Raw genomic sequence first — 144,179 nt, forward strand, 5'->3', positions numbered from 1 at the left:
CCTGTAAAACTGCAAAATAAGTTTTAAAATAAAATGCGGAAAGTGGGTAGAGAAAGTAAAAATAGAAGAGAGCGTGCATGTTAAGCACACATACAGTATACCAAGTTTAGATCCTTATTTCCCCTTATTTTTTCTCTGATGTACTCCTTAGGCACCTTGGTATGCCATCATTCCTATTCATCTCTACAGATTTTCCAAATATTTCCACTTAAAAACATGTGTTGACAGCTGAAAACTTTGTAAAAACTTTTGTAAAAAAAAAAAGCTATTATAAGAACTGGATACATTGTTCAAGGTAGAGCCTTGCTCAGTGGCACATGAAGCTATCATTGAGCCAAAAAAGCTTCCACACTTTACGTCCCATAGAGTAGGCGCACCAGAGAACTCCACCAGCCGAGCCGGCTACTTCCAGTTTAGAGCTCAGATAACTTGAATGGGGATTAAGGATTAAATGATTTAATCATAGTGCTAATCTAGACTTTCCAAATGTCATCAGACCAAATGGATACGATTTTTATAATGAAACGAGTCATTTCGCAGGGGGTGGTGACGCTCAAAAAAGTGTATCCACTGATTTAAAGATGTCTCTTTCACCATGTAATTATATGGGGAAAAGTATTTTGGGGCCAGAGGGTATCACATGACAGGTGCAGGAGTTGCAATTCCACTGTTTGGCCCCTATGTTCAATTTGCTCCAAAGCCCGGGGCACTTTCTGGGGGCCTGGTCTATACAGCTTCACAGAGCCGCTAGTGTGGCTGGAGACTCTCTTGGCTGTTGTCTAATTTCCTCTTTACTCGGTTGTAAATACATTTACACGCATCTACAGTAGTTTAAACAGTAAGTTAAATAGTAAAATATTCATGAAAATGTATACTACACTTACCTACATACCTATACTGGGTAGCTGTGGCTCAGGTGATCCCTAGCCCTACAGTCCTATGTCGAAGTGTCCTTGGGTAAGATCCTGAATTGCTCCTGATGCTGCAGGTGGCACCTTGTACGGCAGCCTCGGCCACAGTGTATGAATGTGTGTGAATGGTGAATGGTTCTTGTACTATGATAAAGCGCTTTGAGTAGTCATTAAGACTAGAAAAGCGCTATATAAATACATTCCATTTACATTTACACTGTCTTCCTCTTGTCCACAGTAAATATATTTTTTCTCCTGTCAATGCAGACTTATGCTCTACTTTTGTCCACTGCTCAGCCCCCATTGGTGACACCTCAGTGGTTCATGACAGTTTGATGTCATCTGGTTCGCCTCAAGTCCTCTATAAACCCCTTCCTCATTGCAGCGTGACCACCACCTCTCCACATCACAAAACACACATATTGACTGTGACCTACTCTGTCAACAACCTTGTCTCGTTCACTATGGCTTGCAAAGTTATGGAGGATCGCTTGTGTCTCCCATATTGCAAGTGAACTCCACTAATGATGATACATTTCCAAAATATTTCAGCAGGCTGCATTATGTCAACTTCTCTTGACATGCTATCAAGTAGCGAGTAGCCCTAAAATAGGATGCTTTGGAAATCTTTCTTTCAAAGCGACCTCCTTACATCACAATAATCCACCGGTCCTCAGAAACGAGATTCCGGCGGTGAGATCCTAAAATAAAGATGAGCAAAAGATCAGTTGAATGTAAAGATGACTGACGAACAGCAGCTGAAGTTAGCTTTGCTAGAGTTAGCTTGCTAACTTTTTTCAAATAAGAAGACAGAACATGTTGACAAGCTCCACCAGATATAAGGCTGTTGGCTCTAGTTTGGTACCAGCCATCTGAGCCTTTTGACAACACAGCTACCTCTTTAATTCAATAACTGTCAGGTCGGGTTGCATACAGTCAGTGCAGCTCCATGTATTTGTGTCTTGTCAAGAAACACCAGCGCCCCCATTCTTTTTGAACCGACAAGAGCAGACAAGGACATATTCGGGCACGACACAGTGGGATGGTTCTGGGTATTCGGAACAACCAGATAACATCAAAGGGTCTTTCTGAACCGTTGCCATTAGGTGCTCAATTGGGAGATGAGCTAAATGTGTCTTTTCTCTAAGAATAACCTATTTTACTCTCTGAAGTAACTCAATCTCTTTCTTTCCTTCTTTTGCTCCCTTATTTCTCCCGTTCTTGTTTTCCTTACTATAATCTTGGGGCTAATATCACCAGTTAACATATATCAAGGGGAGTAAAGATTCATCATGGGGAGTAAAAAATGATCAGTGACTGGTGGACTGCAGAACTTGAATGCTTTTCTGAGACCAATTACAGCACAAATTCAAACACCAAATGTTCCCTTTGCGTTTGCACATGATATATTCCAATTCCTACAAGAAAAGTTAATACATCAAGTGTACTGGTAGTGGTAACTCTCTTATCTCAGATACATTTCCACTGGACTTGCTGCAGCCAACACATAACTGAAACAGATACCTTATTGACATGCCACACCAGCAGTACAGGTGAAATGACAGCAGCTCCCCAGTCGCTCTGCACCACATTGCAGGGCCCTCATATTGACTGGCATAACCCCCCACATCACACACCCCACACACACACACACACACACACACACACACACACACACACACACACACACTCACACTCATACAGACCATCTCATAACCCATGTGCCTTTTGCCATTTCTCATTCCATTAAGCTCTGAATTATTCAAAGCAGATGAAATTGATTTCTTGATAGTTTAATCGCAAATCAAAACCGAACCTTGGGCCCAGTTCATTCCCTTAGGGCAATTTTTGACAATCAAATATTCATGGAGAAATGAAATGTTAGCAGATCATTTTTGCTTCTGGGTGATTAGGCAGATACAATGAAATTTAGATGGAGAAAAAAAGGAGGCATGGAATTAACTTACGCCAATATGCCATGGAAAAATTGAAAGTGAGATAAGATTTTCAGACTTGATTCTATGATCCAACAAAAGTCCCTGTATAGAAGGTTTGCCCTTTTTCTGTTATATCAAGCCAAATTGTTTCAAATAGTAACACAATATGATGTATATGAGCATCAAACCTCCAGTTAATTTGATTTATTATGAGTCCTTAAAACTTATATCAAACAGACAAGTGAAATCTTTATGAATCACAATATTGAAAAAGTACAACTAGCCAATGCATTATACTCCAGTGTTGAAAGTAAAGTATTAAGTGATTGATATTCAGATAACATATGCACCAAGTTGTCACTATTCTGCAACCCTTGAGAGTAACTCCTTTCTATGACCTGGTAAACCCCAACCTGTCCCCATTTCTAACCACATGCATCTCAGACCTTGATACATTATTCAGTATAGTCTGTTGATAATTGGTTGGGTATTAGCGCAAGGCTATTCAAACAAAGATGAGATTCATCAGAAATGAGAACATGCTACCTTAGCTTGTAGCCTGTCAACAATGGCTTCTATACGATTTCAGGGGGTTCAGGGTGAAAAAAAGTAAAATCATACTCATAACATCATAAAACTGAATAAATTTGAAAGCTTTGATCTGTTATATTATTTCCAAGATAAAATGTTTAACACAGTGACATTCCATATTTTCTGAATACCATATCAAAATGTTCTGTGAATTATTTAAGATTGGGGTAAACATATTATTAAAATGCTTTCATTTAATTAGGATACATGAAGTTTGCTATGTGTCGCACATTAAAATAATAGTTTGTCATTTTTGAAATTACACTCATTTTCTTTTTTCATGAGATGACAAGATCAGTACATAGGCTACCACTCTCATCTGTACAGTTAATATGAACCACCAGCAGCCGGTTGGCTAAGCTTAGCACTAACACGTGCTGGTAAGTGGATTTTGTTTCCTTTGGACAGGCTAGCTGTTTCCCACCTTTTCCAGTCGTCCTATTCTAAGCTTAGCTAACTGTCTTGGCAGTAGCTTCATATTTACCGCACAAATATGAACTCTTGGCAAGCGAGCGAACATGCTTATTTCCCAAAATGTGTAATTGTCAAATGTATCAAGTGACTGTGATTCAAAACAAGAATAGCTCCATGGCAACTGAGCAATCTGATGAAGGCCATGAGATGTGGTTTGAAAGCATAGAAAAAGCTAAACTACTAAAGGCTAAAGTTAAGATTATTTTGTCAAACTTCTGTTCTCGGGGTTGAGAAAAAAACATTCACACTGAAGAAATAACTTTTAAGTAAGTTTCAGTTATTTCTCCCAATAGTTCATATTTGGATTTAAAACATCCCTAGGCTTTGGTTTAGATGAGGGTTTGACAACGAGCTTACAACATGAAAAAGATGCACCTTAAAGTGAAGCACCACTTTGTTGAACATTTACTTCCTTTCACATCAGTCAGTGAAGTATCAACATTGCATTTTCCAATCTCACATTTCACTTCCTTATCAATGCATATGTGTATTGTCTTAAGCCAGACGCCACCGCCGCTGCAGAGCTGCCGCCTCAGCCAAAAAAATGGCCAAGGCTGACCAATATTCTTTAGTTGCACAGTAGTCCTGATGTAAATACATGTTGCAACGATTCAGTGACAAAATGAGAGTGAAAATGCAGCTTGATTTATGGAAGCCTTATGAGAGAGGCTCACCTACATTTGAATGTGGGTAGTGTAGTATAAAGCATGAAAATGTCAATATAGTTTTTAAGAGAGACCATATTAATCCATAGAGGTATCAATATGACTCATCCTTTGAAGGCAGGACGTGCATATGTTCACAGTTAACTTGCTTGAATTGAGCGGCGATGAGGGCGGGCACAACAAAGGTTTTCTAGAAAATAACAGTACTATCTTATAAAAACACTATACCTCCAGGTCAGGAACCAAGCAAGCATTTTTTTTTTTAACCAAAGAGCAAAGTTTGCAAGAGAAGTGATTTCAGACTTTAATAAAGGTATTTAATTTATAAGACAATATGTTACTCTTTTCTTGTAATGTATCTATCAAAGTCTTGACTATTTTTGGAAGACATCTGTCTCTTCCACTAGGTTTCAGGTGTGCGAGTGCCTGGATCACCCACACCTGAACTTCATTCAATCGTCAGAGGAGCTGTAAATCAACCCGCCAGAACCACTGTTGCCTTTTGGCCACAGAGCTGTTTGTTGCTCTGCAGCTGCTGTTGTTGAGTTTATTATAGGTGTAACTCTGCTTTTGAACCTTACTACAGCTCTGTTTAACCCATCTTTCGGCTTTGCTGACGAGTTAGTAGACGTGCCTTTTCAATAAAGAAAGCCTTGTAGGGGTTCTCTGCAATTTGTTTTGCTTACCCTTTTTCTCCTGTTTTGTGGTCAGTTAGGGAGCTTACTATTGCCTTTCTGTTTGCTTCTGTAGACCAATTGAGTTTTTATTTTCTAGTTAGAATTTATTGTTTTGGCCTTGGGAGAACCTGCCACCTTATTTGCTTCCATTTCTGAAAGGTGTATGTAAATAATTTCCCTGCAAATAAATTCCTTTCCTTGTTACAATTGTGTGTCCGCAGCCTTTTTTGGTCTTTTTATTTTTTTATATTTTGGGTAAACCAGTTTTATTACTCCCTGTGTTCCCCTAGACCTTCAGTAAAGGTTGCAACAGGCTCTTTTTTTTTTTTTTTTTTTCTCACTGGGCATTGATTTTTATAACTTAGATCACTTAGTGATTGTTAATGACTTGGACTTTATTTCGCAAATCTTACTATCTAGATATATTTTCTGCAAATCGTAATACTAAATCAGCATCGTCCACCACTTTTGTGAATTTTTTTTTTTAAGGGCAGGCAAGAGTGCAATTACATTTTCTCTCTACTCATCCACAAAATGAATTGCCTGTCCATTACCAAACAAAAGGAGCCTAGATATGACTTGAGGAATTCACCTCCTGAGATGTGATCCTGGGATGATTAGAGTCTGTTTTGTTTTTTTTTGGTTTTTTTTTTAAGATATAACCGGAGAAATAAGGGAGAGTGATAGGGTTGATGAACAAGGGTACAAAGAATAAAAGGGTAAGATCAAACAGTTTCACAGGGAATGAGGAAGCAGAGGAAGAATTTCCAATAAAGTCCTACGTGGCTAATTCACTCACCATCTCTTTTCAAAGCAGCTCGAATCCGACTGCATCTTTTCAAGGCGCAGGATGACTTACTTGCACTGACATGGAGAGCAGTAAAATCTGATATATTAGTTCAACAGATTGCATTACTGCCCAGAAAATACTTTTTGCCCAGCTGCTTACATATCTCTGCAGCATCCTTCCTTCCTTCCTACCCAGGCTTATGTTACAAGAAATACAATTTGAGATGACTGCAATATTATTTTTTTTGGATGAAAACATAGTTTAGATAACACTGGGTTAACCTATGATATGACATTTTTGTGTGTGTGTGTGCTTTAAATACTATTCAAAATAGTTATTCACATGAACAGTGACACCACAGCTCTTTGTGCATGTAAACCTCTTGTATTGAAGCTCCTGAGAGTTTAATTAAGAGCCTTCACTGTCCTCCAGACTGAGGCTCTGGTGATGTAAGACCCCACTGGATTGCTAGACTATGAAGACTAGGCCACACAATGCCTATAGGATCATGACCTGCATTATAGGAAATAAGCTGTTCCAATTTGCCCTCTTAAGTCAACATACTGTATCATGCAATTGCAAAATGGGTCGAAATGAGCAGTGGCACTTGAGACCTAGCGTTCCTGCTGGTGCTCGGCGGGATGAGAATCCATTATTTACCTGCAATCGTCTGTACCACATGGGAACTTTCTTTCATGCAATAAATACTGTATGTGCATTCTCACCCAAGCAGCAGCGGAGTTCGATACAAATGCACTTGAGACTGTGTTCTACTCTACCACCGGGGGCTATGTCTCATACTACCTCAATAGCATACGAGACATGCTCTGGGGGGCATGCTTTGCTATTTGCATAATGTATTCATGTTTTTAGTTTACTGAATTAATATTTACTAATATGGCACAGCCAGCACAAGAAGATGTAGGTCATTAACAAAAAAGAAAAGAGAGAGAAAGGAAAAACACTTATTCTTTTAAATCAAGATCGTTTTTGAGAAGAGCCTACTGAGTTTGTGAACGGCCTACTTTTCAGAGTAGCGCCGCAAGAGCAGCAAGTGCCTGGCAGAGGACCTCGTCTAGTTGTTAAAGTTCTCAACAACATACATAATTTTGCTGATATTCTGTCCAAGGTTACAGAAGTGCTTGCGTTTGTGGAAACTATTTCATGAGGCTGATTGAGCCAAAGCCACAAACACACCTGTGGGCTCCAAGCCAGCGTGGCTGTGCTGTTCATAATGAAGACAGTACCGTGCAGTTTTTTTTTTGTTTTTTTTTATTGTGGTTATGTATTGTGTAGGAACTTAATCATGCAGAATAGAAAGCAGGCTTGTGTAATTGCTATGACTAATACTTCACTGCCATCAAGTGGAGCTGCAAGAGACTGCATGCAAAGTGAGCACATGGAGACCAGCTTCACTCCAGCTGGGGGAGTGAAGATGTTGTTCGCTCTAATTTGTGTTTGGAAGACTATTCGATCTAACAAAATCACAAGTATTGGAATTGAGCATTTTGATAAGACTTTTCTCTGATGCTGCAATCAATTTTATTATTTGTCATGTGAAATCACATTAAAATGCTTTTAGTGAAATGTACTCTGTCGGTTCCTTCATTTTATGAAGAGAAAAGTCTTTTAACAAAGTGGTTTGGATTTTTAATGATTCCCCTAGCATGTTTCTTGCAGCACCTTGTTTAAATACCCTTTAGGCAGCGTATAGGGCACCCTACTTTCAGCTGCATTCAGCTGAACAAATGAAAACAACAAATGAAAAATCTATACGTATATAGGCACATGACATTTCTTTCTTTAATCAACCAAAATCAGGACCACTTGCATTGAAGATCCATTTCATACAACTGTATCTGTAAGAACTGATCTTTCGTCTTATATCGTCCAACAAGATTCATTTGGATTCAATGGATGAAAGCTGTAAAGGCCGGTAACTTTCACGTGGATTCACGTGAATGGTCCATTTCCTCCTCAGCTGCGAAAGTACACCCAATAGAAAATGTTACGCTACTCACAGCTGTTAAGCAAAATGGTCCGGCAGTCTGTAAATTAGAACACATCTGGTTTTTGGGAGTATAGCTGACCTCTGAAAATCCACTGAAATTCTCAAGATGGACAACTCTTACTGTTTAACTAACCACTGTTAAAATGGGCCAAGCATTGTCTTTGTGACCAGGAATATAGCATGTGTGAAGCGGTCGGCCCTAGACATAATATTTATAATAATAACTTTTAAGCGGGTGCTGTTTTTGCATCCTGCGTTGTTTTGAATTTGTCATGAAAAAGAAATCAGTTCAGCTGCTTTTCTGAAAGAGGAACACCTGTTCAGAGTGACAGGAGATCCACAGGTGTCCAAGTAGCATGTTAGGACAGCGATAAGCAAAAGTTCACCTCGACACACATCAAACCTTGAACCAGACAAGCAGCAGTTTTTGACAATGCTGTATTTCAATTCCCTCATAACAAGACGAGTCGGTAGAGTAAGTGAGCACACAAGTGCCAACAATTGTTTTCTAGGACATATGCAACTGTTCTGAAAAATCCCAGTGCCTGTTGTCACGCACTGAAAGCAAGGTTAGGTAAGGATCTGGCATCCGCTAAACAAGTCCATGTCCAGGCTTGTGTCAAAGGAGAAAGCAGGTGTAATGGTGCAGGCCTGGGAATGTGGTTTTTTTTGCACATATTTCAGACCTGTCTCCTAAAAATTCTGTTCCCTAAACTGTATTCTCAATTACCTTTCGAGAAAAACTGGTTGTGTCCCGGATCAAGTTTTTGCCTAGACTTATTATAACTTTAGTACAAAACTGAGTAGGTCTAAGTATTTTAACCCAAACCATGACCTTATTCTAAACCTAACCAAGTAGTTTTGTTTCATTTCACAATGCTAACCACTTGTTTAAAACTGTCGTTGGTATGAGGATGTGTAATCCAGAGAAATATGTTCCCCTCGAAATGTAATTGAAAATGCCAACGTAATTTTTTTGGAGACATGGTTGCAGATTTGGGCTTTAAGCATTATTTCAAAGGCATTGATATATAAGGGTCAAACGCCAAAGTAGACCATTTCATGATAATGTACGTCCAGTAGAATAATGCACCATTGTCTCAAAATCTAAAGCATGACAGTGGTGTCAGTTTTCTCAGGTGTCAGTTTCTTAAGTCTTTCCAATCTTTAGACTTAGACTGGAGGTGACGCTTTTGAGATGAGAAAAAAGTCTTTTGGAACGGAATGATACTTTTGAACGAGCAAGGCAAATCTGGTCCAGGTTGTGAGTTTCTAGCATCAAATTATAAAAAACATTAACCACATAATGAAAAGGGCTATCCTTACCCTTTCACTTTCTTGGACTAGCCAGACATATACTGTAGAATTAAAGAGAGAAAAATGTACTGCATGCATCCTCGTGGGAATTTCATTTCATGGGGCACATTTACACATCTTCGCTGTTTCACTTGTACACTGTGTAGCAACATGTATGGGATGTAAGTAGATAGTAGAGAAGAATGCATTAATATACCAGTGCATCGGAGGTTACATTCCATAGACACTCATTAACCATCACATGAAAGCTTGTTTCTGGGGTAACGTTTAATGAGTTCCTCTATGGATATTACATGTACGTGCATTTCATTTCACATGTTTCACACTTATCGTAACACAATTAACTTCTGTGTCTTCAGAGGTGTTGTGTCCCATCAGTTTTTTCCTTTTTTAATGATTTTTATATAGAAGGGTCATAGCATTTTACGGAGAAGCCGTCAGATGATCCATCTGCCATCTTTCCTTTGTGCTCCACTGACTATTTTTATATGCACATAATATTTCAATTGTTATGAATCTCCCAACAGTGACAGCATTCTGACTTGTGTCAAAAAGATTCCATTTGGCTTGACTGCCTCATGACTGACACCAATACTTTAAGTCTCAGTCAAAATTTATATTTTGCCAACATTTCAAAACAGGGGTGTTTTCCTCTATGCAAATAAGGATCTTCTGGTGGTAGGTCAGCAGACAATATAAGATGATGATGTGAAAGGGCGGCCCAAGCACAGCAGCAGACCTTTTCACATTTCAGATTTATTTGATTCATACAAATTGATGCTACACCAACACAGACAGGTTGCAGTGTGGGATTTCCATATTGTGTCTACTTCCAAAAAAAAAAATAACCTCAACGTTTTATGCAAACCTGTCTGGTCACCTTGCTGTTGCTGATGAATTACCCTTTACCATGCGGTACTGTATGCAGTGCTTGATGTTCAGAGGCAGATAACACTGTCATTACTAGATAGGCCATTGTAGCAGATGGGGTCAGACTAAAGCCCTGCACACAACATGAAGATGATAAAAAAGCTAGATGGGGAAACTACTGTGCCAGATTGAGGAGGACGAGTAGCTTGACTCCCTGGTCCTGCTGTTACATCCTACTGTAACTTCTACAAGAGCAGAGTTAGACTTGTGTGTCCTGGCTGCTGCCTCGACCCATGCTAAGGACCCCTGGCAAAAGCTAGGAGCAAGACCCACGGCTGCGCTTACATCTACTCCACTCCTTTCTAAGCCCTGACTGCAGCCTGTAATGGTTGACATGATAGCAAGCACAGATCTCTTGCTCCACCACCCCATAAAGCCAGCTGCAGATCTTGATTTCACTAAAGAAAAAGCCACTCGGATATTGTTGTACACTGAGGCAATAGTGCAAATTTCACCAGTTAATCTTGATTTCCTTGACCTCGTTCAGCTCCAAATGATGTGCTGGCATTCACTGTAACACGCCAAGCAGATTATATCTGTCACATTTTAATGATTATCATTACATTTATTTTTACGGCACAGAATAATATAAGATCTTAGATTGTAGATTCCAGGGAGACTTTGGTTACATGTCATGTCATTGTGATGTGAGAAACAGCTTCCAAAGACTCTAACGCTTGACATAAGTAACACATCACCGTTGATATGTAGCCTATAGCCCCATTATGTCTCTGTAAACATGACATTGTCGTTTCATAGTAATGCAGTTATGAGCAGTGATGCCACGAGTAACGCGTTACTAGTAACGCGTTACTCTAATCTGAGCACTTTTTTCAGTAACGAGTAATCTAACTCGTTACTATCTCCAAACCAGTAATCAGATTAAAGTTACTTATCCAAGTCACTGTGCATTACTATTTATCATTTTCCTTAGTAAAAATATATATTTTTGCTTTCTTCTATATATTTTTTGCTTTCTTCTTGTGTCTTGGGGAGTGAAGTCACGTATGCGACAAGTCATGTTTTCAGCATGTGGAAACATAAACAACAATGGAGGGAGGAGAGAGATGCGTGTTTTCTAGCTGGAAATGCAGTCACTATTTTGAGTTTGTGTCAGCTAAAGACGGCAATATTAAGGTCCGTTGTACACTCTGTGCTGGTGGCGACTACGTCAAATTTGAAGAAACATTTGGAGTCGCAGCACTGCAGTCAAACTTACAGAGCAAGTCCCAGCCGGTGGAGCGAAGCAGAGAGCAGGAGGTCCCCCACTACCCAAACAACAAAAGCTGGACTTCGGTGCAAAACCAGTAAGTGGGGGAGAGTTGAAGAAGTTGGTTGGGCAGTAGGCCTATTTTGTAGCGGAAATGCTGCCCTTAAACACGGTTGACTGGCTCTCTTTTGTGCCATAATAAACCAGATCCTACTACTGGCAACGCTGAGCTTAACCGGTTGTCATTTTTATGTTGAGGCTGTGGGGGTGTTGTCGGCAGCTGCTGCATGTAACTAATAAAGTAACTTGTAATCTAACTTGGTTACTTTTAAAATCAAGTAATCTGTAAAGTAACTAAACTACTTTTAAAATCAAGTAATCTGTAAAGTAACTAAGTTACTTTTTCAAAGTAACTGTGGCAACACTGGTTATGACGCCTACACCAAGACTGTAGCCGATGGCTAGCTGACGGCTGACACGCAGTAAATACGTAATTTAAACTTTCTGTGATCCAATTGCATGAAATCTGATGAATGGCTTCAAGTGATGTCACTTGTCTGCAGCGGAGTTGAATTGGGGGTAATATAGGCGCCAGATTTTGACAAGGAAGAAGCATGTGCGACTAAAAAAAGATTGTATCTCTGGTTCTGCTGCATCATTATTTATTTTTTATTTTTTTTGTCTAGTGGTCTTTTAACACTCTCCCATACCTACCATACCACTGTATGTTCCTAACCCAAACAACCAATCCCACTTCACACAACCCTAAACATAGTAGGGCTACTACTGTGTGAAATGCATGCTGATTAATAGGACCACAGCTCTTATGGGACAGTAAAGATCCAAGACTTAAGAGGCCAGACACTCTGGTGCCATTTAGATCTTTTAAAAAAACAAAAAAACAATAACACTGTAAAAGAGCCAGTGCATAGACATGAGACGTATACACTATATTATTTGTTGTAATTATTTCAATCAAGGCAGAAGGTAACAAGATTGTAAGGTACAGATGTATCATTGTGATATGATTTGTAAAAGTGAGAATTGCCAAAGTACATCCAGACATAATCCACTTACACTGCACTGCTGAACTTATTCAAGGTAAAGATATTCAAATATCAGAACATTCCTGGAGGTTACTCAATGTGATTTTGAAGGACAGCATTGAATTCTCCACCATGTCCCATTAGCCGGAAAGGCCTATGATTGAATGGAGCAGATTTTCTTATTGAAATTTGTGGACCTTTTTTATTATAATTTTTTTTATTTTATGATATAAAATCACTAAAATATGGCCGTACTTATTTTTTTCTAATACTGTCAAAGACATTTTACTTAAGACTATGAGGCAGGCAAGGGTGACCTCAAAATTGACATAATATAGACATGAGAGATGGACAATATTACATTTATTTGCTGATGAATTTATGCTTATCTTATCCATCCACATACCGGAATATATCTATCTATCTATCTATCTATCTATCTATCTATCTATCTATCTATCTATCTATCTATCTAAAAGATGTAACCACACGTGCATTATGTTTTCTTAACATTGTTTTTACACCTTTTTCTGTTTCATATAATTGGAAATACAACTTACTGGACGGTTCTGCAGGATTAATGTTTTAAAAAAGCCAACAAGTGCAGCTCAGAACATGATAAAAATAAAAGAAAATGAAAAAGACAGAAAATCTATGTATTCAGGGAAAGATAACAGGTGGGATTATGCTTTACTTCTGCCAACCTCTCAAGGAGTATAATTTAGAGACGCATCTCTTGTCCTGTTATATAAACACTCCAGTGAGCCGTCCCCTCACAGTGGAGAGGAGTCCTCCCTTCTCTTCCCACAGGAGGGTGCTCCTCCCATATCCCTTCTGGCTGCGTAGAAACTCAGCACAAACGATGATGGAGGTCCTGCAGGGTGCTATCTTCACTCAGCCAAGGGTGGTAATGGGGTTACATTGTGCAATTTTCTGCTCTACGCCTGCAAGCTTACATCAGCCTCCTTCATCATTCCTCTTAAAAGCAGTTCTAATCGTTCTGCAGGCAGAAATATAGTTTTGGCTTTGAAGATGTTATTTTCTTTCCGCCAAAAGAAATAAAGTTTTGGCTTTGAAGATACAATTATTATAGCTATATATTTATTTATGTATTTCCCAGAATGGACTTGAGTCTTAAAGTGTCTGAGGCATTTCAGATTTTAAAATTAAAACTTCAAAAGTGTTTTAAGCATAATATCCGACAAAGTAGTTTGCAACAGTGTATTATATTTTCAGAAACAAGTTATATTAAGTATAGAAATATGGTATAGATGAATAAGTACATTCATTCCCCAATACATTTTAAAAACCTAGCCATCAAATAATTGATGTATTTTGTATTATCTATAATTCATTATTAAGTTTGTAACATACAAGAAAATATTCCACCAAAATTGGAGTATGAGAATTTTTTAGTAATCTCAATATTTTGAGAAACACTTTTCCTCTTTCTCTTTATTTTTATTTCATTTTTTTTTTATATTTCTCTGTCCTCCTTTGAAATCTTTTCTTGGCTGTTTCTTATAATGACATTCATTAAGGGTAGGAACAACAACCCGAGGCTTCAGCCTACACATTTTTGCAGAAATAGAAATATATAGTTTGATTTTGTTTTGTCTTATTTTGGATATGATGATTTATTATAATTTAACCACCTTCATGAATTGTATGGTAATTTTATTGTATTGTCTATAAATGGAAATGGAAAATATAAACCAATATGTATTTTACATCAGCAATGTAACTCCAGCTGTGAAAAGTATTGTGTTGATATACTGCAATGGGGAAAAAATGGAAATCTAAGTTGCTGGTTGCTGGTTACTGCACACATGCTACACATAGACATCCACAAAACCAGTGTGTGAACTACAAGGGAGCCAGGGGGAGCTTGGCTCCTCTTAATAAGGCATGAGCTCCCCTGAAAACATAATTTGTCGAAGTTTGGGGCGGGGGTCTCTGAAATATTGACAGTCTGCTATGTTCGCCATGCATTTCTATTTTCCTGTATCTTCATCACCATGGAACATGCATATGGCTATTATTGATGAATGATTCATGTATGAGGGTGATTCATCACTAACAAACCGGCATGCTATTCCTGCCTTCATCATTTAGTGGTGGCGCAATATCAAAACGTCACTAACTTTAACTCAGTGATGAGAGAAAAAACAGACTTTCTTAGGCCTTCAGATGTGCTCACATAAAGCAAGTAGACCTACGTGCTTTCAACTATGAAGTTCTTGGAATGGAATTCAGAGTTTGCCATTATTCTAATGTAAGAATAAGACCGTTGATGTCTACAAAAAGGATGATCCCAACACACAATTTTAAAAGAAATAATGCAACAAGTAAAAAATCACAGAGACAAAAGGAATCTGCTAATCAGTGTACTGTTGTCCATCCTTGCTTTCAGGTTTGTTTGGTTTATGAAGGAACATCCATAATAATGTGGATTATTTGACAACAATGAGCCGTGTAATTATGCTGTTGCGAAAGCCACTTTTCACATTCATGTCGAGGCTTGAAGGGCGCAGTGGAGGCAATCCTCCAGCGTTAGTTCATCGTGCACACTGTAACACAGAGCTGGCGAGGATAAAAACATGAGGAACAAAGAAGAAAAAAAATGCATACTTGTGGTTGGTGACATTGCGGTGAACTCGCCAGTGAAAGACTAAAAACGTGTCTCACTGACTGGACACTGTTGATTCACCTGTATGATGTATAAAAATGCTGCCTGTTTCTCTTTCTTTCTTTCTTTCCTATATGAGCAAACCCGCAGAGACACACCTGAACAGTCCAACTCGGATCATTATTGCCTTCATAAGCAAATGAAAAAATACATTTGCGTACAATAATTTTTTTTTAAACGTCTTTCAAAGCATGCAAATAGGGGCCTAATTTATTTTGTCACAAGCTAACCCCCGTAACTCCCTGTTGTATGAGAACAAACAGCTCAGCTTAGCTAACAGGTACTCCTAATGTGTTATAGACATTAGTGGCAATTAGTGACAGGAGGACTGTTTATGAGGGAGAGAGACTGCTGCAGTGAAATTACAAACAAATAGTTGATCCCAATAATAGTCAAAAACATGACAAATACAAATGTCTTCTTTAAATCCATTTGAGCCCATAGTAATGACACAAGAAGAAATCTAGACACACAGACAGACAGACGCTATAAACTCAGATTAATGATGCGTGCCGTATGACTCAATGTGAGCTCATTGAACATCTGCATCTGCAGCAGCCAATTGGTTTGCATCATGACTTTCTATGTCATGTTTCTATGACTGGGGGGAAGACCAGCTGGGAGAAGTCAGATTAATTTAATTCATTACGTGCTATATTGGATTCATGACCTTTGCATATCATAATACAGTATGAGGTGAGGTGAGTAAACCGAAATCAGTAAGATAAGAACGAGAGAATAGACAACCACCTGTAGCTCATATATTGATGAATGTGTCTGTATGATGAATACAGCATAGATATGTGAGTTATAGACGGCTGTGCCTTTTATGTAATAATAATTATGATGATGGTGGAAGCATTCATTGGCAAAACCTTTTAGAGAATTTAAGTTCTTTGACTTGACAAGGGCTGAGATTGTCATTTACTGAAGTGGAAAAAGCGAGTGCATCTGACACTCCAGCATCGGCCCTTCTGCATACTGCATAAGTAACATGACTCTGGAGGTACTATAGGTTAATATGATACGAGGCTACCATGGGAAATATATTATTTAAATATAGAAAAGAGATATTCTGAAACTAATTGATTCTTTGTACATTTATCAAATTGAATGAAAAAGCCTTTTTCTAAAGCTGTTCTCAATTCAGCTGTTTATTACTTGTATTTCAAAAATAACTTTCACTTGTGCTCTCTATATGAGAAACAAGCTGACTCTTAATTAATACTTTGACCCTAAGGCTCTGGCCTTAAACCCCAAATTTCCATTTAAAACAAGTATTGCTCCAAAATATGAATACTCCTAAGGTCCCATATTATGCACATTTCTAGGTTCATATTTGCATTTTGGGTTTCTACTAGAAAATGTTTACATGCTTTAATGTTCCAAAGACACATTATTTTTCTCTAACTGCCTGTCCGAATATATCCGTATTCACCCTCTGAAACGCTTCGTTTAAGCCACCGTACGGAAGTCCAGACGGCTCGTTTTAAAGACGCTGTTTCTGAATACAGGCTGTGTGCATTTCTCTGTGGGTTGACCATTTTGGGACTGTCTTCCCCAGTATTTATATAGCACCTTGACCTGCTTTATAATCAACAAAGACATGTTAATGTCACTTTACAATACGGGACATTTAAAGCATTTTGATCACTGCCATGTTATAATCTGATCTGAAAATTAAGGCATATTTGAAAAATGAGGCCTTATAAATAAAGGGGAAATAAAGCATTTTGTGGAGGCACAGCTGGTGGTGGAATAGGCAATATTCACATAACGCTATTGCTGAACATTTACTGTATACCTGCAAAAGTGGTTATGTTCAAGTTTCATCATTGCTATATATTTATATGCTAGGCACAAAGCCAACCTGTATTAACCATAGTGAAACAGTAACAAACGTATAAGAAACAAACAAGCACTTTTTTTTGTTATCCTTTAAATTCACGGCCCAAACATTTACTAGACTGACATGAGTGTCCTACTTTTACATTTTTGCCAACTTTGGGTTGTGGTACAATCCCTAACGGGTATTAGCATACACCTCTTTTCATGATTTATCCCATAAACATCTAGGTTGTAAGGAGTAGGTTGAGCATACAGCCCTTTCTTTCAGAATACACCCAAATACACATCTCATGAGAGCAAGCGGTTTGGTGGAAACCAAACCGTAAAAGAAGATCCCATATCTGTCACATAGTGGTAGAGTGGTCGCCTGCCAATCCGAAGGTTGGTGGTTTGATCCCTGGCCCTGCAGTCCAAAGTCCCCCCACTGAACCCCAAGTTGCCCCCGATGCTGTGCATCGGAGTGTGAATCTGTGTGAATGTTTATCTGATGAGCAGGTGGCACCTTGTACGGCAGCCTCGGCCACAACGTATGAATGTGTGTGAATGGTTCCTGTACTATGTAAAAGCGCTTTGAGTAGCAAAAAGTGCTATATAAAAACCATTTACATTTACACACAAATTGCTTACGTTATTCAATTGTAATTCGTCTTGCCTTCATCAGGTACTGATTGGCATGATCTACCACCAGACAAGCTGCAAGACAGACAGACCAATAAAGTGAGACTGAAGACTGATACACTGAGTGCAGGGGAATGTGTAAAGCCTTACTCACTGTCTTGTTATGTGACCTCACCTCACGTGTGAAAGTCTGCATAAAGGCCATACCATGAAAGCTTCACCTAAGTAAGTGTGTGTGTGTGTGTGTGTGTGTGTGTGTGTGTGTGTGAGTGTGTGTGTGTTATGCAACCTTTATGACTCTTAGCTCTGCTGTCTCTCTGCAAAGGTCAAACATTGCTGTACTTGAGGTGCACACAATCTTACAAGATTGATTTACCTTGTACAATTTAATATAATATAATTTTTTTTGGTCATTGATTTACCTTGTACAACATATATAATTTTTTTTAATTTTATTTTTTGGGTCATTTTAACACATTGGCTATTGTTTATAGATTGTTGATTTGCACAAATAAATACATATACAATGTGTTGTTCAAACAAAACTCCCCTGAAAAAATTTATTGGAAGAAACATTTCAGTCATTAGTCAGGATCAGGGTGGGCCCCAGTTTCTGGACAGAACCCCAAACAAGAATACTTTTTACAAGAACTTGATCTCTTTCAATTCATAGAATTTGCCTGTCATGAATAAACCTGTTTCTGTAAACAACCTTAGACAGCGCCTAAAAATTATTGGAAGTCTCTCTCAGTTACGAAACATTATTGTTACAACATTGGAATGTTGCACTTGGGGTGCAGCATGGTGAAAACTCCCAGACTGGCCTGAGCCTGTTTTCAGCAATGTGCCAGTAGAAACTGTAACACAGGGGAGATATATACAACATATTAAAATATGTCACAAATTGGCATTTTAGGAAATGCACTTAGCCTGCTAGCTCTCTTGCTGAGAGTTTGATAAGAAGATTGTTACCATTCTTTTAACCATGAACAGTAATGGCATTCTCTCCTTCGGCAACATCAAATCTTAATGTTGGGCCATTTCTTTTTAAGCATTAGAATTTTCTCTTTAGGTCCATCCCTTTATCCACATATGATTAATGGGAAAAAAATGTTAATTCTATTTTTTTAAATTTAGAGTCTAATTGGATATTGTGCTGTCAGCTTACCTTTTATCTGAAACTGGGTAAAGGAGTAAAATGTAATTTGATAGGGCTATCCATTTATGTTTTTCATTTTCTCAAGAGGCTTTGGCATATGTTAGACCTACATGTGTAAAAATACATGTCCCAAACTGTATGCATGCGTGTCTATATGTTCCACTTTATTATTTGTTGGGTTCCACCATAAACTAGGGGTAATGTCTTTATCTACATTTAGAAAACGAAAAAAAGTTTATATTGTTCAAAATTTGAGCAACTGGATCATGACAGCAGAATTCCATGAAAGGAGAGCTTGGAGGCCATCCATGCAACATTTATTGTTATTTGGGGGCAGGACAAAAACAAAGTAGCTTCCCTTCATTGGCTGAACTCTACCCACATGGTGTCGTCACAGAAGTATGGCCTCGTTTCTAAACTCCACACACAGCACACGCAGTAAGCTCCAGAGAGAGCCGAGACAGACCAGAGTCACGATCCTCTGGTCCACCCATTGTGGTTTCAAGCCTGTAAGTATATTTTGCTTTAGAATTCTTCTAGACATTTGTATTGTGTATATTGTATTTGATTGGGGTTTGATTTAGTTTCAAGAAGTTTTACTTCTCCACTAAACCTGATTTCTGCGTATAAATGATTTTGAATTTTCTGCAGAACTCCGGTGAAGACAACATACGTACAGTGTATCAGTCCGTAGAAATGAATTGTGCAAGGTAAGCTATTGTGCTTTTTATTATCTCCTTTTACTGCAATTACACTGTGCATTTGGTAAAAAATAAAAATAAAAAAATACATGTAAGTAGAGCAGTGAAATCAGAATTATGCTAAGTGTGACCACTCCTTTTTTTGATCTCCTATTAACCCCGTCATGGCTTCCTTCTCAGAGTTCTCCATGCCTTCGGGAGTCACCCACCGCCAGCTGTGATGCCAGTTGACCTCGCCAAGTGTCTGAGCCTCAGCAAGCGTCAACCTCTTTATCAGCGGCTGTCCACGTCTCCTCTGAAACCCACACAGCGTCGTTATCAGCCGGCCAACTGCCTGCCGAGGACCGGCCTTCGCTCTCCGCACCCCTCCTTCTCTTCCCCCTTCGCTTCATCCTCATCGCTGCCTTCCTCCCCTGTGTCGTCAGAACCTCGCAGCTGTTTCCGCAGGGACAGCAATGGCCTGAACAAGAAGCGTGTGATCTTCGCAGACGCTAAGGGATTGGCCCTCACTGCGGTGCGGCTATTTATCCCTGAGGCCCCTTCCCCTGCTTCCACTCTGGTGATGAAACCGTCCCTTGCCCAACTGCAAGGCCAACAGCTGACCTCAAACAAACTGCAGCGCTACAAGTTGCGCCTGGGTTTCCCTCAGCCAACGCTCGACTTCAAAGCCTTCGTTGCACGTCTGCGAGACATGCGTGTACAGTTGGAGAGATGCAAAGTTTCCGAGCACTCCTTGAGTGGCAAAGTGCGCGTCTCCCATGTTGGTATCGACAAGGCTGTGCATGTGAGGGTGACTTTTGACTCTTGGCGGAGCCACCATGACATCCCCTGCACATTCCTGCAGCAGCAGCGCTACGGGGGTTGTGATATGGACGTTTTTGCTTTTGACTTAAGCTTACCGAAGAACATAGATCCGAATGAGCGAGTCGAGTTTTGTGTGTCCTTAACGCCTGGACCTGGCTCAACGCCACACTGGGATGACAACATGGGGCAGAATTACAGGGTGTGCGTGGAAAAAGACGGATCGGATGGTTGTCAAGGCAACGCTTACCGCTGTTACCCCACACTTTCGCACAATCGGGCACCATCGTGGCCTTCACATGTGTCCCTCAGGATGCAAAACTCTGCTGATCTACAACTTCAGAGGAGTTTGTCAAGCAGAGTCAGAACAGAGTGGAACAACAAAATAGAGCATTGAAACTAGCCCTCTCAACACAGCTATGAAAATATGTAAATAATGTATATATGTTAATTAAGAAATTAGGGCTTTTAGGGATGTATGGACTTTTTGAAATCTCCAGTGTTGGATGGTCTGAAGCGTACTGTTCAGAAACAGCTCACCCACATTAGCTCAACTACCCTGCCGGAATATGAATAATACATGCTGCCTTATTGTTCTGATTAAATCTTTAGTTTTTTTAAAGAAGCTTTTCTTGCGCTTTTCTTCCCTCTGCAGAAGTGAAAGCCTAATAATTTAAACACATGCCTTTTTTAGTAAATGCACCTTCAAGTTTAAAGTGTGTTTTTGTGTATTGTAGCATGACACATAAACCCTGATTAAGCAAGTGGGGGGCATGATCATGATGTACTTTCACACAGACGTTATTTCTCTTGGCTCAGATTTCCTGTGTCGTGCACACCAGACAGAATAGTAAAGAAGACAAATCCTTTATTGTGATTGCAAAACGAAGTACAACTAAATTTGTTGCAATTTTAAAAGGCAGCAATCCTGACGGAGTATACGCATATATTAAAACCGTAATTAGAAATAGAGAAAAATTTAAAATGGGTAAAAACAACAACATAATTAATTGTTATAGATACAATATTGCTGTGACTAAAAGAGTTGATAGCTATTGTACTTGTAGTGGATTTATATACAGGTAATACTTTTGGGAATAAATATGTAAAAGGAATATGCTATGGTGCAGTTGGTTAACATCTGCCCCGTGTTTTTTTTTGTTATATATATATATATGCAGATGATATCAGTGCAAACAGTCAGAGTCAGTGTTTGACCGTGTTCAGTTCTCTTATGGCTCCGGTAATAAGTCAACAAACTGAAAACTCTTCTGGGCACACATGCTTTGCATGAAACAGCCTGTTCTAGACACTCCGCTTCCTGCTGTGAAAGGTGGAAGGTGGAACACGCTGGTAAATGTTATTTCTTGTACTGTTCCTGATTGGTATGGCAAATAGCAAAGTAACCATGGCAGCATGAGCACCAGTATGTACTTTGCATAAATGTGTGGGCCTGTTTTTACACGCAAGGGTGGAGTCCTCAGTAGGTAGTGTTGAAGCCACAGTGAGAACATCTCTCTGTCGGCTTCTCTTGTTCCACTCCTTCTTAGTCACCTTTCTGTTAGACTTGTTTCTTTGTCCTTCACTTTCTTTTCTTTCAGGCTGGTGTCCTGCCAGGACCACCACCTTTGTGAATTATAACGGTGACATCAACTGGAATGTTGCATTGAAAGCAGTTCGCCCATGTGGCAGGTTTACACACCTTGTACCCTATAAGCACTTATTTATTGATAAGGCTCAACAGTGTCTGGCTGGTGTCAGGTGTTAGATCTTTCCCCTCTTAACATCCAATGAATAATAAGCTAAACAGAGCCATGGAACAAGACACATTATCACAACTACAGTAAAGGTAAATTACAGAGCCTTTTGGCAGCCTATAATCTCAAGTGTAATACACTATTCGCATGTTAAAGTGGTTTGTGGTCCTAATGAAGCTTTATTTATTTGGGACATTTTAGCAAGCTCATGATCTCAAGAGACACCGGTGAACAAATCACATGCATACAACAACAGTTCAGTCACACAAAAAAAAGTAATCACACTAATTAAAACATTCACAAATATTCGAACTGGCAGGAAAAGGGGCATGCTGATAGTCTATTGTTGAGGTGCATTCACACCAAGTCAGGCGTTGCGGCGATTAGCGCAGGGTTGTGCAGCGGTGTGGGGGTGTCATTTAAATGGCTCATTTGTGTCTCCTTTGTGTTCCCCATGGTGCTAGCATTTAACCATGCTGCTAGTATGCTGGGTCCTATGATTGTCTGTCCGCACCGACAAAAATAAAAAAGTAAAACAAAAACATTTAATTTCACACAAACTACCCACATTCAAATAAATCAGAGGACTGGCGTTTTGGCCTTTTGTTGAAAACACACCAAGCAGAGGCGAAGTGCCGCTCGTTGCAATAATTACAGTTCTTTTGTAGCCGAGAGGCGTGTTCCGGGTTGGAAATGAAGTTTTTTGTCTACCTGCCACTGTGGCTGATGGATTCCAAAATGTTCCAACCACTCAATGGACCTTTTTTCACAGCAGACATTTTGAACTGTCCTAGTAGGAAAAGCACAGCCTAAATTAATAACCTTAACGATGGCTCAATTCCATCACGTGTCCCAGTAAGCTACTTCAGTGAGTCAACATGCAACAATACCAGGGCCTCTCCTAAGTGGAATGCAGCCATCATTAATGGTTTTGAATACACCTGTGCTTTTCCTACTATGACATGTCAACATGTCTGCCGTGAAAAAGGTCTATAGGTTATTTATTTTTTTGCTGGTGAGTGAAGCAAATCTAGCAGCCACTTGCATATTTTGCCAGCATTTGGCTGGTGGCTGCTGTTAATTTCCAACCCTGGACATGTTCATGTGTTTCAGGCAGGAAGAATTTTCTCACAGGACTCTCTGGCCACACTTCGCCAAAAAAAGTTAAACCATCCCCAACTTTTAGTTTGGCCGCACTTCACTGCAGAATCAAAAGACCACAGCTCAGACTTATTGTCATTTTGTTTGGAAGACTGTGGGAAACACTGTTTTGGCATCAAAGTTTAAATCATGTTCATCAATTTGACTTCAGACAACATGTCTCGTGTGAGGCACAACCAGGTGCCTTAGCTACTACTACCAACCATAACAACAGCAAAGCTACATATAATAACAACAAGTTGCACAAATTTACAAAGGGTATTAGGTTAGATAAAGGCTTTTCAGTGGTCAATATGTATTTTTCCTCTTTGCATTTGTCGTTTCTCTCATTCTATCTTTAAGCCAGCAGAAGCCACAGCTGGCTTGTGGCCAGCAGCCAGCTACCAGCTGCTGGTGCTTACAGTGCTGATGCTTAGTGCTGTCTGCACAATAGCCTGAAGACTGATTCCAGTAGGCTGCAGCCACAGCTGTGATCACAAAGAGTGAGCTGCTGGGAGCAAACAGTGGTGGCTTGCTGAAACTAACGACACTTGGCTGCAATGACCGGAAATTGTTTTATTCTGGTGCCAAGTAACTTCAAAAGCAACCAAAATGTCACTTGCAATCGTCAGTTGTGTTTCGCAGCTTTCATTATAAAAATAGCCAGCGGTTGTATAACCAACAGTGGTGCCAGCGATACAAAAGCAGTTGGAAATTGACAATTTGTTACCCAACACTGTGTTTTGTAATGTTTTTGCCCAAAGTGGCTTATGGCAGAATTAATATTCTGGTTTAGAGTGACCCAACCTCAAAAAAGTAGCCATTTCATGGTTGGTTTGCAAACTGTAAACCTACATACAGTACTACATGTGTACATTTGTCAGGCAAGAAGACGAGCTCAGTAAGTGTCAGAGCCTCTGAAACAGCCTTGGCCCGTTTCTCGAATTAGATTTTAGACAATGGTGAAATGGATCTTCTACACTTAAAAATTTCATATGATCAACCTATTCAGATTTTTTTCTATCTAATGTAAATGAATTAAGAATAAATGACATGCAACATGCAAATGTGTGTTGTGAAATGTTTTCAAAGTATCAAAATATGTGTTCTACTATACATCGAGTCAGAACTGCTTACGGACAAATCAGAAGTTAATAAGCAAAAAAAAATTGGATTTTCATTATTTAAGTACAAATATTTAGTAGTTAACAGTATATGGGACTTTTACAGAAAGCCTACCAGTAGGTGCCCGGATAGCTCATTTGGTAGAATATGCAGAGGTTTACTTAGGTTTGACTCCGACCTGCCGCCCTTTGCTGCATGTCATTCCCCCTCTCTTTTCCCTTTCATGTATTCAGCTGTCCGGTCAAATAGAGGCCTAAAAGGGACTAAAAAATTATCTTAAAAAAAAATGGAAAAGAAAGCCTACCAGGACGGCTGAAACGGACACCAAATGTTGGGAGTCTGCTGTACGCTACTCTACTGCCAATTTCATCCTGCAAACCAGGAAAGAAAAAAAGATAGACTGCAGTGCCCCTCTATGGTTAAAACAGCATGTGAGGTAAAATAAGAGATCAAACTCTGTTTATCATCAGAATAATTTCACATTACATAACAAACCCAGCAAAAGTAATTCAGCAGATGCAGAAATTGATATAAGGTGAATATTTCTAATGAGCCAACAAATTGACCAATTGATCTGTCACTTTCTGGGAGCTGTCTTTACTGACAGCGGTCGCTGGGCAGGTGCTCGTGCTCAGGGTTCCAAGGTGACACGGCAAAGCACTCGGCGGCCTTCCTGTCACACTCACAGATGAACATCTCGCATTCGTTGTTTTTGTCTGAGGGAGATAAAGCAGAGGAGCACTCTGTGATTACCAAAAAGGCCCATACATTCCTGAATTAAAGGAACTGAGAATAATGTCAGTTTTAACAGGAACGCCAAGGCAAATCCCTTTGTTTCGCTGTACTCACTGCCACAGGTGATCTTCTTGTTTGCCTTGTCGCAGCTGTAGTCATAATACTCGGTGTACGGGTTGTCGAGGATGGGCCAGCACTCAGGGTGTTGCATTGCATCATTGAAACACTGATCATGCACTTGGCAGCACCTTCAAGTCAAAAAGTCAAACATGTTTTTTTTTTTTTTTTTTTTTTTAAATGACGTCTGAGTATGAAGCAGATTGAGCAAAATATGACCTGTCCACATCATCCACAGGTGTGCCGGAGCCTCCCTTTCCACAGTAGCAACCGTAGTCGGCGTAGTCAAAAAGAGGCCAGCTATCGGGCAACACACACAGGATCATCCTTCTAAACTGGGTGAGTGCCCTGTAGTCCAGTGAGTGGACTGAAGCACAACAAGCAGAAGCAATCAGAATTCCATTCATACTGGAAGATGCATCTATTCACAACTACCACCATGCGTACAGATGGAGCTTTTGTTGATGTGTACTCACCGACAGAGAGGCCTGCAGCCAGGAGAACCAGAGCCTGGAGGGTGTTCATCCTGTAAGTCAGACGGCAAGTGACAGAGTAGCTCTCACTCTAACATCGGGCACTCTTTTTATATCAAGTAGGAGACCTTGGGAAGCGCTCTGTCAGCTGTTTATATCACACAGGGATTCACGGCTCACATACGCACGGATTCTGAGAATTAAACACAAGCCAGCATATGTAAAAGCAGCTAAAACTCTCACGCTCTCGAAACCCTGAACCCTGAGCCATGTGTTTGATGTTCTGTCGGGACTAGAGTTGCTCAGCATTGGAGTTAGGGCTAAGTTATGTTCAAGACTCATTTAAAAGGTTTGAAATATCTCATCCGCCTTGGTTGTGGTATTTGCTCTCTGAGTGATTTTCTAGTCTCTATGTCCTATATTTGTATGCAATGCTTAAATTCACAATGACACTCGAAGGCTGTAATTGATAATTTGATGTGGTTGTGCCTTAAACATGGGGTTGAGGGTTCCGAAAAGGTCGAGAAACTCTGGTCAGACATTTGTCAACTCTGTGTGCATGACTTCATGATAAAGGGAAAATTATCATAATACAGACAGCAATGTGTAATACCCTCATGTTCAATATAGAGATGAACATGGGACAAATAAAACCTGCAAGTCCAAACATTCTGCCATGTGTACAGAGACATAGAAAATCCCAGACTACATGATCAGTGGTGATATAAATGGGGATGATATAATCAGCACTCAGAGGTTGGGAGCAAAGTGTTCAAAGGTTGTACTGTGCATATGTGTTTTTTTTTGTTTGTTTTTCCTAGGATGGCATAGGCATGACCCATCCTACTCTGCCTCCGATTGGCTTACCGCTGTATTCTTGCCCTAACCCTAACCAATCTCAATCCTCATGCCTAAACGTAACCTACCCAATCAATGAAGGCAACAACTACTAGCCAATCAGAGGGAGAGTAGGGTGGGTCATGACTCTGCCAAATAGGGAGAGAAAAATTGGCTCGATGGTGTTTTTTGCCCCTAACTGCTCCTTCCAGGCGGCGCTGCGACTGCTGCCTTCAAGGCACCTAATCCTAACCCTAACCCTTACCATAACCAGTGCCTCCCAACTAGAGTTGGGCATCGTTTGGATTTTAACGATTCTGATTCCAATTCCGATTCTTCCTTTCAATTCCGGTTCATAAAGCCAGACTAGAGTGCCGCTTACTGTGCTCCAAGGCTCAAACACAACAAGCACCTGGCTGCTACAGAAACCAAAACTTGAGCATGTTAAATTGGGAAGTGATGATCGGATTTGAAACCAAATCCTCTAAACGATTCCAATAAAGAAAAGATAACGATGGAATCGTAATTTTTGAAATGATTCCAAGTAGGAATCGGTTCTCAATGCCCAACCCTGCTCCCAACGGTGCCTGCCAGGCAGCACTGCCTGGAAGGCACTGTTGGGGGCAAAAAACACAGATAAACAAAAAACTGTACAGTAGCTGTGGAGGAGAATGTGTCAGATTATAACGCACATCTGTGAATTCATAACAGCGCCTTTTATTGATAATGGGATTTCACATTATAACCTTTCAATAAGGGGCCATTTGTAAACAACAAGCGAGATAAAATGAGAAAAGCAGACCAAAATGTGTTTATTATCAGGATAGCCGCAAAATTACAAACAAAACAAAAACAAAATCAGCAGATGAAAAGTGATGGATGGTTATGGGTCGCCAATATCAGTGGACTGCCATACAGTAACTATGAGACATGCATGGGCAAAATGTATACGGTCAATATGTGAATATTTCAAATATGCCAAGGATAATCAACACATATATTTACTACAGTAGTTTGGTCTTTACTGACAGCGGTCGCTGGGCAGGTGCTCGTGCTCAGGGTTCCAAGGTGACACGGCAAAGCACTCGGCGGCCTTCCTGTCACACTCACAGATGAACATCTCGCATTCGTTGTTTTTGTCTGAGGGAGATAAAGCAGCACTTTGTGATAACCAAAAGGCCCACAAACATTCCCATGAATGAAAAAATGTAAAAACCTGAGAATAGTATCGATTTGATGATAACCGATGGCAAGATAACAGTTTTTCATCATCATTTACATACTTTAACACTGATATGTACAGTATATTACCTGAGACGATAACTAAAAGTAGGGCTGGGCAATATGGAGAAAATCTCATATCACAATATTTTTGACCAAATACCTCAATGTCGATATTGCGAAGATTTTCACCATTCAATTTTAGATAAATAATCTTCAATAATGATGGAATAATGACTAAGTGGTTAAAGGCAAATAATAGAACAGTTAGAACAGTCACAAAGCAATATGATATTGATATATTGCCCTGCCCTAACTTAAAGTATAGTGATAGAAATGGAGAAAAAAAATCTGCAACTTTAATGAGCAAAAGAAAAGTTAAGCAAGTTTATAAGATCAAGTGAGCAGGGTACTCCCTTGGTGTCGGTGTACTCACTTCCACAGGTGACCTTCTTGTTTGCCTTGTCGCAGCTGTAGTCATAAAACTCGGTGTACGGGTTGTCGAGGATGGGCCAGCACTCAGGGTGTTGCATTGCATCAGAGTAACACAGGTCATGCACATGGCAGCACCTACGGGTCAAAACGTCAAAAAAGATGACTTTTGAAACCCAAATTCTTTAATTTTTTTAAATTTGCGTGAAGCAGAGTGAGCAATTCATAACCTGTCCAGATCATCCACAGGTGTGCCGGAGCCTCCCTTTCCACAGTAGCAACCGTAGTCGGCGTAGTCCAAAACAGGCCAGCTATCAGGCATCACACACAGGATCATCTTTCTAAACTGGGTGAGTGCCCTGTAGTCCAATGAGTGGGCTGAAGCACAACAAGCAGACACAATCACAATTCCATTTATACATATTGCACATGTGTGTCAAACTCAAGGCCCGTGGGCCAAACCCGGCCCCTGGCAGGTTTTGATCCGGCCCGCATATCAATTTAGGTTCACGATAAATGTTGGCCCGCCTAGTTGTGCACCAAAACAAAAAGACAGGAAACCGTTTTTCAAACGGCAACTACACGACACTTAGAGCAGAATTTGGTAGATTTGCCGACTTTGAGACTCCCAGAAATTCCCACAGAAGCAGAGATTTTTCGAAATTAAAGCTGGGAAACAGGTTGCTGTGAGTCGACTTTTAAAATGTAATCTTTGTTTTGTTTGATTTGCTAAATTCCAAGATTGCTAAGGAACTATTTGCTGCCTTTTTTTAGGGCTTTATGTGGACCAAACTGTAAGTGACAAGACTATATGAGACATGGAATAATACAGTCAAAGGTATTTGACTTTTTCAAAATAAAAGCATGAAAGTAAACTCTACATGTCTGGCCCTTGATGCAATTCTCCTTTTCCAGTGTGGCCCTTAGTGAAGTTGAGTTTGACACCCCTGCTCTATTGGGAGGATGCATCTATTCACGACTACCACCACACGTACAGATGGAGCTTTTGTTGAGGTGCACTCACCGACAGAAAGGCCTGCAGCCAAGAGAACCAGAGCCTGGACGGTGTTCATCCTGTAAGTCAGAGGGCAAGTCACAGAGTAACTCTCACTCAAACATCAGCCCCTCTTTTATATATAGTAAGAGACCTTGGGAAGTGCTCTGTCAGCTGTTTAAACTAGACAGGGGTGCACGCCTCATAATGCATGGACTCTGAGATTCAAACACAAACCAGCATGTGTATAAGCAGGTACAAATTCCCACACTCCGTAACGTGTGGGTTAGGGCTCCTAGATAATAATAAACAGGGTCACAAGTTATGTTCAAGACTCCTTTAAAAGCTTTGAAATGTGCCATCAGCCTTGGTTGACCTATGTGTTCTCTGAGTGATTTTCTAGTCTCTATGTTACGTATCAGTGGTGGGATGTAACTACTGCATTTCTTGAAGTACTGTACTTATGTACACATTTGAGGTCCTTGTACTTGCCTCGACTATTTTCCTCTGGTTCAACTTTATACTTCTTACTCCACTACATTTATTGGACAGCTTTAGTTACTAGTTATTTTACAAAGATATTTGCACACAAAATATATGAACATGTACAATGACAACTGAAGCAATAAGTCTACTGAGAATACATTTAATTACATTTTATTTACGTTTTTCAAAAATGGTTTAAGTTTTCATGCAAAAATGCCAAACATTCCATACTTCCAGCGTCTCCAATGGGGGGATTTGCTGCTCTTTCTATTATTTTGGTGGTTTGAATTGATCTTAATAATTTAGAATTTTGTACGTATGGTTGAACAAAACATGCATTGTGAAGTTGTTACTTTGGGCTCTGGGTAATTGTGATGGCATTTATCATTATTAAGTGTTTCAACAAACCAAACCATACATCCATTACACAATAAAATAATCACATTAATACCTAATTCAAATAATCATTAGCTGCAGTCCTATACAAAATAAAAATAAATCTGTCTGAAAATCGAGAGAAAAAACGCATACACACCAGCATGGTTCAAAGGGCCAACAACATTGTTAGCGATACTGCAATTTATTTGAAAGTCTAGTATTTCCGCATCAAAAAAATATTACCATGTTAGTTCTGAGACAACAGCAGAAGTAACACAAACAAATGAGATTTTTTTTCTGAGGAGATCCGTCAGCCTCTACTGGCCTGTAGCACAGAACGAAAAGAATTAACACCATGGTCTCATTTGTTCATGGAAACTATAACAAGATAGCAATGTTTGACAATAATGACACATTGATGTAAATGGATGCTACAAGTCATATATTTAACTTAAAACACATTCCAGTCTTTCATACTTCATGAAATACATAAAGCCTGAACAGTACAAACATGTCAACCATAAACATAAAAAAAACTGTAATAAACTCATAATCCTATGTTGGTCCCTTCATTAGAGATTTGGTAATGTCTACCTAAATATTAATGTCTTTAGTGTTTAATCATCAACCATCTGAAACTGGCACTGCTGCTGAAGATTGGGTATGTTCCATGTCACAAAACCAATGATGCCATATTGACTACTATTGACAACTACCTCATGTCACTCTTAATTTTTTGGAGTGCATTCATATAGAATTAAAGAAGGAACATTATGTTATTCAGTGTAAAGACCACTTAACCTTCTTTTGCGTTCAAAAGGGTAAGCATCTTCTGATACATTGTCGTGCTGCAAGTGTACATACACTGTATGCATATTCTACATTAAAAATACACTTTGTTCTCCTAGTGCAAAGCTAATAAAGTTCAGACCAAAAATTGTCAGAAAATCATAAATCATTTTGTTTTGGTCTAACTACGGTGTCTTGATCCCAACTAACAAGCTGCTCTTTTTAAGTCTTTACCACAACACCGCAACCAACTATAGAACGCTTTTGACAAAACAAACCACATAATCAACCAAAGTAGAAAAAAACAAAACAAAAAAACATTACTGAACACTTGAATGATAAAAAAATATCTACTGTGTGCTTTTTCACTATCACTAAATAAAACTCAGCAATTTATCATGATAAACAGGCAAATGAAAACAGTGGAGAACTACTGCAGTGCATTTATTCCTTCTTTTGACGTCCACGTTCACATTCTTGATTGTAGCGCTGTTGTCTTCTCAACGGTGCGAAACACTACAGCAGCCTCAAGCATCTGAGGACTTTCAGTCACATTTTCCCAGCATTACCAATCCTCCTCTTTCTGTCAGTTTTGATCATAGACATGTCATAATTGCCTACCTCATTAGTACTGCCTCTCTATGTCTACTAAGCAAAGATAGTGTTGAAGAGGGTAATCAGTGAACAAATAAAGGCAGGGTATGTAGGATTGGAGTGACTGAGCGGCATTATATCATCCTAAACAGATGTGTACGACAACTGGGTATTCAGTGAGTGTACAAGATATAATCTCTGAGCTGTTAACCTCTCATTTGTTTGAGCTTAGTCTGAGATTCTCATCCAGGCGTTGTGTCCCTGATTCCCCTGCTCTCTCTGCGTTATAGAAAGAACAGGCGGAGCTAATATTTTGTACAGTTAACACACTCGGTCGGGATTGAAAAGGCAAGTCTTCAGTCAGATGGGCTTATACAGCAAGGTGGTGACATACTTCTTCTTGTAGCGGTGTGTCGCACTGAGCACCATCACTCCATCCTGTGACAGAAAAAGACAACATAAAGGAAAAATTTAAAATTAAAAAAACACCCACTAATCTCGTAAAAACAAAACACATAGAGAAACTTAAAAGTGACTCATCTGTTGTGGATGCAAAGCTGCAATAGAGTCTACTGCAACTATTACATGAAAGGATAGGTTCACAACCTGTTTTAAGTTAACAGAAAACAAACTGTTTCACTGTACACATGGGCATGTAAGCATTGTTTTAAGATTACAGGTTAGCAAGTCATTGTTAGAGAAAATTATCTACTATCCAGGTAGATAAGGACCTTTTTCTGTGCTATTTTTCTAAGTAGATCACTTTCAACTATTGCAATTGCAAACGATTGATTACATAAAGGTAAGGAGGTGAACCTTCTGACATGTCATTAAGGTCAACTACACCTTTAAGTGTGCTGTTCCTGTTGAATGGGGGGGGGGGGAAACACTCAACATGGGCTCTGATTACGGTTGCACACAGTATGGCTCAGGTATCCATCATTATGGAAATTCAAGCTATTTTGTCCCGCAAAGCAGATGCATCCTGAAATTTCCTGACACTCCCCAATGCAAGGCACATATAGCGCCCTGTTTGTTCTATTATACAGCCAACAGAGATGTGGCTTTCTATTAGGCTTATTTTAGCGTAGTAGCCATGAAACCATCCAGTAAGCATGCCATGCAGCAGCATTTGTCAGGCTTAAAGAGCAAACCCGACAGGCAGCATGTTGATTTGTGAATATTCAGAGCAACATGGGACAACTAACAGAGTTCCAGCAGGGCCATATCTGCTGTTCCCTAATTGCCAGTGCATCTATGAAACCTCTGGGAAAAAACCCCCAGAAGGAACAGTCTCATTATTAACTTCAAATAAAAAAAGAAGTTGTTTTTCATATATACAGTGGGGCAAAAATAGTATTTAGTGAGCCACCAACTGTGCAAGTTCTCCCACTTAAAAAGATGAGAGAGACCTGTAATTTTCATCATAGGTACACTTCAACTATGAGAGACAAAATGAGAAAAAGAAAAATCCAGAAAATCACATTGTAGGATTTTTAATGAATTTATTTGCAAATTATGGTGGAAAATAAATACCGAGGAATTTACCAATTAATTAATTAAAAATCCTACAATGTGATTTTCTGGATTTATTTTTTTCTCATTTTGTCTCTCATAGTTTAAGTGTACCTATGATGAAAATTACAGGCCTCTCTCATCTTTTTAAGTGGGAGAACTTGCACAATTGGTGGCTGACTAAATACTTTTTTGCCCCACTGTATATTACAGCATGTTATCTGCCTTTTTGAAAAATCGTGGGATCACAGTTGCAAAGCTCCTAACACCCGAGTTCCTTTTTGAGAGAAAAACTCGTACTAAAAACAAAGTCAACCATTACAGACGCATACATACAGATGAAGCCAAGACAAATGTTAATAACTGACTGACTATCTGGCCAGCTGCTAACTCATATGGAAAATACTGCATGTGGTCTAGATGGGAATCCCCGAGCAGGGTACAAGTGTGAGCTCTGCTTGTCACCTATTTATAAATATTTCCCCCATTTAGTCTGACACTGCAGTTAGTATTTATATCTTTATATGCACGGTTATTTTTTTTTCCCCTGTCACAATGTGATAAAAAGGGCAATTATCTGTCCTTCAGCTCCCTTATTTGCAGCGTGTTATCATTGTTGGCATTTCACAGATACAATCTGCTGTGCAAGCTATGCAGAAGCACGCTAACAGCTGGAGCAACTCACAGTTTATCATTTATTAAAAATGCTAACAAAGCTGGTCATTTCTCAAATGTCACCACTGAAAGTTTTTGCCACAGTCCAGCAAACACTCAATTATTTATTGATGTGATTCAGTCAACTTGAGTCCTTACCTTAATGGAAAGAGCATAGAGGTGGTTGAGCATGACATGGTTGGGTTCTGGGAGTAATGCAGGGTCACACTGAATATGAAAAGATATAGAAAAAAAAAAAAACATGTTGAACCACATTCTCTTCATTTTTCCATGTACAATATTCATGTTTTTCTTTTCCATTGCATTCTGTAGATCTTCTGATGGTGTAATGGTCTCAGATGTTTGTGACTGGACTATTTTTATTATAGATCGGTTAGTTGACAGAGGCCTATGACAGGAACCTTGTTTCTTCAAAAAACTTGTCATGTTTTGATTATATTTCAAGTTAACATATTGTATAGAATGCGACAGACACAGAAAAGAAAAATTAGAACAAAAAGCTCATTCTTCCAGGAGAAATCCACAGTGGAAATAACTGCGTAGAATAAGCTTCATTTAACTGCATTATAGCTACTTACAGAAATCCCAGTGTCTTTGTTGAGGATGACCTGTAACAGATGGGGTGGGAGTATGGGTGGAGACTTAAACTTCTCTTCCTGTTTAGGAACATAGGCATCCTGGTGGTAGGGCCCGGGAGGAGAGCTGGAGAGGTCTAATGAAGGGAAAAAGGCAGAGCAAGGGTGGAATAGTATGACTGAGACAGAACCTAACTTTCAAACATTTCTGTTTAGAAATCATGGCTACATCTTCAGAATTTTCAGAATCTAACTAGGACGGACATTGATAAGGGTTGCCACTACTCACCTGACATGTCGGAGCATTTCTGCGAGTCCACCATTAGAGCATCAAACACCTCAAAGTCCGTTTTCTTCACCTGGATGATATTGTTGACTGTCCCGAGCTGACTGGTGACAACTGGCTGTAAGGAAAAAAAACATGAGGCAATCAAATTCACAACTGAAACTCCAAAGTATAATCCAGCTAGACCCAATATCATTTCTAGAATAAATGTCCAATCACTGTTTAAATTAAAAAGCATTTTAAAGGCAAAATACAGGCAAACAATAGTTATGCAAGCCAGACCTTTAACTGTCTCTCAAAAATGTCTCTCACGGCACAATTTGCCAAGTGTTCAGGACAAATTAAATTCCTGTGTTGCTGTATTTCTACAGATAAACAGGACAATGCTTGTTATATTTACACAGTTTAATAGATATAGTCTCCCTCAGATTACTGCTTGCAGCCAGAATACACAATCTACACTTGCGGTTATATACTACTGGTATTACTACAACCTACCGCCCTTCATATTGATTCATTATGTAATGCTGACCTCAGCTGGGTCGTGGGTCCACTGGCCGTCCACATAAAACTTGTACTGATGCTCCCCTTCAGGTAGATCAACAATGGCCACAAAGGTGTTCTGACTTTGACACAGATGACAAAAGGGAACATTTGGCACATCAGTGAGTTAACACAGCACCACTAACCTCATTAATAATGTGCACGGCCTCTATTTAGTGAGGGCACACAATGAACAAGTCATTAAACTGGATCTAGAAAATCATTCTTACTCCCAGGCACTTAGAGATGTAGTGAAATTTGGGGTATCACTTCACCTGTTTCATTCATAAAACATCCTGCTGTTTCGTGAAAATCACTTGCAACAGCTGCATTTGAGCGTTATTAGCCTAAATGAGAAATCTTTTCACATGAGTTAACTAGTAATGGGTAAAGAATTATAACATTTCATACACTGAAACGCACTATTCCATAGAGTTTAGGACGCTCCCTCACCTTCTAATAAGGGGAATCTTGTTGGCCCAGTTGTTGAAGGATCCAGAGAGGTAGACCTCTTTGCCATCTCCAGTCCAGCGAAAGACTGTGGGGCGGTCTAGAGTAGGCCCTTTGTCATCTGCTTCTAAGTCTTGCTGCCATTTAAGGAACTCTTCTTTCCCTAAAGGTGCCTAAAAATACCATCAAACAACCAGCATTAATAAACCTAATGTAAAATGGGCATGGCCATGCTGGCAACAGATAACCTGTCTCTGAGCCAACAGCACAACTTACTTTCATGTCATCACCGTGAAAAATATCTGCGTCCTCAGGGCTGTCCATAAGGATTTTTGGCCCCCCTCCGTCCTTGGTTCCTCGGCTGTCCCTCCTCTGAGCCTTCTCCCCATGTCCCATGGCAGCCCTCTCACTGTTGGTATTCCCCATGGCGTTGTCTTCTTGTAGGCTGGTACAAGGTCACTATAAGTAAAGAGCCAACACAGAGAAGACTGTACAAGACTTGACTTTTTTCCATTCATAAGGTAGGCATATTAATCATTAATAGATAAAGTACAGGAAACAAAAGTTGCTTTTTACGACCTCATCACTCTAATGAAAAGCTATGCTATACCTTGGGCACTAACAATCCTAACTAGAATGATTTACAATGAATGAGTTAACTCAAATGTGCAGATAGCAATTTACAAGCAACAGTGGGTCCGAGCCATGTAGAAGGACTTGACAGGCTTATAATTTACTCCACTTTTAGGGAGAGACACAACACTTTTCACTACACCATATCACCTGACATCTGAATTTACCAGTTGTTTGCACAATATGGCTTTATACACAAAACAAACTGCATGATTATAAAACAAATCCCTGGACCTGGGAAGTGAATAGTAGTGGACAAGTATTTTTTTTTAAACGCACCACCTGGGGGCCTGCAGTTATAATTTAAGCGTCTCGCTACGTTACGCTCCAAATTACCCACATGTAACATTTCTTTCAGCGTGATACCATCTCTCTTTAAGGAACCAACATGTTTGTATGGATACCATGACTGTTAACTACATTTTCAAAGTGTATAACACTTTAAGTATTTGAAAGTTTTTCCTACCTTAATTTCACTCCAGGATAAATCTATGTAAAGACTAGAAACCTTCTTGAAATTGTTTTTTCATTTTTAGTTATAAGTCAGCAAAGGTGACATAACCTTGACAAAATAAAGGCAGATATGGTTTTTACAGCAATGGATTACCTATTTCCAGGATGTTTCAAGTCAGTGCAAATTCAGTTTCATACCTTTAGTTTAATGAAATGAAACCATCTACCAGAGGTGATATAGAAAACTTCAACCAAAGTTGTTTAAAGCTGGAGAATGTACTTTTTAAAGCAGTATACTTGTTTTCCTACACGTTATTGACACGTGTTGTTGATTAAATTATCATTATTATTAGGCTATTATTATTGTATGTCTCATTAATACATAAATTCAGTTTAAAGTGATACAAAAAGGGTGACAGAAAAGGTGTAGCTAAGTATTCAGTACCTGAGTCAAGGACATGTGAGTGCTAGTGTTCAACTGCCCAACTACTGTAGGCTTTTCTCGTGAAATACAAACAAACAAATATGATAATTTCATGTCAAGGGTCTGATGATTAAAAAAAAATCGTTTACTGCAGTATTCTTTATATAATAATCTTTTCTACATAATTATAAGTCGGTATTTAAGGGTTTTGCTTTTCTGCATACATTGCTGGTGGAGTTGGGAGTAACCTACTTTCCCACTGTATGATAGCAACGCTATCAAGATTGTGAGTAACGTCAATGCTGTTTACACCTCTATTCACGGTGTTCTGACAATATTAATGTAAAACGGACGTAATAACATGCAGGATATACTATCAAGTTAGTCATCTAGCACAACGGCACTGCAGTGCTTCGGACGACTTTTTACAGGCTATACGTTAAAGGCAAAACTATATTTACTTTAACGTTAGCCCCCAATGGTAGCTAGCTAGTGCCCCCCGACCACGGCTAACGTTAGGTTAGCTCATCTTAAAACCTTAGCTAGCTATGTGCAATAAAATAAGCTCCATTACATTACTAGCTAACTCTTGTAGGAATATAGCTTAAATCGCCTGTAATGACTGGACTGACGGCAGGTAATTTAGTTCCAGCCACCTGAGTAGCAATAAGAGGTAGCCTACGGTTGTCTCCTAAAGCTAACGTCAGTTAGCAGCTAGGCTCTGTGTGTTGTGTAACGTTAGCCGGTTGGACCTCCTGTTAATTACTGGCTGCGACATAGAAGTGATACCAATTTAAACAATGCATGCCTTGAGTATATATGCAGACAATTGTTTAGTCTTTTACCTAAGAAGCGTTTACCGTCGTAGGTAGCTATCCGTGTTAGCTCATCTGACCCATTTCATCGGGTTAGGAAACAAAACATTTTGTCACGGTAAACAAACTCGCCCCCTGGTTTGCGCAAGCGCAGTTGTCCAAACGTAAAAACCTAAGCTATGGGTACACTTTATTAAAAACTTTAATTAATAATTACACACCATAATATTTACCAACATGCACTTGTTATTGTATAAACAGTTTATATCAATGGCTGTCTTGTAGTATTTTATAATCATGATTATATTTGAAAGGCTATGTAATGTAATATACTCAACACTAGATGGAAGCGTGGGTCAAGTACAGTGATAATGTACAGTATGAAACTACAGCTCTGTTTTCATGCAGTGAGCCAATTAAAGGGTAAGCCTTAATTGTGTAATGTACTTCAAATGTTTTTGTTTGCTGTAAAACTGATGTAATTTAAGGGATGTCTGAATAAATGCAACTGTTACAAATAGTATCCATCTTAATTAAGTAGGTGAACCCTGTAACACTTCCCAAAAATATGAACTACAAAGACGGACCAAAGATTTAGTCAGGAAAATTGTCAATGCTGCTAAATATAGGGTGATAGAATAATAGCATAGCATATTGCACCATGGTTATTAGTAATGAAAAAAAAAATTAGGATCTGTAGTTTTTAATGTCATTCTGATTAATGATTTCTTTCAGCTTGCAAAAGTGCCTTCAGCTAAATTTGGGCTACTGATAGAAAAGGAAAACACAACGGCTTTGTACCATCCTTGACATTTTACCGGGAGTTTGTTGAACCAACATGTTTGTATGGATACCATGACTGTTAACTACATTTTCAAAGTGTATAACACTTTAAGTATTTGAAAGTTGTTCCTACCTTAATTCACTCCAGGATAAATCTATATAAAGACTAGAAACCTTCTTGAGATTGTTTTTTCATTTTTAGTTATAAGTCAGCAAAGGTGACATAACCTTGACAAAATAAAGGCAGATATGGTTTTTACAGCAATGGATTACCTATTTCCAGGATGTTTCAAGTCAGTGCAAATTCAGTTTCATACCTTTAGTTTAATGAAATGAAACCATCTACCAGAGGTGATATAGAAAACTTCAGCCAAAGTTGTTTAAAGCTGGAGAATGTACTTTTTAAAGCAGTATACTTGTTTTCCTACACGTTATTGTCACGTGTTGTTGATTAAATTATCATTATTATTATTAGGCTATTATTATTGTATGTCTCATTAATACATAAAGTGATACAAAAAGGGTGACAGAAAAGGTGTAGCTAAGTATTCAGTACCTGAGTCAGGGACTTGTGAGTGCTAGTGTTCAACTGCCCAACTACTGTAGGCTTTTCTGTAATTTAGGCTACTGATAGAAAAGGAAAACACAACGGCTTTGTACCATCCTTGACATTTTACCGGGAGTTTGTTCAGCAGTACACCATGTGCAGTGGGTGAGTGCAACTTGCCATTCCCGAAAAAATAAGGTCTTTAAGTGGCCTTTGAACTATTGAGGTCCAGCTGTAGCAATGTCTTATGAGGTTAACTTCAAAATTCCAAGGCCACACTTTGTTTCCTGTAAGTTATGTGATGCCTAAAATATCACTCTCTATAGAGGAGAGTTCCTAATGTCAGGCAACCCAATTTGATCCTAGGACAGTGCCAACCCTCAGCACAGCTGTTGAGGTCACAATTGCCCAGAGCAGCTGTTGTGCCAGTATTCCTGTGGATAGATGAAGCAGATATTTTGAATTGTGGTAGCAGAAAATGCACAGATGTAATTAATAACATTAACGATGTTCCAATGCAGTTGCGCCAGTGAGCCAACCAAGTGAGCCAGCATGCACGGGTGACACGCCTAATGGATTGTAGCCACAATCAACGTTATTGGTTACACCTGTGCTGGACCACTTTAAAATATCTCCTGTTTGTCAATGTTCTCATTTTGTGTCATTTTCACGTTGTTGTTTTTTGGATTCCTTGCACGGTCCAATGTGTGGGAATTTCTCCCATCTAGCGTTGAGATCATATATCGCAATCAACTCTCTCGCACCACGCAGTTCAAAGTAGCCTACGTATTACAGCTACGGTAGCCTTCACGTTTCAAAAAGCCGCTCTCTTGCTCTTTTCAATATCCTTTTTCTTTTTCTGGGCAAAGAAGAAGACTCCTGTTCCTGAAATTTGGATTAGGTGTGGTCCTCCATGTTTCCTTCTTCAAACTTGCCGGGTCCGGGAAGCTACGATACCCATTAGCAGCATTAGCAGCACCTGTGAGTTTATCGTGTGACAGCGAAAACGCAAAAGACGGAGCAGTATGTCCTGTATGTCCCTTACCGGCTAACGTATTTCAAGATGGCACATGAATATGGAGCGTCTACCCCAGTTCAGATTGCAAATGTAAAATTTCAAGCCAAAATGAATACTTGGAATTGATGGTGGAGGTAAATATTCATGAAAAAGGACACGTTTGTGAACGGGCAACACAGATTTTGATAATGAACAACTGAACACGTTACACGCTGGACCTTTAAAGCTGCACAATGAAAGCTGAACATTTAAAACAGTAGCTGTTGTTGCATTTTTTTCTTTCTTTTTTTTTGCCATCAGCATTTTTCTTTACAACCTTTTGGGGATACAGTTCAGTACCTTCTCTTACAGTATTTTCTGTATGCAGAGTCGTGTATAGCTGCAGCAGAAGCCAAAACAGCATCTTTGTGTTATCCACTCACCAACATTCTCTATAACGCCACCAATTACCTTTTCCTAAACTTCGACACAAATTTAATAGAACTAATGATGTTCACCCCGAAACAGCACACCAATATCCTCCAGACACAGGGGGTCTGTGAATGCTGGAGGCTTTTGTCACATAATGAGGAGCTAAATTAAAAAAAAATAAAAATAAAAAAGTGCGTAAGTGTCCAGCAGAGATGTGCAAACTGAAGGGAGGTTAGATTTCACAGGGCAATTTAAAAATGGAAGAATCTCCATTTCACAAGGCCCTATTATCTACAATGTCACAGCAGACACAGTCCCAAATTATGGGCATGGTCACAGTTGAATGCAGTACACAGATGTCAGTTCACACCGGGTGTTTAATTACAGAGATTTCATTTTTCCCTTCACAGCCTTCATGACTTGTAATAACCAGCTTATCTTGTTGGTTTCTTCTCAGATAGCTTGTTAACAGTGAGAAAACATTATTGAAAAGTGAAAACAAGAAGACATGTTCATGTGTGATAAATAATTTATATGTGCATGTTTTTGTGCCAATAGGGTAGAGGAGAGATACGTGCCACACGTCAAATCAGTTTTTAAAAATCCAAGAGCCAGCCATTTTAGACTGCCGTCCTGGAACCAGACAGCTGTAATTGGCTCACGACAGCCAAGGAGACTGAGTGGGATCCAAGGAAGAAGTTGGGCTGGCTGGTGGATGTGGGATGTGATGTTTTCGCTTGCATGCGGAGGTGGATCTAAAAATTGATCAAAGCTATGGTATGGCGCTGTTGTTAGTTTTGATGTGTTGATAATCTGTTGGCAATGGTAGAACAAGGACTGTGATGGGAGTGGGTAAGCCCTGATACTGGATCTTCTTGTGACTTTTTGTCATCCATTGTGATTAGAGCTCCTACTTTCTGTCCGTTTATACCTCCCTATATCAACCTTACACGTATTATGATTTATTATATAGATTAGGAGAATTTCCATCTTAATAACAATAACCTGAATGTCCACTTTGATAGAATTTCACTCTACAGCCAAAAAGACTAAAGCTAAAGCCCAAACTGGGAGAGCTCTCAAAGCCTCATTAGAAATCTTGAATTGGCCAACAGACCTGCTGATGAACTCTGTGATGTGACTGATGTGCTGACATTTTACTGTGGCTCCATTCTGTCACTGCTTCCCCAGAGCCATGACCATAGTGCCCATTGTTGTTTACCCTTACTCATCCCTGCAGAGTGAAGCCATCAGACCGCAGCAGCCAGCCGCACCACAGCACCTCAGAGCAGCTGGTCCTGATACATTCTCTGTAGGACAAGCCAGATAACCTTTATACTGAGCTCCTCTGGGCATGGCATGACTCACAAAGTCACACTTGTTGCCTTGGCACTCTTTTCCTTTGTGAACCATTGAATGAAAGTGTGTGTTATTGAAGTGCTGAAATTAGATTTTATGGAATAGGATTATCTTTCTGTCGAGGCGTGAAGGAAAAAAAGTTGGCGTTATTCTGTGTTTTTCTTATCTTTCTTATCGTCCAAAAAAACCTATTAAGCCAAAAAAACAAACCATGTTACAGTAGTCCATCTCTCCATGCGTTCCAACTTCCCTACCCTCCCTGACGTTACTTAAACAGGAGTAAATTGTACATTTCTTAAGGACTATTTTTAGAGGTGGATTAATACATGTTCAGTGCTCGTTCAGAGTATTTACAGCAATAAAATGGTGTATGTGGGACTGATTTTAAAAACTACAGTGCCCATGTTCATGGCAATGATGGAACGTGTCAGCCAGTGTAGCATTGTGGCTCATTGATGTGTATACTTTGGATTGCACAGAGGAAAAAGCTATAACAAACTTTGGCTGCACAACTTTGTTGACTACAAGAAAAAAATATAATATTGCCAGCTTCATCCTTTTGACAGCATGACCTTTAGTTAAATTCTGAAAACATATACTGTACAGCAGTGATTTCAAAATTTGTCAGTTTATTTTGTCTGAGTTTCACACTGCTTGCTTGGAAGCCTGATTAGTCAAATGGCCTTACAATGTACATCTTGTCAAGATTGGCTATTGTCTACTAGAAGTGGAACAACTTTGTTGAATGGATGGTTTCACTGACACCTCCATCAAACCGTGTCATACGGACCACTGCAGCTGTAAAACTCTGTTGTACAGAATATAAGAACTGTCAATATCCTCAGGCAATACAGATCGAAGCTAGAGTGAAGTGTCCAAGGTTAAATTTTCCATTTTTTTTATTTAAAGGTGCAGTAGGTAAGACTTATAAAACTAACTTTCTGTCATATTTGCTGAAACTGACCCTATGTTCGAGTAGAACTACATGAAGCAGGTAATACAAAAATAAAAAATCTGGCTCCTCTGGCTGTAGTGCGGTTTGCAAAAATCCACAGCTCCCTGTTCAGATGCACCAATCAGGGCCAGGGGGGGTGTCTAACTGCCTGTCAATCATTGCTCATGCACACGCATTCATTCTCCCTTTGACATATTTGTTAATTCGTTTTAAGACTGGACAAAAATGCTTTTGAATGCGCGGACCTCTCCAGTCACCTTTCTGTCAGCTCTGCAAAATGTATGCTGAATTGTCTATTTTACAAATATTAGTCATGCTTTATGTGGTTGACATTGGACGGTGATGGCATGTGATTAAGGCTACGTTCACACCGCAAGTCTTAATGCCTAATTCAGATTTTTTGCTCAGATCCGATTTTTTGTTTGGCTGTTCACATTACCTTTTAAAATGTGGCCTATATCAGAGTCCAGTGTGAACTGTTTGCGGTTTTGAAATGACCCTCATGCGCAAAAGAACAATAACAATGACATCAGAAGCAGCACGCTGTTGCACTAAAGTTAGGGAGGTTATGGAGGAAGTCAGCTTTTTCGCTTTTATTTCAAAATGTTTGTGTAATGGCAGCCGTAACATTAATGAGCAGGTGCTGAGGAGGAGAAGAATGAAGACAGAGAGAGAGACAAATTGGCTATTTTGGCCTTTTGCAGAGTTATGGCTGTAAATTCACTACAGAGGTCTGTGACCACCAATTTGCACATCAGGACCTCTACGGGCCTCCACCACTCTGGCTTCGCCCTCGCACACGCTCACACTCCACCTCCCCGGCGGTGCGGGCGAGACGAAGGTGGTGCGCCCGACCCCGAGGGACCGGGATCCCACCTCAGCTGGCGCGCGCCGGCCCTCACTATCATTGCACCACAGGGCGACCCTCTGACTTGCGAGCGCATTAAACTCCTTGGTCGGATTTGGGCCACTTTTGCCTGCAGTCTGAACGTAGCCTATGAGTCCCTAATCAGGATCGGGAAAATCGAGCCAGTTTCCTGCCGACTCTGCTAGCCTAGACTGGCCGGCAAAGTTTTCAAATGTAACCATCTCGGTAAACACCAAAGAAAAGGTGGTGAAGATGAGCTCAAGCTAGCAAGACCATCTCTGCGGCTACCTCATGACTACGAGTCGCTCATCATGATAGGGAAATCAACTCACCAGTCTCCTGCTGACTCTGCCAGCCTGGCCGGTCAAGGTTTTCAAATGATCCTGCTAGCCAGTGGCTAGGTGCGTCGGTTTCAAGCGTGTTGTCGGGTGCTGAGGTTTCCTTTTGCCGAGACTTTGGCATTTGTTATTGACGCAAAAAGTCTACTTAAGCCTCATATTTAGACACGCTTGGTCGGGACTCTTGGCGTCACCATTTGACTCTCAAGACTCGCCTCTAGCCCTTTCGGCGTCATATTTAGACGCACTTGGTTGGGACTCTAGGCGTCACTTTTTAACGCTCTGGGTCGGGACGTACGTTTAACTAACACGTGGCACCAGAACGGGACAGTTAGGTTTAGGAAAAGAGTGTGGGAAGGGTTACAAAATGTACGTTTCAGTGACACGCCGGACAAGAACGGGACACAAACCCCGATCTCCTGGGTTAAAGTCCTGTGTTGTTGAAACATAAATGTTAGGTCTTTCATAATACTCTCTACCATTGTCGCTCTTGATACTACGTCATCTTACAGCGCCGCAGCCAAGCAGCTGCTCTACCCTGTGCGTCCCGTACAGACACTAGAGGGTGATTTTTGCGTCGGTATCCGACGCTGAGAGCCACTGACCAAGTGTCAGTATTTTACAAGTTGGGAGAGAGAACGGGTTGATCCTGAAGTGCTGGTGCCATTCAAATAGGTGAATTTGTTTCTGTGTGCTGGTTTGACAGCCACATTCTGCTTTATGATTAAATGATTCAGAAATTTGAGGAGCTGGTGGAATAAAATTCCACTGAAATTGTATGTTTTCATGTGACAAAAAAAAGAAATTGAAATTACTTTGTAAGACAGACATTTTTGCAGTGTCTTCTTGCTATTTGTACAGCCACAGTGTGTTTTATTAAGATGTTCTAAAAGAACAAAAGAAATAGGGCACATTTTTATGCTGTTCATTGTTTTACATGCTGCTGTTTTCATGGCCTATTATCAAACCGGCTTTATTTTTAACCGTTTTCAATATTTTGCTCCAACATTGTAAGTGTACTAGGCCTTTGTTTGAAGAAACAATCTTTCTCATTAGCCCAATAATTTGTGAGGCTATTTGGGTGGGACAACCTTGGACTAATTCAGAGCTCAAGTTTCGCATTTGGCTGAGCATTAAATGTAGCAATTAGCCCGGTCAAGAACACCATCGTCAAATCTGTTATGAAACAATTACATAACATCCTCTTCTAAGCAATTTCTCTCTCTCTCACACACACACACACACACACACACACACACACACACACACACACACACACACACACACACACACACACACTGTTTCTTTGTGTCCTTTTATCTCTATTTTCTGTTTTGTTTTTCTTTCTCCCATTCTTACTGTTTGACCTTCAGTTTAACATTTGGAGAGATGCTAACTGCTGGACGTTCTATTTTTTGTTTTATTGACAGATAAAAAAGTAAGACCTCAGCTTCAGGGCATTTATAGCTACGCTATCTGACTACCAAGTTTTACTTTTTAAAGCTTGAAAAGCCTTCGAAAGCTGCGAAGCACTGTTCAAACAACAACGGTTTCTGTCCACCTCTCTCTCTGGCAAACCCCTTAATCTCTTGGTGTGATCGGAGTTGCTTTTTCATTTTAATTGTAGGCAGGCGAAAGGTCCAGTGGCCATGAAAGGCATGCTATCCTCTTGATGTAAGCTTGAATAGACTGCTCCTGTCTGCGCCACAATTGCTACTTCTGACTGTCCCTGTGCTACGACCCTGTTGGGTAAGGTTTTCAGAGAAAACCCTTTCCCCTCTGTGGAATATATAATCTGTGCAATCACACTTGATGAAGCAGCAGTTATATCATGCCATGTTTTCTCCAGCTACTTTGGAATAGTAAGCAGAAGGCAATCAAATTGAGGGAGCTGATAACTGGCTGAATGTTAAAGAAGGTTAAATTCAGTGCTACTTTACTGCCACTTTAATTGACTGTTGGCTAATCCCTGCCCCCCAGAGTTACGTTTGCTACACCTGTCAAGCTTTCCAGTCTAGCATGGCGCTTATGCAGTTTATTACTATGGAGCTCAAAAGTGTGGTTCTGGTAGTGAAAATCCCAATCATTTTCTCCATGAGGATTTTGTTTAATAGCCATAATGTCTAAACCATCCAAGGTAGACTCATCACAAACTATGGGATTATGAAACAAAGGTTTATGCATCTGTATGTGATGGAAGCTTCGTCCATTATTTTTTACAGTCTACGGTCAATCCACATAGACCCCCATGTTAAAAAATTCCAAATTTACAGCAGAAACTAACATGTTTCTGTACAGGGTGAATTTTTTTTTTTTATAACTCGCATGTTCAAATTATATTAAGGCTTAAAGCCATGCACTATAACCATCTACACAAGATAAGGAATTTTATTTTAACCAAGTATCCTGTAGCATAAATGTCTGACATTTGTAGCACAGCAAACTGCTTGAAAATCGATTGGGAATTCAGCGAGAAATTATGATTTTATGCATGGAGGAGTCGCTTGTACATCCCGATATGGCGTATCGCTTCAATTAAAATGGCTGCGGCCAATGAGGTGTGTATGTGTGTGTGTGTGTATATATATATAAATATATATATATATATATATATATATATATATATATATATATATATATATATATATATATATATGGGAACCAGAGGCATTCTAGTCTGGATCAACAGTTCATTAACTCAGTTAGTTTTGGGAAACAACAAAAACATTTTGAGCTAGCAAGCTACACGCTGAAAATTTGGATCGTGCAACAAGGCAGGCCCGCTTGGTTCTTTCAGGGAATGATTGTAAAGATTTACAACAAATATGTTTACGCCATTTACTAAACTGGGACATTTAGGGACCGATTGGCAGGGATTTTCTACAAAATGCACACCGTGACGCTGGTAGGAGCAAATTACGTTGAAGCAGCAGGTTGAACAGGCTTTGAATGGTAGACATTGGCTTTTAGTATCCTGGCTTTGGGCTAATCTAAACAATATTGCTGATGCTCGGTAGATGGGTACCAATGATGTTCTGGTCTGTTTTAATCACCCTCTGCAGAGCCATCCGGTCTTGGGCCATGCACATCCCTTGCCAGTGGGTTGTGCCAGTTTGCCAGTTTCCAGTCACATGCCATGTTTCCAGTCAAAATGCTTTCTATTGCTCCTCTAGAAAAGTTAACTAACTTGGCACAGGGATTTTGCCTTCTTAAGTTTTCTTAAGAAGTTAAGCCATTGCATGGGCTTCTCATTCCTCATGATGACAGAGGTTACTGTCAACTAAAAGTAAGCCAGATTTTATCAGCTTTAACCTCATGTTAACCCTCTAACTCTGTGAATTGGTTGAAAACACTATCTCTAATTGACTTTGTAATGTTTCCAGTTGCTATGTTTTAAAACAAGAACCCTCTTAAAGAGTCTTAAATATACGTATGATGGCAAAATACGTCATACATGGCGTGCTGTGGCATATGGGCAGCCCACCCAGGTGCAAAACCACAGACAATTGCTGCCCAAGGGATGGTTTTAGGGAACAATCAAGTGTCTTTGTGGCCATTTGCCTCTATATTTTCTGCCTGTTTGACTGATTGTATATCTGGCTGTAACTTTTGCAAAATAAGTTTCAAACCTCAGTTGGACTTAAAATAAAATATAAAAAATAATTAGTGTGAAAAGCATCCCTGTATACCTTTTCACATGCCCTGTTTGCCTAGATTTCCTACAGCAATCACTGTCAACAGGTCACCTGTGCCTCGCTAGGCACAGGGTGGAGTCATCAATCAGTTGGTTTATTTCTAATTTAATCAAAGAGATATGAAATGAAATAGGTTTTCCTTTTGTTTATATGCTTGCCTATGCAAATAATAACCTTGGTGATGTTTTCTAAATTTTCATTTTCATTTTCTTTTTTTTAATAGTGTTATTGTGGTCAATTGGCAATCTGGGCTGAAAAAGCAGGGGAGGGCCCAGTAGTCTCTTCATCTTTCTGTGTGACCAGACACTGTTGGCTGAGAGTGGGAGGCATAACATTCATCACAGGGGGAAGAGTTTATTATTAGTTGTTCATCTTGAAATATTGTTGGCATTTAAATGTTTGCTATGTTCCTGTTGGGATCAGGTTTAAGTGGAAATGTCTTCTGGTTTATCTAATCTCCACGCATTGGTAAAGTCCAATTAGGTAATCCCCATGCAGTGGTTTAGTCCAATAAAGGTGGAGCCAGGAGGGGTATATAAAACCACTTAGGCGCTGACTGTGAGAGAGATCCACAAAATGGTCATTGTGGGATTGGGTTATTTATTCCAGAATTTAATAAAAGAGATGGATATAGGTTACATTTTTTTCTTTCTGTATACTCTTTTGAGATGACTGGGATAATAACAGCTCTAAGGTGGATTGAAGAGGTTAAGCCAGTGAGAGCTGTGATCTGTAAAGATTCCATCGCAGCTATTCATAGCCTAGATACAGGTCACTCATCAAGAGAAGAGAGTTGATGATAGAAATTAAACATTTATTATTGCATTTTAGGAACCTTGGAATCAATATTCAGTTTTGTTGGGTTCCAACTCATATAGGTATTACTAGAAACGAAGAGGCTGATAAAATTGCAAAAAAGATGCTGGAAAACAAATATATAGGAATTAATGTTCCACTGGGGAAGGGTGAAGCTAAATCTATAATTAAGTCTGAAAGTATGCAAAGATGGCAAACTGAATGGGAGGCAGAGGTTAATGCTAAACACTATCATAAATCACAGAAGACTGTGATCGGGAAAAGGGTTACTTCGCTGAGTTTATACAGACGGGAAGAAGTGATATATACCAGACTTAGATTAGGTCACACAGGATTGAATGCTACCTTACAAATAATAGGTTCTGGCAATGGCTTATGCATAGAATGTCAAGACAAAGAAGATGTAGAACATGTACTTTTTGTATGTAAGAATTATAAAGATAGTAGAATACACTGGCAGGAAATGGACGGAACAAATGCAATACATGATATACTTGAAGAACAGGGTATGACAAGGGAAAGACTTGAAGCTTTATTTGTTTTTCTTCAGAGTACTGGTTTAGTGAAAAGAATATAGTTTTTTTTTATGTTTTGTTTGTTTATTTCTTTTGAATTAATTCAAACCTAGACTCTATGACGTTTCTATGAAGTTCATGGTATACACTCCTGTACAGTTGGTGGTGGTATAATACAAAAGTAGTAATCTGCCATAAGAAGAAGAAGAAGAAGAAGACTGTGAGAGAGTTGTTGTTGGGAGCAACTTTCTGTGAGGCTATGTTAGTTCAGTGTTAGCAGTTAATTTGCTCTGTGTTTATTTTTTGGTCTTCTCTGTTCCATTGTGATTTTTTGGTTTTTAACCCTTAGGTTAAAAAGGGTTAATTCAACATCTGATTTTTTTTTTTATACTCACTCCAGTGCCAGGCAGTCACACTAAATCCCCTCATTCTTGTAGAATTACTGCCAGTGATGCTACAAATAGCATTTTCATTATTAAAGAAAACATCATGGTCATTTAATTATACTGAACAGAAACAGACTTTGGTTTCCATATGACTACAATGCTAAGCAGCCCCATGGTACAATAACAGTAGTGGACATAGCAAGTTCCACTTTCACATGATAGCAAACAAATAAGGAAGAAGATATGTGGGACAGGTGACAAAAACTGAAAGATAATAGTCTAAATACACAATTTTCGTCTTTAGTATCTTAGAAATGTATGCAAATCATATGTAGGAAAATACTGGACTTCAATTTCATGTGTCCAAGTTAATGATCCATACACATTGTAATTAGCCCTTAAATGGAACGTCAATTTGATAATTATATATATATGTAAGATTACACACAGTTTTACATAATTTATCAGGAAATTATTCTTATTAATATTGTGATATCCCTATGGTACATTTTTTTTGTTAGCATTCACGTTTAAAAAAAGGTGAAAAGACAAGATTCTTGAGGAGAGTAAATGCCATGCATTTATTTCAGCACTTTGACATATCCCTCAGACAAATCAAGATTGATGTCATAACCATACTTTTTTCGCTAAGAGGACCTGGCATTACATGGCATAAACACTACATGAAGTTTTACATGTTACAGTATGTTTCCAGTGCTTCTATGGGCAGTAGTATGTGCAGTAATTTAAATTGTTGTATAATCTGTAACATTATAGAATTCCCACCACATTTTCCACAACAATATTTTAAACAGTGCTTCTGCATATTGACAAAGGACAAATGTTTGCACCAGAGCTCCCATTGTCTTCCAGTATTTCATTACAGTGATTATGTCACACAGTAGTCCATCCACATCTCATTCCCACAGTGGAAATAATGACCGTAGAACAGGAGGGCAGATGTTTCCACATTGTCAAAGTGCAGCTCTGAGCACAACAGGAACAACATGTACTATATGGCAGTATATGTGCGTCTTTTACTGGGTTAGCTTTCATCAACGTTCACATCCTTTTTCACGGTTAGTACTTCAGAAGAACATAGACTCTTGGATGAGACTGGGGAAAACAGAGGATACATAAGAGGATACAGGAATAAATACAGCATTTTAATGCATGATAATAATTTATACTGGCATGAATAGCACTTCTTCTCATATAATATTATGTACGCAGATAGCTTTGATTCCCGTTTGGTATACGTTCTGATAATGGTTGCAGAATTCTACCCACTCGTCAAACAGTACCAGTAATGAATTTGAATTTGCGTGTGCCTCTGTGTACTGTGATTAACAATTTTGATGGCGAATAACACAATCCCATTACAGTAGCATGGAATTATTATTAGGACATGATGAGGCCCAACGGAATGAAAACTTGAAAGATTAACAGCATGTCACACTAATGTACCCGCATGGAGAGGTGTGTTATGCAGCTGGAGGGCCATACAGTGTGTGGTGTCTTGTCATTTCGTAGAGTGTAACCATCCTAGGAGCTTGTCTGATTGTTTGGATGATCGCTATACTAAGTTTCAGAATTATCACTGACTGAGTCGTGGGTGGGTAGTTGTCTTCCTTTGTGCTGCCTTTCACATTTGTTGGAAGCCGTCAAGTTTTTGGGAGTCGGGACCTGTGACAGCTGCTGTCACTTGCGTCGTCGGTGTGTCAATCAGTGCGCGTGTGTGTGTTTGTGTGCGTGTTGTCAAGTGTTGTGGTATTGTGGTGACGCAGAGGAGAGATTCTGTCGATAGCTTGATCTGCTGTCTCTCACTGCTTCATCCAGTTCGCTAAGTTGCCTTCCACATGTCATCATGTCACCACGTCTTTCTTCCTCCGCTCATCTGTAGACCATAGGGTTCTCTCTCTCTCTCTCTCTCTCTCTCTCTCTCTCTCTCTCTCTCTCTGCTGGGATGCAGTGGAGGATCCTGGACTATAGAGGCAGACGGATGTGCATGGCAGAACTATTGGCCCGCGCAGCCAAAATGTAGATGGCACTCTCCTTTAAAAAGTCTGCCCAGGTCACTGGCCTGTTGAATAAAGAGAGGTTTTTGTATTTAATAATAAAAAAAAAAAACACAGTTTGCAATCATTTGTTTTCAATGAATGACTAAAATTAGTGGTCTGGATAAGGTTAAGCCGTCTACACAAGATCCGTGGCAAAACCGCGAGGTAGGGCGCAGAGCAAAGAGGCGCAGCGCAGCGCAGTAACATTCTGGAATTGGTTGCGCCTTGAAAGGTCAGTGGCAACGAGGTCAAAGTTGAAATAATTTGAACTTTAAAAGCCAAGGGTAGTGCTGCGCCTAGTTGGGCGGCAACGCTCTCCCCCAATAGAAAAACAATGGAACGGCCAGCGCAGAGCAGTTTTACCGCAGATCATGTGTAGGTGGCTTTAGGGTCATGAATCATAAGCCACTAAACACAAGAAATAGATCTTAGCCAAATCCTGATGTATCTTATTTATGTGTGTCATAGAGCTCAAGTTTTGCCCAAAAAAACTATTAAAAACACATCAATGAGCTGCACTGTTGCACTCTGTGACCTGTCCCTTCATTACAATGAACATGGGCACTGTAGTTTATTTTGAGTCAATCCTACAAAGCCAAAGATACTCACTATAGTGCGGCAAATGTGTATTTATCCACGGGTAGAAATAGTCCCCGACAAATGCATTGTTCACTCATGTTAGAGTATTTGCCAAAACCCATAGTGCCCAGCTGTTTTCACAATGTACACTTGAGTTACAACCACTTCCTCATTCATCGCTAAACACTCAAAATGGCTACCCACACTGTTTGACTTTAATTATTAATGAATTATTCAAAATGAGAGTAAATAAATGTGACCCATTTTTAAACATTCATTATTTCTGTCTTCATAGGAGCAAATGGTCCATTCAACATGGTATGAAAGTTGGAAAATACTGAGATGGACTAACAGATTGTTGGGTTTTTTTTCATGGATTTTTTTGACAATCAGAAAAACAGAATTACACCAGCTTTTTCTTCACCACCATAAAAAATGTAATTTTGATCTTTATTTTTGGTCTCGCTCATGATAACCACACTAAATATGAGCATGTGAAGGTGTTACCCCACACAGCATACACCACTGTACGTAAGGGATAAACGTAGAGCGAGCTGCTCGTTATTGCGAATTAAAACCCCAACAAGGTGTCTTGAATCAGTCTGAAGTGTCCCGCTTTGACACTGCTTATTACACGGCTACTCATACAGAGGTCACCCATCAGGACTGTTAACTTTACATGATGAGCCACGGAAGCCAGGTCGCCCTGGTGAGTGAGCTAAAAATGGAGCTAACTAATGCTCTGCTTGCACGGTTGCCATTAGCGCTGTTAGCGATCCCTGTTTCCTCCACTCTCTCTCTCTCTCCCTTTGTGATCCTCTGATCAGTAGTATTAGCTCTGTATGAGCACAAATATTGATTTAAAAACAATTTTATTGATTTTAAAAATGGTCCTCCAGAGTCCGTGATCCGAATTCCGTCCATGGCAATGGCCTGTTATAGAGAAATAACAGACCGTAGAATGCCCTGATTGACCAATTAGAACTGAGTATTCAACCAAGCTGCATAATAAAATTCCGTAACCATGCAGTAAAACATGATTTGGTAATATCATTTGAATAGGTATCTGGCCTCTGCTCTGCTGTAATTTGCCTCATGCTGCTTTGGAAATTCATTTATGAAACTAATTTTTTTTTGTCAAACATGTTGTCTGCATGTTCTGATAATTAGCATTCAACTTAATATGACTCTCTTGTGTAGCTCTCTTTTTAATTGTGGCTCCCTGTAGTCACTACCTCAATGCTGATGCATGAGCTGCAATTATTGAAAAATGTTCTAATGTGGCATGAAGAAAAGTCTCAAAAGTCATGTTATGCCAAATAGGATTTGTCATCATTATCTGGGGACAGTTAGAAAGTGAGTTTCAGGTCACTTAAAGGGGCAGCGAAGCATGAACCAGGAAAGCCGTTTCCGTCCACGCTGCAGTCTTCTCGGTTGTTTCACTCAAAATGAATCCTTCTTTTGCTGCCCACAAAATGATTCCTGTATTTGCACAGCGGGGACCGCTGCAGGGACACGAAAGCCATACGGTGGGAAAAGGCTTATTCTAATAGGGTTAATAAGTTTATGTTAATTTCACTGCTGAAGGGAGTTTGTCGGCCTTTAAAGTCCTTTAGAAGCAAGAGCATGTGAGAGGAGAGCTTCAACAAATTGATGTCTAATGCAAGGCTGTACTATTGTAAGGAATTTCTAACAATTTATTTCCCCGCCTCACACACATTCACTAAAAATATGAGAGGACAAACCTGCTGTCTTCAGTCTTGCTCCTTTCACTGCCAGAGCTGGCTGGGCTGCTCTCGCATATGGGGCCAACATGACTTATACTGTACCAAAGGACAGACAAGTATGAGTTAGATAGTAGAATACATCAAAGGTCAATGAAAGGATAAGACATTCCATTGTGCTGTAAAAAGAGAGAAACAAGGGAATTTATAAAAAAGAAAAATGCGCCCTAAATTGTTTCATCTTCTCAACTTTTTGAACAAAGGAGAACCCATGATGATATCCCTGGGAAACGAGGACATTTTCTGATCCACAGCTGTAATTTCTGCATACATATAAAACTCATTTGGTTGGAATATTGGTTAGCCCACAGTTAGTCAGTATGTCATTGTATTTAGACAAATCTGACGTCATATGAAGAGGCAGAAGCCGCCACTTGTGAACCTGTGTATTACATTGTGTAATGTTTGTGAAGGATTCAAGTTTCAAGGATTGTACTTTCTAAGTGCTACGAAATATGTCCAAGGGATCATGTGAAAGGTACAGTCACCAGATGGCTTAAAAATCCAGTTTTAACAGACGGCAAGAATTCTTTTTTGGACTGTGCTGTTATCAGCTGCTCCAACAGTAAACTTCAACTTGGTAAAATTTGGAAAGTCCCAATCTCTGCTCCATAAAATTAATTTACCTCTCATGAATATCCATAACATCCTCATGCTTCTATCGCATTGTGAGCGCCATGCCGACAAGGGATGGACCAGGAACCACACAGTGTAGAGAGGGGCACATAACACGTGAGCCACCACCCTGCTGATCTGATACAGTATGTGTTTGATTTTTATTACATGGTGCATTTCTTCAGAATAGAATGCAAGGAATGACAGTAATTCCTGGTAAAGTTAAATGCAGTTAGCTACTCCAACCACAATACTTCATTTCCAGACTGTGGAGATATGACAGAAGAGGTACCATTATTCTTCTGACCGGTTTCTGTCATAACAATGTTTTCAGCTCCACTCTGGCACTGCAGTAATGGCTGCAGTGCTTGAGAGTGCAAAACATAAATCAGCCAACGGATTAATTTATAGGCCTAAAAGTGTCATGAGATGACATCACTGTCGTCCGCCTTAAATAAACTAACAATTGTTGTTTTTTAATCATGAATTCATCTTTTGATTGTTTTTCATGTATTATTGCAACACATTATCACTCCCAACATACGGCTACTTGGTCAGGACCCCTTAGCCGCTTGTTTCAATGCTCTGAATACCCCTTTGGGGTAATTTATCAACGTGCACGGTATGGTTAGGTTTGGTCAACAAAACTACTTGGGTACGTTTTAGGAACAGATCGTAGTTTGGGTTAAAATATGTTTGTAGCGTAACTTACGTACATGCTAGTAAAGTGTTATGTACGTAATTTATCTAAAATAAGTCAACATTAATAGCGGAAGAAAGTCCTGTGTTTGTTTTACCCATCCTTCCACCCCATCCTCCCCTACACTCACTTTGTCACTTTTTATTACTATTCTCCCTACGTGGACTATGTCGCTCTTTGTACTACGTCATCTCACAGCGCCCTGGTCACTTTTCCTGAAGTTACGGATCTGATTTGCTGACTTCCCTTAACTACCTTCTCTAACATGCCAGAGGCTGTTCACCTTGGAGACCTGTAGGGTGCCTTGTGTGTCGGTATCAGACGCTGAGGGCCACTGTCCACGCTGCCGTATTTGGTGAGTTGGGAGTGAGAACGGGTTGATAATTGATCTAGGCTATATAGTATATAAAATGTGAGAAAAGCCCATTACAGTTCGCCAGAGGTCATGAGGTAACATCTTCAAACAACTTGTTTTGTCCACCAACGTTCTGAAAGTCCAAGACAATCATCTCACTATCATAAAACGGAGAAAAGCATTACTTTAGGATACTGACTTTACTGTCCAAAATCAGTGTGATATTAGTGCAATGTAAATTCTGAAAAAAAACTTTACTTTTTAAGGACAAACTACTAGCTTTTCTTCCTCAGCAGATATAGTGTGTTCCATTTACACTAATAGAAAGCTAGAAAGTGGACCTAAAGTTTATATTTTTAGTTTAAACTACTATATATATATATATATATATATATATATATATACCGGTCAAAAGTTTGGGGTCACTTAGAAATTTCCATTCCACTCCATTCCAGACACAATACCTGCTGAGATCAGTTGTATTGTTTTTTTTAACCAGGGCAGCAGTTTTCAGATTACATTATTTGCTTACATAATTGCAAAAGGGTTCTCGACTGTTGTAGAAAGAAGTGGCTGAAGAAACACTTGAAATTCATGCTTTTTGGTCTAAACGTCATACCCAAATTAAAAGTGGTACAGCTCCCATATACTTTGACACTCAGGGGTGTGCCTGATATCATTGGAAAGGTGATTGATGTAGGTTTGTTTGTGTATTTGAGAAGTGTTGTATTTTGTAGTTTTTTGGCTTTTTTATTTGCACTTTTCAAATAAAAATAAAAAAACGCACAGACATATTTGTAGTCTTACAATAAGACTAATAATTTTTGAGTCTTTTAGCTTCTGAATTTTTTTCTGTAGTAAGATGAGACGTGGCTAATGCTGTGTTGTCTGTCACCTGTCAGATGTGTTTACAGCAGTGTATTTTAATAATTTTACAGATTTATAACTTAATTTTATAACTAAAAAATCTCCATTCTAGCCTCTGTAACTCTGTGTCAGTAAGGCCTAGAATCACCCTGACACAACTTGAGTGTTTCCTTTCCAATGATATCAGGCACACCCTAAGTGTCAAAGTATATGCGAGCTGTACCACTTTTAATTTGGGTATGACGTTTAGACCAAAAAGCATGGAATTTCAAGCATTTCTTCAGCCACTTCTGTCTACAACAGTCGAGAACCATTTTGCAATTATGTAAGCACATAATGTAATCTGAAAACTGCTGCCCTGATTAAAAAAAACAATGCAACTGATCTCTGCTGGTATTCTGTCTGGAATGGAAATTTCTAAGTGACCCCAAACTTTTGACCAGTAGTGTGTATATGTATATATATATATATATATATATATATATATATATATATATATATATATATATATATATATCTCATGAGTCATGAGTTTTTGATCTTTCAGAGTCAGACAGAATCTCTTTTGATGAACCTTCTGAATGATGTTCTCACTGAAAAATTTGTTTTCACTCTCACACTGTAGCTTGTGGAGGTCTATGATCCAGTGATCAAAGGGTGAAACGTTTTCTAACTAATTTTTGTTTTATTTGCTTTTCATTGAGCATGCGAATGAGGTTGCATTTTGGTGTATGGTGGTGATGTGTGGACCTGATGTGCACACTCACACCCCTTTGGTCCACAGTGTCCTCTTACATTGATAAGTGAGGATTATAAAGTGAAGCTCCCCTAAAGGCTTTCTATTTGATCCCTATGTTTAGAGGAATCTTCTCCATGCAAGACCTACATAATCATATGAAGGGCTCACATTCAAGGATGCGTGTCTCTGGTTGCTGTATGTTTGAAAAAAGTTCCAGTTTGCAGTTAAGAGGCTTCTCTCTCTTTTTTTTTAAGAGCGAGGGTTAAACTACGAATGAAATCTAAATCAAGGGGTTGTCTGAGAATACTTGCAGAGTGCTCAAGGGTTTTGAAGTGAGGAAAACGAGGCAAGCCATGCAGTGCTGAGTCACACTCACCCACAATACAAAGGAGAGCAGAGTCCCACGAGTCTGTGGTGAATGGCGCATGTTGAATAGGTGAGAGGGATGAAATGGTACAGCATAGGAGATTTGACAGCACAAGGTTATAAGCAGTAACAAGCACATGCACACATACACATACAGTGAAAAGTACATCTATGCCAGTACAAATAGCATTTACTTTACAAATGCATTAGTACAACTGCTTTAGTAGTAACATAACAATTTCAAAGGAGTCATTCTACATAATCAGTACTTTTAATTTTAATGTTTGAGTACATTTTTAGGATACTACTTATGTACTATTACACAATGCAGGATTTGTAATGGAGTACTTCTACATTGTGACATTGCTACTTTTACACAAGTGAAGGATCTGAATACTTTTTAAACCACTGACACACAAACAAACACACACACATACACACACACACACACACACACACGCAAACAGAGTGACTACAAACAAATAAAAACCTCATCAGAGCCAATCAGAGCCTAAACTGTTAAAGGTGCAGGGATATATATATATATATATATATATAAATTTCCCATGTATTGTGCAATATTGCATTTTCTGCTATAAATAATAGTAACCATCAAGTAGAGACTACAAGGCATGGACACCATAAAAACAGCAGCTGTACAATGCAATCCAGTACAATAATCATCCAGTAAAGACAGCGTTTCTGAAGGTAATGATCTTCAATTTTTGAGAAGACTTTGTCAGAAAGGCGATTCAACTCTCTGCTCATTTTCCCGGCTGTGCTTTGTGGTGGAGTTGCACCGGATTGCATGATATTGTGAAAAGTATCTAATATTGTGTCTCTCCTTTGATCTAGAAGGAACACAAAGGTTGTATTTGTTGCAGGGTTGCTGTATTGGATTTGCCCTATAATTTACATAGGTTTCAGTTATTGTGTCCAGACCCTATAGACATTTCGGATCCGAGCCAAACAAAGCGCAAACAGCTATGCATTGAGTCTCCTTCAAAAGTCTTCAAAAGAACACAGTTCAAGTAAGTTTCAAGCAAAAGCAACCAGCTTCATAATTCTAATACATGACAATTTAATAATAGCAGGATACTCAGCATCAAAGCGGTGGATAACTAAGTGCCTGCTAAAGACATGAGTGGCAGCACAGAATACATTATTATGTGAAACACATTAGTTTGGAGCCTTTAATATGAGAGGAAGAACTGGCTGCATTAACTTTTCAATTTTTTTCTTTTGATATAGACATGATTTATATGTTTGATTTTGCTCATTGCAAGTCCCTTTTGCAATTTCTCTTGTCGCGCTTGTGTGAGCATTCATTGCATTCTGCACTGGAGATGTGCCAGTGGAAAAGCAAGGCCTTCAATTCTTCAGTGATCGGTCTCAGCAGAGAGCTCCTCTGCAGAGGGACAGAGAAACATTATTCCGCCCCATGTCTTGTTACAGCGCAGAGCGAGACCGAGGTAAACAATAAGTCCAGTTTGTGCTGCATTACCTTGGGGCAATTGTAGTCAAAGCAGATACCTGACGGTTCATAGCTGTGGGTTTTGCTTTGGTACTTATGGTACCGTGGTACAAGAATACCTGTAATAGCTGTTTTAAAGTTTACAGCATCTCCAACGGCTGGAGCAAATGAGCCCTGCAACCTCGCAGATTGTCTTGATTGAGATGACATTTCAAAAGCTACTGTTTGCCTGGATGCCTTATTGACAGACAGTGCACATTACCCCCTTCATCGGAGGTCAGAACACCTTGGCGAAAAACACTTAGTTGATTAGGTTCAGGTTGTGATTTAAGGCCTTTCTCCTTAATATATAAGATAATAAGATAATTTGTCAGTGAAGAGTGGCAGTGGATGCATTAACATTTCATCTTAGCAATACGTTAATGAAACAGTAACTGCAGTAACTAATTAGTGAACATAACATTATAACAATCATAACATTGTTTTTGGTTGGTATTATCTCTTGAAGAAAATATGTGGCTCTTATTCTGCTAAATCCTTCACTATGTTCACTAGCTAGTAACTAATGGTTTGCAGTGTGGCCGAAAACGACGCTATAAGAGAGGTAAGACTGAAACAAAACTGTAAATTTGCAGCCAGACAGCTAAACAAAGAGGTCAAACTCACTACAAAGCTCTATAAAGCTGAGGGGAGCTGCAGTGATAATTCTGTTCATCACTACAAGTAACCCCTTTCACACCCCCAAAATATAGAAGGAAGATACATGAAAACCAAACAGCAACAAATATAAAATAACTACATTAATTTGTTTAATTATTGCTAGTAGTTTCTTGGAAGTAGAAATAGTATTGTTTATAAAACAGAAATGAATGTAAATGATGCAGATGCATGCAAAAATGTAGTGCAAATGTAGCTCTATTATACGATGTTTTGATTTGGTGCTATTTTGTAAGCCTAACACCGAAAACACACCAAGCTAAGTACATGTTTTCTGCAACCAGAAGGAGTTTTACTGTCTTTCAAGCGAAAAGCAATTATTTGTCAACATAAGTCAACATGTCGCAGGAGTCACAGGACTTTGTTATTGATTGGTTGTGGGTATTTTCTGGCCGCACTCGCCGCTAAAAGTTAAACTATCCCCAACTTTTAGTTTGGCCACACAAGTTCAATTAGGTTTGCAGCCCATGTTTTGGGTGGAACTGACACTAAAGTTTTCCATTGTCCATCACTGATGCTGTAAACAGAAGATTGTCTCAACTGATTTTTCATTTGATATTTTGGGCAAGTAAGGATGTGTGTCATCTGCAAAGCATTTAAAATGGACACAGTTATGTGAAGACTATGTCCACCAGTGGAAGAATATGTAATGAGGAAAGAACACAGCTTGTTATCGTTCTTCCAGTCTTCATTTTGACTGTCTCTACTCCATAAGCAGCCAAACCTTTGCCAGCTGCAGTTTGCATACAGAAGAGATCCTTACTTCCCAAACTCCCACCATACTTGAACATTGACATGGGCCTTTGATCTTAGTCTAGACTTGAAATACTTTCTAAAAGTATTCAAAATAATGTTCTAGGTTTAAGTTACTATGTACTGTATGTACTATGCTTTACTGACCCTCTACTGGTGCGCTCACCTCACATTGCAAGACTGCGAGTCTTTGCTGAGCTTGTGGAACCAAGACTGCTGGGCCTGGCGACATTCTGCTTTTGTGATCACGCCGTCTTTATCCAGGTCCAGACCCAGGAACACTGACCGTGCGTTGTTTCTCTCCTTGGCAGTCAGCAGACGCACCATTGAGTTCTAAAACAAATTAAAATCCAAAGAGATTAGTTGGCCTGGATCTATTAATTTGCTTCCTCTTTTATGCATGTGATTGTTGTAATTTAGGGGCATGGAAATTGTATTTTAGGGCTGATTTCTTTGGCCTTAATCATTCTCAATCACATTAGCACTATCTGACATAATCTGCTAGCACTGCTTTACCCCGTGTTACCCCACAGTCACATAGTCCACAAATTGCCAATTGAATCTCACAAGCTAAAAAAACTGCTGTGACAATAAAAATGAGTCATTCAGGCAGGTGGATGCAAGCTATTTTTGTTGCATTTCCCTCCGATCCTTACTATCAAAACTAACTTCAACATAAAGCAGTCTCTGACCTGTGTTCCTGCATTCTCTACAAGGCTGATTATTATAGACAGTATTTAGACTGACCGGAGGATAGTATGCCTTTGCCAGACACTTGCACAGAGAAACATTATTCCGCCCCATGTCTTGTTACAGCGCAGAGCGAGACCGAGGTAAAGAATAAGTCCAGTTTGTGCTGCATTACCTTGGGGCAATTGTAGTCAAAGCAGATACCTGACGGTTCATACAGTAGCTGTGGGTTTTGCTTTGGTACTTATGGTACCGTGGTACAAGAATACTTGTAATAGCTGTTTTAAAGTTTACAGCATCTCCAACAGCTGGAGCAAATGAGCCCTGCAACCTCGCAGCTTGTCTTGATTGAGATGACATTTCAAAAGCTACTGTTTGCCTGGATGCCTTATTGACAGACAGTGCACATTACCCCCTTCATTGGAGGTCAGAACACTTTGCCGAAAAACACTTAGTTGATAAGGTTCAGGTTGTGATTTACACCAACTATGCTTGAAGATTACGATTGCTCATCTCTGCCCCAGTAAATGAAAGAATGTATACACCATTACTTTGGCTATGACTGACTGCAAGACAAGTCTCTTTTTAAAGAGTAAGATAATCATAACCTTCTCATCACTCTAGTTGCTCTATATCACAAAGTGAATTAAAGAATATACAGCTTGAGTTATACCATGGCCATGGAAAATTCTGGACTGGATTTGGTTGGAAGGTGTGGATTAATAGGGTGAAGTAGAGAAGACTAGAGAGAAAATGCAACGTCATCTCTGCCTGAAAGAAGATTTTAATAAAATTATGTAGCAGGATGCAGTTCTCTTTTTTTGTAGGTTGAGCATGGTCACGATTTGAGAGCGTCTGAAATTCCATACTAACATGCAATTTAATAGGTTAAAATACAGCAGTATATGATTACTTAGTAGGTACTAAAACCTTAGTATGAAATCAATAGTACGAGAATTGCAAACCATTTCTGCAGAAATATTAAATTATGCAATGTTGTAGTAACAATGTTCATAACAGAAAAACGCACAGTGACCAAGGTAGCTCTGTAACATCAACAATGCTTTAATACATTTTTGATTTTGTCACCTGACTAGTCGCTTACCATTTCCATTAATTTGTCCAGTAATGTCAGTAGAGCTGAGGTTGGCACTGGTTACCATGGTAAAGCTTCTCCAACCGGCAAAGATGATCTTAGGAAGTGACTTGGTAATTACAGCTCAGTGCATCCGAAAAAGGTATCTACTACTGTTTATTCACACCAAAGTATATTGAATGATAGTACACATATTGAGTATGTAGTGCATAGTATGCATAGTATAGTATCGGACGCAGCCCTGGCTCTGTCTTGTGAACTTCTTCCTGTTTAGCTTGATGTTGTCTAGCAACACAGAACGCAAGATATTAACGATTCAAGAACTGTATTTCGTGGTGTTTAAAACGAAAAAGTGATTACAATTATTTTAAAAAATGGCCGAAAAAGGATTTTCAATTTGATTACACATGGTATTTTGTTAGCAAAGGGTGTAAGCAGGATAATGCCCTCCAAGTTTGTTCCATGTTTATGATGTGTGATTCTTTACTCTTGCTGTACAAACTAGTGAGGAGGATATTTAAGGATATTTTTTAGGGCGCCATTGGATACCCTAGCCAATTCTGGGAGTTTACAAGTTGTTTTATAATTATGTTTTGAATATATTCAACTTGTTTCCTCATTTTAATACTTTACCTCCGTGCGAAACTTCCTCAAGACGGCCATAGACTCAAAGTAAAGGAAGTCCGACCATTCAATGTGACCCTTCTTCTCAGGATCCAGCGCTGCAAACTGGGCGAGGACTTCCTCCTCTTGCTCATCAGTGAGGTCCTTATCAAACTGCTGCTTGGATACAAAGTGGCGGTACTGCAGCAGCTCATCTGACACCAGGCATGACTCTGCAGCAAGGAACAATTCATGACATCAGACCTAATTAGTGACCGAGCAGGCTTCCCGATGTAATTAACTTATTGTGACTCATTCTCTACAAAAGGCAGGACTACTTTCCACTGTTTGCCCTACATTTAAGCTGCAGAATAATATCACATCTGGAAGTAGACAGTGGTGAGGGCAAATAATGTGATACCTCTGAAAATGATATAATGATATAAGATATAAGGAAGAAAACAGTGTATGCAGTACACATTGTTTTTTTTCCACAAAACCTTTTTTCAAAATACATATAGTATGGTCTAGATTAAAAACAAACAAAACTGACAAAGTACTACTACTACTTTAATTTTTATTATAATTTAATGTGGAGAATTATGGAAATATAAAATCAAGACTCTACAGAGATTCTACGGCCAACATTACCATCCTTAAACCTATATTAGACATCCCCTAACTGCCAAATGTTTAATGAAATGGACAGTATTATCAAAACTTATTTTTTAACCTTGATCTGGTGACTCACCTGGGATGATCTTGCACTGCTTAAAGGTCTCCAGAAGGCTGTACATCTCTTCCTCTGTTAGTAGTAGATTCAGATTATCCTGCAGAGAATGGTGAGATGAGGGCAGAGAATTACACTTTATAAAAAAGTGACGCTCTCACAATTTCTTTTATAGCCGAGTGGTACATTGCTGGATGTTTAATAATTGAGTGTGCTCTAATTACATGGACTTTGTCCCAGATGTGCCACCCTGCAATTAGCCGCACAAGCATACAAAGTGTTGGATTATGAAGTCATTCAAGCTACTAGTGTTTCCCAGGTGATTCACATGTGTGGCTCTATCTCTTACTAATGATACAATAATAAAGAATAATGAAGAGAGTGAAAGAAAGCTGGAAAGAAAAGAGAGCTTTCCAGTTGATTTCAATTGAAACAGTTACAGTAATTGCAAAGTGGCATGAGGCTAGATATTTCACAAACTTTCATAAAATGAAAAAGAAGTTTCGTTGCATGAAATATGCCATGTCATGCTAGTGAATAGTATGTTTCGCCTCTTCCAATTCAATCCAGAAGTAGTGTAAACTCATTCTACTTTAATGGCAAAGGGCACAGTTCAATTACCATGAATGAGAGCTTTGGTCTACTTAAAATACACAAAAACACAAATGTCAGTGAAATATGCAAGTATCTAAAAAATGTATACGGATAACAAACACATTTTTTTTACATTTAATCAGAGTTTTGGGAAATGAACACAATGAAAGACGTGTGTCACATGATTCATTTTTTTTAATCGCTGAATTTTTAGAGTTAATTGCGATTAGTCTGCTACAATGCTGACAGGTCTGCAGTTAGTTGCTAACCATTTCACAAGAGCTGAAGTTATTTGTTGGGATTTGGTTTCACCCGCACGTCGGCAAGTAGCACTCTCCAAAATAGTGCTTTGCCTGAGCCTGCTAGCATCAAACTGAGTCATTTAACTGTACTACTATGCTTAGCTCGTAGGTGGTAGCTCAAGCTTGACGTGCTTTGGTGATATTTTAATTCGGCTTTACACAATGTGCATATTGCTTTCGACCCATCCGGGAGTTTTGGAAAATAAAAAGCGCCATTCAGAATTGTGTTGCTGCTGTCTTTCTCCATCATGCCTGCAGCCTGCAGCAGCAGGATGTGTTACAAAGAAGTATGGCAAAGGGTCAAAATAGTAGCCTGTTAGGCATGACGCAAACCTGAGTGAAGTGAAAATAAATTAATAAATGGCTGCATGCGATTAATGCCATTAAAAAAAATGTACGCGTTATGCTCAACCCTTAATCGCATCGCGATTAATGTGTCATGCTGACAGCATCATTTGTGCGTGTATACATTTCTTCCCAGACATCAGCAAATCACAGGAGAAGCTGATTTAAATATTTATATTTGTATATTATTTATTAGATGGCATAATGAAACTTTAATGATGCATTTTGGATTACTGAGGTTCATCAATTACACTGCCCACTGCCCACCCTTAAAAAACTAATGAAAAAACACCCTCAAGCTCAGAAAGTAACCGCAGAATCAAAAAAAAGGTCAACCAACAAGTATTTAAAAATGATAATGTAACACTGAAATACCCCTGAAATAAATAAGATGAGTTCAAGGAGCTGGTTAAAACACTACTCAGACATAACTTGCCCTCGCCTCACACACTGCCTCATCAAGATCACAGTAACTGCCAACACCTTCCTTACCCCGCTGTCTGCAGTCTTTACAGATCAAGTGTGTACTACATGTGTAGCTAGCTATTCATTTACTAATATTTACTGCTTTGAATACTAACCAGTCCCTCGTGTAAATATCTGGGTGCTGCGAGTGGGGTGGTGCTGCTTAACTTAATATTTTAATGGATACGGGAATCTCGCTCATATGAAGAAACTCACTCTATTCTGCACGATTAACCTACACACACCCACCTCTATTGGCTATTTCAAAGTCAAGGAAATCTAAAAAAAGGAAACCCTGAACCAGAATAATAGACTCACGTACTGTCTGCAACACTGCAGCAGAGTGTAGGGATGCAGTTTGGGACGTGGCGTCCTTGCTCAATGTCAACAGAGTGGAACTATTAGTATAAAGTGCCTAAGCTGACTGAGAGCTATGCTGCCCTTCAAAGGCAAAAGGCCTTAACTTCGTTTTGGGGCAAAAATGAGTTGATGATATTTTTGCGACATTCAAGACATCCTTTATAATATGGATAGGTATCTTGAGTCGGTTGTTGTTTTTTCGAGAAAATAATGGGTTGTCTTAACAGTAACTTCTAAACCAAGGCAGAACACCGTAACACCAGTTACCGCTCCTTGACTTTGTTTTGGAACGCTCAATTTGAGCTAAGGTTGTGGTTACGGACATTTCTGTTGCCTGTTTTGTATATTTCTGTTTCCCCTGTTTTGACCGTGTTGTATTTTGTGTGTTTGTTTCCCATTTTTGTTATTCTGAATTGTGTTCCTGTCGTCTCTGTTATCCCTGGTGTTGTGTCAAGTGTCTGTATGTAGGTTATGTAATGTTTTTGTCTGTTTGTCCGGCTTCCTGTTTTATTTTGATAGCCTGGTCTTCTGTCTTGTCATGTCTAGCTTTGCTTTCTGTTCCCGCCTTTGTTGATTGTCCTGCCCCGCCCTGATGTGCTTCACCTGTTGTCTCACCTGTTTCTGATTTACCCATCACCTCATGTATTTAGCCTCTGTGTTCCCCCTGTCGTGTGTCAGATCGTTTTGTGTCCGTGCCTGTTTAGTTTGTGGCCATGCCCTTGTGTTTCCGTCCTGTGCCTTGTGTCTGTTCCTGCGTCACTTTACTCCTGCCTGTGTTTTGCCCGTCAGTTTATGTTTGTAAGTTTTCCAGTCTTTGTGCTGCCGCTTTTTGTTATAATTAAATCCCTGAGTTCCACCATCTCCTGCCTGCCTGCCTCTCTCTGCATTTGGGTCCTCACCTATGAACTTACTGTGTGTTGGCCTGTTACGGTACTCTGCCTTTGTTGTACTGTCCATTAAAGTCTGCCTCGTTTAAATTACAGAGTTAACTGTTTTACACTAGATTTTATACAGGTGTTACTATAATGATTTTGTAAATGGTGATAACCAACCAAATATTGATAATGTGGAAGTTACTGCCTTTTGCCTGGGCGTGACTTCTCACTTTTTGCAGACAATACAAAGACAGTACGATAACTTCAAAATAGAGGTCAAAAGTCAAGTTTGAGCAACAACAACAAAATTCATGCCGATACATTTCCTTACTAAAACATCTAATTGCCAGATTTCCAGTTTACTATCTATAATTCATTTGGCAGGACAGCTAAAAACCTTTAAAGTCATTTTCATCTTAAATTGAAAACCCCTCCATGCTTTCTCCCACATTGTTTTGCACTCATTCTTTAGTCGCTGCTCTCTGTAGCTTTGCAGTTTTTTGTTCAATCACCAAAGCCATTCAAAAGCCCAACATGGATATATTTTAAGAAGAGGACAGCATGTGAAACGGAGCTGTAGCACCATATATGATAATGTCTTCAAATCTATTGTGTATCGCAGCGTATTAAAGGTATCTCGCTGTCAATATTGTTGGCAATGTATCTTACTGGTAATAGTATTAAAACATTCACAGCGTTTCATTGTTATTTTAACAGCGTATTAGTAAAATGTGCCTAGACTCGTGCACAGCGCGCGCACACTATGCTTGTTACACACACATGCAAAAGATTACAAATTACAAAAAAACTGAATGGTTTATTGCATGTTACGCCCAAAACACACCTATGAATTAATGAAGACACAAAGTACAACCTTTTTGAACCATGCGCACGGACCCTTTTTTCCGCCGTCAAACTAGCAAAAGTGGATTTGGACACGCCCTAAACGCACCTGCGCCATGCGCTTCATGCCGTGCGCTTAGATCGTTAAAATAGAGCCCTATGTGTATTCCATCTCTCATGTACAGTATGTTACATTAGATATCAAGCTGCTGGAGATCACTTTCAGCCACTGGTTGATTCTAGTGCCTTCAGTTCCAGTTCAGCCTCCAGTGGCCGCATGAAATTGAATGTCACGTTTGTCTTCTGAGTAATGATTTAAAATGTTCTTTAGCCATGTGGGAGGGGTTCAAAAGTGCAACAAAATTCTAAATGTTTCATATCTCTCTGAATGGCCTCTCTTATGTAGCCTACCCTGTTTTTGTTTTGTGTCATTGTCATTATTAAAACGTTTAGTGCTCTGTGTGCATTATCCTCTTGATCTCGTGATTGAACTGAAATTCCCACAGGAATGAATAAAGTATCCATTTATCTGTATCTGTCATTATAAAAGTGAGAAGAGAATCAATAAAGAACCAAACAAATTGGCCATGCCTTCATCAGGAAATTGCTTCCTTTATTTGTTCTAAGCCAGACGTCGTGTCTGTGCATCGCTAATGTTCATAAAGCGTTAACTCTAACATCAACTGTCTTAAAAACAATAAAACCGGCCATCTGCTATGGGTGCTATTATTAAATTGTTGTCTGTCTGATAACATTTTCATCTAGACGTAGGCCTATATGAATGTCAGATTCAAAAATTAGAAACCTTAAAAGTGATTTAAGGGTTTTAATGCAGCACTGACACTAACAACATCTGGAAAATAGACACAAAAGGTCCCTTGGGGGGGAAGGAGTATAATAATAACCCCACATTCTCATCTTATTCTGGCAGCTTGCATAAATAGCTCATTGAGACTGTCCCGTTCAAAAGCAAATGACAGCATTGATTGTGTTCAAACTGATTTAAATAACTCACATGTAGGTTCAATACAAAACAAGTTCAAAAAAATCTTATTGAATTCAAAGCTGCAAGAATCAGTATTTATGTGAACAATGAATCAGATGTCTGTGTGATGTGATAGAGTTCATTGGTAGTGACATTACCACTAAGTCATGACATAAGTGAATTATCACATAACCCTATCATTAACCTCATTTCCAGCTGCACATTGTAAATGAAAAATATTGATATGGCAGCATATTAGCTTCCCAGAAACATCTTGCAGCTAATTCATCATGGTGGACACGAAAAGGACTTAAAATGAATTCTTATCTTGCTCCATGTCTGCTGTTTAAATGCACTCTTTACTTTGACTGAAGCACGACGCTAGGGTCTTCACCCTTACCAGCTAGCAGCAAGCATTACAAAGAAGTCTGAGCTATAAAGAAGGGTCAATGGTGTTCATGAACCCTTTCGTCGTCTGATTGGCTGCCATTGAGCCATACATGCTGTTTTAAAGGCTGACTGTAAATCCACTTTCAAGGAAAGTCAGTCCATCTGCCAGGAGCAGTCTCTAGTTCCTGTGTGAAATTAAATGTCAGATGCAATGACGGAAGTAGGGAATGTATAACAGCTGACTGGCCTGCTAACCAAAAAGCTGCTTTCTTTAGCTGTAAGGACTAGTCCATTCAAAATTTGAATGTCTCTCTCTCTCTCTCTCTCTCTCTCTCTCTCTCTCTCTCTCTCTCTCTCTCTCTCTCTCTCTCTCTCGCTGAATTGTCCTCTTCCACCCCCGTTCCTCACACACCGAAGGATCCAGCCAAAGAAAGAGGACCTTTTCAGTGTCCCCTCTCTGATTGTGTGAAAACGTCCCCCTCTATGTGCGAAATTTGGCAAGTCATTTCGCTTCTCAGGGCTGCCGAAAGACAGCGAAGCCCCCACTCCACTCTGAAAGGTCCTCCAGCAAAAACACTCTCCAGCTGCTTATGCTTGAATTAAAACAGATTGTATTATGGCTCTCGATGATTACCAGAGCATCATCGGCTTTAGCATTGGCCTTGAATTCCTGATGCGAAGCTGGGCATTTGATTTATTGTTTTAAAAAAAACTCTCCCAGAACATTGCCTCGCTTTATTTGACCAAGTTGAATTAGTTTCGCAGTAAAAACAGCTGCTGCCCCACATGGAACAATAACCTGCCTGCTTGAAAGCCTGTCTTTATCTCACCAGGGCTGAAAAAACATAGTTAGGCTATATGATGTTGATGCTTCTAGCTTGATACATGGTTTTCCACAATCTTTGGAACGTGTGCGTAATGTACGCCAGCCAGTCGCCTGTCACAACATCCATATTCCAACTTTTTTTTACATTTTTTGACAGGGTGCAATGTTAACATTGCGACAGCCACAGTTTTAATTGTCTTGACAAGCTGTGGCGAGTGAACGTTTAAGGCAGCGACAGTTGATTTCACCTGCTGCTATGACAACCGGTAAATTAACTCAGCTGTGGCTAATTAATGTTGCCAACTCACTGACGCTTACAGAAATTAGAGTCATTGTTAATGACATTAGTTACACCTGTGCTTTTCCTGCTATGACACATCAATATGTCTGACGTAGAAGAAAAAAAACAAAAACATCTGTTGTTAATATGCTCTCTGTATGTCGATGTCTGTAAATTTACACTCGTATCATAGTTTTAACAACCCCTTAATAGCTCTGAATCGGCACTGAAGCAGCACAGTCACTCTATGAAGCGAACGTTAGCTCTAGCAGCTATGCTGTGGAGCAACATTAGGCGTCGTCAATCGGATGTCAAGACCTTGTTAGACGTGATTTAAGTAGTAGTTTGTCCTTATCACCAGAACTGGCCAACAAGCCTTTATCAAAAAATATAATTGCCACTTTAAAATGTCATGATCAATCTCAGTTAATTTACATAGAAGTTAAAGGTGCAGTAGGTAAGACATCTAAAGACTTTCTGTCATATTTGCTGAAACTGACCCTATGTTCCAGTAGAACTACATGAAGCAGGTCATTTAACCTAGAGCCTGTAGTACGATTTGCAAAAATCCACCGCTCCCTGTTCAGATGCACCAATCAGGGCCGGGGGGGAGGGTGTCTAAATGCGTGTCAATCACTGCTCATGCACACACATTCATTCTCCCTTGTGGGGGCAGGGGCTTAGGAGACCGTTTTGGCCTTTAGCGGAAAGGGGGGGAGGGAACGAGAAGTTGTCGATGTTCAAATTCTTTGGCTAAGTCCTGGATCTTCACAATCCTACCTGCGGCACTTTTAACTTTCCTCTAAAAGACAGAATGTTTGTAGATAAGAACCCTGAGATAATTTCAAAAACATGCAAAGTTGCATTTTATCTAATCTGATTTTAGAATTATGTAGAAACATAAGATAAGCTGGTGATTGCATTTATGAAAACCGCATGTTAGTTGTCCAGCAAGTGACAGTGGCAGTGCGCTGTGCAGACTTACGCAATAGTAGCAGCTCCAGCCGGTAACGGTGTGGGCCGTATCTCTCATCTCCTGCAGGGCCTCGGCACGCAGGTAACCCAGCTCCCTCAGGCAGCCGTCGTGGAACATCCGAGTGCAGATCCTGCATGGGTACAGGTCGTCGGCCGTCCACACCTCACACACTTCACACATCTCATCGCTGGGTGGCTGAGGTAATAACAGAGTCAGATTGTGACATGTACATTAAGATTGTTGTTGCAAACTTCGATCAGGCAGACACTGCGATTACAAACGCACAAAAACAAGAATTGCTCCTTCTGCTGTGCTCTGAATAACCGGTCAGGTGGAAAGATGAGGAATCAGTCCATCAGTGGTAGGAGTGTGGTTTGATGGGGGGATGGGTATTGTATAATGTATTAGTGGTTTTTGTTGTGTTCTTTTTGCTCAGGGTCTACGTGAATGAAAAATGATATCTGTGTCCTCGTCTGACATGTGTCTAATATGTGTTTTGTCAGTTTTTCTCCAAATTCTCAGTAGAATGTAGTTATACCCAGGGTACACTCAGCTGTCAAGCCAGGGAAAATTCTTGATTGGTAAACTATGCAGGAAATCTCAGTCATGCCTTTTAAAACAGATTTAAGTTCGATTTTGTCAAACCCCAATGGCCTTTTTTTGTACCCATTGTTTGAACTTTTGTGATAAACCTGGATAGAGTGTTTACATTTGAACAATCCAAGAAACATTGTCAATTTCCATGCTTCCTTTTTATCTCTTTTCAGTGCTACGGCCCCAGCTTCAGGGCGGTAGACACATCACAGAAAAGACCTTGTCAAATTTCCTCAGTCACAGCTTATCTTATAGTTACGGCACACTAGTGTGATCTGATGACTCCCTTTACATCAACAGGCTTCCTGCATCATAGATATTCCCAGTCAAAATGAGATCTAGACTTCCAACAGGGGCTATAAGTGGTAAAGTAGGTAATTCCTCATCTTCTATGCAATACTTTATGTAAAAAACCAAGACTAACAATTTATTTTTCATTATCTCACACAGTCTTACATGTGTTTTGGTTGTATCAAACAGCATACAGACTTTAGCTGCTCTTAAACTTAGCAGGGCAACAAGAGAATGAATTATTGTCCTAAAGATTGTACTAAAGAAAAAGTAATGGGGTCAATAAAATCGAGAGGGACTCCCCCAGTGGGCGTATGATTGTGCTCAGCAACTTTCCTTGTAGTCCGACTGTTGAAGTGTGAAGAATGGTGTGTGTGCACAGTTGACATTTTGGCCCAAGAATAGAGCTAAAGTTTAGCTTTGATTTTATAGAGATAAAGTTTAGCTCACTGAGTGTCAAGTGGAGAAAATAAATTCCACCTCTTGGAAGCATAACTGCGTTAAGAAATGTCATAGCTAGCTTAGAGTTGATATTTCTTGCATACAATAGGAAAAGTGCATTACCGTAAATGAAAGCATACAACAAAATAAAAAGCACTGGATCCACTGGTAAAAAGAAGGAAGATATTAATATGGGCTAAAGAAAAATAACAATAAGTTAAATCCACTCCAAAATTAATAGACAACTAAACACAGGATAATGTAAGGATTTCATTTCCTTTTTGACAAATTTAACATCAACACACTGACGTACAACTGAGTGACACCATGTCTATTTATGCTTTGGGGATTGAGGCACAGTCCCAAAATTGACCCCTGAGGTACACCATACTTTACATAAGAAAATAAAGAGACAGCTGCTAAGGAAAATGCAGAACTTTCAATGAACACAATAAACCCACCCATCAGGAGCATTAGCCTGGGAAAAACATCCTATATTGCTTTACCCATTGTGGTCTAGATACCATTTGAGTTCAGTGCATATCTATTATTATTGCCAGGGAGATGCTTTTATTTCTGTGCCTCTTGTTAAAGTGCAGCATTGGCTGTACAGCAAGTTGCCAGGCAATGTTTACTCTTTGCAAAATAGAAAACCTGATGGTGTCAGTGCTCCTGTGAACTCCATCCACTGTTAGTCAGCGTCGCCCTGCATATGGTCACCTCTCTGGGCCACATGGAAAGCAGCCCGCCCACAAGATGTTTTCGCTGTGAAGAGCCCTCACGTAAAACCACACACAACACATCTCACAGCTAGTGTGGAAATAAAAGGGGGAAACAACTTTGTACTAATACTTTCTCACCTTCAACAAGGGTGTTGAGATACAGTTAAGAGTCCATTTACAGCCTGGCGGAACTGCTTTATCGTAGTGCCTGACTTGGGGGAGGAAAAGAGATAATGCGCTGCTGTTGCCATGGTGATTCTTTGACATTTTGCACACATCTCTTTAATCCCAGGATTTGGGGATTTGTAGTGCGTGTTTTGTCAACATAAAAGGTTTTTTTTTTAATATATATTCCTGATTTAAATATGAATTAAGATCACTAGCCACCGCTCTAGGCCATCATTTAATACCTGCTCTTTCTTTTCCAGCTCCACCTCTACTTGCTGGTCATCATCGGCTTCCCTTTTGGGTCGCACGAAAGCAGGCGGCGTGAGCTGATGGCTCTTGTCAAGATCTTCAGGCTCTACTCCTTTCCCGTCCCGTAGCCTGGACCAAGACTCCTGGTTGGCCTTACACTCGTCCTTCGCCGGCCCCGAGGCCTGGTGGGAGGTCGACGGACCTGCGCTATTGTCCGTTTCCTCTCGCTCTGCCTCCCGGGTGTTCTTGTCAGGAGCGGCTGAAGGTTTGGCAGGGCCCTCGCCGTCCTCCACTTCTCCGTCTGCCTGTTTTGCTGGGGCAGGGCGGTCCTTAATGCCCGCCTGGAAGGCAGAGACAACAGCGTTGCATTTCTGAACCTTCTCCACCTGCTGCTTCTTTGACATGAGCACTCCCATGGCTGCAGACAGATGGGAGAGAGAAAGAGACAGAGACCATTTACACAAGTGCGCTGCGTTGACAATTTATTAACAATTTGTTACCATTTCTTATGCAGGATTAAAGGTCTCTTAAAGCTTGGTTTCACATTTTAAATTTTTCATTATTTTCAACAATATCATCAATATCATTCATTATAAGATAAAATCTCGAAATTTCTGCCAGTCTGCATCATCAGGACTGTGCGGGTGTTTTATCAGCAGCATAAGCAGACAAAAAACCCAGAGCTGTCATCAGATTGTGATTCAAATATTGTTGAATTGTGATTGGTGCACGGAAGAACCTGATATCAGCTTTTGCCAATTGAGGTCCGCCCACATAAAATCAGTAAGAAGAGCAAAAAACTAAATGCAGTCCCCCATAGTAAGAAGCTGATAAAAAACACATTCTCAGGGCCTTTGACTAACCTTGACCTTGACTAATACATACCTTATACACTGAAACATCTACCATATACTGTAGGGTTTGGTATCCTTTGGGTTTTTTCCAATACCGGTGCTAAAGCGATACTTTGAAAACGGTGCCGTGCCTAATCGATGCCTGTTGTTTTTCCAACAACGGCAGCTGCAGACTGTTACGTCCCAGTGTTGGAATCCTCTACAGTTACATACAGTCACACTTTACACCGTTAAACGTTAGCTGTCAGCATTTTAACCGTGTTTAATCCAGCTAAAAGCTAACGGTAGAGTAACGTTACCGCTTAGGTAGGTTACGTCATTTAGGCACCAGTGCCATATTAGCACCGGGTATCGGTACCCAACCCTAATATACTGTCATGTGCAGTGCATGCATACACACATGCATGTCCTTTAGTGGTGCCTCCAATCAAAACGACATTTACTGGACCAGATCCTTCATGAAAAGAATGAGTAAAACTCTTAAAAGATGATAGCTGATGGAGCTAAATCATACAGCACGCATGGATGGTAAACTAACTGATGAACTCTCTGGCAAAATCATGTTTTTTCTTGTAAAAGAATACAAGAACAAGGTGAGCGCTTACTGCCGTCAAACAGAGATGAAATTATCAACCTATTAAAAAAATGTTTTGTCTCTTTGCACATCGCTTCTTAGACTTCCTGAGTGGCTTTCTCGCACTGAACAGCTCGGTCCCTTAAATCTCTCAAATCTCTTTTTTATCAGCAACAATTTCCCTGAACTCCTTTCCTCCTTATTACTAATAAACTCTCCCCATCTGCTCCACATTTCTGTGACTCACTCTCACTGCTGTAGTATTTCACTGTTCAGTCGGCACAAAGATGTGGATACTGACGGTTGTGAAACAATCCGATCAGCGTTGTTTGTGGTTTTGAAGCCTATCATCTGGCTTGACCCTGTGAGTAGATTCTGAAAGCAGTGGCGAGATCTCGGAGGACAAAGCGACACGAAGCAGAACAATGTTCTAAAGGTTTGATGAGACCCACAAGGATGTGCATATTCTAACAATCGCTTCATTCATTAAGTCGAGGTCTAGTAAGATAAGAGAGTCAGGATGGGAGGAGGGATTATCTCAAGGTCTCCTCACACAGATAGGAAAACAGTGTTGCACTAACAACTAACAACTTTCTTCAAACTTCTCACAGAATGGAATGTTATTATTCATTATAACATTATTCACAACACTGACTGAGATTAGGTTTTTGCTTGAATGATTCGAGTGACAAATATAAAGGTGTAAACTAAGAAAGTAAATCCTGCAACTCACAGCACACTGAAAAAATAAATAAATCACTATATTGCATATTTTTCTAAACACCAGGGGCCTGTTGCACAAAACCAGGATAAAGGATTAAGCCGGGCTATTCAAGTTATCCTGGATGAATTTAGCTTTGATTTGGTTGCACAAAAGCAGGTTGAATTAAACCCAGCCAAGTAACCATGGATATATTGCTCCAGAGCAGGCTAATAGCCAGGCTAAGATTAGTCCTTGAGTCTTATGTGTTAAATCAGCTGCCGCTCTGATCCGAAATAAACGTTTTTAAAAGTTATTCCGTTGTCTTCTGAATGTGTTCTGCTTTATTTTTATTAACATGCATTAGCCTACTTGTCACTATTGCTGTTACAGGTTTGATTTACATCCTACTAATGTAGTTGTTTGGATGGTAAGAAATGGTTGCACTGGCACCGGAGATAAAGCGGGACAATGCGGAGGAAATGGGCTTTTCCTCTGCTGAATTTGCCCCGTGCAACGTGGAGAGGCGAGGGGAGGCAGGGGGATCCTTCCACCCCATGCAGCGGACTCTAAAGGAGACTTTTAGCGTCAATAACAACGCAAATGGCACCTGACCAAACGTCCGTATTTTATGAGATGGGAGTGGGAATGTGTTGGAATGCCACAAAGCTTCTTAATCTTTTTATTTTGGTGCTGTCACGCATCTTGGAGCTTGGGAGTGAAAATAAAACATGAAAAATAGGCTATATTGTTTTTTTCCAGTCATGTTTGTTCTGTATGAACATTAATTGTAGACATTTATTTAGAACTAGAAATAGCTTATACAGATTTGTGCATATGGTTGTAAAACATATTCTCGCATTATGAATAAGGGTTTGAAATTAAGCCTAGTCCTTAGGGTAAATTTCCCGAGGAACAAGAATTCCCTCTGCTCACTTAATAGGCTAAATAATAAAACATTTTCAACATTTTATTTATATAGTGCTTTACAGGCTACTCAAAGACACTTTACAGTAAAACCAGCACATTTAGCACATAAAAACAGATACAGCAATAAAACCAACACATAAAACCAACATATTAAAAGCAATGAAAACACAGTGTACAACTTTGTAACAATGTGGAGTGACTAGAAGCCTCTAAGTAGATCTTTTTAAATCCTTATGCATTCAGTCAGTCCCAAAATGTTTGTTGGGCTTTTTTCTCTCTGTCTGATAAAAACAGCCGTATTTCCCTTTTGGCATATTATATGTTTCACCTCCTCGTAATTTTCCATTAAACGCTGCTGCTCAGCAGGTAAAAACATATGCCGCACTCGTCTTCTCCATTTCTTCATCAGTAAATCTGTGATCGATACCGTGGTCTATTTAAGAAAGCCGTGGACGTGCACTTATCCCAGCTATGTACACCTGGCTTGACATAGCTTCACCTTCTTATCCTGGCTCGGCAAACGTGCAAGCGATTAAGCCGCGATGAGCAGACCACACTAAGTCAAGCTGCGCTTTTTCAGTTATCCTGGATTTCTTCATTCTACTTTTGTGCAACAAGCCCCAGGTGTGCGATTTCAAATCCTAAATAGGACCCCCTACAATGGTAGCAGATGTCTGAGAAAACATAAGCTTGTGTGTCTGTGATGCCATTACACACAAAGGCTCCTCTTCATATCTTTGTGAGTAAGGGATACTTGATGCAGAAATCTATCATTTGCACTAATATGTCTGTGGCTCTCCACAACTCAACATTGTGAGGGTGTCATGCATCTGAACGCCAGTGTATAACTGCTCGTCAGAGTTCTGAGAAATCCGAAAGATTGTCTAACAAAAATCATTTAAGTGCTCATATTATGGTCATTTTTATGTTCATAATTGTATTTAGAGGTTGTACCTGAATAGGTTTACATGGTTTAATCTTCAAAAAACACCATATTTTTGTTGTACTGCACATTGCTGCAGTTACTCATTTCACCCTGTGTTTTGAGCTCTCTGTTTTAGCTACAGAGTGAGGCATCTCACTTCTGTTCCATCTTTGTTAGAAGTCACACATGCGCAGTAGCTAGGAAAGGACTACTAGCCAGTCAGAAGCAGAGTATGAGGGTGTTCCATGCTAGCAGCTAGGCGAGCATTATAACGTGTGTTAAGTAAAGGCTGGACTACAACAGAGCTGTTTGGAGCAGTTTGTGAACAGTGTTTTCTGTTGGAGATGGTAAGTCCCTTTGGGGTGGACTTTGGGCTTTTTCACTTTTTAAACCTATTAGATGTACAAAAAAATAGATAACACAAAGGAAAGGGGAAAAGCCAAAAGGCATAATAGATATTTGAAAGGTCACGTATCCCCATCATCTTGTCATCGTGAAAAAAAATGGATAAAGGTTTCAAAATACAGCACACACACAAAGCCTGTAAGTAACATGTAGCTACTGGCCAGTTATCAATTTATATTCTACGTTGTTGAGCTGTGTCTGTCCAGGAGCAATGTCCTAGGTACTTTTTGGAAGACCTATCTGTGAAGAGTTTCTCAAAATGGTTGACCACCAAAAAATCTTCAGCGCTTCGAGCAGGAAAGATGGAAAATGTCCGACATTTTTACAAGCCTTTGCTTTGTTGTTTTTGGTTTTTTTACACACATGCTTTTTTTTCAAGCAATGTTTCACGTACATACATGCTCGAGGGAGCTTCGATTTTATGCTGAGCAAGTTTCCCATCCAATTTCCAACCAACCAAATTTCCAAAATTGATCAGGGATTCATGCTGGTGTCACCTTCCAACCAAAGGTCATCCTCTTCAACCTTTGGGCCAGCGAGTAACGCACTTGATCTCTGATCGGTAAATAAACTTCCAGAATTATGTCAGGAGGCCAGATTTTACTGACAGTTCAGAGAATAGACATTTGGTGTGTGTGCATATCAAATGTGTGCTTGTTTTTATTGGTTCCAACATGTGCATGCTCAATGCTTATGCACAGCATCAATCACCCCAACTAGCTGAGTTCAGCCCTATGTCAATAAGTGACATCATTTCTTCTCAACTCCGAATGCAGAGTTGAGATAAGATACTTTAAGATAAGAGAAAATTAACTTTATTCTCTCTGCATGTTTTGCTGGATATTAAAGCAAACGCCTCTAGACATCTGAGCATTTCCCTTAATGAAGACAATTTGATTTTTACAATGCTAGTGTTATGGCTATTGTTTCATTTTAAACATAATTTACATGCGATGAGCACCTTATAATAAAAACCTGAATCATGCAATAACTCCTTTTCATTTCGTCATTGTGCTGGAATCTGCCAACTCCTGCATTTTCTAGGGTCCCAAAAAATATCCAGTGTTTGCATAATTCTTGAACACATAAGGTGACATCATACGCTGTAAGATGCGGTACACTTTGCAGGAAAGTTAGGGGAAAAAAAGATGCATAAACTGACTTAGTTCTGATTTCCACTTAAGTGAGACACAACTATGAATTCCATTATTGAAAAAGGGCGCCTCGTGGATTCAAGTTGATTACATGGTACTTATGGGACATGTGTCTTTGCTCTCAAATGCAATCCCATTTATCCACGCTTCACATAAGTGCTTGTGTGAAATTCAATCGCATTTATCTGAAGTGAAATGGGAGTCATTCCCTCTCTCTTCCTCCCAGGCTAAGGGCTTAATTGCCTTGCAGGCCTTATGTGCTCAGGTTGCTGCTCCAGGTGTATCATACACTGTAGAAGCTACAACAGTCATTTGTATCGCACAGACTTTAGCACAAGCTGCACTGTCTCAGGTTTCATGCATTAAAACGATCCAAAACACATCTAGGGATACAGACAGTGAAATAGCATGTGTTCACAGATAAAACACATCAAAAGCGTTTTGATTTCTTTGTTCTACTTTGGTTTGCTTTCATGCAGACATAACAGAGGCAAAGTAATACGTTATTTATAACTGCATGAATATCTATTTTGGCTGGTGTGTCTCTAAAATAAGGTCAAAGATCAAGTCAGCTGAAGCATGGACTCCTGCTGCTGGTTGGGATTTATTAAATGTGTCCCATCAGATTCATGAAACCAGGTTTTTAACCATGTTTTTGTCATGACATATGTCCACACTGGTAAAAATTACTAAATGAAGTATACTCCAAAATGCCAACACATGGTCGAATTCATCACTGAAACTCATGCCAATTGATTTTCTGATGCTAAATGGTCTATAATAAATAAAAAGGAGCAAACAGTCAAATTTTCTTATTTGAACAGCCAAATAGAACAGCCCTAGACTGCTTTGTGCCACAGAGCAAAATACGAATGGACTAGGTTATCAGGGATGGACAAACTGGTGAGAAATTAGCAGAGGATGGCGAAAAACCTTTAGTTACAGGCCAGAAAACAAAAATGACTTGTATACTAACTGCTAAGCCTTGCTATGCTTTGTGGAAAAATTGGGAGTGACTGTCTTCCTTAAGGCAGCCACTCAGTTTAAAAGGTACGTAAGTCTACCTTGTGACAAAGCCCTCCTGTAGTTTAATAAATGACAGCAGCATGCTGAGAATATACGATGATTAATATACACATATTCTGGATAGGCTGTTCTCCTAACTGCAGGAATGACAATCAGCTCAGATAGTTTAGCATAGATAAGATTAGGATGAAAGGTTGTGCTCCATCATGTTAATGCAGCAGTAGTTTTTGAATAGCATTGAAAAGAGAATATATAATAAAGATGTTTCATCATGTCTATTGACAATAAGTAGATAATTTACAGTAATAGAATCCAAATGCATCTATCTTCGCTAGTATTTCTTTCCACACACTGATTAAACAATAATCTGCCAAATGCACATTATACATCACCTTTTTAAGATATCTTTTATGCATTTTGGCTTTATTGATAGAGACAGGAAATACGTGGACCCTATCCCTAACCTTAGGGTCGAGACCAATGGGTCCCACATAAATCTGAAGGCGTGGGATAATTAACACGCTGGGACTTCTGGTAAACAAAATATTTGTATTTCTTTTATCTTAAATCTTTTGCTGTGGTTTAACTGGTCGCAGGTAATAGAATATGCAGTCTGTGACGAAGGGTCACAAAAAAACACGGAGCATGAAGCATCACAAGGAAATCCAATAAAAGGCTGGGAGCTATGATGTTACATTATTGAGTAAATGGGGGGCATCTACACATTTCATGGCAATCCATCCAACAGCTGTTGAAACATTCCACTCAAAAACACAAGTGTCAACCTCATGGTGGTGCAAGAGGTAAAGTCAGCATATCACCAAAGTCAGTAGGATTCATCCTCCAGGAACCATGAATGTCTTTACAACATTGCTTGGCAATCCATTGAGTACTTCATCAGTCTGGACAAGGGGTGGACTGACTGACATTGCCTTCCCAACAGCCAAGCCGCTAACATGGGGAACAAGTCAAGATAGCCCTATTACTATTGGATACTAGTTGAACCACTTGAATGTATAAAAATCCCCAAGCAGAAGTGTCCAAAACCACAATGTGGTGATCGCAAAACAGGATGTCTCACTGATTATTAGAGGGACATCATTATCCGCTGAAGTGACCTTCCTGCTCCGGCTCGGAGCAGCACTGCCACAGATATCAGCGACAGCCTTTAGATGCCAGAAATGTCAACTTGTAAACTGCCGCCTCCTTCACACGAACCCAAGATTAAAAAAAAGGGAGTTTTAAAGCTTTAGCATGTGTGGAGGCAAGGCTTGCAATAATGGTATGGTTGATATATTGATTAGATGCTTCCACCACAGCTGGATCCTCAATTACACTGCAGTGCAGATAATGGACCGTGCCATTTTGAATGAGATAATCAACAAAAAAACAAATTGTTCTTTAATGGCCAGCAAAGTGAATAGGCTTCATAAACACTGGGAGGGAAATGAGAAATAATAACAATAAACTAAGTGCTATTACAAGCCCCAAGGTCTTCGCACACTCCATCAAGTCAATAAATAGTCAATGGCACAAATATAATTGAATTATTCTTTCAAAGTCAAGCACTCATAAGTCTAAGTCAAAATCGGATTTATCCATGATAGAACAAAACATATAAACAAACCTAACAAGGGAGGAGGGAACAATAGTGTCTATCGTCTTGCATTATTAATAAATACCATGCCGCAACTCATTTGTCACTACAATTCAATAGCAGATTTAATGGAAATGTACACTCAAATATGTACAGGGGAATTTTATGATGCCAGAGGGAAGATGAAGACAGGTTGCTAGAAAATCATGTATCTCTCACAACACGCATTCTTCAAACAAAGCTGGAAGTGTGAAGCCGCTGTTGATGAGCACACAGAAGACCTTGTCATATTCCGGTTAACTTATGAATTCTAAATGAGAGCCTTAGGTTTTTTTTTTCCTCAGTGTACAAGTCTATTCTGACACAAATGGGTCAGTGGCTGGCTTTCATACCTTAGGTTATTAGACAGTGCTGAGTAACCTGCCACTTGGTTGCCTCACATGTCTAAGATCCTAAAGCCTTTGACCACAAGCCTGTCAAAACCCTCAACCCAATTTCCTGCCCGACTGACAGCAGCATTTGTGCATCTCGACACCTGCATGCACTTTATACTAACAAGAGAGATAGGTGATGTATTTGTTTTCCATGCGTGACAGCACTCTAGTGAATATCTACAGCAAATACTGTACATGTAAATCAAACCTTTTATTACAATCTTATTTTTGTACCTCTCTGTAATAATAACATTGTACTCACCAAGTTAATTGCTAAAATCTGACAACGCTAAAAATGAGGGGACAAGAAACGAGCAGTCAGACGATCATACAGGTTTTAAACACAGCCCCAAATTAGAGTTACAGAGTTAATTACAATTACAGGCCAACTGTTAAAGTAGTATCCAAACAGTCTGTTGTAAACATCCATCACAATTTATAGATTTGCAACCTTACTTAGTAATGCGTTACAACAATTCTTCTTTAGCAAAGAGTAGTGTAAGGGATTATAATTTGAAATTAAGTAAATAATTACAGTTAACTAATCCAAGTAATGCTCTATTCTCCAACAATGTTGGGCTCGGCTTGTTCACCGTTTTTTCTTCAGAGTTTGTTGAGTGGTTGATATCAGTTTGGTTTGCAGTCAGACAGACAGACAGGCATAGAGCCGTCCTCTGATTTTCTTACGCTGATATTCTCACCCTAACCAATCTCCCTTCTCACGCCTAAACCTAACTAACCCAACCAATGAAGGCAACAAGTACTAGTCAATCAGAGACAGAGTAGGGCGGGTCATGACTTCGCCATTCTAGGAAAACAATTGAGGCATCCAGTACATATGTTAGCGTGGAGCAGGGAACTAACCTCTCCCACTAACTTCAAAGTTGTCTTATGTATATGTTGTGTGCTATTAGCTAGCTTGCTAACATTAGCGAGCATGTGGTTTTGTTCAGACTTTGTTGAGTGCTGCTTAGCCAACTTTGGGGCTAACATTAGATAGCGGCTAGTAAATAAATATGTGTTTGACCATACAATCTTGTTTTTGTTTTATATAGCTGACCTATCGTTTACAACCTGTTTGATCATCTGACTGATTGTGTTTCTTTCTCCACCACACTTTGGTGAAATGATTTTGCCAGATTTCTCAGATCTCAGCAATTAGTTTGGTGAGTACAAAGTTATCATGCCCCAAACTACCAACATCCGACACAAGTTGTTCCAGTGCCAAATATAATTAAAAAGTGACACCACTAAGGCTCAGCAGTCACCAAAATTCACCGCCTGATATTATATTTGAGAGCAATACAATCTGAGGAGGATGGTATAGAACTCCCTCAGGCTTGACGTTCAGTAGACTCTTGCAGGAGCAGCTGCCTCTGCTGCTGTGCTCTCCTTTCCGGAGCCCTCTGAATGATTTACATGCCCCTGGATAAAAAAAGATCTGGACGAAGGGAAGGAAAATAGTGCCATTCCTTGGGGCAGAATCTGACATATATGGTGGAGCAAATGTTATTCTATCAAGCTGCAGTGCTCACAGAATATTCTAAAGATGGTGAGATATAGCAGCAATTCACTCGTTTTTGTGTCTCTTCCAAATACAGCACGGAGAATTGTATCCTTCGTTTTGTTTCCCCATTTTATCCGACACTTTATAAACTTTTTGCATTTGAGTCGGAGAAACATTTTAGGTTCAACATTTATATACTCAGGCTCCTGATTTATGTCAGCAATTCAATGTGACGTGCACTCGGATGATGTAGCCCTCAGGAGCACCTTGGTTTAATTAAATATTGATAATTTCAGAGGGAGGTGGCACCAAAGTGCTTTTTAAATCCTCATGATTTTTTTTTTTTTGCTCCTCTGAGTAATCCTTTTGTAGCCCATCCACACTTCACCCGTTCATTTAACACTATCAGACCATGTCGGGCCAAACACACTTCTTCCAACTGTATCAGTTCACAACACAAATAGCATCCAACACACTGGACTGGCGTTCCATCATAAATTTTATTAATGTAATGCATCTAAGACTCATCTTGGTGGAACTATTTTTGTTCACATTGGTGGCTAGAGCTAAGGATATTATGCCTAAACAGGAAATTAATCTTTAGTTTGAATTGGAATCCATTTTCTCCTATAGGCAGCAGTGTATTAGAGGAACACCTAAGGTCTGCATTAGTAGTCAGTCCTACGCTGCCCAAGTGCCACCATAGGGATGTTATTGTGGTCTACAGGGGCTCATATAACAGCCATTTATCAGTCTACAGAAAACAACTACTTAAAATCTCCCTCGGGATGAATAAATTATCTATCTATCTATCTATCTATCTATCTATCTATCTATCTATCAACTCTATAGTTAATTATACTGCTGAAATGGATTATTATTTCCATTAGAATTGTTTATATAACCAGGTCTGCTGTCATTATTGGTACATTTGGTTGACCAGGTACCAGAGAGGATATACTGTAGCTTAAAGATGTTGCACAAGGTCGCTGTGATAACGTGACAGACTGCCGTGTTCAACAATTTAGCTCAAATAACTTCACCTTTTAAGGTGGCCCTTATACTGCATGTTTTCCAAAGAAAACGTAATTGACTGTGTGTCAGAAGAATAACAAAAAACAACACATAATCCAATGTTTTCTCCAAAACATATTTGGAGAAAAGAAAAGCACTTTACTTCAAGACAAGTCAATAAAAAAATGTGTAACAGAATCGCTTTTTTTTCTTTATGAACCCTTTAACCATCTTGTAACACCTTCGATTTTTCTTTAGGACCCTCATGAGTGGCTACGTTAGGATATGGACCGCTGCTTTACAGGACAAACAATACAGCAGATACAGTCCTTTTTAAATCTGCAGTTTTTGGTTCTTCTTGCACTACTAGACAACAGTCCTAATTTACAAGCCACATTTCTAACACACTGTTATGTTAACATACATTTTACATGAACGCGTGACGCTAATCTGTATCCGGCTTTACTCCCATGTTATGTGAGCCAGTGTTCCTCTGACTGTACGATTCCCTTCCCAAAGCTGTAGGCTGTCACTGTTATGTGCTGATTAGAATCCCAACCAGTCCTCCTTTTCATTCCCTGTTTCAGGGGAGGAGGGGGAGATTTTTTGAATGGAAGCATCACAAAGCATGCCTTTTCATGGGAATGAATCCCCCTTTAGCCAAAGATCTCACCCATGGACCAGGGAAAGCGAAGACCTGGAACTAATTACACTAACGAGTTCACCCTCATCCCTGTAGTAGCGACTGAGTGGAATCATTAACAGATGTACGTGCACTTAGACACACAGGGCCAAATAAATCAAATGCAAGAGGTAAAGTAGGATTCTCTTGCTGCCCCTGGAGTTCTCAATTCTTCTGGAAGAAAACTAGTGATTTGTGCATGAACCACCATCTCTCCCTCTGGCATGGCATTGCCTCATCTCTCATCCTTGAACAGTACAACAACAATCTCTCCAAAAACATGCTCAAAGCTCGACAAATGCGTACAAGGGTTTGGAATTCAGCTATTGAACTGACCGAAGAAAGAAGAAAAAAAAAAAAAGTGTCTGAATGGAGGAGGAATTTAAATCTCAATGCATTGTTGGACTGGAGACATCACGTTGGCATTCAGGCGCTGCCAGCCAGAGAGCCTGTGCCAACCAAAACGCTCTTGGAGAGAGTAGGCTGCAGGCAGAGTGAGGAGCAGGGCTCCTTCCAAGGTTAACACCAAAACTGGCTTGTTTGTGGACCTGTGTGGGCCGCTACATAACAACAATAGGGTTGTAAGCAAAGACTGAGTGGGAGCTTAATGGACAGCAGCACTCCCCTGTGGGATATAGGGCTGGGAAAAGTGGACAGAGCGGCTGGGGAAGACAAAGTATGTCTGTTGCAGGAATTCAGAATGATCCAGCCATGCCATTAGTTGCAGAATCTCTCATTGATACAACTTCCTGTATAAGATCATAGGAGAGGGGGGAAAAAAGCAGAAGCCTGGCGCTTTAACACTTATTCACCCAATGACGTACATGCACCAGTAGTCCAAGAACTCCCCGAATTTTGTCTTTTCACTCCAATTTCTGCGTTGTCGTTTTTTTTTCTTCCTACATCGCACTTTTATAAAAGGAAAGGACCCAAAAGCAGCCGAAGCAGCGTGAACTGTAGTTTGATAACAACCACGACGCCCTGACCTAAATATGCATCCCATACAATAAGCATCTGCAATGAGGCTTCCCAGCACACCCAGCTATGCGAGTCCAGTCACAGCCCATATGTTTCGCAACATCAACAAAACAAAGCTGGATGTAGACCAGCAGAGCGTCCCGCATGGCAGTTTTTGTTTTAGTTATTGTTATGTAACCTTTTTAAAGAGAAAGCCGAGCATGGCATAGGCGACTCACCTTAAAGAGTAAAGGCTGGCTTTTTCACCTCGACTTGTGTGGAGACTTTATCCTTTCTGTCTCAAGCCCGGCTGTCCAGCATGGCAAGACTTTGCTCGAATGAAGTAGCCTATGTGCGCCGTTACTCGCCTGTCGGAAGCCCCGCAGAGAGATGAATGGCACGGCAGTTTATTATTCCCTCCTTCCTCACAGTCCCAGAGGACAATTTACAGTCGGAAGCAGCCTCTCTCCCCCTTGGCAGCAATAGAGACTTCTCCAAGAGCCGCGGACAGCTCCGGTGCTGAAATGTCTTTCTCTTGTTATTGTTTTTTTTGTGTGTGTGTGTGTGTGTTCTTCCTCCACCCTTCTTTCTGAGCTACTCCCTCAGCATCTGAGGAGAGACACGCAGATTGCTGGCTGTTGGAGGCAGGAGGAGTCCTTAGCTGCAGACTCACAGGCGCCCACTGAAGTTCAATCACGAATTTATAACCATCATATTTGCAGCCCCCCTCCCTCTCCGAGAGCCCTGCGAGTTCAGTCGTGATCATTTAGGGTTAACAACTTGTGGGCTTCATCAAGCTTGATCCTGGAGCGTCTTGATTGGCCCGGGACCACCTAGGTTCCTGCAGGTCCCAAAATAATGACGTTATTAGGAAATATTCCTCAGCAGCCAATTATGTCAGACCCACAATAGGGGATCATTTGGAGAGTGGTTGTGCTGCTTCAAAGTTTGAATCCCATTTGAGTCACTTTTTTTTTCTCAGCAAAGGAAGCCTGAAGTCAGAATTTAGCATATGTGTGACATAGAGGCGCATTATGCACGCATAGCTGCATCTGCAGGGATTAAACTGTTGAGAGGACAAGAGGAAAAAGATGAAAAGCCGCTATCAAATGTTAAAATTCAGATTTCTAAGCACTTTAATGTTGAAACAACTTGTGTTGTTCTGTAATGTTTTCTAGGCTACATAATGAGAATGGAAATTGCAACAATCTCCCCTTTAGCACCCGGAAATATGCAGTATATTGAATATTATTCTCATATTATGTGATTTTAAAAAATACCAGTGAAAATGCGTTTGCCCAGACAGATGGCATGCAGTAAACCATTGAATTATTGTTGATTTGACAATCCCCATTGTTGTCTCTTGTATTAGAGTATCCCATTCAATCTAATGGACAGTGCCCAAAAATATATCATAATTTCTCTTTTAAAAGAACATAATTTCCACAATTCATGCAATACCTCTGTCTTGTTTCATATTTCTCTTGACATTGAGAAACAAAGCCACTTGACAATGGGCAAAATATATGCATATTTCATATAGGGCTGCAACTAATGATAATGTCCATTTCAATGAATTTGTCAATTTTATTTAGATAGTGTCAAAACCCACATTGATTATACTGTAAATAGACAATAACAGCAAATCCTACCATTTGAGAAGCTAAAAGCAGTAAATGTATTTGCTTGATAAATGCCTTAAATGATTAACCAATTATCAAAACTGCTGGTGAATAATCTACTAAATAATCTACTGTGCAATCAAACAACTCATTATTTCAGTATGTATGTTTGTATAAATAGGTAGCTACTACAATATAATGCAAAAATGTTTACAATCGTGCTTCTGAGTGAAAAAATGACCAACCAAATGATATACAGTACATTATCTCATTTGTACTAACATACATTTGTTCACTCATAATGTTTTAGTAACCAGAAATCCTTTTTTCTTTTATTAATATAAATCTTAAAGAATTGCTATAACACAGATATGCTGTATTTGAGTATTAGCATACAAAGTAAGTGGTAGAAAATAATCTCAAAGTTGTACTATAATAACCTCTGCTTTGCAACACGCATAGTTTTCTTCGGGGAGTCCCACATGAAATTGATTTACATATAGTGACATGTTTGTGCAAACATTAAAAAAATCCTCCACAAGTAGAATAATAAAATTTGAATCTTATCTTGAATCATCTATATGTCATCATTTGTATTCAAGCATGGCATCCATACACATACAAGATATTAAAGCATAAATGTCTTACTCCTTGCAACATAATATAAAAATCCAACCATAGATACATTATGTGTATGTGGTGTGACAGCTCACGAAGGTAAAAAGCTGAGTCAGTATCATTACAATGGGTTCTTCAGTGCCTGTCTACAGCAGGGGTATATGGTTAATGTATGAACAAATGGTATGCACCATGTCCCATTGTGTGGTTCCATGGCCTGCTGGATCAAATGGAAGGCCATGCATAATTGATGAAGACGTAAATGCACACTGACCCGTTGGTCTTTAAGGAAAGAGAAAGAAATGACCAGCTATGGTGTGTCACATTGGAAACCTGACCCCTCGCCTACCAACCTGTGACACTTTTCCTCTGCGCTTTATGGAAAACAAAATAGAATATACATTTTCTTAGGCTACTATGACTTATTGATTAGATGAAAGTAATGTGTAACCTTAAAAAAAAATGCATGAAATCTGCTAACTAAACAAATGTTTTTTTTGTTTACATTTTCGGGTAATCTGAATGTGTTTCATGGCCTTTCGCGCTGGCAGCCTATGGTTATTTTGAATTTTTGCCATTGTTTGCACTTTGAGGTGGACATAAAAGAGTCAAAGTCTTTAAGAGGTGAGAAAATGTGTTATAGCTCATGATTAAAAGTTTTATTTTACTTTTTTTCACAGAAATGGACTCTCAATGAAGACAAGTGGCGAAGGCAAAGCCAAGCTTGGAATGTTTTTAAAAGAAGAATTAGGCTGGGAAAGCAAATAGCAACAGGCCGTTGTTCTCAGTTCCTCTTTCAGAGCAGTTCTAATGGTCTCAGTGGGGCTGTTTGTCACTATTAGCAGTCCATCCACAGCCCTGTTGCATTCTCACTATAACAGCATTCCCATAGATTTGGAGCTGGAATTTGGAGCACTGCAGTCACTGCCTTTTCAGCCCTGAATTACCTACCCTGTGAAGAGAGAACAAGGGGCCGGATGTGGCACCTGATTGGTCCGTTCAAGTGAGCAGTCATTTCACCTTTATCTTGAAAGCCTATTCTGTCACTTGTTCCTGTGCTGAAGGAGTTTAACTGTAGGAGCAGCTATTAGATAAATGACACCTTATTCAGTAACTGTCATGTTATCGCTCTTAGTCCAATAAGGTAGGAAGCAAGGATGAAATAGAAAATTTGGGGGGGTAAACCTGCTTTGGGGGGGGGGGAGGGGTGGTAATAGTTTAATTATTTACACATACAGTAATGAACATCAAAATCTGTGTATTTTAGAGTAAGTTAAGATAGATTAGAAAAGTGTTCTTAGACACAAACAGTATCTGCTGTTTAGAGAATTCAACACAACATAGTGCATACATACATTCATTCTGAAATATTGAGGGAAGAAAAATAGCTTTCATTTAGCTTTTGGTGATTCTCGTAAAGAAGCTTTGGTGCAGAATATATTGCAAACATAGTATGTAGACATGATACAGTAGCTTCAGTGAAGCCACCACTAGGTTAATGAAAGCAATGCTGCATGCTGCCTTGAGCTAGTCAATCACGATGAAGAGATAAGAGCTTGATACATTATCAGATCATTTATATGATAATATATCTCTGGACACTCAGAGATGCTTTGTGTTTATTTAAGTATGCATGAAAAGAAAAATTTAAATCGTGATTATCAAACATAATAGACATCACAGATCTTTTTTATAAAGACAACGCCAGAAAAGAGAATGCATGGAGTTTAATTGCAGGAGTAAGTAAGTAAGTAAGTAAGTAAGTAAAGTTTATTTCTATAGCACATTTAAAAACAGCTCGCGCTGACCAAAGTGCTGTACATAGCGCATTAGCCACAGGGTAATAAAATAAAATAAGAAGTGATTTAGGCTAAAAAGTACATCGAAAGACAAACACTTAATTACAAACGTAGCAGGATAAGACAATTAAGATACCGGGAAGGCCAATGTAAAAAGATGAGTTTTGAGCCTGGCTTTGAATATCACTATTGAAGGGGCATTTCTGATGTCAGGTGGCAGTCGGTTCCACAGCTGAGGTCCAGCAACAGAAAAGGCTCTGTCACCTTTTTGCTTAAGCCGGGACCGTGGGACATGGAGGAGGCCTGGGCTGTAGGATCTGAGGGACCTGGGAGCTACGTGAAGATGAATACTATCAGCTATGTAGCTGGGGGCCAGGGCGTGAAGGAGTGCCTGGAGTGGAAGGTAGATCCTATCGTAATAAACACGTGATTGTTCTGTAAAGTACAAAGTAGAGACAATGTAATCTGCAAGTCGGGCAGCAAGACGCTCCGCTTCTGAGACGGTCTCGGTGTGGTATGGCACGCGGCAGGGGACGTAACAAAACCGGAACACAGCACAGACATGCCCAGTGGAGAATGGGGGTTAGAGGTGTTGGTAGGTTGATTGTTGCTACCTTTGGATAGGCTACTATGTTAAGCCCCCCCCCCTCCCTTTCCATTCTTTATGCTAAGCTAAGCTAATTGTCTCCTGGCTCCAGCTACATATTTAACGGACAATTATGAGAGTGGTATTAAAGGTTCCATGGCATGAAAATTTCACTTTATGAGTTTTTTTTTAACATTAATAGGTGTAAACCGAGCCGTGGGTATCCTACTCTGCTCTATGAGGTCATAAGGAGCAAGATTCCAGATTGGCCCATCTGAGCTTGCATTTTCTCAAAGGCAGAGCAGGATACACACATCTATATAAAAGCATCCAAAGAGCACCATGTCATGGGACCTTTAAGCTTCTCATCTAACTCTCGGGAAGAATGTGACTAATTTCTAAAAAGGCTAAACTATTCCTTTAATAGTTCAGCCTTCTCACATTCTGATAGTTTCTGTATAACCAACAGCTTGAATATGTATCGGCCAGATATAGAGTAGTATCAATCTTCTTATCTTAATCTCTGCAAGAAAGCAAATTAGTTTATTCCCTAAAATGTCAAACTATTAGTTTAACTTCATCAACAGTAATCATGTAGGCCTAGTTTTGCACTCAACAAAGTGAAACTGAATGAACCAGCAAACTCCTCACTACTACTCATTACAGAGCAAACAAGGTCAGGATGAAATGTTCTTCTCTTCAAAAACAATTGTCTGAGTGCACAGGATTTATTAATTCATTTAAAATCCTAAATGCCGTTGCAAAGTAAGCAGAGGAGGGGACAAGCCCCCAGGGACAGAGCTGCGCCTGTCCAATTTGGCTTATTTCAGGATTAAATAATCTTATCATTGGATAAATGAGCACTGACTTGCAAATCTTAATGAATACATGAATATTACGATATTTCAACCAGAGGTGATGCTTTTGTAAAGTCAGAAAACATTTCATTCAACATGGGTCATGTTTCACTCACTATCCCCAGTTTTCATCCAATATACGTCTGTATGCAATATTTTATTTCATTCCGTACACTTTCACTTTGTTTCCTCAGGAATAACTATGGGCGTCCAGTTTTCACTAAGCTACCTGCTATAGCTCAATAAACTTCCCACTGGAAGGGTTTTGGGACAAGTACGGCGTATACAACTCGAGCCACTGATGAACTTTTATTGCGCGCACATACACAGTAAGCATCCACACACTAGGTAGCCTGACTGCTCGGTTGTAAACCTGCAATGAAAACACAAACCCAAAACCCAGAATTAACCAATGAAATTATACAATCATGTGATATTAATTCTTGATTTGAATTACTAGCAAACTGTCATATACTTGTTTTCTCAAATACTCCAGAACATAATCATAACATCCATCACTTTTAATATATATATATATATATATATATATATATATATATATATATATATATATATATATATGTATATATGTAGACAGAAAGCAGACCTGTCCCAGATATCTTGAGTGCTCTGCATGGTTCATAATGTATCCTAGCAGGAGATCAGAAATGTATTTTGGCCCTTCACCATTCAGTGCTCAATAAACCAACATGAGTATTCTGAAATCAATTATTTGTCAGGAAGCCAGCGTAAAGACCTCAGAACTGGAGTGATGTGATCCACTTCTGTTGTCTTAGTGTGGAATCGAGCAGCAGTGTTCTGAACACACTGGATGTGTGGCGTGAGCGTGGCGGCTGCGTGGCGTTTTCTATGTCTTTGTCAAACGTGTCTGACGCGGCGCTGATGCCTCTAGCCTTGTCTGTACACGTATGTTTCCCATTGATAAAATTAAATACCACGTTAAACATAAATATGTAATGATTTGATTACAGCAAAGACGGCAACGTTGGCAGTATTGACGGCAAAATAGGCTACGGAATATTTCGTTCTGTATTGACAGGTGCAATATTTGAAAATCGATAATTATTTTTTTCAATTACATTATATCTGCATTTATGTCAAAACCTAGAGACTTTCAAACATCAAAATGTCATGTATTAAATGTACTCGTGTCAAAATGACATATAAACATCTTTTCCTATTCTATTTTGCCTGGAAACGCTTCCAACACGCTTGCGTGTCGTGTGAAAAATAGGCATCAGTTCTATTTGTAGCATGCACGCGTTTTCGTTAGACGTGCGTGTCACGCAGGTAGTGTGCAAGCTCTGACATGAGAGCCAAAATAAAAACAGACACACCACGCAGCTGACACGCACACGCCATGCAGGCAGTGTGTGGCTGGCCAAAATGTTTTAGGGAGACCTGTAAAGACACTGTAACAGTAGTCAAATCTACTGAAAATAAGACAAGTTTCCTTCCAAATCCTGCTGAGACACAAGTCCTTTACAATTACAACTTTGCAATTGTGGCTTGTGAAATTCAGGTCTAAATACATATATGACTACACCAAAATTTAACCCCCTAACCCTAACCCCGAACCTAACCCTGTTCTAAATCAAATTAAGTCGTTTTGGCGCCTAAACGTAACTAAATTGCGACCGTTTAATAGCGTTAACAATGTGTTTAAAACTGTGACCGATACGTTCTCTGTGGGTTGTATGAAATTATCCTATGGGTCTTATAAGGGGGTAGAAATAAAAGACTTATAAGCTCGTATGGTTTGGAGGACATGTTGGAATCTGCCATTGGTCCATACGAGAATGGATAATGGTTGACAAGCACAGCAATAACTAAGGGGGCTTTTTCTCCTCTCCTCTTTGCTTTAATCATCATTCATTGTCAGACCGTGATGTATATTCATGTCTCTGTCTCATTTCAAGAAGTCCTTATCTCTTTTGTTCATGCATCTTTAAATTGGTGAATACAACCTTTTTTTTAGTCAGCCAACGTAACTAAACAAATAGCAACAAACACAGAAAGTCAAAGATACACACTCAATGGCCAAAGGCAGAAACAGCAGTGAATGCAAAATAATTAAGGTGATTGCTATTCTTTGGAGAATGGCAATGGATCTTTAATGTCACGTTATCTAAACATTTATTTAGCATTTTACAGAACGATCTTGACTGGAGGGGTTCAGCCTGAGTGAAGGCTGTGGTTGTAGCTGTTTGATGTTCCAGCATGATCAGATTAACTGGAAGATGACTCAGCCTTGCATCTCGCAATGTGGATTAGGAAAGAAAGATTGACGAATGTTTCACAATTTAAAAACTTGAAACAAAAAAAAAATTATGTTGCTCTGTGTTTGTAGAATGTGTTTTTCATGTATCTTAACTTGTGGCCTACATTCTTACTTATAAAGTGTGTAATAACTTCATGATACTAAGGTATATTTATTTTCCATTCAGAAATCTCTGCTAAATACATATTGTTGTCTCGTGTAGCCTCCCTAATCATGTCTTTAACCACTGTAGGCTGGAAATGCCAATACCAACACTGTTGCCAGGCAACTGATCAGCCTCGTTACTGATTTAGATTCACTCCGATTCAGCCAATGTTCTCTTTTCTGTTTCTAAAGTTTAAAGTGTGAGTTCCTCAGACACCAAAATCATCTTATACAGCTTTAACAATACAGGTTATTATGCTATCACAGATTGCAGGCTTAGTTTTAGTTACTTGCTTAGTTGTTTTATTATGCCGCATAGACAATATAATGCCTTATAGATATCTGTGAAAGCTGGAAATTGAATGACATATATAATGGGTTGTTTGTGATTTCTGCTAACCAGCTAGAGAGCATTACCATAAAATGGTGACATTAATATTATCTGTGACAAGAAGGAGGGTGACAGCTGCACAAATATCCATTTCTTTGGGGCATTCATGTTTTTCCAGAATGTTATCCAAACCTTCCAGCTGGGACTTTTTTGAGTCATGCCAGGTCTGGTCAAGACACCACATAATGTACTATGTATGGCATCTAACTGTAAATCTGAACTACCTGTATTTATTGTGGTAACAGATTGGTTGAAGAACATAGCAAAGCCAGAAAGTTTGTAATAAATATGATGTTGAACTAGATCTAGCAACTGGGCTTTGACCCATTTGTTTTGTTCTACTTTCTTTTATTGCAGTTTTCTGTCAATTCAAAAGTTTCTGTATCCCTGCACTGTAGTCTTTAGCCTTAAAGAGGGAGTAATCAATATTTTATATAAACAATGCAATGGCTCATCATTACTTGTATGTACTTGAAAGGGGCCAATGTTCTTGATGCCCATGAGCCCTACATAGTACGTTATCATCTTCCAGCTAATTAATTTGGTTTTACAGCCAGCAACTTTACTGTTTAGATGCTTGCACTCTTAAAAAAAAAAAAAGTGCTGATAAACCAATTGTATTGTACACTACCTGTCCAACAGCAAACAGATTACAGACAAATTTAGCAACTAGCTGGAGCATTTAGCTGCTAAAGAGTCAGATATTTCCCTCAGGAGTTGGAGGAGAACAAAACAGAGGTAAAAGGCGACATGGACTTACATTTGTCAAGTGACCAGAAACACATCTCCAAATGCATGATAATGTTGATCTGCTGGACACGTAAATAGTAAACAGTGTACTAAAAAGTTTGGCCTATCAGTTAATGTGAGACTTAATGAAATAAAAACAAGTTTGTATCCTGTGTCTCCATGTTACTTGTTTCGCTATTCTTTCTATATTCTATATGTAAATTATGTATGAGTGAAAAAGTCAGTACTTGTTATAAATATTTATCTCGCTTTTATTTAGATTTTTTTTATTTTGTAAAATATTTCCGATTAGTCATGCTGCAGTCATGTAGACAAACAACATATCCAATCATATGTGATTCTTTGGCGTGACAATCCTAAGCATTACCCCCAAAACACAGCAAAGCTTGAACAACTTCTTTCCACTAAGGTTTTATGGTTAGTCTAGTCTATATCAACAAAGTTTAATTTCTGGGATTGCTCAGGTGCCGCCGGATGTCCCTCTTTTCATCCAGCTCTTAATCGATGTGGTTGCCCAGAGGCTTCATGCTTGCTACGTCATGTTGCCCACACATTTGATTAAAGCCTAACTTTCGCTTAAATGCAAACTAGGGTCTCTTTTTGTGAATGTACCCGAGTCAAACTTTCGTTTAAAAGCATAATTAGGACGGAAACTCCACTTTTAAGATTTACCGTATTCTTGTTTTTTGGGTCAAATGGCCTTTTGATGTGGGAGAGCTAGGGGCACTACTATGATAGCATCAAAATCACTATTTTTAAAACACTAAGAAGGCTCGACACAACATGAAAATTAGTTCAAAGTATCACCAGGGGCTCTACACATGAACTCCAGCATTGAGAACATTGTTTGTGTACACAGAGTTTACTAAAAGAGGTTTTGAACAACTCACTTTAGCAGTTGTTGTTTACGCTATCCGCCATCTTGTCAGTCAAGTGTCGATCTCCGAATGCGAATGAATGGACTCCATAGGAGGAAATGTCATTCTTAGCCTATATGAGGCTCCTTTTTCAACTACAAAGTCAATATTGTTTTTCACTAACGCCAAAACAACAAATGATCCGTGCATTTATATGGAACTAAGGTTTAGGAGCTTTCCATCTTTACTCTCCTCCCTTTTACGTTGCATTCGGAGATTGACTATATTTTGACTGGCTAGATGGACGGCAGTCACTATATAGCTTTGAATTGAGTGTTTGTCCCCTTTAAGACAACTCCTAATGTCTCTCCTGTGGAGTAGTGTATTTACACTCACACACCCTTGCATGATATGATAGAATGAAGTGGTCATTGGATTTCCATCGTTTCACTGAAATCCGATAGACTGCTGCCAAATACTAATCTCTTATCTACCTGTCAATCACTGCGGAACAGTATGACAAAGCAGAGATGAAGGACACTGTCTAGCGCTATTACTTCTGGAGCGCAGCTGCTCTGTGTCACATCATGGAGCTCATTCAGCGACATGTGGCTTACCTCATGACTAAGCACAGTTGGTGGGATTTCATCCAGGTGCTACCTGCCAATGTATGCTGCTCAAGCCTTCCCGATAAATCAAATCCACTGTCCTTTCTCCTCCTCGTCAAACTGGATCAGAGGATTTGCTCTGACAACACTGTTTACCTCTTTTGTTTAGCTAATTGCCAGTCACGTGAATATTTTCTAAATTAAATTTAAATTGCGCATGTACGTGGTCATTTCCTCAATCCTCGTGGTTGATTAATGATTGTGAGATGTGCTCTTTTTCCCCAGACAATTTGACGTCTTTGTCTGACGATGTAGATTTATTACCAGATCTGACAAAGCCCCATTATTCAGCTTCATTCCCAAGAGCTGACAGAGTGGATCTGGCATTGAGGCATTATGGACCACAAGCATCCATTAGAACCAAGAGGAAGGGAGGGCCAAACACAACGTCAGACAGCTTGAGCTTTTAAATTTAATTAAATGTGTCACAGGTTTTTACCTATTTATGGCCCGGGTGCAGTAATAGGGACAGGCTCTAACTCCTGCGAGCGGAGCAAGAAAATCCACCTCATTTATCTCCCGCTGTGAACAGAGAGATACATATTTTCAAAATGTGAGCAATTGGAAGTGTAGCTTTAACAAGATAAATTATGTGAAATGTGAAATAAATTGTTAGAGAGGAGATAAGGGTGATATAAAACATGTGGCAGTATTGTCAGCCAGCTCCAAATAACAAAATTGTAATACAACTTTATTTAAAAAAAAAAAGAAATGATTTATCTACTCCACCATCACGTTGGAGTACTTTCTGCTCACACCAGCAGACATGGAGATGTAGTGTGATCTGTGGCTACCAAGGTAACCTTCTGCTGCTGAGGGCTCTGAAAGGACCTGGCAAGGTTAATTAATTAGACATGAAGTGACAGAAACATAAACAACATCTGAGACCACCAGAGAACCAATTTAACTAAAACCTTCTGAAGTTTTCAGAGAGGATGCTTTCTCTTGTTTATTCAGAGAAACTATCGGAATAGTTTCCACCCATTTTAATACATGGAAGTTAATTTCTGTGCACTACGAGGAAGCCAGTAATGAAAGGAAAAGCCATTAGCTGAGCATATAAGATCCACTTCCCTGCCTCTTTAGTGAGCAGAAATTAAAAGTAGATAATGTTTACAAATGACGGTAAATATTTCCATGGCAGCAGCCCAACAGAGCATTTTAGCACAATTTAATATTCGAAAGGACCCCTTCCTGTAATGGAAACACCCCATGTTTCAGATGCACCTAAGTTCACAATAGGCAGGATGTGGTCAGCAGTCCAGATGTCCCCTACAAAAACAAAGAAAACATACAAACTAACTAAACTAACTACTCTACTTGTGGTTGATTTTTTTGCAGTTGGTGGGTATGTGGGCTAGGGTTAGGGTTAAAGAAGTGGATGCAGCCACTGAAAGGTCAACCATTGGTTTGTGGAATACTGTTTTTTAGCTTCAAGTTTGACATCTTGTTTTTTTGGAGCCAGATGTGTAGGTGAGGGTGGAGCTAAGTAATCAGCTAACAGTAGCGCTAGCTGGTGCATCCGTTATTCACGTTTACTGTGTAATTAATCGGAATGCTAATTTTGGCGAGCAAGAAACAAACGTAAAACGAAAAAAATTTACTTATCGGAAAAAGTTGACTCCTCGTGTTGTTTAGTACAACTAAAAAATGCTACAAATGACTTCCATGAACTGAAACACACCGTAGCACAAGTTCATGGCTACTTAAATGTAGCCTATACAGTGCCATGGATTGCTAAGCTTCTATCCTGATTGACAGCGACCTCGCCATGGTAGCGCCTAATCAATCACAAGGGAGACACTCCCTAAAAAATACCCAGCTGTATCGTCTTCTTTACTCTAAATGGGAACATAATTTACTAAAAGAACATCATGCTGTATTAAAAAAGACTTGAAACTAGCGATTGAGACTTCAGACTTCTTTCTGAAACCAGTGGAGTCCCCCCCTGCTGGCCATTAGAAATAACGCAGGTTTAACGCGCTTCTACATTTCCCTCACTTTTAAGACCCAGAGGCTATGGCCACCTTTTTTTATATAGTTTAATAAGCGACATCTTATGGTTTGTTGTTTTAAAGCATAAAAGGCACATACACCATCTCTTGAAATCATCAGCAACTCAGTTGTCAAAAGTTCGATTCATTTTATTTATAGTATCAAACAACAGTTATCTCGAGACACTTTACAGTAGGTCTAGACCACACTCTATAATTGACAAAGAGCCAACAATTCCAGTAATTAAAAAAGTCAAAAGCAATGCATTTGGATGTCAATCCATTGCCACATCCAGTGCATTTTAAACAACCATTATTGGACACTCAGTGAATTATAATACACAAATAAAAATGTGATTGGACTTCTGAGCGGATGAAGAAGGAGGGATCTGACCAACCCATTTGGAAAAACTGATGAAAAACAGACAGCTGCAGGCAAAACACAGCATTGCAATGATCTAATTACATTCTTCCGCACTTCCTCCACAATTACAGTACCGCTGCCTCCCCAAATCACTGGGTATGTTAATAAGTAAAATGTCTCAAGCTACAACTCTATTACACGGAAACAAACAAAGAAGTCCCAGGCTGAGCCGGCTGGCTAATTGGAGCTCCGTATGAAGTGTCCTGAGGTGTTTATTGCAGTATGTCAGGTATTTAATTATGAGATATTATGAATGAAAATGTTTTCTTTTTCAAGTGTGAGGAAATTAAAGCCCCTTCACTATAACAATAAATATCTGTGACCAAATAGGCAACAATCAAAGTTTAATGTTTTAACGTTAACGTTTAGCACTCAAAAACAAATAATCTGCCTAATCTGGACTGTGTAGGTGTGGTTTTGATTAACACATCTTTAATTAATGCATGGATATTTTCGACATCACCTTTTTTTTCATCTGAGCTCCACCCACTTCAAACCAATGAGACCAGCACAGACAAAAACACGTACAGTATCTCTAATGTAAAATTAACTAAACTGTTTGGCAGAAAATGTTCATAAAGAACCCCATCACTGATATTAAAAAACTGATTGAGAAAGTAGGTGTTCAGGGCCTAACATCATCATTAATGCCAGGATTTACTCTAGGTTGAGACTGTCCTCCCCCAAAAAACGACCACTTAGATTGATTTAAGCAACTTATAAAGACCCATATTTACATTTATAGTGTCAGCGACCTCTAGTGTAAAGAGCAAGAAAGTCAGCGTAAAGAGGAGGATGGGGTAGATGATCTGGTCAACAAAAATAGGACTTTTACCCAGGAGACTGATGTCCCTATGTGAAACCAAAAGTCACCGTTGACTTATTTAAAGGTCCAATGTGTAGAAATTCCTCCCATCTAGCGTTGAGATCATATATCGCAATCAACTCTCTCGTACCATGCAGTTCAAAGTACGTATTAAAGCCAAGGTAGCCTTCACGCTTCAAAAATCCAGTCTCTTGCTCTTTTAAATATCCTTTTTCTTTTTCTGGGTGAAGAAGAAGATTCCTGTTCCTGAAATTTGGATTTTTAATTAGTGTGGTCCTCCATGTTTCCTTCTTCAAACTTGCCAGGTCCGGGAAGCTACGGTACCCGTTAGCAGCATTAGCAGCACCTGTGAGTTTATCATGTGACAGCGAAAACGCGAAAGACGGAGCAGTATGCCCTGTATGTCGCTTACTTGCTAACATATTTCAAGATGGTGCATGAATATGGAGCGTCTACCTCAGTTCATGTGATTGCAAATGTAAAATTTCAAGCCAAAAGGAATACTTGGAATTGATAGTGGAGGTAAATATTCATGAAAAAGGAAAAGTTTGTGAACGGGCAACACCGATTTTGATAATGAACAACTAAACACGTTACACACTGGACCTTTAAAGTTACATACGTGAGTTAACTTGTAATTTATGTTACATACAAGTTACATACATACTACCTTACACTAGTTCCTGTACATTACTACTGTACGTCACATAATTACATACATAACTGAAGCTATGTAATTTGCCCAAACCATGATCTTTTCCTAAACCTAACCAAGTAGTTGTGTTGCCTAAACCTTACCAAACAGCAATAGTTTCACCACGTGTTACAAACTAGGGGCATATTTTCAAAACAGTAAACGTTACGCACAAGCGCAGCACACACGCACGGTCGATATCAAGAAATTTCCAATCACAATGACATATCCTCTCTCACTCACTCACTCACACACTCACACACACACACACCAGTAGTTAATGTCTAGCATCAGAATTCAAGTTATGCAACATGCAATATGAAGGCAAATGGCTTGCAGTCGGCATTAATTCAAACACACTTATCAATTCATATTAAGCCCCAAATAGTTTCTGACTCACCAATCGGTATTATTTATACATAAAATCCATCCGCCGCTCTTTCCTCGTGAATACGTCAATCACAGCATTGTAAAACTCGTCTTTACGGGCCTTCAGTTTGCATAGTCTCTGGCTCTCAATTGACAGAATGGCAAGGGCTGAAAGACGTGCTTGCCCGGTCCAGTTCCGACTGAATGTTTTGATCCGTTTCAGGGTGGAAAATGTGTGCTCCACTGAAGCTGTAGTGGCTGGTATTGTCAAGACCAGTTGCAGCAACTTTGTTGCTTCAGAAACTGTTGCTTCCAAGTCATGTTCTTTTAAAAAGTCAAGAAGCTGTGTCGGTGATTTGCCCCTTAGTTCTTGTGAGCCATACAACCCCACAAGATCACTTTTCAGCCTGACTAAGTCAAAGTACCTTGCATACTTTGACAGCTTCTCCAGTTTGCTGTCATCAAACTGGTGCAACATTTCTTCAAACTTTTTGCAATCTACTAGTCCAATGAAATCCAGATCATAAAAATTATCCACAAACCTGGTCTTCATCTGAACATTGACATTGTCCAGAATGCAGTAGTAGATGCGAGCTCGTTCGGTTTTGTTTGACAGCCCATCTCGTGTCTCGTGCTGAACGAGTTCCATCTCATCACATTTTTCCTCAAAGTGTGCATGAAAACGGTCAAAATCCTGTCGCTTGCTGTCCAACACTTTCATTGTGTCTTTGATGCGATTACAGCAGAATCCGATATCCATGGTTTTGGACTGAAGGATGCTAAAGAGAGCATCAGTGTCATTGAAGATCCCTTCAAAAGCCATCAGTAGGAAACAGCTTGACCGTTTTGAAAGCCACAACTCAAACCCAGCAGCCATTGCCAATGTTTCACCGTCCCAGTTGTCGGGATTGTCGCCGATTACTTTAAACTTGGCACGTAAATCTGGAAGGTGAAATAAAATCGTTTGGACCAGCCTTGAATTTGAGCTCCACCTGGTTGCTGCTGCTCTCGGGATACAACGTTTTGACTTTTCCTCTTATCCAGGAGATGGGTGCGTTTGGATGATTTGCTAAAAAAAGCAGAAAGTACCTCAGCTGTCTTGAAAAAGGTTCTGCACTCGGGGATGCATTTCACGGACTGGGCTAGAACCAGATTCAACTTGTGTGCATAGCAATGCGTGAATATAGCTTCGGGCACCTTCTCTTTAATTATTGCCTGCACCCCATTTAGCTCTGAGGCGATGACAGAGGCTCCGTCGTAGGTCTGTGCAACCAGTTTATTGCAGCAGTTCTATTTTTCTAATGTGCCCAATACATACTGCGAAATAGCGGCTGCTCTCCGGTCAGTGGTGACATCATCATAGCCAAGAAAGGCTTCTTTTACTTTACCTCCACATACATAACTTACAACAACAGATATTTGGGCTTTATTTGTCACATCAGTCGACTCGTCCACCTCCACAGCAACAAAGGGGGCCGCATTTATGTCACTCCTAATGTCAGCGAGTAGCACGTCTGCCACTGAGTCGATCAGATCATTTTGTATTCTGTTAGATGTTCCAGAGAATACAGTAGATGTACGTAAATGTCTTGCCAACCTCTCGTCTTTCTCAGCTAGCACATCCAGCAACTCGATATAATTGCCCCTATTGCTAGAGCTAGCGCTTTCATCATTGCCACGAAAAGCAAGCTCTTGCTTTGCAAGGAAGCAGGTCGCATTTATCAGATCCTTCAATACCTCTCGGTTTTCCTTTACCTTTTTTATTGTGGTAGGTAATAGCCAATCTTTTCTTCCATACCAGTCTGTTTGAAACGATCTGACAATTTTTTGTCCCTTTTGCTGCAGTAGTCCATCTAAGGCTGGCGTAGACCTCCCTCTTGCTATTAACTCCTGTTTAGAATTAAAATCGAGCTTGGAGGAATTTCTCAACTCTCTGATATCGGCAGACACCGCTGCTGTCATTTTGACTTTGAATTTCGCAGGGATTACGCTTACAAACAATGTAGCTGGTGTAATGACCAGTAATATCTCGATTTTAATTGGTCCATGTTTGATATGTAACGGAGATGATTAGTGGCATAACATATTTACGTGTAAAGGCACAGCAGAGTTGTGATTTTTGCTGTACATGTTGAGGAATACAAGATCGAAGTGCGCATGCGCAAAATGGGTTTTTCGCTTGTCGTCCGCAATGAATGGACAGTAAAACCACTGCTTATTCTACCATTTCTTTTGTATTTTATTATGCGTAACTGCTACATTTGTCATCGTAACGTCCAAAACATTGGAATAACACACATATTGCATATATAAATCACAAGACTATACAGTAAAAATACATATATGAGTTTATTAAATACAATTATTTAATAAAGATTTTTATGTTTGAATTTTGACAGGGTAGGCAGTGCCTAGCTTGCCTACCCTGACTGCACATCTCTGGTATGAAATGACTGAATAAACTTTCAAAAAAAAAAAGGAAAAAAAGTTTCATCTTGACCCTTGTAAAGTAAGGGTTGAAGGTTGGATCACAAGCAGGAGAGAAATAAAGCATTGCGACGACACCCTGTCATAATACACAAACACTTTGGCGCCTCACAATATCAGCCATGATGCTCTCATGTACTTGAGTAAGAAAGGCGTGCTTCGCTTGCATGCATAATTGATCAAGTCACTGGGTTAGATGAAAGACGGATATGCTGTTGTGCACAATGAGAGTCGGAAAAAAGAAAAAAAAAACATTTCCCTTTGGCCGGGCCTTAATGTGAAAGGAAATGGACTGCCACTTATCGCAGATGCACTGTTATGGATGTCTTGTTTCTGAAGCGAAGCCGCTCTGGCTGTTGCCAAAATGGATACGTGATGGTCAAAAGGTTAAGAGGGAGGATTTATAAATAGGACTGCATATCAAGTCATATAAAGAACTTTGGAGCACTTATTTAATTAAGAAGAGAGCTCGCTGGGTAAGGCACCCACCATGCTACTCTCTTTTGTCTCATGTTTGTAACTTTTAGTCTTTTAATCTTTTACCTTCATTGGTATTTTATTTATTTTCGCTTGCTTATTTTCTGTTTGGATCCTACTGTATTTTAACAAATGTTTATCATGTGAAGCACTTTGTGACTTTGTCAAGTACAAGTACAAGTACTTAATTTGGGTACTTGCCGATACCGAGTACCGATACGAGTACTTAATAATCCCTCTGGGGTCCGTGGGTGTTTTCAGACACACAGATGATTTTGGCCTTTTCTGATATTGTTGTCAATTAGAACAAAGCAGTATTTTCAAAGTACCATGCTTTTTTTTTCTATTCAAAGCTCAGTGCCTGGGCCTGGACATTTCCCCGTGCTAGTGTCAATATACAATAAAGCATATAATTCCTTTATATCAAAATACTGGGTGAAGTTTAGAAAGAATGAAGAACGCAAAGTCTGATGACGTCATTCACGTGCATAGTAAGTACCCATGCAGATTTACCGATCCAGCGGAGAGGACGGTTTGTTTAACACCAGCAGCTAAGTTCACGTGATTTTGTCCAAATTGAAAGACTTGTGGCAAACTATAACAGTTAAAACAGTTAGACTACACACCGAGAGCTTTCCTTTCAGCCTGTTTGTGTGAGTAGCACTGTGGTTGTTAAAACAGCGCTGTGTAGGAACCGCATGCAGACAGAGCTGATTGACATATCGTTTTCTTCATGTTTATGCCCGTTAAGCTGATGAGAAACATTTGGCTAACACCGCTACTTTTTCACCAAGCAGCTTTGGAAACACGGTTTCTGTGATGTGGTGACAGCTGGAAAATCTCTCGGCTCCAGTACACTGAGAAGACGTCGAAACCCAGAATTATTAACTGAAAATGGCTGCTCGTCGAGGGCAATCATGCATTGGGCAAGAGCCTATTTATTTTTTTACAGCCCAAAATCTCCACACTGCTGGCATTGCTCCTCTTCCGTCACCTATACCTGCTTGACGGAGAAGTTATTGTCATGTTGCCATGTTGTCATGAGGTGGTATCGGTTATGGTAGTATCAGAGTAATTTTATGACTACAAGTACGATTACATGCGTACAGCATCGGACCAATACTGGCATTGCTATTGGTGCATCCCTAATTATTATTATTATTATTATTATTATTATTATTGTGTTGCTGCGTCTTGAATTTGAATTTGGTTCATTCCTCTTTCTTTACCAGTCTGACCTAGTTCACTCAACTTTAAAATGTCAAATAAAGGCAACAAGAACAATGTTTTTTTCACTACTTCCAAGTCTACATGCTGTCTTTAAATCGGGTAATTTCCTTTTTTTGTATTGGTGTGGGGAGAAAAGGCTTATGACATTTTTCCACAATAACTACTGGCTTTGGTAATTTACTGCCAGACTTTATTCATGGAGATGTATCTGGATGAAAGCTGACAGAGTAATGTTTCTTTGCATTCATTCATTCTTTTAACATTTATGTCACTTATGCATAAATTCACCTTACTTTGTTGATTGATGGATGACATAAAGGTAGAGTTGCCAGAGTTTGTGTACTGTAAGCTTTTTTTTATAGATGCAAAGAAACTCCCCCACACTGTCTTAACTTGTTACGGTACGAGACCATCATCAAATTGTTGTCTGATGATGGTCTAGTACAGTTGCCAGCTATTAAATTTATTTTGTGTGCAGGAGCTCCTTTGCAACTTTTGACCTACTCGTCCCTCTCCGATGCACCTGTCTCACGTTATAGATTTTTCTGTTACGCTTTTTTATAGACAAATGTGTGTCTATGGTGCATCAAATTGTCTACAGTTTTAAACTGCCAGAAGGCACAGCACAGATATGTCTATATTTCCACCTATGGCATTTTGATTTTGTGTTATATTGGTCATCTGAGGTAAGCGTTCATACAGCAGCACAGAACTGTTCATCTTTCTCTGCTTCATCCCGAAAATTTCATTTGATGCATTATTGAAGCTTCTTTATTGCTCCTCCATGTAATCTGTCATCTTCTGTGCCCACCAGCTCTGGGCAATGCTGCGCAATGGATGGTGGAGGCAAGTTAGACAGACAGCTTCTTGAATAAAACTCTCAATCGCATCAACAAGTTAGACAGCTACAGTTTTTCTCATCCTTCCGTTTTTATGTTCTTCCTCAGGTGGTTGTGTATGGTACACGGCTGCAGAGCAATGAAAAAGAAAAAAAACAAAGTTGCTGTTCTTCATTTTTGTATTTGTGTCATTTGATGGAAACTGTACATATGGAAAATTCTGTTTCAAAAGATGTCATCCATTCCCTAGAAAACGGGACAGCTTGTCTCAAGGCTACAACTGAATAGCAATCCTTTCTCTGTTCACAGCAATGCCATTTTTTTTATAGTGAGTCACTGCTCACGGCTTCTGACTGATGACTTTCAGACAGCAAAACTGTTGCAAAATAGATGCTTCTAGTACTTTACTCCACTTCTAGCAGCATGATCCAATTTGCCTGCTAGGTGATCCCTGGCGTTTCTGGCCACCTGACAAATGTAAGACTCTTTATCTCAGATTTTGCTCTTAAAGAAGTCATCAACTGCTAAATGCTCCACAAAATGTTTACCATTTAGTAGATAACTTTAAGTACTCATCAGATAGAGTGCACACTATATGGGGGCAGTTCAGTGGAACAAGTTAGATTGTCATATTAAAGTCATTTCCAGCCTGAACTCTTTTCATAAAGGTCTGGTTACTAGAGAGGGTTGCGGAATAGATTAAAGGGCAAGTTACTATTTTTATTTATTTAAGAAAAATGTTTTTATGTTATGTCATTGAGTATCTTGTCTTGTCCTGATGTGTGTTGAGGACCACAATGGAAATAAGTCTTGGACTTTATTGTGTTTTTAATCCTCGATTGTATTTGATGTCCTTTTATCATGTTTAAGGCATTCTTTCTTACAATTAAATAAATCAAATCAAATCACACTGCAGAATACACATGGCAGCAAGGGCGTAGGTTTCAAAAGTGGGGAGGACGTAATTAAGTAATAAGAACAAATATTTTGTTTATATTATGTATATGTATACGTATATATTTCTGTGTTCTATACATTTCAATCAAACAAATTATAATTAAACTGGTTATTGTGCTTTCCATAATAATGGCAGTATGAAAGAATAGAAATGATATGTAAACCTCTGTATGGTTAGGCACCAGCCTATTTTCTTCTCAGTACCTGATCCTCCTATATCTTCAACAACCTTTAACATTAAGATGTGTACGTAGCCTGAGAGGCAAAACCCGGGGCATACAATATCCACAATGGTTTAATGTGTGTCCATTAGTTTGTGATGATTTGATTCAACACATGTTTATATAGGAATATACACTGTGTAAGTGGAATAACCAGCAGGGACATTAGAGGTATTTACTGCCTCTGGAATGATGCTAAAAAGGAAAGTGACACATTCAGTTGCTTAGCATTTTGTTGGATGCTGGTATTCACTTACTCGCTTACAAGCTTACTCTTTGTGCCAGTAGTGAATAGCTACACTATCCCAATTAGGATATACTCAGTTTTTTGGCTCTCTGATTGGCACTGAAGTGAGCATAAGTCCTCAGTGGATGACTACACTTTTCCCTATGTGAGTTTGCACCAAAGAGAGCATCCAAACAAGCAGATACAGTGAACTGAAGTCTTAGTGGGAGTCAAACTTCTTTTTTTTGCCCATTCACAGTGCTAGGATTTTTTTTCTTCATATTTCATATTTCCCAAACAAAAAGCCCGAGGCCATCAATCAGTGGGGATTGGCAATCAATTATTCTGTGTCCAATAACTTGACACCCACAACATTAAGTGAGGATGACATTGCACTTTCCAGTGGCTCATGCATGGACAGCTTTAAGATATATAGTCTTATTGTTTTGAATCATCAATCTTCTTGTAGCGCACCAGTAGCAGAAGTTTTCCTGCAAAAGCGTCAGACGACAAAGATTAGGTAGTTAGAAACCATAACAGATGAAACAGCCTACAGATGTTATAACCTCAGGGTGATGCCGGTGTTATGAGTCTACAATTACAGGGAGGCTGCTAGTTGAAACGGCTTAAAGCTATAGTGCGTAGTTTCTGTCGGCACATTCACATGATACAAGCCTTCGGTAATCGCGCACCACCCCTCCTCCCCGCAGTTGCTAGTAGCCGAGGAGGATATGGAGGATTAAAAAAACTCGATGGACTCTTCATTTGTTTGTTTCTGTGGTTTAACTGACACGTCACTTCTTGAACAGCTGATTTGATTTATGAATGAGTAGTGGTAATGACGTCTTCCTGAAAGAATTTGCGCTGAGCTTCATTTCTGTCTCAAACCACAATGAGTGTTATGGTGCACGCTTTACCAATGTAGTCAACCAAAGGTGCATGGTGCAGGTGCATTCCAATTCGGAACCAGAACTTAACACAACCTATATCAAATAAAAATTATATAATAATTATTAAATTATTAAATTCTATCTAGCCCCTCAATATATCAATACTAAAAATACTGCAGCAGAAGTAATTGTAATCACAAGATGAAATAAAGGAGTTAAAAGCTTTCTATGGCTCAAAAGCATTACAGGTATTTTCAGAGTAGAAACGAGACAGACTGAGAGAAGAAAAAAACACTCTCCTGCTCTCAGTGTAAATGATCTTTCTTCTCTGCACTGTAGTAAATCTCACTAACTGTATTGATCTTCCTTCCATCTGGAAATAAGTGCTGAGGTGAGAGAGTCTCCACCGCGTTGCTTTTGCTCTCACATCCGTCTTTGTTGTCTGTTGGCAGGTTACAGCTGCAGTAATGTGATAGACCGTTGTTGGCCATGTCATTCCCCAATGCATGGACTTTATTATGATTATAGTCCCCCCCCCCCCAAGGGAATCTCAGACTAAGATCTGCTCAGCCTAAATGGAAGTATATTGACACAATACAAAAGATTTGTGAGTGGTGTAAAGAAATTGTGAGCGCAACTCTGTCTGTGAGTCAACATTTGAGAGCGCACAAGCACAGATCTGTTAGAGCAGATTTAGACTTGAGAGTGCAATCCCGATGATGATGATGATCTTGTTTCTGAGTCTGCTTTTTCAATTTTCTCTAGCTGTTTTGGCAGCTTCTAAACAATACTTTGCTTGCCAACCATTTTTGTCAATATGTCTTATCATTAAGCCTACAATTTCAATGATTGTGGGTTTGTGGGTCTACACTGTAGATTGAAGTTGAGCCAAATTCTGACGAGCCAACTGTTCCCCTTATTGCTGCCGAGTTTATTCATATCGGCATTCCGAATGTAGCCAAAATAAATTCATAACAACAGAAAAAGAAGAAATAAGAAAACCCTACATCTGGTTCAGAAAAGCACACTTGAAATATAAGTTAATACGAAGCTAAAGGGCCACTATGATATATAGGTAGTAACTAATTTGAAATGAATCTACTCTCATACTTACAAGATCATTTGCCTAGTGTCAACCAATCTGATTTTTAAGATAATACAGACATCAAATACTGCTATTTGACTTCATTTGGTGGTTATAAAACATTTCTATCTCAGCTTTTATTTTGAAAGTAGAAGAATGAGAATGACCCTTCACTTCCTGGTCAAATTTAAAGGGGGAAGCTCTGCTCTTTGAGTTTGCGCTCAGAGGATTCCGACTGCTAAAAGTGAGTGCTGGCTTTGATCATTACGAGCAAATGTGGTTACATTATTCCTCTTGCTGCTCAATGAAATTAGCTGTTACACTCACTCCTTTGCACTCTAAAGGGTTGACTTGCAGACTGAGTAGTGCCTTAATTTGTTTTGTGCGCTCTTGAATGTGTTGCCGTCAATATTCCGGCGCGACAACTTCTCAGGAGCATTTAAAGGAGGTAGGGGAATATAAGTGACTGAGTACGTTGGCTACCCATTTTTTACTCAATCTAAACCTGAAATTTACTAACCAGCAATAGCCTAAAGACTTTCCTGCAGTCCACTGCCCCCATAACCTTTGACTCTTAAGTGTAAGGCATTCAGGGTTTCTTAAAGGCGAGCATCACTCTTAAAGCCAAAAAGCCTGACTGCTAACAACATGCCAGCTGGATGAGGAATGTGCTCTTGGAAGGTTGACAAAACGCTGCCAGCCCTTAATGACACTGGGCAACGATAGCCCAGTGTGATTCTTTCTAATTGTGGCTTTGCTAATTATTCACATCAAACCGTGGGACATATATGCACCCTTCCTATCATCAGTAAAAGCTGACGAGCATTCTCATCGATTCCGAATCCTGTTTCAGTATGCCAGTGTGGATGTCATCCTTTCTGCATCCGCTGCCCTAACAGGTTAGCCAACATCAGCTGGATGTTACAGGAAGTTAGAAGCTGTCATAAAAGGAACCCAAAACTCACATCAAAGTCTTGCTGCAAAAGTTGTTTGCCTTTCTGGCCCTTCCATGATCCCACAATTCCCTTTCATGATTAAATCAACCATTTTTGATGCTGCTTCAGTAGAATATTTGTTACACAGCCTACTGTCAGCTCACCTTGAATGAAGGTGAATCTACCTTCCCTAAGGCTATGTCACTAAAACTAACCACAGATCAATAATTCTGCTTGGTTCACAGAATCCCATAAAGCCTCAGCTGTCCAAAATGGTCTCATGGTGCTCTCTTTGTCCTTGTCTTTACTGCGAGAGAGCCTTCTCTGTCCTCTTGGTGTGCCTCCAGTTGTGTTATCAAAAGCCCCTGAACGTGAACAAGTTTAATTTCTGTCGATTCATTCATTGAAAGTCTTGAAACATGGCTCAGAAAAGTTGGTTGAGCGCTCCTTCACAGAGGAAAGCTATAGTCTGCTTGGATTCACAAGTTGCAATGGATTCCAATAGCCAATTATCTGCCGTTGATCCTTCTCCAGGAGCTCATGTTTGTCCACAAGAGCTCTATGGTCTCCTCATAGCTTTTCTAGCTATATTCAGCAATTTATTAGCCAAGAAAAAACATAATTAAACATACAGATCAATAGCTCCAATGTGTGCCTCTCATATATTACCATTACATTTGAGTCACAGAGCTAAGTATTCAATTTTCTGAAAAATACATTCCAGTCGATATGGTAAACTCAGAATGTAGTTTGACTACAATTAACTGGGGAAGCTCTTTTCAATCGAAATTAACATGTTATTTTGACTGAAAATATGAATTATGAGAAAGACATGTATTAGTATAACAGAATGGTGCAACTTAGCTCTGTGACTCCAATGTAATATTAACACATGAGAGGCACAAACTTGTGCAAAATAATCAGAAGACACAGAAATGGTTTGAAATAGCCTGGGAACCAGACAAATCTGCAAGCTCATATTTTATTCTCCCTCCAGTTCAGACAGATTTCCAGCGGGCCAGGGCCTGGCAGTGGCCAATCACAACCGTTTATTTTACGCATGTTTGAGACGATGATTGACAACTTGCGGAGTCTTCGTGCTTTATGCAAAATATGTGATGAATCGCACCTGGGACACTATGGTGAGCATAACCTAGCTTAGTAAAGAGGAGCTACTTTGAGGAATTTTTGAAAATAACCGAGATGGCTGTAGCTTATTATTATTATTTTCAAATTCTGATGGCAAAAATCAACTCGTTCACGGACGTATTGATGTAACACCACCACAGCTAACCTGTGCACACTGTAGTCGTTTACATTTGCAAGTCGTTTAGCGCTACATCACGTTTTATTGCTATGATTGGTTGTAGGTCTATCCAATCGCATCCACAGGCATAAAGGACAACGGCTGTTGATGACACCACTTGGAAATCAAAAATGAACTGAGAGGTTCCTGACTAACTCGCATTTGCAATTTGGTCCGGCGATGTCAGGCTAGATCTTAGAGGTTTCTATGGATGTTTTCATGTGTACTGACTATTTCATTTTGCGTAGGATATACTGACATTTACAGTTTTTCAACAAAATCTTCAGGCCCCAGCTGCCTTTCTCAGACCTCAGCCTTGAGTTTCTTCAGGAAAGTATTCTCTTCCAAGATGCATCCATAAAAAGCAGCCCATCTAGTCGCTTAGGGAGGATAGCAATTGTCCAGCACGCCTTGGAGGGATGATACATTAGTGCGCAGTGGTTGGAGATGGTGTTTGAAGGCTCAGCTGAAGAGCACTACCATTGGCTTCATCCATTAGCCTAATGTCTTCTTTTCCTCAATGCCCCAATGACTACTTTGTCATGTGCTCTTCTCTTTTCACCTCTTCTCTTGTGTTTGGGGAGACGAGACAGATACTACTGCAATGTATTAGTGAGTTATGCCTCCTCTAACACACAAAAATGAGTCATATTCCTTTGTATCTTTCCTTTTCTCAATGCCCTGTATTCAGAATAAGAAGATAAAAGAGACTGCATGTTTCAACTGCATAGTACGGCTCTACTCAAATCTCTTTTTTTATGTAGTTGTGGATAGTACATGGTGCTTTTATTTAATACTACCTTGGCCAAATTTCCAATCGAGCTGAACCAATACTAGGAGGTAGGGTTAAACCGCAGACTACTGATTGGTCTGAGAGAATCGTCACTTGGGACATCCTGCACAAAACCGCAATTTTTAAATAGCCAACCTACCATCAATAACAACCGCAATTTTTTATTCACTTGACCCAAATGGCAGCACGGAAAACTAAATGGCGTTCCATTCACAAAGTGCAGGCATTCTGTTTTGTTGCTGATGAAAGGATTCAAGAAGTGCATATAAGATGAGGCGGGCACAATATGGCGACACTAACTACTTGGATCTTTTCCACACAGACATTGCTGGGCAAAAAGAAAATACAGTTTCTTATACAGTAATTGTGAAAACAAGTGATGGTTTAGTGATGGTCAATGCATATTTCATAAGATAGCAAAGCCTTTCATAATCAAAAAGTTAAAGCAAAGTAACAGACACACACAATCCTAGCACATGGAAACAGTTGCAGTCTGTAATCAATGAGAGACAGAAATACACTGGAGTATAAATGAGTGAGGTGCTGAAAGAATCCAAAATGAGAAAAGCATTTGCCACACACCCAAATGAATGTGAAAATGTGAATGGCAAAAGATTAAATGAGCGTAGAGCTGTTTAATTTATTACATTGGATGGTTTCCAATCAGGGGCTCCCATATGCAAGAAATAACGGCAAGAAAAAATTATAATTTACAGCTGGTAATTATGTGTTGCACAGCTTAGTTTTCAGTGAGAAATGTACTATCTGTGTGTCCCAAATCCATTGGAACAAAGTAACCCTGATTCCACATTCGTTCATATCCAAGTGGAAGTGTCGACCATCGAAAGGCATCCAGTGGATGCATCGAGGGTATCTGCAGCAGCCACAGCATATGCCTCACAGCTGTTAGTGCTACTGAAATGTCTAGAGCTTAAAGCTCCAGGTTTTAAATATGCCAACTTTTATATACGTTAATATGTGATGATTAGCCATGCTAAGGAGAGGCATCACACATTTTATGATGTACATGAGAATATCACGCTCACTCCGGGGATGTTACTATAAAATCAAATTTCACTCGGAAACATGCAATCAAACGCGCATGAATATGAAATATTATGCAAGATAAAATGCTTTGAAAAGAAAGTAAGAATACAAAAAGGCTATTTGGTCACAGCTGGAGAAATACTGTCATCAACATGTTTTAAACCTGGCAATAAAAAACAGATGAGAAGGTTTTCAAACCTTCCCAACAGAAGGACCTTAAAGGTCCCATGGCATGAACATTTTACTTTATGAGGTTTTTTAACATTAATATGCGTTCCCCCAGCCTGCCTATGGTCCCCCAGTGGCTAGAAATGGCGATAGGTGTAAACCGAGCCCTGGGTATCCTGCTCTGCCTTTGAGAAAATGAAAGCTCAGATGGGCCGATCTGGAATCTTCTCCTTATGAGGTCATAAGGAGCAAGATTACCTCCCCTTTCTCTGCTTTGCCCGCCCAGAGAATTTGGCCCACCCGTGAGAGAGAGACCTCATGGCTTTCAAACGAGTAAAGTGGCAGTTGGTCAAGGCCACACCCCCACCCCCTCTCGGAAATGGCACATACTAAGTAAAGCTCATTGTGGGACTGGCTCTAGTGGCTGTAGTTCTGCACCAAGGCTGAATTTTGGGAAAGCGACTTCAGATACAGTATTAGGGGACCACTAATGGTGCTTTTCCATTACATGGTACCTACTCGCCTCGTCTCGACTCTACTCGCCTTTTTTGGTTTTCCATTACGAAAAAAAGTACCTGGTACCTGCTAACGGGTACTTTTTTTAGTACCTGCTCAGTCGAGGTTCCAAGAGAGCTGAGGCAAGCCGAGAAGGTGACGTGAAACCCTGCAGGCTGCTGATTGGTCGGAAAGAAGCGTCATTGATCACTGCATTGCTAGCGAGAAACGGCATTTTTAAATAGTTTAGCCAGCGGTGTTTTTTTGCTGCCGGAGGCTCCACGCAGAGCTTTTTCCGTAGCATACACAAGTGGCCTGATGGTTATACTGGTGCGCTGGTGTGTGCATGTGTGATGTGTGTGTGTCGAGTCGCCGTATGTGTGTGTGTGTGGGGAGCTAGTGAGCAAGGGAGAAGTGAGAGAGTGACGGCGATTATCTCCGCAGCGAGTAGTGACTCTAGAGTCATATATATGTGACCACGGTGGGAAATCTGGAGCAGTAAACGTCAACTATCTCTTTGATATCATGTTGTTTACGGAGAACCAGGAAATGCGTCGGGGATATGTCAATGGGAAAAGCAAGCTACTAAGAAAACGGACTCACAGCGAGTCGAGGCGAGTAGAGTTGAGTAGAGTCGAGGCGAGTCGAGCAGGTACCATGTAATGGAAAAACGCCATAAGGCCTATATAAAAGCATCCAAAGAGCACCATGTCATGGGACCTTTTAAATTCTGCTACAAACATTGACTTTTTATGTTAACTTCCCATTTAGCTCAAAGCACCACCGTGCAAAAGTATAGCCGCTAGCGTAGCTGGAGACTCTAATCAAAATCTGAAAATCACAGCAAGAAGACACCGACCACCTGCACCCAGACACACAGTGACAGCGCTTACAGAATGCCTGAAAAAAATGTGTCCCGGGTTAGAGTTGTCCAGGTGGGCAAGGGTGTCTAAATGGGTGGCTAATGTTTGAGAATGTGTTTAGGGATTTAATTATCAGAAACCTCAGTTTTTTCTGTTTTTATGCCTGAGACCATTTCAGCAAACCACTTTTGGGAGCATTGAGGTGAGGAATTTTTTTTTTTTTGGCTGAGCCATCAAAGATTGTTGTGCAGCTATAGGCAGATGTTTGGTAGAATCAGGACACCTTCTTCTGTTATGATAAGCAGGAACACATAAAGTAGCACCACCTATTTTAAGTATGTCTATTGAGCATGGCGCTTATTAAACTTTGTGTCTTCATTAACCACTCTCTGAGCGCTGTCCGGGTCTGTCGGTTTATCATATTTAAATCAATTATATTTTTATTTGGTCTGGGGGGAAAAAAGAGGCCTGATAAACTGGGGTTTAGACGAGATATCGCTGCCGTACGTGCTCCAGGCAGCGGAGAGACATCTGACGTGTGCTAGTACTGTATGTGTGTGTATGTGTTTGAGTTTGTGCCGGAGGAAGCCTGGGATCTCAGGAGCTACGGAGAAGAAAAATATTCCCCCAGAGAAGAAGAAGGAACAGCTGAGACTAATTTGTCAGATTACCTGGCAGCTGGGGGAAAAGTACCACGCCAAATAACCCAAGAGTTTTGCTCTAAAATTGCTTTCATTTGCAATTCATATTTGTGTGTGTGTGTGTGTGTGTGTGTGTGTGTGTGTGTGTGTGTGTGTGTGTGTGTGTGTGTGTGTGTGTGTTTCACAGGTGTGGTTAATGGTTGCAAAAAATGACTACTTTTTTTTTTTCAAGGTACATCTTTTCACTTTGTAGAGAGTTTTCAGCCTGGCAGTATGACAGACAGACAGTCAAATGAAGCACCTGAATGAGGCTAAAGGTTGTTTTTGCCAGAAGAACAAAATCGGCACCAGGGTCATTTGTACTGGCCTGGTGAGATTCCTTTCATCGTCTTCCATGGACTGAGTGACGAAGATGTTTTGATACTGGATTTTAGAGATGGAATTGGATTGCCTTTCATTTCACATTTCACATTATTTAGAGGGATACTTAGACATCGTCAGCTGCTTTTCCTTATTGGAATGTGTCAGTGTGGCAAACAGCATTTCCTCGCAGCAAGAAAGACAATCTAGTGGGAAATTGATTCAAACTAATTAAGATAAGACAGATGTTACTATCCCAATGGGAAATTTGCCTCAGCCATCAGTGTCCATAGCATAAAATCACAACATCCGTTACTTTCAAGTAGTCTCGCATTGCCAGACCTTCCTCCACAGCGCTGCGGAGGAAGGTCTGGCTAGTCCACACAGCATTCCAGGATGGGAGAAAAACGTGCTCTGGTTTATTGGCATTTCTTTAAACCAATCACAATCTTTTTGGGCGGTGCTAAGCGCTAGACGGAGCCACGGTGCTGCTGCAAAATAACCTCGGGAAGGAACTTGATTTGGTGGAACGTGTACGTTCAAAAGCTGTTTTAGTCGTGCAACAGAAAACTCAGATTGGACAGATAGTCTAGCTAGCTGTCTGGATTTACCCTGCAGAGATCTGAAGGGCAGTCAACCATAGTCAGAGTTTAGAATGCCAACACAAAGAAAGCAAAAGGAAACTGACATCTGGCCAAAAAGAAGGACATCTGGTGGAATTTCCAGCGGCACCTGATCAATCCCGGATGTGGAACGTCGTGTATATCGACTACAAGATCAGCTAATATCCATGCAAAGCTGGTGTCTGGTTGTTCCTTCCTCACAGAGCGTGTTATGCTTGGTCACTCTAACTGCAGGAAATGTTGCTTGTTGACTATCTGATCTCTTCTTGGGCGTGATTGGATGATGGATTAATGGAACAGTGTGTGCTTAGTTGATTCAATCACTATGGATTAGAGTGCTCTTTTAAACAGTGCAATTCATTGCATATCATGTGACATTTTGTCGTTTGAGGCACATAAAAAAAACATAAAACTTAATTATGTATACGTATATGTATAAAAATGCTGTAAACTAAGAGTGCTTTCAAAAATGGAAGTGTTAATAGTTTATTTTCATCAATTAACAAAATGCAGTGAATGAACAGAAGAGAAATTTAAATCAAATCAATATTTGGTGTGACCACCCTTTGCCTTCTTTTTTACACTGAAGATAGTTCTTAATGACCTTGGCTGTATGTTTGGGGTCGTTGTCCTGCTGGTGAATAAATTTGGGGCCAATCATACCTGCCTCCCTGATGGTATGGTATGGTAAGCATGATAGATAAATATCTGCCTGTATTTCTCAGCACTGAGGACCACTAGCGGTGTCAGGATTTTGATTGTAGCTGGGCCTCCAAAAAACTGGATGGGCCAGTTAAAATAAGCCAAAACATACAGACAGCCAGACACTAACGTTAACGTTCGCCTAACTGTTAGCCTACTTGCCTTGCTGGTGTTGCTGGTGTCCTACGAGAGGACTTGATGGGAGAGGGTGGTCAAGCATGATTGTAACTTGTCACTTGTAACCGTGTTACTTAAAATGGCAGGAGTTTCGTCCTCCTGCTCCTCGGAGCGTTTCTTGCTGAATTTAAATGAAAACAAGCTGCTTTGCTTTGCTTTGCGTTTCATATTAGCTAGCTAATAGCTACAGTTTGTGTCTGTCTCATCGAGCTTGCTTGAAAAGCTTGCGCGCAAACGTCATTCATTTTATTGGATCACTTGCTGGTGACGATGCAGCCTGTGGGCAGGCTTAAAAGTCCACACGTGGTGTAGAAGCCGCTGATTGGCTGAGAAGCTTTCACTCAAAGCTTCCCTCGGGCTGCTTATTGGATGAACTGCTAGAATGAAAATCACTCAAAGGGGCGGGCCCGGACCTAAAATGGGTGAGCCCGGGCCCACCCAGGACCAATGGTAGCACCGCGGATGCTGAGGACACCATTAATCCTGACCAAATCTCCAACTCCATTTGCAGAAATGCAGCTCCAAACTTGCAAGGAACCTCCACCATGCTTCACTGTTGCCTGCAGACACTTATTATTGTACCGCTCTCCAGCCCTTCGGCGAACAACCTGCCTTATGCTACAGCCAAATATTTCTAATTTTCTGCACCCCAGTTCCTATGTTTTTGTATATAGTTGAGTCGCTTGGCCTTGTTTCTACTCTTCCATGAAGACCACTTCTGGCCAGACTTCTCCGGACAGTAGATGGATGTACCTGGGTCCCACTGGTTTCTGCCAGTTCTGAGCTGATGGCACTGCTGGACATATTCCGATTTCGAAGGAAAATAAGCTTGATTTGTTTTTCATCTGCTGCACTAAGTTTCCTTGGCTGACCGCTGCTTCTACGATCCTCAACGTTCCCTGACTTTTTGCAAGTGTACCTATAAGAATTGATGCTGGTTTTAAGGCAAAGAGTAGTAACACCAAATATTGATATGATTTAAATGTTTTTTTGGTCACTCACTATGCATTTTGTAAATTGATAAAAATAAACAATCATTATTTATTTATTTATATTTTTTTAATGTGTCTGACTACATATCAGATTGCTTTTTCTCTCTCTTTCATCTCTCTGGCTGCTTGTCTTGAAGTGTGGTTTCGGCATTGTCTATAAAACATCAACTGTGGCAACAATCTCCAAAGACTGATGTATTCAAGCACACACCACATAATCACTCCATACTTTCCTTCCTTCTACAAGCAATCTCCATATTCTCATACTCTTCATAGAAACACTACATAGCACTACAGCAAACACTATAGGGAGACTGGTGTAGAAAACACTTCTTCACATCAAACAGTAAGGGCGATGGAGCCTGCAGTCTGCTGCACGCCTCCATCTCATGCATGAACATTTTAACAGTGGGGAGTCAGCCAGTCACCGAGGGACATTCAGTGTGATAATCCCACTCAGTGGTCTGGCAAAATATGGATAACTACTTTTATATGACCAGGGTGAGGAAGGCTATAATGGCCATTAATATGGTCGGTATTACAATCATTATATATATATATCCACAACGTTCCACTTCCGGGATTGATCCTGTGCCGTCAGAAATTCCGCCGGATGTCACTCTTTATGGCCGGATGTCCATTACCTTCCGCTTTCTTACTTCTATGTGGGAATTTTAAACTCTGGTAGATTTATGAGGACTATGGTTAACTGCTACTCAGATCTCTGCAGGGTAAATCCAGACAGCTAGCTAGACTATCTGTCCAATCTGAGTTTTCTGTCACACGACTAAAACAATCTTTGAACATACACGTGTTCCACCAAAACAAGTTCCTTCCCGAGGCTATTTTGCGGCGCCCAAGTCAATTGTGATTGGTTTAAAGACATGCCAATTAACCAGAAATTCTATGTGGATTAGCCAGACCCTCCTCCACAGCGCTGTAGAGGAAGGTCTGGCAATATGAGACTATTAAGACTATTACAAATGTAACTCTTTAGCACTGACAGTGAGCATACTGTTTGATTCATTTCAAACCATACTATGATAATTCATGCAACTACAATGTCGTCGAACCAAAAGTTGTAATGAAAGTTGTCACGTCATTCACCCAACAAGTCCTCCAAACCATACAACGGTAAACTGTGGGTAGTTTATTCTTAACCTCTAATACAACCCATAGGAGCGTTTCATAAATTAGCGGTGGTAGGAAAATATGACCCACAGGAGCATTTTTTCGAAACAAGAAACTTAATAGTCACAGTGTTAAACATGTCATTAATCATAGTTTTCTTACGTTTAGGGGATAAAAAACTACTTGTACAACTACAAGATTGTGGTTTGTTACTTTTCTCATGGTTATGCATGTGACGCAGAACATAATGTAGTTCCGTTTGTTTCGTGAAGTAAAAAAAAACCTCTGCATTTACTTTTATTTTCAAAAGGGACAAATCCAGACAGCTAGCTAGACTATCTGTCCAATCTGAGTTTTCTGTTGCACGACTAAAACAACTTTTGAACGTACACATGTTCCACCCAAAACAAGTTCCTTCCCGAGGCTATTTTTGCAGCGGCATCATGGCTCTGTCGCGTTCTTAGTGCGGCCCACGAGGATTGTGATTGGTTTAAAAAAATGCCAATAAACCAGAGCACATTGCACCTTTTTCTCCCATCCCTGAATGCTGTGTGGAGTTGTGAACTAGCCAGACCCTCCTCCGCAGCGCTGTGGAGGAAGGTCTGGCAAAGCAAGACTACCAATAACATTGAAATGTCTCTGTTTTATTCAAATGTCCGTGTAAGCCGTGACAGCGAGCCTGCATGCACAATACCAGGACAAACTGAAGTGGCTAAATGGAATACATGCATGGTTTATTGCTTTCCCTCCTCTGACACGTCAAAATATCTTGATTAAAAAAGGCCTGTTTCAGAGCCTGCCATTCCCTCCATGGCCTGCACTAGTCGTTAGTGTATCTACTCCCAGCTGTCAACATCACCTGATCCCCACACTCACCTGCACACCTGCTGCCAATCCCCTAATCAGCTCCCCAGGCTATCTATCTATATATATATAGATAGATAGGCATATTATATCTATAGATATATATATATATATATCTATAGATATATATATATATATATATATATATATATATATATATATATATATATATATATATATATATATATATATATCTATAGATATATATATATAGATATAATATGCCTTGCATCTTTAGTGCAGATGTGCAGTCCACACTGTAGTTCACTCCTCTTGTCCTACTGCCTCCCTTGGGTTTTTACCCTTGCTTGTTATTTGGGGTTTATGTCTGCTTCTTTATGCCCTTTTGGATTTGTCTGTTCTGACTGTGTTCCCTGCTGCTGACCTGCACCTTGTTTTTTTTCCTTTCCATTACTGTTTGTAAGTCATGCTTTTGAGTCCTCGCTTCTCTGTGTTGCTGAGCCGTTGCACACGATAGTTCAGGGAAGACTGGAAACTGAACTGAACTGTTGATCCAAGTAAAAAAAAAAAAAAAAAAAAGAATCCAGAAAATGACATACTTTATATGACACTGTTAAGTGTGTGTGTGTGTGTGTGTGTGTGTGTGTGTGTGTGTGTGTGTGTGTGTGTGTGTGTGTGTGGATAGATAGATCTACTGTAACATAGGACATGTTTTGAATTAAATGCATTATTTTGGTATTCCTGGGGAAAAAATACATTACTGTGATAACAGATTGATGAGAGATTAGCACGGTGATAATTTATCTCCATAAAACCACAGCCATCTTTTTAATATTCTCTAATCCTAGCTATGGCTCAACACTTTGAATTCCAAGTCCAAATTTAGAAACTTCTGTCTGCCACAAAAGCAGCAATCAGCTTAATACTTCTATCCCCTAGCGTTCTGAATCACCAACACTGGATTGTGTTTTAAGGTGGAAGCTGCTTCATCTCGCCCAAGGAATATTGTCTGACCAACATGTCATGCGTGTTTGTTTGGAGTAGCTGAAGGACTCTTATGGAGCATACATATGGCCCTTGAAAGCCCATTCTTCATAAGCAAGTTTTAAATTATCTTGGGTAATGTGCAATTGTACACTAAATGGACCACGGGAGATTTGAATGTACTGTATAGCAGTTTTTCAGGCAGTTTTTATAAAACCCAGTGGCACTACTGATGAGCTAATAGTTGTTGAGGGAAAAATTGGATGGTAATAATGCATAAAAAACAAATTCTTCTTAACTGAACTTGCTGAATGGTTTTGTTTGCTGAGGAAATCCTTTCAACGCTACAAGATAACTGTGTCCGATAAGTGTTCTTTACGACTTATGACTTCTTTGCCACTATCTACTTTGGCCTGAGGCAGTGACACCAGTCTGGGCATCATGCTGCTATATCAGACAGGGAGAGCGTGTTAGCCTGAGTTCAAGCCTCAGCAACCTGACGTTTTGACATTTTGTCCTCAGGAGGATCAATAGAAAATCACTAGGTCACTATAATGCCCTCATCAGATCTAGCTGGTATTTCTTCCACTTCAGAGCCTCAGCGGTGAAGTAAAATTATCTCCGTGTTTCATTTAGCAGCTGTTCAGCAGGAGTTCACAGTCTCAGCTCTGCAACCTTTTAAAAAAAAAATGAAATAAAAAAGTGGCACAGACATAAGACTGAGGTTTCCCACCAGCACAGAATCTTTTACCAGCTCTCAAAAGCGGCAATGAAACCCTCTTTCATATTAACAGAAAAAAAAAATGTCGGATGAGATCACTATCTTATCGCAGCCAATTCCTTTTTTCTTTCACACTTCGAACGCCTACAAGCTCTTTTTGCTCCAAGGACTGAAACTAAACCACTCGGCCAATCTGAAGCCTTTTTGTCTTGTGTGTCTGTTTCTGTTATGTTTTGGTTTTCTTCCAGCTAAACATGATATCATCCTCCTGGGAAAATCTATTTCTAGTGAGGCTGTATACTGTAGAGGAAAAATGCCTGAACATGATTTGTGATTTACAAAGACAGAAACAATATACCAGACATGTAGAAACACATGCATGGAAAGACCAGAGAATTGACTGGCCAGGGAGGTGAGAATATGTCAGATTACACACACACAGGATGCTGACTTTAACCCTCACAGTGTTGTGGTTTCTGCGTTTATGCCTTGCATTCTGTTTTGGTTTCTGTATTTTGCCTTGTGTTTTGTGCCGTTTCTGTTGCTTCTTAGTAGTCCTCTGTATGTTTCCTGTTTTTGTTGTTATTCTCCCTTGTGTTTAGTGTTGTGTCAAGTTTCTGTGTTTAGTCGATTTCATGTTTCCCTGTTTATGTTCTGCTTCCTGTTTTATTTTGATAGTCAGGTCTTCTGTCTTGTCATGTCTAGCTTTGCTTTCTGTTCCCACCTTTGTTGATTGTCCTGCCCCGCCCTGATGTGCTTCACCTGTTGTCTCACCTGTTTCTGATTTACCCATCACCTCATGTATTTAGCCTCTGTGTTCCCATCGTTTTGGGTCAGTACCTGTTTAGTTTGTAGCCATGCCCTTGTGTTTCCTCCCTGTGCCTTGTGTTTGTGCCTGCGCCAGTTTGCTTTTGCCTATGTTTTTTTATTAAACCCTCCACATCAACGTTTGCCTGCCTGACTGCTCTCTCTGCATTTGGGTCCTCACTCTCCCGCCACTCACCATAACACACAGTGGGAGCTGTCTTGGCCCCATGATGTGTGAAGGCCAGTGGTTTTCACCACTTTGAAGAAGAACCTCTTCTTGTTCATTTTCAAACAGCAGTCAGTGGCCTTGTGTGTGTTTGTTGCCAAGTGGGCGAAAGAGCATAGTTATCATAAGCTACCCTACTCCTGCCCATCTGTGTTTGCCATCTGTAACATCTCATCCACGCTGCACAACTCCAGTCTTGGCCTCCCTGATTTGGCTTCCTATGGAGCCTAGGGCTTCTCCGAACAAATAAACCATTAGCATAGTCTTGCTCCATCATACTTGAAACAAAATTCATAGATTTATTTTTTTTTTTTTCATGCTTGGAGGCGGCGGAACAAGCTGTTAACACAACACTGACTTGTTAGCAAACTATTTGATTTACAGATCCAGAGGACACAGAGCAACATTAGCATTCATTTGGAGTATGTGTTCACATGTTAATATTTACATTCATATTAGGTCTCCACCAACCTCCAAAGAAAATATATTGCTTGTTAGCTGCTTGTTAGCTTCTAAATGCTCGGCTATTGTCCCAAGCTCGTTGGTAAATTTGTCTGCCTGCTGTTTGCTGGAAATGTGCCATGGCACTATGCTATTAGCTGTTCAAAGAAGGTAAAAATACTGTAATAGTGCAAAATAAGGCACACCACGTCGGTGATCACATCACATGTTCAGCGGTCATGTGATATGCAAAAAATAAACCATACAGAATACTATTCAGACATTCATGTACATAGTAATACTATCCAAATTGGGCAATTAAGATGACCAAATTACAGCCTCAGTGGTCATGTTTCCATCAACGTATTTTTATGCGCATTTTGAAGAATCGCATTAGAAAATGTTGATGTAAACGACAAAATTTGAAAAAAACTTCCTGAAAAAGATTTTACGTTCGCTTGAGGTGTGTTTTGCCTTTTTCGATGAAGAGTTAATGCGTAAAATGGGAGATGGAAACAGCTTTGCTGAATAAGTTGCGACGTGGCGTACATGTAACTCACATGACTAATAGAAGGATCAGGATATGGGTCCCATCCAGTGCGCCGTACAATTGTGGCACAAGGTGCGTAGTGGCTTTGCGGTGCACTATTGCTTGTGCCTCAGTCACGTCGGGTAAATTGACGAATTTGTTCAACAGCTTGAATCGTATGGCCCTGCGCACCGCGTAGACACAGCGGTGTACGGTTGTCTTGCTGACACCAAATGTCTCTGCCACAACCCTGCATTCTGCATAGGTGGCCAACTTGTACAATGCTACCTCTCTGGATTTAGCAAGCCGGTTTGCAATCTACAACCATGCGTAACGTCAACTTGTTTATTTATTAGCTCTAAACCAGTTCAAACCAGCTTCTAATTTGCATTTTCTTTTTTCGCAACATTTTAAAAGTTCGCTTAAAATTCACTTGACAATTACATGGAAACAGGAAGGGCTTAATTGGGAGCCGGAACATGTTCCAGCACCTCCGACATTGGATCCGGAACCTTTTTTATTGGATCCGGCACCTCCCCGTCTCACCAGGAAAAATTAATCGCCTAAATGAAAAAAGATAAACTACTGTTTGTGTAGTGTTCAATGTTGTTATTTGTTTTGTTAGTTGTTATTCCCCATTGAAGTTCCACAAAAATCTTGTTTGCATTTTGGATGTGTTTTGAGGTGAATTTTCAGGGTAAGACGGAAGGAGGGGAGACACTTCAACAGCGTGGCGCTGCACTTGTGCTGGTTGAGATTGCTGTTATGGCCTCGTTTCACTCGGGGAAAAATATCAAAAAGACAACAAAGTTTGCTTAATTTGTTCAAATACGCTGGCCAGTCGGATCCCAAACGAGCAAAAAACGTTTCTGCCGATCAAGAATGTGGAGACCACGGTGGTTTTTTTTGGCTAATTTAATAGTCCGATGGATAACTGCTGCTTGTGAATTTATTATTTTTTTTTTTACATTTCGCACCGATGCAGTGCGTGTTCTGAAATAAAAATAAACATTGTCCCATTGTACAGCGTTGTTTAGGTTTTTTTAGTCAGAGAAGATACTAGGCAGCGTCATTTTTATTTTTTTGTTCCGTTACCTCCAAACCCGTTTTGATTCGCCGGATCCACCCCCCCTCTGCGCTCCAGGACCTCCCACTTTACAAATTAAGCACTGGAAACAGGACTACTGTTTCACATTGCAAATAATGCATGTATGCAGAATTCTTTTGAACTATGCTACAGCTGGACATGGTGTTGATGAGAGCGGCGAGAGTGAACCAAAACAGTAAAGTTGCAGGCTGGAAAACCAAAATAATGAGCTTAAAGATGGTCAAATGCTCCGTAGAACTAAGTTGAACTGCAGAATTGGCAGATTATTCAGCGTTTTGTACTTACGAGCGACACCTAACATTGCACATTGTGATTTGATCCATTGTTAATGTAAAACTATTGATTAGTGCAGCTTTAAACTTAAGACCTTTTTAACTCACACGTTACTCATGTTGTGTAGTCCTATATGTATTTTAATATTTATATTTGTTATATTTTGTTTCTGATTCTTTTTTGTACTGTTGCATCCCAAGCCATCTGCGGAGGAGGAGATCTCTTTATGAATTACTTCCTCCTGAAATGTATTCTATTACTTGCAAATGTGCTAGTTTTTCCTAGACCTCGGGCTAGATCAGGACTTATTGCTGTTGTGTTTATTTATTCGGGCTCCTGGGTAGTCACCTGGTAGAGCGCGCGCCCATATACAGAGGTTTTTTCCTCGACGCAGAGGCCCAGGGTTTATAATCTGACTTGCGGCTCTTTCCTGCATGTCTTTCTCCTCTTTCCCCCTTTCATATCTGAGCTGTCCTATCAATTAAAGGTGGAAAAGCCCAAAAAATATTATCAAGAAAAAAGAGAAAAAGACATTTACTCAATTCAAAAAGTGGTTTTTCGGTGTAAGGGTATGAAGGCTGGACTCTATGAAATAGTGTTCTGAAGTTCCTAAACTGCCTTTTAGAACTTGACTTTAAGTTGTCACATTTTACAGCATGTGACTCAGGAAAAACTGCTAACTCAGAACATTCAAGCAACAACTTGTCTCCCTCTGTGGATATACACATATATCATTTTGAAAAGAAATTTCTCCTTGGCTTTGGTACAGTTTACTCAGGCAGATCTCCCTGACCGAAAGGACCAAATAACAGAAATGCAGTCAAGTGCAAGCAGCACATCATGCCTTATAGCTCCTCTGTGTGTGCGCCTTTCAGTTGTTTATGTGTGTTGTCGCTGTGACCCAGCTGAAAATCCTTTCAGCCATTAAACTTTCACTCTTTCTGAACGTCAGGTACCAATTTTTGTATAAGCCAAGACCATTAACCCTCAACTGGAATATGTCCAGTTTGATTCATGCTATGTGCCTATAGGCCCTGCAAACACCATTTTTTGTGTGTGTGTGTGTGTGTGTGTGTGTGTGTGTGTGTGTAGCCTATAGAATGGTAATTGGGGCCCTCATGCATAAGTATTTTTTTTTTTTCTGTAAAACACAATCCCTTACAAAAGCACACAAAAACAAGACCCATTAAGGAGACAACCGCAACACAGGACAGGCCATCACTCATGGAGATAAAAACATACACAAGGAAAAACACAAACAAGAACGTTCAAACATCTTTACAGATACAACATAAAACATCAACAGATTCTCCTACGGGCAGAATACATGGTGTGATGTACTACAGATATTAAAAGTTCCATGACATGGTGCTCTATGGATGCTTTTATATAGACCTTAGTGGTCCCCTAATACTGTATCTGAAGTCTCTTTCCCGAAATTCAGCCTTGGTGCAGAATTACAGCCACTAGAGCCAGTCCCACAATGAGCTTTCCTTAGGATGTGCCATTTTTGTGTCCCATAGGCGGCGCTAGGCTATTTTTAAGGGTGCTGAATCAGAATTGTGGGTCAGAATAGCAAGAAAAGCATGCTGGCCTAAAGACTGCAAAATCTGACCGGATGCAGCAGGACATCCTGGTATTTTTTGGCAGACTGACATTTGACATATGTATTGGGACGTACTAAATCTTTCTCTGGCATACTGAATAGAATGATAGTACGGGTATTGGAACGCAGGGTATATGTCTTGTACAGCCTATAACCTGCTGCCCTCACTGTACATTTTTTGTATCTGACCCTTTAGGAGGCACTCAGCCTTTTACTCTGAACATGTTCCTTTTCTGAGTATGTTGAGCCCTCTGGCAGGTCCGCTGGCATTGATTGCAGCAGATTCAGATCCAACCATATTTACAGCAATATTATCCCTGTACACTGAATATAGACTATAGAGAGCTAAACCAATCCAAGTGCATGAAATTCAATTCAGTAAACATCCTTTGACCAACAACTTTTCTGGTATTATGGTATTTATGTAAATGTATACCATATTATAAGTTGTATGTTTATAACTATGACCTAGAACCCAAATTTACCCATTTAAAAACCAATATCCTTAAGTAAAATGTCTCTTTAAAGAGTCCATTTTTAAATCACAGCCATGTACATTGCATTATTACTCAGGCAGAATACAAAATGACGTGAAAATGTTCCTTGGAAGCTAAAGTAGGAGAATTACAAGCAGCTTTCATTAAATTGTTTTCGTATTCTTTCCTTTTAATTTAAAATTCCATTTTTTTTCTTCAAAGACAAGGTCAAACCATCAAACAAATAGTTGAACTGAAACTGCATACCTAATCAACTGATGAACATTCTTTACTACAATAAGCGGTGTTTTCTCTTTCACATTGGACTCTGTCAAGATACATTTCAGTGGCTGCTCTGATCTTTTTTTTGGGGGGGGTGGCTAAAATCTTTATTGGGGACAAACAAAGATCTGAGACATGCAAGTTACCATGGCTTGGGAGAGAAATTAAAAGACAGATTACTGATTATATAATGTATACACTGACTAGCCCAGCGGCAGATATTTGTATTGAGCACAGGGTTTGCTGTAAAAGCAATTAAAGTACAAATTCAGAAACCGTAACCCCTGGGATGAATAAAGTTAGATGCTACTTAAATCCAGATAATAAAGATATTACTGCCTGTGTGTTAAAACACATGTAGCCCAATGTGTGTATTTTGACAATGCAAATGAATGAACATTGCACTTTTAATAGTATTAATAATCACCCGTCCATTTAGTCCCATTATTATAATTCATGTTAAAATAAAATAAGCAATTATGTCCCTAATCACACAAATCAAACACCCTGCTAACTTCAAACATGTTTAATAATCCAATAACTTTATTTTCAGATACAGAATCTGATTTTACAGCATTTCTTCTCTTTCATTAAAACCCAGTCAAACAAGACAGCCTAGCACACTGCTGCTATAAGCCTATACAAAGTTATAATTCTTAAGATTTTCATGAAATCCAACCATGTTTTTAATGTTTACGAGATGTATTCTTTTCAATGGCCATTCAGTGTATTTAGCCTACATTCTGTAATTACCCCCATTCTGGTGGTTTCATTGTTAGTTGGGGAGTCTGCCATTCCCTGTTGACTCCCTCACCAAACCTGCATCAAAGCAACACTGCCTAACATTGGATTTGTGATTTGGCACCATACAGTTTTCAAAGTGTAATTGACTTACACACCGCAGTCGTAAATATGGACGGCTGTACATGTGCATTTTTTATGACTTTATAACTTATGATCAAAAACTACCGGGTAGACAACTTTGCTAACACAGCCAAATATCAACACCAAACTACCTACACTTTACCAGAAAAACTTTATTATGAGTTAAGTAACATTTTGACATTTTTTCACTTCTTAGTATCGTCTTAACACAAGAACAAAACATTTAAGAGACGTGGACGCTTTGGCTTTGAGTTCTTTATCCATTGCAACTAACTTTTGATCGTATTGGCACTTTTCAGAGGCCAACTTTGAGGGGAAAAAGTTTGCCATTCCATAGCCTGTAACTTAGCCTTGGTTAGTGGTGTAATGGCTGAAAATGTTACTCCCATAAATCCACTCTGAGTCCGGACACTGCATCCTATTCATTCTCTGCGGAAAGTGATTATGGATATCATCATAACAGTTTTATGTTTGGTCCCCTGTGGAAAGTTCCAGCCCTTTTTCCACTGAACTCTGAGCTCAAACTCACTGAGCACAAACATCAGAGGGCAGCCGGATAATTTTCCATCCCCGTAATACAAATTGGTCTGACTTTAATAGTTGATGCAAACAGAAAATGCTGCGATTGTTGTCCAAAGTGCTGCTCATCTGATAATTTTAAGCAATTGGAGAGGCACTGATGCTTTGAATGAAGGCAATCTGATCCACAGCTCCAAAGTCATAATGGAGTTTCACATCCAAAATAATAAGAGATCCAAAGCTTCAAACAGCAACAGCAAGCGATGATTTCCTGGATTTTACTGTGAAGTGTTTTTAATTATTTATTTTTACGGCTAGAACCACATATTGGCAAACTGATCATTAAAGATAGTGAACTTCTTCTGCAGTAACTGCATTTAACAAAGTATGATGAGTAAATGCAAAATAAAGACAATAGCATCTTATTGTTGAATACAACGTATGGAATTTGCGTGGTGACCAAAGCCATAATCACTTAAGCAGTTTCTTCCAACACTTTTATTATTATTATTATTATATGTATTTTTTATTATTATTATTATTATTTTAAAGCTTTATTCTATTTTGAAACTACAGAGCCCCAGTGGGTGGAGCCAGGTTACCCCATAGACATTTAAAGAAAAGACAAACAGATCCCGTTGCTCTGGAAGGAGAGCAGTGAAGGATATTAGAAGCACTTTTCCGGTGAGCGCTGAGTGTTACTGCGCAGCCTCCAACTGAGAGAGACAATGTATATGTGAGGTGAGCGACCTGTCTGAAAGTTGGAAGTCTTCTGGTAGCTGTGCCAAGAGAAATCTCCATCATTCCGAATCTTGCAGAGACTGAGAGCGTAGGTATATGTAAGGAGATAACATGGGCACAGGCTAATTATTGCTAACTAAAATGCTAGTTAACATTAGTAATTAAACCTAAACAGCTCATGTAGGTCGAAACTGCCTGCGAGCTTCTCCTGTACTATACGGTAATTCCTCTACAATGCGACAGTAAGTTGCGTGGTTGACACAATAATTTTTACAAAACCATCTACTACGGAGCCATAACGTGAGGTACAAGGTAATGGAGCCTTTTATACATTGGCATGTTTCTTTAGAAATAAACAATGGACAAATAAAGTCTTTAAACGCTTCAGATGTAAAGTTATTTGCTGTCAAAGTGACGTCAAAACTAATGGCAGTCAGTGGAATGCTAACAGCAGGTGATGGCTTGTTACTTGTTAGCATCAAAATGGTGACATGGAGGAAAAAAAAAGAAATCTGATTTAAGATTTAAATCGATTTTTTTTCTCCCCCTACTTAAAATCAATCTGCAGATGACAAAGAAATTGTTCAAAACAAGTTTTAACTTTATTTTGTTTTGACTCATACACACGCACACACATGGGGCATGTATACCATTATGATTATTGATGCCAATTTTTGTGGAAATATAAATTGGTTTGAGTGTTTTCCCTACCATTGTTTATCATTTTTTTTGGGGGCGCTATATATTCAACAACAACAAAACACATGCAGCTGTTTTCACACATACAGGTAATTCACTTCTCGTTCCTCGCTAAAAGTTAAAATAATTTTAACGTTATTGCGCAACCTTGCCCCTATTTCACCTGTTGCTGAGTAGCGTAAATTAAAGTTACAATATGTAACATTTCTGCTTTAAAATGTCTAAAAATGACCATACCTATGTTATATATTTTTATGAGTTGTGTTCTTACACTATCCCAAATGTTTCCACCAAATGTCAAACCCAGAGAAATCTGTTATTTTATTTTCAGACACGGCACGTTTCCTTTAGTCGCCCGTCAGTGGCGTCATATAACCTTTCACCCTCCAGTTACTCTAACTTCCGTCAGAACACTGGCACCAAGATGATACGTTCAGGAGTAATTGTAAATCATACAATGTCACAGAAAAAAATACTTGTAACCGTAATACTGCTTTTTGCCATACAGCATCATTTTGTGATTAATTACATCCCACTTTTTATCACAGTAATACAACAGAGACCTTATCTATTTTGAAAGTTCAATATCGATACCAGCTTGACGTTACTACAATGTGTTGCTATTTTATTATAATAACATGAATAAACATTACTAAACATAACGTGAATAAACTTGAATGGGTAAACTCGTCCGTGAACTGATGCTTTCTAACCGGCAGCGAAGGTGTTTAACTCTAAAAACTCCCATAATTCCACGCAACTTCCCAACGTCATCAAAAGTCCAGTTTTACCGTCCATTGTTTTGGTTGAGAGACCCCTAGCGGCAAAGTTACATATTGTACATTTAACATCCCATGGTCTCTTGAATGTAGCAAGCTCCTTCGTAGTAACTAGCGGTAAAAACAAACGTGCTACAGAGCGGTGATTGCTAGTTGTTTAAGCCGCTACAGACCTCCGTCACAGCTCGGTCGTATCAGCAGCATTTAGTAGATGTGTTGAGACGCAAAAGAGTTCAACACCGCCTCTGGTGCCCCGCATGGTGCTTCTTCAGGGGAGCGTCGGCGGATGTTAAGCAGGAGAAAATCAATTTTCATTTAAACAAATCAACGTTAACTACACATTTGAGTTAATCGATAAAATCGATTTATCGCCCAGCCCTAGGGCATACACTCTTGCGAGATCTCGAGTTTGACATGGAGGGGTTAGCCTACAGTAATTGACAACAGTCAACGACAATGTTCACAGTAACACTTCACGTTAGCATGTATTAATTAGTAATGCTTATCGAAATAAACGATGGATGTATTTAGACAACCAAGGAGATGTAATCATTATGTCGTGCTACTAGCTAGTGCTTAGCAGATAACGGTGGTAATGCTCCCCATGGCCCAGAAAGACTTTTCACATAGACTTTGCATGGCAAAAGAATCTTCTATATTTCAGCGGATAATTTTTCTCAGGGTACATCAACTTACCAGCCCGAACACTTAAAGGGTCCTTGTTTAAAACGTTGCGTTAACATTTTTAACATTCAATAGTAGCCAAATCCAGAGTTATTAAACTAGGTATGACGAACGCGTATAATGGACGCGAGCAGACCCGCAGGACTCCGCCCACCCGCCCGCTCACATGACTGTCCTCCCGAGGTCAATGCATCAACCAATGTGTCCCTGAGCAAGACACTTAACCCATTGTTGCTCCAGAGGCGTGTGGCCTCTGACATATATAGCAATAGTAAGTCGCTTTGGATAAAAGCATCAGCTAATGACATGTAATGTGATGTAATGTAATGTCGCCCCTTTGCCCATTCACACAAGTGAGACGTTTGACGACTTCGACTTATGGGAACTGGAAATATGGAAGGCCCCGGTGAATAATGAATGACGCACCTTGACTGATGGGCAGTAAAAACGTATGGCTGCACCCGTCTTCTCCATCAAGTCCTTTTTGAATCAATAAAACAAAGACATTAAATACAACTTTTATGGACCGCAACAATAAATAACGCTAAAGTGAAACATGGATGCACCACAAATCGTGACAGTGAAACTGGATATTTCGAAATCATTGTGAGGCCAAGATGTCGTGTAAAAAAAGGCTTTATTACATTTTTTCACAGAATGGAAAAAAATCATCTTAATTAATCGGATATTTATATATTATACTTTTGTTTTCTTTCTCTTTTTTTTTTAAACAGAAAAAAAAATGCCCCGTCATCACACAAACCTAGCCAAACCATCACTTGGGCTAATCACTACAGCAGCCGCTATAAATGACCAATCACTCCCATACAACAGCCTGAGAAATGCAGTACTATTGCATTGTAGCTAATTCATCCTGAGTCGACATCCCTTCGTGCATTAGCTAATGAGCGTCAGCTGCTGACTACAGCTGCATCACAGTAACAGATCTCACATCCAACACTGACTCAGACGTCCCGCAGAAATAACTTTACTGGCGGCGTTTCTGGAGGTCCTGGATTTAATGACCCTTTCAACATAATGACATCATACACGAAAAAAAGGCATCGGTCAAAGCTAGGCACCTATTCCGGGGGGGAATTGGCCTAATTAAGAAAAAAGTATAATTTGAGATAAAAAAAAAAAAAAAAAAAAAAATCTGTGATTAAAAGAATCTAAATTATAAATAGGCATTAAAGTGAGGAATCGGAACCCTACAATCATAAAAGCGCCAGATTGAACAGATTGAAAACCCAAACAAAAACGTTAACAGTAAAACTATGAATTGGCAGTAACAAGACACGCTGGTTATTTCAACATCTTGAAAATAGAAAACATAAAAAAAAAAAAATTTGAAAAGTTCCTTCAGACATGACATGGTGTAATGCATTTTTCACCAAAACGGAGTAGATTGGCTTGCAAATTGATCATGAAGTAGCGCCAGACATTGGGTGGTTAAAGTGGTCATTCTGTCCCAAAGGCTTCAGCAGTAAGACACTGAACCGACCAAACATTCACCTGCTCTTTTAGTTCCATTTCCCCCTCTATAACACTGAACTTGAACATACATGTGAGCCTCGGTTACAAAGTTGGGGAGGGGGAAATTCCTTAAAGGCCAATTTGGTTTAAATGTTGTAGGTAGCCAACAGTGACAGCCATGTTGCTAGTGTAAACCGTTTAGTGTCATGTATTTCGGGAAGCTTTTTGACCGCTGCACCATGGACCATTCGCCAGACTGTCTGGCTTGGAGAGCTCGGTAGGTTTCATCCATTCTATTGAGTTAGAAAACAGAGGAGTCCAGGAGACATTCAGAGACTGTGGCTCCTGCTCTAACCACATACAACTCTGAACACCCAAAGGCCTTCAACCTCATGAGCTAAGTGAGGTGGTCTACAAGCGTATTACGGTATCTAGGTGAGTCCACATGCGATCCAGAAGAGTTCAGTCAGTCTAAGATGTCCTTAAGTCTCTCTGGCTGAAAATGTCAGTAATGCATGACATAGCCCTCAAAGAGAGTTACAGTACGTGGCAACCTCACACGACGTGTTTGTGGGGATCTTTATGCGAGACACAGATGGCAATGTCTTTTTTTTTTTTTTTTTTTGTTCTTGTGAGAGGTCGGTATTAAAAAAAAAAACGTTACAGTCCCTTTTATGTCCCTTTTCTTTGTGGCGCGGTGAGCTCTGGTGGGCAGCGCCGCCGTCGCTACCTGGACGCATCCGGGACGAGTCTCTTAAACCAGCGGCCCACAGCCACGTCTACTCTCAGCACTAGTGAGACCCCGATCAGTAGAGACACGCTGCTCACCAGGAACCCTGAGGCCTCGAACATTAACCTGGGGGGGGGAAGAGGAGAAAACACAGGACTCTGTAATGGCGGCTGGTAGATGCACACACTTAAAACAATTCCAATTTTCTAATTTCAATGTAGTCCAACTTTCCAACTGTTCTAAACCTTGCAATGTAATGCAATTCAAAGCCAACAGGCTGTCACTAATACTGGCTGTGCAACACACATGGTTATTCAAAACACTCCCCCCTGCTCCCCATGGTTTAAAAAAAATATAAGACATACATGTATAAATAAAAGGTAGGAATCGTCTACAGGAAAGTAGACCTTTACTAGAGTGCGCTCATACTTCAATACAATATCAACACTGAGTATCCTCAAAAGCCTTTTACTGTAAGTGGGTTCATGTGAGCTGGAAAATCCATTCAGTCACTTACTTGGGTGCAAAAACCTTCCACACCATTAGGTGTCTCCTGAGGATAGCAGCTGCGCAGACCGAAGCAAAGACCTGTAAAGAGACGCACAGACTCGTGTGATGTGATAAAGATACACATGGAATGGGCGGGACTGCACACACACACACACGAGATAAAACGATACGATAAATATGTATCACACTTAAAGGGGACTTAGACTCCTGAACTGAATGAATGATTTCCACTGATGACCAAACGGACAGTTAATCGCTAACAGATGCTCCTCTTAACGTGTGAATCTATACCGGCCGAACAAAGGCGTTCCAATGGTGTGCGGACGTACTGTACCTGCGCTCCGAGAAGAAAGAGGTAGCGCGTCGAGAGCTGAAGAAGGGCTGAGCTGAACTGCTGGGGGTTTTCTCGCAGTCTCATCTCCATCACGGCGTCCTCTCCCTCTTCGCCGCAAGCTCTCGCTCCCCTGCTCCCGCGCACCTCGCACACCAGGGGCCAGAACAGCAGCAGGGGACAACCCGCTGAGGACGACGTGGACACAAATGCAAATCAGCAAGGCGACAGGGTCACTGTTTCATTCCTAGCGCTAAGCTGCCAACTCTACAAATCAGCTGCTTTGTTCGACTGAATTTCTTTTTGTATTCATTCTATTTGCTTTCAGTTTTCAATATCTCCCCTGCATAACATTTGTTGTTATATAATATATATATATATATATATATATACATATATATAAAAAAACAAATATACCTTAGCCATGTAGTCAAAATAATCATTTTTTAACTTTTGTACTTTTTGAATTCGGCCCATCCATTTCCTATCTACATGTTGCCGTGAAAATTGTATTTATTTAAAAAACTGTATCCTTTTCCATTGCATCGTGTTGTTTTTATCCTTTTCTATTGCATATGTATATCCTATCTAATCTTTGTTTCCATTGTAGCTTGTCTTTTGTCCCAGCTGAATACTAATACTTTTGCAGATGCAACAGCCTTATTTCCATTAAGAAACATGAATTAGTAATCGTTTTTAAAAATCACATCAAACTCACTTAACCCCACACCTGCTTCTCTGTTAGTAAGTACCTGCGAACAAGATGTGTGAGGCAAAGGTGTTGAGGGTGACCAGTGAGGCGGGCAGCAGGGTGCCTGTGTGTCCGTCAGGGAACCCCACGAAGGCAGCGCCCCACTGGATGGACGGGAAGGTGGGGAGGTGACCTGTGGCGTGGAAGAACTGGGTGGCCGCCAGGGACCACAGCACCACTGGAGTCCAGGGCACGTTAAAGCCACCTAAGGGGAGGGGGGGAGAGAGAAACAGTGAGAGGGTGAGTGGGTGGGTGGGTGAGTGAGTGGAGTCAAATCTTCATAGTCATAAAGGGAAAAAACAAAATAGGGCTGGGCGTTTTGGAGAAAATCTAATATCACGATATGTTTGACCAAATACCTCGTTATCGATACCGCAACAAAATTGTAGTGTTGACTATTGGTGCTTTCACAAAATATTTACACAATGAGATTTTTGATAAATAATCATCAGTAAGGTGGATATAATGGGTAAAGGCAATTAATAGAACACTTACAACAGTCTAAGTTCAGAAAATGACATCACTTTACTGTAATGCAGCCTTTAAAAAACCAGGAAAAGAAAACACTTATGCCTAGGGCTGCTCCCTCTTAGTCGATTAGTCGACTCATCGGTCCTTTTGATCTTAGTCAACTTAGATTTCTTTAGTCCATTAGTCATGTTTTACGCTTTTTTCATGCTGAATGACTGACTTATTTAAGAAACGTACGAGCACATCTCTGGTAAACACCAGAATTAAAGTGGTGCTTTTGCATGACTCTTTGCGGAGAAACTCCAATTTCCAGATCTGTCGATTAAATCAACTAATCGATTAGTCGATACAATTGAATGAGTGTTAGTCGACTAAGAATTTCTTCAATCGAGCACAGCCCTACTTATGCCATATTACAAAATTACGATATCCAAAATCTAAGACGATATCTAGTCTCATACCACAATATTGATATAATTTATAAAGACGTGCGATTCTGAGGAAATCTCACCAGAATATGTTCCATGCAGGCTACTGAGGTTAGTGGAGGAGGCGTGTATGTGCAACAGCGCTCCCATTTCGAGCAGCAGCAGGAGGAACGACAGAGCCATGCCCTCTGGGTGCAGCAGCAGCAGGCCAATTCCCAGCAGGCCGCAGAACAGCAGCAAGGGAGCCGAGTAGACGGTTCCCAGTCCGTAGGCCTTCACGGCGGGACTGCTGTCCACCTCGCCGGCCCCGCTCAGCTCGCCGCCGCCGTCGTCCATGGAGCGCCGCATGCGCTGGTAGATCTGGGGGATGAGGTGGTGCAGCTCGGCCTGGGGGCTGATGCCGGTGCTCGCCCGGTAGCTCGGCGGGGGCAGAGGCGACGCGCGGCCTCGGCCCGCGCGGCCCCTGGTCTTGACGAAGACCGTGAGGGGATCCAGCCAGATCAGGGACAGCCCCAGCGCCACCAGACAGAAGGCGGCCCTGGGGAGGGCCAGCTGGGCCAGGCCGATCAGCTCGGCCAGGTTCCTGAAGCTGTCGTCCGGAGTGGCGCTGACCGCCCAGTGGAGCGCCAGGCACACGGACAGCAGCGGCAGGACCCAGTGGGCCGCAAACGCCGTCCCGCCGGAGGAGTTGAGGTTGCCGTAGTGGCGGAGGCAGCGCCTCAGCAGGTAGGTCCACAGCCCCAGGGAGAAGACGGAGAGGACGTAGTGCAGGTTCTTCAGCTGGCTGTCCTGCAGCCGGGAGAGGGGCGAGAGGAACGGAGACGGCTGGCAGGAGCCCTGCTCCTCCCGACAGGCGTGGAAGGAGAGGGAGAGGTAGAGGCTGCCGACGAGGAGCCCCAGGCAGGCCAGGAGGACGCCGCTCTCCCTCCTCACGGTCGACGGGGACGGGGCCGCGGGCGGCAGGAACCCCGCGGCCTTGAGGGGGTCGTGGATGGGCGGCAGGAGCAGGCCATCCCAGTTGAGGTGGACGGGAATGTAGAGCGCCAGAGAGAAGACCAGAAAGGTCACCGCCCGGCCTTCGGCGATCACGTAGCTGTCCGAGAGCAGGGAGGCACAGCGGAGCAGTGGCACCAGGAGCGGCGGGATGAGGAGGCGGCACGGGGTCAGCCAGGCGGCACGCTTGGGTGCTTTGGATCCGTTTTTGTCCGTGGGGACGACGGCGGCGGCAGTGCCGCCGCGCCGACGGGCTCTCCAGAGAAAGAGGAGCTCGGAGCTGAGGGCGGCGGCCGCCAGGCACCACGCCACCTCCACGTAGCCCCGCGCGAGCAACTGACAGGCGGCCGCGCAAGCCCCCGCCGCCAGTGCCACGACGAGCGGGGCCGTCAGCCCGGGAGCGTTCTCCCTGATCAGCGCCGGGGACAGCTCAGACAGGACGAAACACGTCAAGCAGGCGAACGCCAGGATGGCCAAACCGACCACCATCTTAAGGGGGTTGAATCGAGCCCAGGTGGCTCGGCAGGTGTCTCGGACGGAGGTGAGGTAGGCCTGCAGCGAGGCGGCCAGCTGCGGCGAGGGTGACCGACCCGCTCTAACCGAGCTGAGGTACTCGGAGGAGAGGCGGGAGAATTGGCGCTTCAGCTGAGAGAGGCTCTCTGGCGGGATGTCTTTGGCCATGCCGGAGTAAGTCTCTAGGAAACGGTTAACCTTCAGAAACACAATAGGCACGAGGTGAATACACAAACAACAACAATAAAAAAAAACACCCGCACACAATAACTGAACATGCTCCATGATATGTGAAGTCTGATGGGTTGTTTTTTTTTTTTTGAAACTGTGCTAGACAGCTCCTAACTGAGGAGAGCACCTGTTTTGCATTGATCCACAGTGCCTCCAGCTGGCTGAGACGCCCAACTGCACCTTCTGTCTGCCCGTGGGGGGGGAATAGAGGCAAGAGGACCTGCCCCACGCTGCTGTACGGGATGGGAACTCCAAGCAGCAGAGCCAGGGTGGGCACCAGGTCTGTCTGGGGCACCACGTCCGGTTCACTCTGCAAAGAGGAGGAAATGGATTACTACTCCCATTATCGGTGTATTTTTAGGGTCAGACTCGTAACATTGTTTACTCACTGTGCTTATTCTTTGATCAGTTAGTTCCTGATTTTAAAGGGAGACCACTTTTGAAGGAAGAAATAGAAATAACCTCTTCCTTTTTACAAATGAAAAGATTGCTTGGTCTAGTAGCTAGTCTACTTTGACTAGTAGCTCACGGTGGCTAATGTTAGTTAACTTTAGAGAGACGCCGTCTAACTGATATTGACTATTGAATATGTTTGAATACTCTTTTTGTACTTGCAGCTGACTTAAGAGAACTTTAGGAAAATAATGCAAATCCACTATGCCATTATCTTGCAATCTAACATCTGTGGCCACAGTGGCTGATGTTTGGCTAAAGTTACTTAGCATAGCATTAAATTGCTGGATTTATTTAGGCAACCTGCTTGTAACCCAGCCCTAGTTAGGACAATAAATAGATCAAAAAACTGATTCAGCTTCACGTATTTTATACATGAACTGTGCAACTTTTTGAACTTTATTTCCCCATAAATGACCATAATTAGTCCCTTAACTGCAAGCAGATTAAGAATAAAGGACTCCGTTAACTCAAGCAGTCAGTGAGCCACCACGGCAGCGCCATTTATTATTGAAATGGGTGGATTAGTTCACTCCTTGTGTTGCAGTGGTATTTTCTGTGTACTCCTGTAACCTACGATTCTCCACAACGTATTATGCAACGCTCCAATTACACTGCAATTATGGAAAATCATCGGTGAAGTTCACTTTTCTAGTGCGAGATCCACTTTTATCCCTGAATAGGCAGAGACCAGCAACCTGCCAGCATCAATTTAGTGGATTCGGGGAACTGCACAGCCAACCATGAACAGAAATCGATCATGCACTGAATGTCTTGATGTTTCATATTCATAATATAGCAAACACTCTGCTGATTTGGTGAGATAATCCATGATATAAATATTTTTTAGTTGTTTTTGGATATAATAAAATGACATAAAACACACACAAACAGATAAAAAGGTTCCTTATTTGTGGACAGAATTCCGTTTTTTTTCGTCTGTTTGACGGCATTTCATGTTCTTTCAAACGGTCCAGGAGTCAAAGGTTTCTCTCTGCCAGTTATTGATGGAATATAATGCGTCTGTTCTGTCAACTTTCAGCAGTCTAAAACCATGCTTCTCTCTCACTCTGCATTTCATTTACATCTGGTTAACGGATTACCGGAATGAGGCTTTTAGCAGCGACACAACAGGAAATCTGATGTGACCATCAGCAAATTCAGTTTTACAGAGCCAAGACTGGCCCTATTATCACTTAGTTTTTATTATATTATTTATGTTATTACCATTCTTAGTAATGCATAGAACGTCTATGCTTTTGCAAGACTTTGTGTGTTATCGCGGGTCTTAATCAAGTCTTAACAGGTGCTCTGAGCGATGTTGGGTGACGTTACTCCTTGTTGACGTTCAAAGTGTTGTCAAACAAAACGAGGCTAGCTCGCCCCTCCCTCCTCCTCCTCATCCCCTCCCCCTTTTTTTTTACAGTGTGTTCAGGGGACAGGCAGCTCGCGGACAGTGAGGAGATGTTTGCTGTATGTGACAAAAAATGTTGTAGCCTAAAAGAAACGCACAGAGGGTGAATACAGGTGCAGCAGCCATGGGCAGTATGAGGAAAATTAAGTGTTTTTTGAACACTTAACCTCATGTTTTTTGAAATTAAGCATATAAAAAAACAACAACCTGAAAGCAGTATATGTTAGGTCTCCCTTAATACTTTGCAGACCTGGCTATTAACCCCTTATTTCTTAACTGTCAGTATAGTATTTTACTAACTTAAAAAGTGGGCCAGAACTGTCATTTAATTAGGCATATTATTTTTGTTTTTTACGTAGACATGTTTTATTTCGATTTCTACAGTATGTCAAAGTACATTTAACATTAGGTTTGCACACATTTAACTATTGTTTTTATTTATTTATGTATTTGATACAAACTCATAGGGATATAGGGGTTATATATAGGGATTCTTATATATAGGGATTCTTTAGACAGAATCCTACTGCGTTCTTGACCACAAAATAAAAATTCTTCTTTGTGCATGTCCTTCCTTCACATATTAATCATCTCATGTGAGAAAACTGACTGTGAAGAAAGAAAAAAAGAAAAATAAATAAAGCTGTCTACTCTACCGACCTGGGACGGCGGTCCGGGAAACAGAGGGGACGGGCTGTAGAGGAAGATGGCAGCGTCTGTCTCCTTCTGACTTTCTCCGCCGTGATCTCCAGTGTCCGTCATCCCGTGATCTCCCATCACCACCAGGAGGGTGTCGTTGTGCAGACGGTCAATCACAGACCTGGAGGAAAAGCGTGAATATGGTGCGAGGGATTTCAAAGAGAGATTAATTAGGCTTCCTGCTATTCAAATCCATGGTATGACATGTGGAATGTCTGATTTGAATATGAAATCATTAATCAATTGCAGTCATTGTAAGCAGGGTTACCCCTTCCAAAAGAGCTATCTGGATCAGCATCTTCTAATAACAGTGTTACTAAGTGACAGTGACTTATCTACAGCACTGCTGCTGTGAAACAAGCTTGTAGCAGCTGCGCCGTTGTCTGACCTGATGACTCCATCCATCTGGGTGAGCTTGTCGGCCATGGCCGGGTGGTCGGGACCAAACCTGTGGCCGCAGTGATCCACTCCGAGGAAGTGAGCAACCAGGACATCCCAATCGTCGCCCACCACTGTCAAAAACCAACAGCAAGGGACGGGCGGAGAGATGTGAAGCGCGAGGACAATACCAGAACAGTGCAGAAGTGCAGAAGTGGATACGTACTAGTTGTGTAGAGGTGCTGGAGGATCCCATTGTCCACGGTGTGCAGATCCTTCACGTTGAAAGAGGGGAAGGGCAGAGAGCGGTGGAACTTCTTCGGAAAAAGATTCTCCCAAGTGTCGTCGCCCATGAACACCACTCGTTTGCCTGTGAAGGGATTACGCACATTTCAAATGAACTAAAATCAGACAACGGCGTTAGTTTATCCCAACACGTTTTCACCTATTAAAATGCACTTTTGAGGTGTGATTAAGTATGGTGTAGGAAGAATCTCTCGAGACTTTCTGCATTGTCCAATTCTAAAACTTTTCAACCCTTTGGAAATTTCCTTTTCAATGCTATATTTTGTTTCTTATTCAAAATTGAGATACGTCAGACTTTTACTAGGATACATATTATTAATATACTGGCATTATCGTGATAGATTATCTTATGACAGTAAAGCAGAGTTGTATCCTTCCTGTCTCCCAACGTTTGAAATGCCGGACTGCTCTGTGCTCCCGCAGTTCAGCTAAAACCCAAAACAGCCTACACAGTAAAGGTTTAAACTTTCAAGCATTAGGGTGTGGTCAGAACAGCCATACAGCGGTGCAGCCCTTTGATTTAATAGCCAATACTTCACCTCAGCCTTATATAAAAGACTGTGAATCTAACACACACACACATATGTCCATTTTTGCTCTTTGATATATAATGCCATGGGTATAGGTGCAGTTTAGTGTGTCCCAAATGATGAGGGTCTTATTTGAGACAGGTTAGTTTATTATTTTCCAAAAACTGAGTGTCCCAAAGCTACCGTCTGTGGGATCAAGACTGAACGCTTAACCCTAACCCATCTTCCAGAGAATTTGGGACACTAAACTGCACGTATACCAATGCCATGTATGTAGTAGGCTATGTCATGTGTAGTATTGCAGTGCACTGCAGACCATAGATACAACTGTGTAACTACTCACCCACTTGCCCAAACTGGTGGATGAGGTTGTCCTCCAGGATGGCACTGGATGCAAAGTTATTACCTACATCCACGAAGGTAGGCAAGGAGCCCGTGGTGAAGCCCTTGATCCTCTGCATGGTGGTGGTAGGCGGGTCAGCGCGGAAAGGGTACAGGCGGCTGTGGGAAGGCCTGGATGAGACCGTCTCCTCCAACACGGGCAGCTTGTTCTCGTACGGTCTCGGCGCCGTGTTGTTGGGGTCAAACCAAGCGAAATCGATCTTCAGGGCGTCGATGATGAGGAGGACAGCCCTGCGGAAACGAGGCTGGACCCGGCAGAAGTCCACCGGCTCCTCTCCGGGCTGCAGCACGTCTCCGCAGGTGCTGGTCCTGTTCACTTCCAGCCTCACCAGCAGGAAGCCACCCACAAACAGGTAGATGCCCACAAAGTACACCGCACACATCCAAAGGAGCAGGGACAGCACCGGGAGCCCCTTCATCCTACACAGGCACACGGGTGACAGGAGTAACGTTACCGTTAACGTCGCAGGTAAAAACCCAGGCACACTTGTTTCACACAAGGTAAAAGTCCAAGAAAAAACAAGTCTTTGGGAAACACCTGCTATACGAGATGCTAATGCTAGTAACGTGCGAATTGGGAGAAACCTCAAGTTCCACTTAAAACGAAATACACCGCGCACGCGGCGTCGAGACAGGTAATATTAACAGGCTAACGTTAAGAGGAGGGGACGGTTATAACGTCTGTAAGTTAACCCCGAGTTAAGTTAGCCCCGAGGCTAGCTTGCCTCGGTCTTATTGTCACTGACCTTGTAGCAGTCGGATTTTCGTCCTCTCTCGGCCGGAGGGGAGGGGAGGGGGGGCGTGAATGTGTGTGCTTACAACACAGGTGTACCAGGTGTTTTAGGTAAACACAGAACGGCGCGACACCCCTATCACCTTCATGGATTTCAGTCAGTATAGATGGCTGGTGACAGCTAGGAACTTAAGCGTGCATGCAACCCGGCGGAAATGTGGGACGGACCGTTTTCTATGCAACACCGAATTTTTTTTTCCCCGATTGGAAGGATTGGAATCCCTAAATTCGGACTTTCAGGCTAACCTTGCTCTCGACCGGTCTTTCAAACGACTTAAACCAAATCTTAAACAGAGGACATCTTCAGCTCTTATTTTTACAGTCAGCTATTCTCCAAACCATTATTCATAGATATGATTTCTTAGTTAAAATAGATTAGATAATACTTTATTCATCCCAGACAAACAAGACAATGTGCAAAAAGTACTGAATGAATGTTATATAAAAAGTATTGTAAAGTGAGGTGGCCATAGTACGAAAAATATTGTAATTTGAGTAAGTAATTGACTTGAAATTAGATTGAATAATATGTAA

General features: G+C 40.2%; 6 protein-coding genes across 14 annotated transcripts; 1 reads left to right on the forward strand and 5 right to left on the reverse strand.

The window, feature by feature from the left end:
• Positions 1–19,276: 19,276 nt before the first annotated feature.
• On the forward strand, positions 19,277–20,949 carry ppp1r3c2a (protein phosphatase 1 regulatory subunit 3C2, duplicate a). The gene is made up of 3 exons (XM_028602373.1): positions 19,277–19,382; positions 19,525–19,583; positions 19,755–20,949. The coding sequence occupies exons 2-3, from the start codon at positions 19,570–19,572 to the stop codon at positions 20,770–20,772; spliced, it is 1,032 nt and encodes a 343-aa protein (XP_028458174.1). The 5' UTR covers positions 19,277–19,382; positions 19,525–19,569; the 3' UTR covers positions 20,773–20,949.
• A 4,009-nt stretch (positions 20,950–24,958) lies between these two features.
• Positions 24,959–25,782, reverse strand: LOC114571446 (phospholipase A2-like). Its single transcript, XM_028602381.1, has 4 exons — positions 25,726–25,782; positions 25,469–25,616; positions 25,247–25,380; positions 24,959–25,113 (listed from the first exon to the last, which is right to left on the reverse strand). The coding sequence occupies exons 1-4, from the start codon at positions 25,772–25,774 to the stop codon at positions 24,995–24,997; spliced, it is 450 nt and encodes a 149-aa protein (XP_028458182.1). The 5' UTR covers positions 25,775–25,782; the 3' UTR covers positions 24,959–24,994.
• A 1,610-nt stretch (positions 25,783–27,392) lies between these two features.
• On the reverse strand, positions 27,393–29,303 carry LOC114571471 (phospholipase A2). Of its 2 annotated transcripts, none has more exons than XM_028602421.1 (4): positions 29,237–29,303; positions 28,443–28,590; positions 28,217–28,350; positions 27,393–27,699 (listed from the first exon to the last, which is right to left on the reverse strand). In XM_028602421.1, the coding sequence occupies exons 1-4, from the start codon at positions 29,283–29,285 to the stop codon at positions 27,581–27,583; spliced, it is 450 nt and encodes a 149-aa protein (XP_028458222.1). In that variant the 5' UTR covers positions 29,286–29,303; the 3' UTR covers positions 27,393–27,580. The 2 variants fall into 2 exon arrangements, with proteins under 2 accessions (XP_028458222.1, XP_028458221.1); XM_028602420.1 differs by having other exon boundaries at positions 27,393–27,719; positions 28,213–28,350.
• A 927-nt stretch (positions 29,304–30,230) lies between these two features.
• Positions 30,231–37,973, reverse strand: prkab1a (protein kinase, AMP-activated, beta 1 non-catalytic subunit, a). 7 transcript variants are annotated; one of them, XM_028602394.1, is made up of 9 exons: positions 37,868–37,973; positions 37,690–37,772; positions 35,774–35,956; positions 35,501–35,670; positions 35,037–35,130; positions 34,508–34,622; positions 34,222–34,355; positions 33,782–33,850; positions 30,231–31,891 (listed from the first exon to the last, which is right to left on the reverse strand). In XM_028602394.1, exons 3-9 carry the CDS (start codon positions 35,921–35,923, stop codon positions 31,814–31,816), a joined length of 810 nt encoding a protein of 269 aa, XP_028458195.1. In that variant the 5' UTR covers positions 35,924–35,956; positions 37,690–37,772; positions 37,868–37,973; the 3' UTR covers positions 30,231–31,813. The 7 variants fall into 7 exon arrangements, with proteins under 7 accessions (XP_028458195.1, XP_028458194.1, XP_028458192.1 ...); XM_028602393.1 differs by having other exon boundaries at positions 37,690–37,776; XM_028602391.1 differs by having other exon boundaries at positions 37,690–37,776; positions 37,853–37,973.
• Positions 37,974–50,017: 12,044 nt separating this feature from the next.
• Positions 50,018–86,768, reverse strand: phf24 (PHD finger protein 24). 2 transcript variants are annotated; one of them, XM_028600786.1, is made up of 9 exons: positions 86,346–86,768; positions 73,341–73,765; positions 70,892–71,077; positions 63,663–63,741; positions 62,942–63,144; positions 60,689–60,855; positions 57,589–57,621; positions 53,898–53,975; positions 50,018–51,596 (listed from the first exon to the last, which is right to left on the reverse strand). In XM_028600786.1, exons 2-9 carry the CDS (start codon positions 73,761–73,763, stop codon positions 51,500–51,502), a joined length of 1,266 nt encoding a protein of 421 aa, XP_028456587.1. In that variant the 5' UTR covers positions 73,764–73,765; positions 86,346–86,768; the 3' UTR covers positions 50,018–51,499. The 2 variants fall into 2 exon arrangements, with proteins under 2 accessions (XP_028456587.1, XP_028456588.1); XM_028600787.1 differs by lacking the exon at positions 57,589–57,621.
• Positions 86,769–132,924: 46,156 nt separating this feature from the next.
• Positions 132,925–143,779, reverse strand: pigo (phosphatidylinositol glycan anchor biosynthesis, class O). The gene is made up of 11 exons (XM_028602486.1): positions 143,599–143,779; positions 142,794–143,272; positions 141,841–141,984; positions 141,625–141,748; positions 141,198–141,357; positions 138,798–138,980; positions 137,017–138,637; positions 136,036–136,239; positions 135,287–135,471; positions 134,960–135,030; positions 132,925–134,568 (listed from the first exon to the last, which is right to left on the reverse strand). Exons 2-11 carry the CDS (start codon positions 143,269–143,271, stop codon positions 134,439–134,441), a joined length of 3,300 nt encoding a protein of 1,099 aa, XP_028458287.1. The 5' UTR covers position 143,272; positions 143,599–143,779; the 3' UTR covers positions 132,925–134,438.
• Positions 143,780–144,179: the final 400 nt, after the last annotated feature.

The sequence above is a fragment of the Perca flavescens genome, chromosome 16, assembly GCF_004354835.1.
Source record: "Perca flavescens isolate YP-PL-M2 chromosome 16, PFLA_1.0, whole genome shotgun sequence".
Taxonomy (NCBI): Eukaryota; Metazoa; Chordata; class Actinopteri; order Perciformes; family Percidae; genus Perca; species Perca flavescens.

Bases quoted from the DNA above. Each gene is read 5' to 3' on its own strand.
- prkab1a (XM_028602395.1), bottom strand. From the start codon at position 35,923: ATGGGGAATACCAACAGTGAGAGGGCTGCCATGGGACATGGGGAGAAG. The intron at 33,851-34,221 runs GTAAGTAGCTAT...TTTCATATTCAG, and splicing joins ACAAAGACACTGGGATTTCT to TGTGACCCTGCATTACTCCC. The intron at 31,892-33,781 runs GTAAGGACTCAA...TTTCTGTCACAG, and splicing joins TCTATGCTCTTTCCATTAAG to GATGGAGTGATGGTGCTCAG.
- pigo (XM_028602486.1), bottom strand. From the start codon at position 143,271: ATGAAGGGGCTCCCGGTGCTGTCCCTGCTCCTTTGGATGTGTGCGGTG. The intron at 141,749-141,840 runs GTACGTATCCAC...GGTTTTTGACAG, and splicing joins CCAGCACCTCTACACAACTA to TGGTGGGCGACGATTGGGAT. The intron at 141,358-141,624 runs GTCAGACAACGG...CTTTTCCTCCAG, and splicing joins CAGATGGATGGAGTCATCAG to GTCTGTGATTGACCGTCTGC.
- LOC114571471 (XM_028602420.1), bottom strand. From the start codon at position 29,285: ATGAACACCGTCCAGGCTCTGGTTCTCTTGGCTGCAGGCCTTTCTGTC. The intron at 28,351-28,442 runs GTTATGAATTGC...TTTGACCCGTAG, and splicing joins CCTGTGGATGATCTGGACAG to GTGCTGCCATGTGCATGACC. The intron at 27,720-28,212 runs GTACACCGACAC...GTTATCACAAAG, and splicing joins AAGGTCACCTGTGGAAGTGA to TGCTGCTTTATCTCCCTCAG.
- phf24 (XM_028600786.1), bottom strand. From the start codon at position 73,763: ATGGGAGTGCTCATGTCAAAGAAGCAGCAGGTGGAGAAGGTTCAGAAA. The intron at 63,742-70,891 runs GTAAGTCTGCAC...CATTCTCTGCAG, and splicing joins GCTGGAGCTGCTACTATTGC to GATAATCTGAATCTACTACT. The intron at 57,622-60,688 runs GTGAGCGCACCA...CATTCACCACAG, and splicing joins TCGCAGTCTTGCAATGTGAG to ACTCGTGGGACTCTGCTCTC.
- LOC114571446 (XM_028602381.1), bottom strand. From the start codon at position 25,774: ATGAACACCCTCCAGGCTCTGGTTCTCCTGGCTGCAGGCCTCTCTGTC. The intron at 25,617-25,725 runs GTGAGTACACAT...GTTGTGCTTCAG, and splicing joins GGCTGCAGGCCTCTCTGTCG to TCCACTCACTGGACTACAGG. The intron at 25,381-25,468 runs GTCATATTTTGC...TTTGACTTGAAG, and splicing joins CCTGTGGATGATGTGGACAG to GTGCTGCCAAGTGCATGATC.